The sequence below is a fragment of the Lissotriton helveticus genome, chromosome 5_1 (genome assembly GCF_964261635.1).
Source record: "Lissotriton helveticus chromosome 5_1, aLisHel1.1, whole genome shotgun sequence".
Taxonomy (NCBI): domain Eukaryota; kingdom Metazoa; phylum Chordata; class Amphibia; order Caudata; family Salamandridae; genus Lissotriton; species Lissotriton helveticus.
In genome coordinates, this window is record NC_136065.1 from 1,184,506,848 (window position 1) to 1,184,651,026 (window position 144,179).

Consider the following 144,179-nt stretch of genomic DNA (forward strand, 5'->3'; position numbering starts at 1 on the left):
CAAAATGTTCTCTTCCTGGATACTTTTCCTGAGGGGGGCTGCTACTGGGCGCCAGGAGGACCGCCACTGGGGATTGCCTCCCTGCCCAGGAGGACCCTGTGAGCTGGCCCCTGGCATGCCCAGCCTTGCCCCCCCACCTCCTAAAAGACTTTTGCTGGACTTTTGTTTACTGAAACGTTGCTCTATAGCGCTTGGGAGCGCTTTATTTGTCCCCTAGCTCGTGAGAGCGCTTTATTTTACACTAGCGCCTGGCAGCGCTTTATTTGGCCACTAAGCGCTTGGGAGTGCTTTCTTGTTACCCTCGCAGGAGTCCACCCTGCAGGTTTGGCCGCTTCTGATATTTAAAACCCCCAAGCAGCTGCCTACGCCGCATATTTTCCTTTATTTGATTAGTAAAACAGAGGAGCCCACCCCGAATTGAGCCGAAATCACCGCCGCAGCCCCAGGGTCTGCCCGCGTCATAGTCCCCGCCGCACTGGGATTGGCCAGCGGAAGGAAGAGGTGCCCTACAATTGGAGGCCTGGCTGCAGAGCGAAGCGCACGTGGTCGGGGGCTTGACCGCAGCGCCGCGCTGGGATTGGTCCAGTGCAGGGGAGCTATTGAGGCCGAAGAACACCGAGGAGACCAAACTGCACCCACCCGAGGAGCAGCACTGGCCGGGGAGACTGCGGGTGAAGCAGTCCCGTGACCGGCGCCGGAGCAGGAGGCGGCGGATTACCACGGACCTGTCCTCGGTGAGTGCAGGCCACGTGTAGGGCCAGTGTTGGTGCGAGATTTGTTCAGAGCCTGTCGAGGCTCCAACGAGGGGGCATTTGTTTATTTCGAGTCCTCAGCGAAGGACTCCAACGATGGGGCAAGTTGTTTCTCGAGCCCACGAGAGGCTCAGGGGGGCATTTCATGATTTAGAGTCCCCCGAGCAGGACTCCACGACAGGTGCGTGGCTGAGTTGGCCCATGAGGGCCCCGGGGGCATATCTTTGTTTTGGAGTCCCCCGAGAGGGACTCCGCCATCACAGGGGGCATTTTGTCTAGAGCCCGAGAGGCTCCCGGGCACAGTTGGGTGCAGGGCCCCGAGGCCCCACCAACGACAGTGGCATTTGTTTATTTAGGGCCTGCGAGGATCCTGAGGCCCCAGTGATCATTTAGAGCCCACGAGGCTCCTGGGGGCACAGTTGGTTGTTTTAGAGCCTGCGAGGCTCCCACGTCGTTTTTGGGCGCTACTGTTCATGTTAGGAGCCCAACTGTGTTCTACAGCTGCCCAGCACTTAGTGGGCAGCTGCTACGTTTAGGCCTGGTGCACATCCTCTTTGGCTGCCTGCGCAGCCTGCCCTGACTTTCTGGACACATGGCATTGCAGCCCCTGAGAGGCCAGTTGGCCTGGGGACAGTCACAGGTTGTGGCTTATGTGATTGGTGCGCGAATGTGTTCCTGCCTAACGTGATTTCTGCGCAATTGTGTTTTCCCTGCACCTCTGAATGTGTTTCTATGCGTCATGTGCTTTTCCCTACACCTCTGAATGTATGTTTATGCATCATGTGTTTTCTTCCCTTACACCTCTGAATGTTGTGATGCATCATGTGTAATGTTCTTATGCCTATACCACTAAATGTATAGTGATACTTAGGTGGTTGTTCTTTCTAGTACAGGTGTTGCTAGTAAGGTCCTGGTTCCCTGCGTGATATTTTCCTAAGGTGGTTAGGGTTGCGTAGGTGGTACTTACCTTTTACCAGTGATTACTGGTTGTGTGCTCTATTTCCTATTTTGTGCTACAGTGATTTTATATTCTATGTTCTAAGTGCTAATTCCAACAAGTATTCTAAACCTAAAAGTGCATATTCCTGACAGTGGTCCATGTGGCCCTGTCCTGTATATATCCCCTGAAAATTCTGCCCGTGCCTGTTGGCACATTGTAAAGTGTGTGTTTTTATCTAATGTGTTTTGGTATAATACAAAGGCTATTTTCATATATAACCTTGTGTGGAGTTTCCTTTGTGGTGGGCCTTGGGTGTTGTTGCTGGGTGCGCGCGCAAACACTTAACTTACATAGCCTCCGGGATAAGCCTTACTGCTCATGCCACATTGCCTAGAGGGTGAGCAGGGGTTATCTTTGGCGTGTAACTCCCTTGCCCTGACGTAGGAATGGTGGTTTCTGCCTAACTTTGGCGCAAGCCTTAGCCAACCGGAAATCCCATTTCTAACAAGCACTGAGATTAAATGTGCCTCCTTCTTAGCATAGTGTGTAACGCATAGTTCTCATATTTGTGTTTTATGTAAAATAGCTCAATAGGTTAGTGTGGTTTTGCAAAGATAATTCGGCTACCTGGAGGTCACAAGTTAAAATCACAGTAAAATATCTGAATGAGTGTTACCTTAAAGGCATAAGTTTTCAACTTTTTGTTCATTATTTCTAAGGTTGATAAAATATGTTTTGTTGGGCAGTACTAAACACTTATTAAGAAGTCAAAATATTCTGTTTGTTTTATGTTCGACACAAATGGTTATGAGCTTACACATGGACGAATATATCTGGCATTCTCACAGAGAAGCGTGCATTGTATCTTTCCCCCACATGCATCAATCTAGGATTTTGCATTTCTTAAATAGCGAAAATTAAGGAATCGCTATTTAGGAAATCCAAAATCCTATGCATCAAGAAATCCTAAAAGTTTTTAGGATTTCTTAATTTTCGGAAATTGCCATTCCTTAATTGCGAATCGCAATTAAGGAATGGCATTACATTGATTCCTATGGGCCTAGAGGCCCATAGGAATCAATGCCGTTTTGCATTTCTTTTTTTTTGCACTCGCAATTTGTTGATGCATTGCAAGGGTGCAGAGGGGGGTCCAAAGGACCCCCCCTGCACCCCTGAAATGTATTTTCAAGTGCATGTTTCACACACACATGTCTTACGGACATGTGTGTCTGTAACATGCATGTTTAAAAAATGCATTTTTTTGCTTCTTTTAAAAGTTTCGCAAATTAACACGAGGGTCAACCTCGTGTTAATTTGCACCTCCTATTTTAGAAATCGCTTTTTTAAAAAAAATCATGCATTGCATTTAAGGAATCGCACGCATGCGATTCCTTAAATGCAAACGCATTTTTTAGAAGTGCAAAAAAGTCCTAAAACTTTCATGCATAGCAAAAAGTGATTTTGGAATCGCAAACGGCCGAATTTTCCGATTCGCACCGTTTGCGATACCAAAAACCTTTGATGCATGTGGGGGTTAATTTCCCTCTAGGGCCAGACAGTATGCTGCATCTAGTCTCGGTGTGAGCTGCAGCTGCTCTCTCTCAGCCAGGTCAAAACTCGGGCAAAAGGAGTTGTTAAGTGAGGCAAATTCATTTGCATCCAACCTGCAGGCTGCTGTCCGTCCAGCGAGGCACACTGCAAATGCTCACTGGCGCCACTGCCACGCCCTGGTGCAGGCACACTGCACTGGCACATGGAGTGATTCACTAGGACCAATCCGGATTCCAAAGCTCGCTCAAAAATGGCTGAAGGATCTGGACTCTGACTCAGTCCCACACTGCTGAGCTCCCAACACTACTATCCACATCTAAGAAGTATCCGACCCTTTTTCTCAACTCACTGAAAATATGAGGGTGGGTGCAGTCCCTGTATGAAAACACGTGGACCCCCAGGACCTCATGAACGGGTGAGCACAGAATTCACCTGACAGAGCTGAGCCTTGTGGCCCTGTGAGAATTGAGGACTCTGTCCTAGGGATTTCTTGGTTTCCTTTTTGGGACATCGCACTATGTAACTTCTGATCTCAAGTGGGGGCCTCTCATAGCTCTTTTAAATCAGCTTTGGTGATTAGATGCACAAGCGGGATCTGTTCACACAGATATTCCTCTGGTGTGGTCAAATTTTTGTGAGTGCAATTCTACTGGGAGAGGATTTGTGGTCTTTTCTTTGTGGAGATACGAGCTAACGGTCTTGAACCCCTATAAACTCTCATGTTTGAGAATATTCAGAAATAATTTGCACGCAGTTTCGAACATCAAAAACATTCTAGGTGTATTCCTGTCAAGCGCATTAGTCAGTGTATTAGAGGAGTGGGTTTGGGAAATGAACATCCCAAAACCGATGGAGGTGGAAGAAAATAGTTTAATTCACAGTAGACATCATTTGCATATAGAGAAAAAGGAATTCAGTTGCAAGTACAGTCTGTGTTACATTTATTTTTTGCAGAAAGGTACAATTGCTCCAACTACTACTTTAAAATAGTAATGTGTTCCAGTATTCCTTGGAAAAAGCGTGAGTCACAGAACCACAAAGGTACTCCTAAAACTCTTCTGGCAGTATATACAAGTATCCAAAATCATTTTAGTTTAAATAAACCTTTATTAGCACATATAGGTCGTTCTACCCGCAGGGAGTTTTTAATGAGTTAACACACAGTGGAATACAATACACTACCTTCAAAACTGCCATTAAAAAAAATAATCACGCAGGCTATTTTCTGCTCAGGAATACTTAAAATCAGTGACCGCAGCAAGTTTTTGTTTTTGTAAACAGCGCATCACACAGTGAAAGAGAAAAATACTTCAATGCAAGACATCTTGGTAAATGAAGCAATAGAAAGCATTGAACAGACCACGTTTCATTCTGGGTGCCACAATGGTAAATTGGATTGTGTCGAATCAGGCTGCCTTACGTCAGCATGCGGCACTGAAGAGGGAACAGCTGCCATTTTGATATTATAACGCAATATGTCTGCTGTTCCACTTCCTCACTTTCCGTTCATGCAGCTTAAATCCTTTTGGAGGGCGAGTCATTAGCACGTCCGATGTACATTGTGAATTTCGAATAGCATGCATTACCAAAGACTAGACTGCCAGAGAAGCGAGCCCATAATTGTAAAGTACCAGATCATTTATTTCTACAGGGCTCTCGCTATCTGTTCTTTTGACAAACCTTGTCATTACCGTCGAAAATAGAAACACGAGCATTCATTACATCTCGCAGTAGCATTTTGTGACGACAATGAAAAATAACTGACCGATGTAACCCAATCGTGTGCCTGCTCACATATTTGTAGAGTGGTGAAGGAAAATTGCAATAAGGGATTCCAGTAATTAATTTATTTGAAATGATTCATGGTGCAAGTTGCGTCCACAGCGAAGAAAGAGGTTTACTCGGGTTGTGTGCAGTGATGTAGACAGACATGAGGGGGTTGGTTGACAGAATAGGTCCCTCAGCAACAGTTAATGTAAGGATCTCTTCTCTTCTGTTTGAGAGGGTGTGAGTGGAAAGAATGCTTCATGTTTAGATTGGACCCGTTTGTGCAGTGTCATGCAGGCCTCTCCTATCTGCCATCCTAGTTGTGGCAGGAAATCGGTAGGAATGTTCTATCCTGTTTGTGGGGAGGGAAGGAAGAATAGATTTTGACATAACGTGTATTTGTCAAGCTTTTTGGCACCTGGTATCAGATGTTTATAGCTATTTAACTCAATGGTACTCATTTTATTGGCCTCAGGAGAGTAGGGGGGTGAGTGGACCCACTAGGTTTTTAACCTGCAACCATCGGGTCAAACACTGATCTCTCTCATTCAATCAATCAATCAGCGCATTTATATAGCGCGCTACTCACCCGGGGGGTCTCAAGGCGCTTGGGGAGGGGGTCCGCTACTGCTCGAACAGCCAGGTCTTGAGCTGCTTCCTGAAGGCGAGGTGGTCCTGGGTCAGGCGGAGGTGAGTCGGGAGGGAGTTCCAAGTCTTGGCGGCCAGGTAGGAGAAGGACCTTCCTCCTGCGGTGGCTCTTCGGATGCGGGGGACGGCGGCGAGGGCGTGGCTTGTCGATCGGAGCTGGCGTGTGGGGGTGTAGAAGTTGAGGCGGCTGTTGAGGTATCTTGGGCCTTGGCTGTGTAGGGCTTTGTGTGCATGGGTGAGGAGACGGAAGGTGATTCTCTTGTTGACCGGGAGCCAGTGCAGGTCTCTCAGGTGTCCGGAGATGTGGCTGTGTCGGGGGATGTCGAGGATGAGTCTTGCTGAGGCGTTCTGGATCCGTTGGAGTCTTTTCTGGAGCTTGGCGGCGGTTCCGGCGTAGAGGGCGTTGCCGTAGTCTAGTCGGCTGGTGACGAGGGCCTGGGTGACCGTCTTCCTGGTCTCGGTGGGGATCCACCGGAAGATCTTACGTAGCATGCGCAGGATGTTGAAGCACGACGAGGAGACGGCGTTGACTTGTCTGGTCATGGAGAGGGAGGAGTCCAGGACGAAGCCCAGGTTGCGTGCGTGGTCTGTTGGTTTGGGTGCGCTGCCCAGGGCAGGGGGCTACCAGGAGTCGTCCCAGACGGAGGGTGATGATCCCAGGATGAGGACTTCCGTCTTGTCTGAGTTCAGTTTCAGGCGGCTGTTCATCATCCACTCGGCTACGTCTTTCATCCCTTCGTGTAGGTTGGCTCTGGCGATGGCGGGGTCGTTGGTGAGGGAGAGGATCAGCTGGGTGTCGTCGGCATAGGAGATGATGTTGAGGTTGTGTTGGCGTGCGATGGCCGCAAGGGGGCTCATGTAGACATTGAAGAGGGTGGGGCTGAGCAAGGAGCCTTGAGGGACGCCGCATATGACTTCGGTGGCTTCTGATCTGAACGGGGGGAGGCTGACTCTCTGTGTCCTTCCGGCGAAGAAGGAGATGATCCATTCTAGTGCCTTCTCCTGGATTCCGATGTTGCTGAGGCGCTGCACTAGGGTGCGGTGGCAGACAGTGTCGAATGCCGCGGAGAGGTCCAGGAGGATGAGGGCTGCTGTTTCTCCGTTGTCGAGCAGGGCTCGGATATCATCGGTGGCTGCGATGAGGGCGGTCTCGGTGCTGTGGTTGGCCCGGAAGCCAGACTGCGAGAGGTCGAGGGATCCGTTCGTCTCGAGGAAGGCTGCCAGCTGCTTGTTGACGGTCTTCTCGATGACTTTGGCCGGAAACGGGAGGAGCGAGATGGGGCGGTAATTTTTGAGTTCGGTGGGGTCCGCTGAAGGTTTCTTCAGTAGGGCGCTGAGTTCGGCGTGCTTCCAGCTCTCCGGGAAGGTAGCGGTGTCAAAGGAGGTGTTGATGATGTCCCGCAGGTGGGGTGCGATGACGGCGTCGGCCTTGTTGAAGACGTGGTGGGGGCACGTCATTAGCCCAATGAGCCATCATCCTGAATCCTATTATGTATTGACTGGGACCTGGACCTTGATGACCACAGTTCACAATTGTGACGAGTTACTTTAGCCCTGGGTTGGAAAGCCAGCAGGTGAACTGCCAGCAGTGTATCCCTGTGGGGCTTCACTCTGTGCCCCCCTCAAGGGGGCAGAATAGTCTGTTTCAGGCGGACCAAAGTATGAACAGATCAAACTCAATATTTGGAAGAACCTTTAGTAACTTAAGGGATGGATGTTCTCCCCAATGTTAGCTCCGATCCATGGCAGGCAGATTCTGCATGGCCATTCAGGTCCTTAGCCTGTTTTCAGGAAGCGGAGATCTGAAGCAGATGATGTGAGTTAGAGGGAAGACTCCATGACGTCTTTGCATCAGAAAGCTGCTGAGGAAGTGGAGGTCACTACTGAGCTTGGGTAGATGGATTGATTTTCCAGTATTGTCCCTCAGCTACGGATGGCCACAGATTCCTCAGCTAGAGACTCTAGGCATACCTTACATTTCTGTGGACACAGAGAGGATGTAGATGGGTTAGGCCCTCAAAACGGCTCATTAGCAACTGCTGCTGCCCCATTACTTTATTGTTTGGTACCCCATGGAAAAGTGGATCATAATCCTGCATTGCTACTTGGGAAGTAAACGTTGGTTCAGTTCCAAAGTGAGAAAGATATATCAGAAACGTATGTTACCTTATTGTCTAGGAATGAACGACATTGGAACAAAATGGTCTGAATGAGCTGGTCTGATATACATATCTTATCTGTGACCTACTTGTGGTGATGTACAGAGTTAGGTATGTCCTAAAATCTGTAATATGGCTTGCTAGCCTCCTGTTCTTCGTGTGTGATTAAAGGCTATAGTACCCAGGTGTGAGTTGTTATGTGAGAAACTGTTTCTGGACCCTAAGACAAGTGGAACACATTTGCACAGTGAGTTGGAATGTGCATGTGTACAAGGTGGCACTAAACGCAACATACTGCCTTTCCGGTGAGTATTAAATATATAGTGAAGCAAGGGATACATTTAGAAATGTTACATTTCTCCTTAAAGAATGTGTTTTCATGTTTAAAGAATGTGTTTTCATGTTGCAGAGGAGAACAAACAAATGGTTCTACGGGTGCATAGGAGGAGGAAAAGAACGGTTACCAGTCCTCAAGTTTTCTTACCCTGTGGAACCTGGCCTCTTCATTTTACCATTGCAGTACTCTGGCAGCAAAATGAAGACCTTGTAAAGAGTAAGTGATTAGAGAAGGTGCTTTACGGGGGCGAGGCTAAGGTGCCGAACAAGATGGCCGCCTAGGGATTCCGATCCGCGGCATCGTGACACATTTTGGACCAGCCCATGCGTTTTACATTCAGCCCCTCGCTGACAATTGCCTGCATCATGCTCCGGAATGTTTGGAGCCTCCGGTGAGACCATTTCTGAGTTTCGGCGTGTAGCGCTTAGTGACATTTTTATCACCACAACCGTTCCTTCAAGACGCCCGCCATTTTAGATGCGCACTTCTCGTTATCAGGAACTCGCCGCCCTCAGTAGTTTGCATAACCATATAAAGGCACTCTCGGTTCTGTGCATACAAAATACATTTAAAAAGAAAGGCATTGCATGCAGTACATGGGGGGATGATAGAAACATCCTCTCCATGGTTATTTCGTGCCAGAATCATTACCAAGGACAATATGTAACAATTGAAGGAGAAAAAAGATGTGAAATTTGAAAACAAGGAGACTTGAGGGTTAATTAGACTTCAGTGCTTCAAGAATGTTTTCTACATGCTGGCTCCTTCGATAATTCCTTGTTTCCTCACTGTTTTTTTATGTATATCCTATAACTAAGGAGGATAATTTTTGGCTTCCATTGCGTCATACTTATTTGTATCTCCATTGCTATATTTGTCTTCTCAAGATGCCCGCCATTTTAGATGCGAGTCTCCTCAGAATTTCAGTATGTTAACAAGTTTGCTACCTACACATCTACCCCTTCGATACTTTCATGGGCCTCAATACCATTATCACTGTGTGCTCTATTCTTTATAACTGTGGATACTTTGATCATTTGTTGCGAGACACTTGATTATATTCCTCATTTATATAACCTACGAAGGATGTCTGTTACTGCCTGTGAGTGGTGCATTTCCTTATTTGCCTGAATTTTTCTTTTTTTAAAGACCACTTGGCTTCTGGATGTACTCTTTTCATTGACCTCCTCATATAGGCAAAAACAGCTCTCTATCAACCAATTCAACCTAATTTCCTAGGTACATTTTAGTCCTACCAGCCTTCATTATAATTGTGCATCGTTCACTCTATTCCCTAAAGGTTAGATATTTATGGGAAAGTTGCGCAGCATCAGAGTCATCTTCTAACACAGGTCAAATGGCTGGAGTTGCCTATAACCGCTCTTCCTCGAAGCAACCTACTTCAAGCAAATCCTCTCCACCTAACACATTATCTAAGTGCCTGAAACATGATACTCCATCTCCTGACAAAGCACCCTCTCCCATTTCTATGGAATTACTTTTAGAGGAGATATGCGCTTTGCATCCGTTTGTAGAGGAAACCAATAGCAAAATGCAATATCTTGAGGATAAATGGTCTGCTATGGATAACAGAGAGGCGTCGGTGGAGCAGCAAGTTTCAGAGATACAAGTTAACTCGCAGCGAATTTCCTATTTGGAAAAGTCGGTTCTTGCCCTACAACAAAATACTGAAGACTTAGAAAATAGGAACAGGAGGAATAACCTATGCATATACGGTTTACCGGAATGTCTGGAAGGTGATGACCCTGTGTCATTCTTCACCTCCTTCCTTCTGAAACTTCTAGATATGCCATCTACTACTTCTCTCAGCATCCAAAGAGCTCACATGCTCGGTCCTCGTTCATCTGCTTCAGCTAAACCACGAGGTGTCATCATTCTCTTCTTGAGATTTACAGATCTTCTTTCAGTTCTCTCTGCAGCTAGATCTAAATGTCAAGTTTCCTGGCTGGGTCAGAGGGTGTTTCTTTCTCAAGATGTCTCCAATGCTACTGCGTCTAGAAGAAAAGAATTCCTGAACCTTAGCGCCCCTCTACGAAATCTTGGTGCTGGATATAGTTTATTTCACCCATGTATCTTCAAAGTCACATACTAAAACTAAACATGGACCTTTTAAGACCCTACAGAACTTAAACACGTTATTCATATTCAAACTATCAGTGACATGGATACTTCCACTTCTCCTAGTGGTTGATTTTTTAACTTTCTTTTCTTACAGGATTTCTGTTATTGTATCCGCACTTCTTTTTATCTGTTATAATGCAGTTTTTGCCTTTTTATGTTCTTTAAATAGTTTCAGTATGGTTTCTTTTAATGTTTACTTCTTTTTATATCTGCTCCTCTTAGACATCATAGGTTCCTAAGACTTATTATCTCTTCGCGTTACATGTTAGCTGTTTGTTTCTACCCTTATGTATTTTCCTGATATTAATAGTCTCTTTTGTTTATCCATATAGATTGGTTGGTTTATATCCCTTCATCCCATATGGCTCCCTTCCTACATCCTTCTGTCCTGGTGCGGTTCGGACTCCCAATTTCGGGAGGCTCGTCTTGTTGAGTGTCGCCATTGCCCCATTGTCCTTTTTTCTGTTCCCCTCAGGTATGTTACTTTCAGTCATCCTTTTTGGATATGTCAATCAATCAATCAATCATATCATTTGTAAAGCGCACTACTCACCCATGAGGGTCTCAAGGCGCTGGGGTGGGGAATGCTGCTACTGCTCGAAAAGCCAGGTCTTGAGGAGTTTTCTGAAGGTCAGCAGGTGGATGGGGAGGGTGCTCCAGGTCTTGGCGGCGAGGTGGGAGAACAATCTGCCCCCTGAGGTCGCTCTTCGGAAGCGGGGGACTGCAGCGAGGGCGAGGTCGGCGGAGCGGAGCTGGCGGGTGGGGGTGTAGAAGCTGAGTCGTCTGTTGAGGTACGTTGGTCCGATGTTGTGGAGTGCCTTGTGTGCGTGGGTGAGAAGCTTGAAGGTTATCCTCTTGTTGACCGGGAGCCAGTGCAGGTCTCTTAGGTGGGGTGGGATGTGGCTGCGGTGAGGGATGTCGAGGATCAGGCGTGCAGAGGCGTTCTGGATGCGTTGGAGCCGTCTCAGGAGTTTGGCAGAGGCTCCTGCGTAGAGGGCGTTTCCATAGTCCAACCTGCTGCTGACAAGGGCCTGGGTGACTGTTCTTCTCGTTTCAGTGGGGATCCACTTGTAGATCCTACGGAGCATACAGAGGGTGTTGAAGCAGGAGGAGGAGACGACGTTGACCTGTTTAGTCATGGAGAGGGTGGAGTCGAGGATGACCCCTAGGTTGCGGGCGTGGTCGGTGGGTCCTCCATCTTGTCCGAGTTCAGCTTCAGTCGGCTGTTCCTCATCCATTCAGCAATGGCCGTCATTCCTTTGTGAAGGTTGGTTTTGGAAGTGTGGGGGTCCTTGGTGAGGGAGAGTATCAGCTGGGTGTCATCGGCGATGGAGAGGATGTTGAGGTCGTGCCGATGGGCGACGTGGGCGAGCGGTGCCATGTAGATGTTAAACAGAGTCGGGCTGAGAGATGAGCCCTGGGGTACGCCACAGATGATCTCGGTGGCTTCGGAGCGGAAGGGGGAAGGCGGACGCTCTGTGTTCTGCCAGAGAGGAAAGAGGTGGTCCAGTCCAGGGCCTTCTCTTGGATACCTTTTTTTTTTAGAAAAAGAAATGCCGGCCCTGCAATTTATTTCTGATGGCTACTTAATTGAAGCAACAAACCAAACCTTTGTTTTGATTTGTATGGTCTGATTTATTTAAACCAATGGTTTAAATAAATCAGACCATACAAATCAAAACAAAGGTTTGGTTTGTTGCTTCAATTAAGTAGCCATCAGAAATAAATTGCAGGGCCGGCATTTCTTTTTCTAAAAATCATTCTATGGTCCAGCCGACCCTGTGTCCCGGGACCTGTCTCCCCGTTTCTCTTGGATACCAGCATTGTGGAGGCGTGTTCGTAGTGTGTGGTGACAGACAGTGTCAAAGGCGGCTGATAGGTCCAGGAGGATGAGGGCCGCCGTTTCACTGTTGTCCAGCAGGGACTTGATGTCATCGGTGGCGGCAATGAGGGCAGTCTCGATGCTGTGGTTGCTGCGGAACCCAGACTGGGAAGGGTCCAGGATGTTGTTCTCCTTGAGGTAGCGGGTCAGTTGTTCGTTGACGGTCTTCTTGATGACCTTTGCCGGGAATGGGAGCAGGGAGATGGGCCGGAAGTTCTTGAGGTCCTTGGGGTCTGCCTTGGGTTTCTTCAGTAAGGCATTGATCTCAGCGTGCTTCCAGCTCTCCGGGAAGGTTGCTCTCTCGAAGGAGATGTTGATGGCTTTCCGGTGATGGGGTGCGATGGATGTGCTGGCTTTGTTGAAGATGTGGGTGGGCATGGATCTGACGGAGATCCGGAGTGGATGGTGTTCATGATCTTGATGGTTCGTTGACGTTGGTCCAGTAGAGCAGGCGGTTGGTGCGGATTGTGGTCGTGGGGGTGGAGGTCTCAATGGTTGTCGGGGCGGTTGTGGCGTTGAAACTGTCGTGGATGTCTGTGATCTTGTGGTGAAAGAAGGTGGACAGCGAGTCGCACAGGTCTTGGGAGGGTGGGACGTCGTTGGTGTTGGAGCTGGGGTTGGAGAGTTCCTTCACGATGTTGAAGAGCTCTTTGCTGTTGTGTTGATATGTACTGTCTCTTCTTGCATTTCTTCTTTTTTTTCCTTTCCCTCTTTTCCTTCTCTTTACCTCTTACCTACTGGTTATACTCGTTTTCCTTCTGTATATACCTATTCCCTTCTTCTCTACATATGTAGTCTTAATTTTTTCTTCCTCGTACTTCTTCAGCTCCTTATCTAAATGTCCCTTTTTTCGCATCCTCTTTTTCTCTTACTTATCGGCATTCTCTTTTCTTCTTTTATCACTGTAACTTTTATTTCTGTTAGTGTTGCTGTTTTTACATTCAAAGTTATCTCCTGGAATGTAAAAGGTTTTATTAACCCTATTAAACAACAGAGAATCCTTTCCCACCTGGCTTCATATAACCCACATTTAGTTCTTTTACAAGAGACCCATCTTACAGAAGCCGAATCCCTCAAGTTAAAAAGAAGCTGGGTGGGTACGGTTTTATTCTCACCATCTACCAATAAAAAAAATGGTGTCGCCATCTTATTTCACAAGAAATTAAAATGTAAAGTTATGTTACAAGAAAATGATTCTGAAGGTAGATGGATATTAACTAATCTATTAATTAACTATGTGCCTTTAACTGTCTTTAATGTTTATGGTCCTACATAACCTAATTGTTCTTTTTGGCCTTTAATCACGAAAAAATTTATTCAATATCAAGATGACCTGTTTATTCTAGGTGGTGATTGTAACCAGATTGTAGACTGTCCGTTTTATACCTCATAAGACCCACAAACAATTCCTTGACACTATTTCTCAATCACATCTCAATGATTCTTGGAGACTCTCTCATCCTGATACTCTTGATTATTTCTTTTTCTCTCCTCCTCATGCATCTCTCGTATTGATTTCATCTTTCTCTCTCAATCTTTATCTCAAAATCTACTATCCTCTTCTGTCAAACCCATAGTCATCTTGTACCATGCCCCAATTGTAACAGAGCTTGATCTACTCCCCCCACATCCCAAGTCTTCCCGATGGCGCTTTAACAACTCTCTTCTTACTGATCCTCTTTTCTCTTCTTCTTTTCGCTCCTTTGCTAATGAATTCTTTTTGCTCAATGATGACCCCAGTACTCCCCCCAATCTTCTTTGGGACTCCTTTAAAGCAACAGCAAGAGGGTTCATTATTGATTTTGTGGCTAAGAAAAAGAAGCACTTTCTTCAGAAATGGAAAACTACATTGGCTCATATTAAGTTTTTGGAACATGAATTTTACACCTCCTCAACTAATTCCATTTCACCAGACCTCATACGACCTAAACTTGAATTCAATAAGACTACTACTGATAATGCATTGTCAATACTTCTTCGTAGTAGCGTTCGTTATTATGGCGGCCGTAATAAAACAGGGAAGCTTTTGGCTAATTACCTCAAATCGCGTAAAGAGCGTACTTTTATAGACTGTATGCACTCTTCTGATAACTCCCTTCTACACAAAGATCAGGACATACTTGATCAATTTCAATTTTTTTGCCAACATCTTTACACACCAGAATCTCCTCCCACTTCTTCTCTCATTCAGACTTATTTTGAGAAATTTCCTACTCCCTCTACTTTGCATCTTAATTTTCTTAATCTTAAAAATGACCTTTCACTTGACGAACGTTCCAAAGCTTTGAACACCCTCACTAAAGGTACATCACCTGGACCAGATGGTTTTTCTGTTGAATTATACATGCATTTTTCTGATCTCTTACTTCTGATACTTTTAATGCTTTTCCAATCATTTTATTCATCTGGTAAGACTGAAGGCACTTTTCAAGAGGCCACCATTTGCCTCATTTCTAAAGAAGGCTGTGACCCCCAATTTTGTAAAAATTATTGTCCGATTTCTTTAGTCAATGTGGATTATAAAATATTTGCTAAATTGCTTGCTTTACACTTGGACCCCCATATGCCCCATCTTATTGGTAAAGAGCAATGTGGCTTTGTTAAAGATAGACTCACCTCAGATAACCCTTGTCTCTTCCTCAATGTTTTAAATAAAGTCTAATCCCTTTCTATTTCTCTAGCTGCTATCTCTGTTGATGCACAGAAACCTTTTGACAGAGTTGATTGGTCTTTTTTGTTTGCTTCATTACGCTGGCATGGTTGTGGCCCTAAATTCATATCCCTTATTTCCTTGCTGTATTCTGCTCCTAAAACTTCAGTCCTATTTAATGGCCACATTTCCTCTTATTTTCCTCTTCAATGTGGCATTCGTCAAGGTTGTCCTTTATCCCCACTTCTTTTCGTTCTAGCCCTTGAACCGTTTTGACCTCTATTCATAGCAATGATTCAATTTCCGGGTTTTCCTTATGGTGATAGCCAGTTGAAACTTTCTGCATATGCAGATGATATTCTTCTATTCAATTCTGCTCTATTCCTCCTTTATTACTTGAATTTAACTCTTTTTCACAGGTTTCCGGGTACAAAATAAATTCAGACAAGACTGAAATTCTCCCTCTTACCAAATTCTGTCTCCCCCATTTCTTTTCCTCTACTGGGTTTGCTTGGAATAGTTTAAAAATTAAATATCTAGGAATATGGTTCTCTAATTCCATTGCCTCCTCAATCAAATTAAATATGTCCGTAGTCCTATCTCGAATTGAAAAATCATTTTCCTCTTGGAATCCTATCTTTCTTTCTTGGTGGGGGCAGTTGGACTCGATCAAGATGATGATAGCCCCTATCCTAATATATATCTTCTCCATGCTTCCTCTTCACATCCCCGCTATTCACTTTAAACGTATTGACTCTTGTCTCTCAAGATTTCTTTGAAAAAAAATAAATCTAGAATCGCCTTAGCATCTCTTCTTAAACCAAAATCGAATTGTGGGGTCAACTTCCCAGACTTACGTCTCTACCATAAATCCTTCTCATTATGTCAGGCCTCAAGATGGCTTACTTTAGAACCTTCTCCTTTTACTCCCCTTTGGCTTAAACCCAGATCAGTTGACTGGGGGTGAGTGTTTTATTTGCTCAAACGCTCCGTCCATCCTCCCCTTTTGTATCACTCCCCTTTGGCTCTCCATTGAACAAACATTATTGTTACACTTCTCTTTCAACGAAGTTATACGTTTCTCCTCCAAAACTTCTTATACTTCCCTCCCCTTATTTAGACATACCTCTTCCCTCTTGAAATCCTTGGTCCACCCTACTACTATTACCCGTGAATCTTTCTTAGATGCCCCTATCTGGCATAATTCGCTTATTCTCCTAAACAATAGACCCATTTTTTTGAATACTTGGAGATTAAAAGGTGTCATGTGGGTTAATCAGCTCTTTGATGGAGTGTTACCTTGCTCCTTTCCCCAATTTCAAATCTTTTTTCATCCTTTTTGCACAAATTCACCACTCTTATAGCAATTATTCTTGAGATTTATTACTCCCTTCCTTCCTCATCTTCATCAATTACCCAAAATCCTCTCCTCAAAATACTTCTCACCATTCCTTAAGCTTCTCTTATTTATAAATTCCTCTCATCCTCCAATCCAGATACCATTAAGTCTAAACTAGAACTCTCTTTTGAATCGGATTTGGGTTGTGATTGGTCTGTCGCTCTTTGGGATAAACTTTTGTCCAGATCCTTAAAAAATCCTCGTTCTGCTTCTCTTACCCAATCTTCGATCTTCTTGTACCACAGACTTTATCTTTCTCCGGTTTCTTTATCTCGTTTTTCTGTTTCTCCTGATTCTAATTGCTGGACTTGTGGCTCTCCTAATGCTGATCTACTTCATCTCTTCTTTCTCTGTCCTACAGTTTCTAAATTCTGGGAAAAGGTTTGGTCATATATCTCTCATCTATTTACAGTTTCCATTCCTTACTCTATTCCTCTCCTCTTTTTGGGTAGGCTTTCTGACTCTTTAGACCTTCCCCTACATTGCCATGGTTTATTTGACCTCATGCTTGCTCTTGTATTCCAACACATCTCCTTTAACTGGAAAACTCTCACAAATATATCCATACAATGTTGGTGGACACTCTCTGTCATTTTCATAGACTTGATGTTGCCTTTGCCTCCTCTTGCAACCCCACTCTTAACAGAGATCTCTTCTGGTTACCTCTCACCACATACTTAGACCGGATGGCCTTGAAGAAAACTTCATAAATCAATTCCGAAAATTTTAAACCTCCTTGAAGCATATGAACTCTGTCCTTCTTTTCTCTCTTTCCATTGTTCTTATATGATATCAACTTCTATACTGAACAATATGTATTGTTTATTTACAGTAATTTGCTAGTATGCCTTACTTCGTACCTCTTTATATTGCAGTGTTAATATTCCCGCTCCTCCCCCTCTATTCCTTCTTCTGTTTCCCTCCTTCTTCCTCCCTCCCGTCAACTATAAAATTCCACAAAATCCTCTTACCTTTCTCTAGTTGGTATCAGCCTAACCCTTGTTTTAATATCACATTTGAACTTATTTCCTGTATTTGCTGATATCTTTATGTATTAACAAGTTGATCAATAAAGCTTTTCAAACACAAACAAAAGAGAAGGTAATAACATTTCCATATTGTTGGTTGTCACAAATATTGTAGGAGAAATATATTGTGATATCAACAATATTTTATGGTGTTGTATTAATATTGGTTTATCTTTTATTATTTTGTATTCTTTAATTTTTGTTTTATTGATTTGTCTATATTTGGTTGTAATTTTTTTATATATTCAATTTTAGGTTTAGGGTTTGGGGTGGGAAGTGTTTTAAACTGATATAGTAAGTTTGTTTTTAAAATTGTCATTTCATATAACATTTTTATTAGCATTTTACTGAGATATTTGCTTTGTTTTGAATAATGTAATTTGTTTATTAATGTATATATTGAATTGATGGTGGGTTTGGAGGGTGAAAGGTATTTTAAGTATGTATATTACTTTATTTTCATAAAAGGTATTAGTTGATTAATTAATTTATTTGCTATTTTTTGATAAAGGAATTGTAATCTTTTTTGAATGAATTAGTTAAAAAATTATAAAGGCATATTATGTAAATTCTATTGTTACTATTGTTAAACTAGATTTATTTGTATTTTATTTTATATATCTTTTCAGGGTGTGTTGTTGGGTTTGTAGAAGTTATGAATAAAGGATGATATATACATTATATGTTGTTTTAATTTTATTTTAACACATTTTTAAAATTTATTTAGCAATACATTGTAAATTGTAATATGCATATTTTATTGCATTTAGAAAAAAATTAATTTAACAACTTATTCATTTGTACTTTTTATTTGTTTATTTTGTTTTGTTTTTAAGTGTGGGGTGTGTGGGCTAATTATTAGTTTTTTTTAAATAAATGTATTTATTGGTAATTTGATAATTTTTCATTTACATTTATTACAATTTTTAATTTGGTAAGACATTTAATTAATATTTTTTATTTTAGAAAATACTATTTAGTAATGTTTGTGCTTTAATAATGGTCTACTATTTGTGTACGGTTTATGAATTTCATTTTTGCAAATTAATTATTTTATAAATTATGTAGGTGGTATTTTTATTGATATTGAGAGTATTTTTATTTTTATTTTTTTAAGCAATATTGTTTCTTATTTTTATATTGCTTATAATCTTTTAATGTGTCTTAATTCAGAGTAGCAATAGTACGTTTAAACCACCCAGATATTACTAATTTCTTCAATGTGGATGTGCTAAGTGGGATTGGGAAATATGAACATCTTAGAATCCATCACTTTCCCTAGTGTGGCTACATTTAGAGAGGAAATAGTCGATCTGACCCCTCCACAGTCCAACTCTTTCAACAGTCTGGGTACATTTGGGGAGGGAATAGTACATATGGGACCCCTCAGCTTGTGCCTGACAATTTCCCCAATGTGGCTGACTTTGAAGCAGGGGTAGTAAATCTGACCATCTCAGAATCCAACAATTTCTTCAAAGTAGCTGGAGTTGGAGTGAGACTAGTAATTGTAATCCCCCATAGTTCAATAATTTCTCCAATGTGGCTAAATTGGGAGTGGAAATAGTACATTCAGCCCCCCTAGTCAAACACTTTCCCCAATGTGGCTACAATTCAAATAGGAATTATTAATCTTTCTACTCCAGATTCCAACACTTTTCCCCAATAATGGCTAAGGTATGAATTGAAATAGTAAATGTGACCCCAAACCACCTTAGAGTCCAGCACTTTGTCCTATGTGGCTTTGTTTGGAAAGGAGATAGGACACTAGACCCCATTAGAGCTCAAAACATTTCTCCACTGAGGCAACATTTGTATCTGGTATAGTGTCAAGAAACCTTGCCACACATGCACGGGAGCAAAATGACGCCTGAGCCCAATGCCCCTCTCCGACTTCCCGGGTGCCAATGTTTAACTTCAACGCCAAGATAACTCAAAGGGGGAAAGGGGTAGGGGACAGAGAAGAGACAGCCAAGTCTTCAGTAGTTCTTCTCCCAATCTTCTTGCTCACTCCTGCTCTCTAGTCTTATTTTTTGTGTTTTTAGCAAGGGTGAAAAACTGCAAATAAACATACAAATTTACTTTTTACTCTCTAACATTCATCTTCCGCTTATTCTTTTAAAATATATTTATTCTTTTACATACTCACTGTTCACTTGGCTATTGCTCCTCTTCCTAAAATGTTGTAACAATATAGCTCTTTGTTCCTTATTTACTAAGAGCTACTTACTCTTTTATAGCGTGTATGCAGCTAGTAATTATATGCTCGCATTAATGTTGTTTCTATTTTAATTTCTTCTAGAGTGTCTTTCCAGTGGAAAAGACAAGAGCGAAGATGCCAGTGCTTCAACCGTCCTCAGTTAAGTGTAGAGTTCTAACAGGAGAGTCTTCTATAAGAACTAATGTTTCCTAAGTCACACTTCTGTGCCTGCTAAAGTGAGCTTAATTCACCTCAATAGAACTACAGTAACAATAGGCAGCCAAACGCTTGCTAACTATCTCTTCCCTGAATGATCTTACCAGATCAAAGATGTACCAGAGGACTATTTGCGAGTGTGATTAGAATTCCTCCACATCACCAAATTAATATAACATAGGCTAAATATCGACTCAATGTGATTATGGTAGACCGCCACTATTTATTAACCTGACTGATATGCGCAAACAGAAAACACTGCGTGTGTCGTTTTACCAATTCTATTCACTGTGCAACTCAAAAGAAAGAACACTAGGTATTGTCAAGGTTCAAAGGTCTGAAAATAATCACTGCGCACACTCCATATGCCAACACTATGATAATGCGCAAACTCCCTCACGATACTGAATACAAGGAAAAACCTTACTTAGGTTCCACAGAAGAGACCAGTGTCTCCAGGTATTTTCTTCCAGGCGCGACGAAACTAAAACATCAGTAACCAAACAACATCACTACCTTAAACTAAACTTTCGCGCCGAATTCAAGAAAAAGGGACCTTCTCCTCAAGAATCTCTGGTGAACTGCAAAATTCTAAAGTAGACTCCCTTGGACATTCCAAACCTGCTGCCTGCATTGAAACACTAGAACGCTGTTCTGTGCTTTGCTTCTTGGCTGCTATCTTGGACTTCTTTGTGCCAGATGCTTGTCTGAACAACCTTATTCTCTTTGAGTGAAGAGGGGTTTTCATAGTCACTGAATTAACAGCCTCACTCCTATGACTTGACGGGGCAAGGTTCTGACAGTTCCCCCTCGCTAGGCACGTCCTGGGTTTACATGGAAACTTTTTATGAAAAGCCTTCAAACGTCGTGGTGCATGAACATAGGAATACAATTCCCAAATCTTTCTTCTGGGCCATGTCCTTTCAAATCTATCAAGTAATAAACCTGACCATAGACTAACTTTGAGTCTAAAATCTGTTTCACTTCAAACTTGGTTCCTGGTTCAATCTGTAGTGGTGCTGATTTCTTAAGCAATGAGTCAAAACAACAAAAGAGTGTGCGTTCTTAGGAGAAAAGCAAGCAAAAAGAATCAGATTTGATTCTTTAGAAAGCCCTCACTCACCAACCTAGATGGTGACATGCTTCATCATTGGGTTCTTAAGCAATGAAACATGAAACACCGGATGAATTTTAAGACTCTTTGGTAGTTTTAGTTTATATGTGACTGAATTTAATTTCTTCTCTATTGTGTATGGACCCACACATCTTGGCTGCTACTTCCTGTTCCCCTTTAGTCTCATATTCTTAGTCTTTACCCAAACCTCGTCCCCAATTTTTAAGTCAGGACCTATTCTTCTCTTCCTATCTGCATAGAGTTTCTAGTTCTAGCTTTAGTCACATTCTCCATAGCAAATTTGTGGATATGAGCCATATGCTGCACTAAGTCCTTAACTGCTGGTACTGTGGCTTCTTGGAAACTCACTGAGAGGTTTGGATGTCTACCTGCATTCATAGAAAAGGGGGAATAACAGATAGAAGAATTTGCTGCATTAATAAATGCGAATTCAGCTGCCCAAAGATGTTCTGGCCAATCACCTTCCTGATCTAATAAATATAATCGCAAATATTTTTCTAATTCTTGATTGGTTCGCTCTGTTTGACCATCTGTTTCTGGGTGATAACTAGTGGAGTACCTTGTCTCAATATTCAATTTCTTGGCAAAGACCCTCCAAAAGTGGGAAAGAAATCAGGAACCTCGAGTGTAAACCAAAACCTTTGTTATTCCATGATCTCGGACAATGTTTTGACTAAATACCTGTGCTAATTTTTTAGCAGTATGCACCCCTTTGAAGGGGAAAAAATTTGCATTTCACTTTACGCATCCACACAAACCAGAATTGTATCAAAACCCTGACTGGATGGTAAAACCACTCTCATATCTAAGGTGACAGTTTGCCAAGGGTGAGGTGAATTGGGTAAGGGTTGGAGCATACCTATTGGAGAGTGTCTATCTGGTTTACTCTGAGCACACACTGCGCAAGTAGCCAAAAACTGTTGAATGTCCTTGGTCATTTGAAGCTACCAGAATCTACGCTTCAGCAACTCTTCAGTCTTCTGTATTCCCTTGTGTCCGGATAGTTGGTGGTCATGGCAGTCTGTTAAAGCCTTGTTTTGCACCTCAAGTGTGGGTAAGTACAAAGCTCCTTCATGAAACGGTAAGTTTCTTCGAATTTCTCTCTTTGGGTCTTGTGCAAACCATTCTTCCATTTCAGTTTGATTCATGGATTTTGGAATGCAATCTCCTTTTTCTTCTTGAAGAACAGCACAAATAATCTTTTCTTCTGGGATAATATTTTTTTCCTCAATTTTGTCTTGCAAATCCTCAGTTTCCAATCTGGACAATGCATCCACTTTTCCATTCCTTGCTCCTGGACGATAAGTGATAACGTTGTACTCAGCAAATATCAAGACCATCGTAATTGCCTTGATGTTAAGGTTTTATCTGACTTCAAAAACGTCAAATTCGAATGGTCGGTAAAGACCGCAGCAAAGTGCTTAGCCCCCATAAGATAGTGCCTTGTCTCCTTAAAGGCGTCTTTTATTGCCAACAACTTCTGTGATGATGTAGTGTATTTCCACCGGAGTCAATTTCTGAGATCGGAAAGCCAAGGATGTAGTTGTCCGGTTCTCTTGTGCCTTTGGGACAACACCACACCTAAAGCTAAATTTGAAGCATCAGTTTCTACAAAGAAAGGCTCAGTGGGGTCAGCATGCAGTAAAACAGGGGCTGTGGTGAAATCCCCTTTTAGTGAGTTGAAGGCCGCTTCTGTATCTTTTGACCATTCAAAGTTAGTTCCTTTTCTAATTCAACTTGTAAGGGGAATTAATTTTTTAGAAAAATCCTAAAAGAATCTCCTATAGAAATTCGCAAATCCTATGAAACTTTGACCCTCCTTTACAGATTTTGGTGACTTCCATTCAGTTACCACTAAAACTTTTCTCTGATCCATTGTTATTTCAGCAGGTGACAGAACAAATCCTAAAAACTCCACTGAGGAGACATTAAAAGCACATTTCTCTAATTTTACAAATAAGCTATTCTCTCTTAATTTCTGCAGTACACCCTTCACGTGACCTTCGTGTTCTTTTTCCGATTTTTAATAGATTAAGATGTTATCAATATAGACAATGGCACATTGATCTATATATTCTTTTAGCACATTGTTGGAATGCTGCTGGGGCAATGCAGAGGCCATAGGGTATGACTTGGCATTCAAAAAGCCCATATTTTGTCCTGAAAGCCGTCTTCCACTCATCACCTTCTCGAATTCAGACAAGATAGTAGGCCCCTCATAAATCCAGCTTTGTGTACACCTTAGCTTCCTTTAACTGGTCCAACAAAACAGAGATTAATGGCAGGGGATATCGGTTCTTGACTGTGATTCGATTGATGGCTCTATAATCTGTGCAAGTTCTCAACTCGCCTTCCATCTTGGATATAAAAAAAAGCAGAGATGACACTTGTGACTGAGAAGGTCAAATGTATCCATTTTTCAAATATTTTTGGATATACTCTTTTAAGTCTTGATACTCTCTTTCTGTTAATGCGTATATTCTGCTACAGGGCAGATTGGAAACAGGTACCAACTCAATTTTACAATCGAATGTTCTGTGTGGGTGTGTTTCTCTTCCTCAATTTCACTAAATACATCCTCAAATTCAACATACTCATACGGAATTTATGTGGTGTGAATGACACACATTGTTGCTCCTTCTCTTCCTTTGAAAGTGGCCCTCGAATTGTTCCGATTTGCATTGGTTCAACACTTTGTTGTCCATCACCGGATTTTGAGACTTGAGTCTTGACTCGATCGAATCTTGGCATACTGGAGCGAAAATCTCGTCTATTCTCCCCTCTTCTTTCATTTTGTCTGAAGTCTATCTCTAGGACCAAATCTATAAAGGCTGAGATTTCCATTGATCTGTTGGGTACCTGAGCTAGGGCGTCTTTTAATTGATCCTTGAACCCAAAATAAAATTCTGCTGATCTCTTATTTTCAGGCCAATCAGTCTCTTCTATCAGCTTCTTAAATTGTGCGAGATAAGCTATTAGATCTTGATTACCTTGCTTCAATTCTAGTAGCTCGTTGTCTGTTGCTTGAAATGCCTTCCGACGATCAAATATTCACAACAATTCTTTCTTGAATTTTTCTAGATCATATGGAATTGGATCATTTCCTGGGACCAATGGCATTGACCATGATGCAGCATCACCACTGAAGTATGACAGTATGAAGGCCACTCCCGACTGTGCATCCAGGAAAACCGCTGGTCAACACATGAAGTGTAAGGTGCACTGTGTCAAAAATACTTGAGCTTTCTGGGGGTCTCCATTAAAGAATTCTGGAGGTGCCAATGGTATTACTGGGGACAGAGAATGAATAACTTGGATTGTGGACTTAGATTTGGAGCTACCAGAATCACTGAAACCTTCCTCGTGAGATGTTGGGATTTTTAAACTAGGTCCTGACACTGCATTGTTCATTTTAACTGCTAAGTCTGCTGTCTCTCTTCTAGCCATTAAAATATTTTGCTTCAAGTCTTGATTTTCATCTCGTACTGCTATTAATTCTTTTTGAATCCCTTCTAAGATTTCTCCTAATCTCTTAAGATCCAGACCTTCCGCCATTCTGCTCAGGTGCAAAAAATCATATTAGAAGACCCCCTCACCCACCAACCTTGTTGGTGGCATGCTTCATCATTGGGGTCCCAATCGGGTAGCCGAATGCCACCCGATTGTGCTGCGACACCTGAACTTCGTAAAAAAAATGCTTGTTGTTGTCCCAAAGGTAGGTCTACATGTTTCAGCCCCATAAAAAGTGGGGGGCTTTCATCAGGACCAAGTGTGTGAATTGAGGTTGTGGCAAAAATCAGACTCGTGCATAGTGATTAACAACTCACGCACTAAGGTGTGTTGTGGGGTAGTTGATGTCTGTATACTCACGGACCCACAGATGTAAATGTAAATGTTTTTGAGCGTGTAAAGCGCACTGCTACCCGTCCATAGGTCTCCTGGTGCTGTATAACTCTGGGGAACCCGTCCTGGCTTTCCCTGTGGGATGGTCCCTTGCTGGGAGTCCCCAAGGTGGAGCCAGGCATCCCCGGAATTAGTGGGGTCGTTGTGGAGATTAGGCAAGCTAATGCCCAGAGTTGCCGAGTGGAACCCCTGATTAGAGTAAGCACCGAAGCGAGAATTATCAAGTCCACTGACCAAGGTCCACGACCCTGCCACGTCGGGAATTGAACCCTGGTCTCGGGCCGACTTCTGCTCTCGAGCCTGCCGCCTCTAACCAGTGAGCCACACTACTCCACAGATAAAAAACCTGTTGGGAAAAGAAAGACAAGACGACAGAACACATTTAACATAAATGCAACATACAATGCAATCTTCCTCACAATATTCATGTGCCACTGTGCATGTCTTAAGTAAGTAGGAACTCTTGTGAGTCGGTAAGTGGCAACATGTCATATGTTTGATACTCGCAATCATTTTTAGTCGCTAATCTGATATAGTAAATGCATCACTGCCATATCGTCTGAGTCTGCGCCTGCATAAGCATATTTGCACTGAACTCAACAATAAGGCTAATTAGCACCTATGGCACCCACAAGGCCCTCCAAGCTTTTTACTTTTGTTGTTCTAGTGATGTACCAGCATGCTACAAATTTGCCACAACCAGTGGACTGTTGCATGATAAGGTAGCACAGTATACATGGACAGCATGTATTACCGGTATTCATCCGGTTATTACCACTTACCGACTCACAAGAGTGCCTACCACCGATGGGCTGCCGGTGGCGGTCCCACCGTTTTTGCAATTGGGCCCATAATTTCTCTCTCTCTTTCTCTCTCTCTCTCTCTCTCTCTCTCTCTCTCTCTCTCTCTCTCTATATATATATATATATATATATATATATATATATATATATATATATATATATATATATATATATATATATATATATATATATATATATTACCTACTGGCGGTCGCCAGTAGGTATATATAGTTAGGATTTTTTCTCTATGGGATTTTTGAAAATTCTATGTCTAATAACTTTGGCGTTTGTGGACGGAATTGGCTGAAATTTTCAGGAAAATGGCACATTTTGTTTCTGAGCAGCCCTTGAAAATTTGGGGGGGGTTCGTCAAGGGGGGGCCGAGAAAAAAGGGGGGTCCCAAAACGTGTTTTTAACATTGAGTTTTCCATAGGGCGGTTGGCCTCACTTTTAGCCCGAACGGCTGAATGGATTTGCACGAAACTTGGCAAAATTGTAGGGACTGGTAGCCCGATGTGCCTTTTGTAGGTCTCAATATATGTGCTCCAGTGGATTTTGAGAAATTAACGTTTAAAAAAAGATATATATCTGTAACAGCGGACCTGGCAGCGTCCCAGGACGCGTACTTTACGCGCAACGGAGCTTTGTGAAGCGAAGCTGATTGGTTCTCCGGCGTCTGTCAACATTCCAAAAAGTCCGTAGCGGCCGCCATCTTGTCTCTCGGTAGGATCGAGAGACAAGAGGAGGTCAAAACAAAGGGGGAAATAACTATAAGGGGGCATAGTAGATCCTCGCTGACCCCCTAGGTTTGATGTGGAGGTTTTAAAAGGGCCCCGCGGGGCAAAAAAAAAAAATTATAATAATAATCGAACGGCTGAATGGATTTGCACGAAACTTGGCAAAATATTAGGGACTGGTAGCCCGATGTGCCTTTGCTAGGTCTCAATATATGTGCTCCAGTGGATTTTGAGAAATTAACGTTCAAAAAAAGATATATATCTGTAACAGCGCTTCGCGTAACGGAGGTTTGCGAAGCTGATTGGTCATTCTGTCACTGGGCTATAGTTGGGCTACATCTGGCTGATATTTGGGCTACATTTGTTTTTTTGTGTGTCTGGCGGCCATCTTTGGGCTACATTGGGCTACATTGGGCTTCATTGGGCTACATTGGGCTACATTTGGGCTCCAACATATATATAGGCCAATGTAGCCCAATATATATTTTTCAAAGTTAATTTTCGTAAAAACCACTGGAGCATATATCTTGAGACATAGCAAAGGCACATCGGGCTACCAGTCCCTACAATTTTGCCAAGTTTCGTGGAAATCCATTCAGCCGTTCGAGCTAAAAGTGAGTCCAACCGCCCTATGGAAATGAAGGAAATGAATGGGTAATTTGTAATTAGCAAATAGCTCATCGCAAACTAGGAATGGTAAAGAATCGCTATTTATTCCTTAAAGTTCGCTATTTAGGAAATGCAAAAAACTTTGATGATACATATGGCGGTTCATCTCTAACAAGATAAGAAGCATAGGGATACATTTATGATGACTGGCGCATCACCAGGGATGTGTTAGTCATTCTGTGCCGCTGTTCAGTCACCTATGGTGTGCTGCATTTACAATGCGGCGCATCATGGGGCAAAAACAGCACAGATGCGTGATGTATCTGTGCCGTAAAGGTGGCGCATTGCTGGAGTTGTATCGCAAGTGTAATGAAGCTCCAGCAAGGGTCGGGGGTGCCCCTGTCGCAGGGTTTCTGTTCTCACACAGAACTGTGGACAGAGGATTGGAACCTCGGCGAATTAGGGTGTCCCAAAACTCACGTTAGTAATCAAAAACTCCTTAGCAAGCTAGGTACAGTGTCACATTGGATATAACAAACTCTCAATGTTTAGACAATCCAGAATATGAACTTATAGTACCTCAGGATACGTGGAACTCATGAACAGTCGGTCGTTATATATTTCTTAGAAACCAGAACATGGAGTTAAGAAGAACACATGTGGTTTTGAAATGTTTATTTACTAATGCCGTCTTCTCAGGCATAGTATCTTAGATAATAGAAGTACACATATTATCAGTAGCAAAATTACCAGCATAGTTACTAGTACATAAAAAGCGAATGGTGATAGTATGTTAACATGCTGTAAATGAATAAGAGTTAGCAACACTTATAAGCAGCCGTGGGCCGTGGAGGGAGTTACGGTGAGGCAGGGAGGCAGGGAGGGGGAGAAGCAGGGTGGAGAATACAAGTACACATATTATCAGTAGCAAAATTACCAGCATAGTTACTAGTACATAAAAAGCGAATGGTGACAGTATGTTAACATGCTGTAAATGAATAAGAGTTAGCAACACTTATAAGCAGCCGCGGGCCGTGGAGGGAGTTACGGTGGGGCAGGGAGGCGGGGAGGGGGAGGGGCAAGGTAGAGAGGGCTCCACCCTGCTTCTCCCCCTCCCCGCCTCCCTGCCTCACCGTAACTCCCTCCACGGCCCGCGGCTGCTTATATCTCACCCTCCCTAATACACATATTATATTATTTGCTAAGAAGGTCTCTTTGTGTTGGTTTAGGGTGTGCCCATACTTTAGTGTCTTAGATTTGAAGGAATCACATCAGCATACACCAGCTCTCTCTTCATGTGAACCGCATCAACTGTTGTGTATGTGTGTTCGGCAAAGCAATATAAAACCCGCCTCATGCCCAGAATTGGCAGAAGTTGCACTTATGTTATGAGTATGAAGTCGTGGAGATCAGACCTCATAACAATTCTGTATCGTGTTGTTCTTGAAACTTTAGCACTCGCTGTACAGATATAGTTTAACAAGCAAAGCAGATAGTAGAGCAATAACATATTATTCTCATGTAAACCACGATGAACTACTAGGTGGAAAGCTAAAGCAACAACTAAGTGTCGTGTGCAGAAGTTGCAAAAAAGGAAAAATGGCGTTTAAACCGGTAATGAGCCCATGCTAACTTAACACGGTGTAAAGATATCCAGGACCTAGATGACACCTCCCCATGATCCGGAAACGAACTGAATAAGATAATAGAAGTGCCATCTCATGAGAGCAGATTGCAAGTTTATATGTGGACGGTCCGCAAGGTAAAGCATTAAAAACTAGGAAAATTTAATGCTAAAGAAAAATAAAACAGCCAAGTACTTTATCGAGTCTTAAGCCAATAGGCAAGGTAAATAATAAAAACTTGACAAATAAGTCAATGAATTGTCAATGAAATGCTAGTACTCAGCATATCAAACATGAAAAAGGTCTATGACATAACTGTGTATGCAAAATAAGCTGCAACAGCCTCCAATAGGAAGTCACCGTCTTCATCCGAAAACAGTTCAGCCATCCAATTTAAAAGCGGAAAAGAACATACGTGCTCTCCCAGCACCGGATCCTCTATCACCATCAGAGGACAGCTCGGTGGGTTTTCAAGAAAGCTCTGTTCCAAGAAAGACTGTGCTGCCGCCAGTAAATTCCAGGGACCAAGTAGTCCATGCATCAATGCCACAGCCATAATCCTTTCGCCAGGACAAACCAACTCGTGAGTAATGATAGGAGTCATCAGCTGATTAAAGTCGACGTCAGGAGAAACCGGTCCGCAGAGACACAAATCAATGGCCCAATCGAAATCACAGGTCAGGCAGTGAAATACAGGCTGGACACAGGTGAAGTAGGAGAATCGAAAAGATAATCCATATGCCGTGCTTAATATCGCCAACGGCATTGTGCCATAATATTCTAGCATGCGATTGCGGAACAGTGTCAGCAGCTGCAGGGTGGGAGGTTGCATAGGAGGGACATCCATATTTAAAAATGTAAAAAAGCACAAGAGCGTCCGCTGGTAATGCAAGTAAAAATGCCAATCCACGAACCAGAGTGGAGAAAATAGAATGAAAGGAAGCAGGGATGACTCCAAAGATTTTCTCAAATGAAGTCACGAGACCACTGGTAACAACTTTAAAAAAGTGCGCCAGGGTCTTTGTGGAGGATGCGTTAAGGATAGTCGGAACCATCTTGCTGAAATTGAAAGGCAAATCTGAATTAAAAGTATTCCTTTTATCGTAACAGTAAGTGAACGGGTTATTTGCTGCAGAAATGTTCTATTTCCTCCCACACATGAACATAGGGAGTTTTCAATCTGGCCACAAATACCAACCTTGGGACAGATTTCAACGGCATGGCAAGAATAAGAGCTCTTTTGTCTCAGAGAGAGGTGGCCTTGAGTTCGGCCCGTGAAACTTTCGTGCTTCACATAGCGAACACCCGTACAGAGGTGCAGACCCTTTTCAATTAACTCAGAACAATCTTCATTATTGAGCATCAAATAACTACCATTTTCCAACAACTTGAACGTGGGGATGATAGCAGGAACTGGCGTGCCTTGCAACACGCAAGCCATATTTGGTCGGTGTTTGTTGCATGAACCGTGTAACTGTATGTGCCTACACATTAGTGAATGATCTGGCGTCTCAGTGCATTCCTCTCCATTCAGATAAACTTCTTGATCATCTTTGAAACATCTGTATGTGTATGGAAGCGACCAGACCTCATGAAGAAAAGCACTACCTAAAGGTTCATAATGACCTATTGGTATATATTTCATACAATTTGAAAACTTATATAAAGCAAAAGGCAGCGTTATTAAACCGTGGATAAGGCACGTTGCCAAAAAACCCGCAATCCTCTGCTGATGATGTCACTGAGCATGTCATGAATGATGTAATATGTGACATCATCAGCAGTGGATTACGGGTAATAGTATCTCTAGTTTACTCCCCTATAGCTGTCTTTCTTTTAACATAAGTGTCTGTTTCCTTCCCTTATACTTACTGTTTTTGGTTCGCTTCTAGTTCGCGTACCGGCGAGCGAACTGGGAAGCGAACTAAGAGAAATAGAGGTTGGCACAGTTCCAAATATTGTACCAATTTTTTAATAACGGGGAGGTAGTTCTGAAAAGAACTTTTTTTTTATTGTTTTTGTTGTTTTATATTTTTTTTATTATTTTTCGGAACATTTTTTTACTTTTTTTGAATTTTTCTGAAGTTTTATATTTTTTGGGGTTTTTCTTGGAGGGGGCAATGAAAACGATTCATTGTAAAGGGCTCAACAGGAGCAACAAAACAAAAAAAGAAGTATTTATTATTTTGGGCGTTTCGTACAAACTTGCATATGATAGTCAATAGCTCTGTTGATCAGAGTGATGCTTTTTTCTCCGTAGGAAATGAATCCATCGCAAAATACGCAGGTGTGTTTTACTTCACCAAATTTCATTTGTATATTTGGCACCATCTCCCTGCCCTCTGGTCCCGTTACTTCCGGTACAACAGATCTTCTGGCCATAATAGGGAGATTATCTAGGTCGTTCCGAAACTGTGCAGCACTGTAGTTGTTAGGATGCCACCTAGTCATATGGCGATGCATTGTGTAGTTTCCGAAACTGTATTTTTTCTCGGTTCCTCTGGACAGTCTATCTTGACATATAAGGCAAGTTACGTATCTTGCATTTACTTTTTTCTGACCTTTGGGAATTCTAAAAAATTGCCAAATGAAGTTTTCTTTCCGGTGAGACGTCCTGGGCTGCTCAGGCAAAAACTGCCTCTCTTCGTGCTCGTCGTCCTGTTCCTCTTCTTCTTCTTCTTGTTGAATTATAACTTGAGCAGGTGGTCCACTCTTCCTTGGATGTGGTGGAGGTGGTGGGGAAGCACCAGCTGAAGCTACTAAAGAAGCCATTGCTCAGTGATCACAAAGGGTCTTTCTCTCACAATGATGAAAGTCAGAGTGAGGAAAGAAGGAGGGATTTTCATCATTTGGGAAAAACAAGAGTTCTCAACCAATCAAAAGTGTTCATTTTAGATTATATGACCTAGTCTTACATCATTAGGAAACCAAAAGTGAAATGAACCAATGAAAAGTGTTATTACCAAGTCACATGACTTGCTGTGTTTACGTTAAGCGCTTTGCAGGGCCTCCCGGTTTGCTTCCAGAAACCTGCGCTTTGCGACTCGCTTCGCGTACCAGTTCGCTAACGTAGCACGTCATATGACGTATCACGCGACAACGTGAAACGTCATGCGGACGGGAGGCGTCACGATGTTGTTTTCTAACGCGGCACTTGCGGTAAAGAAACGTTTACCGGCTCGCGGTCTATTTCGCGGCATCAAGGTCAGCTAACGGGAAGCTTCCCGATTCGCGAAGCGGGAACGAAGAAAAAAAAATATTTAAAAAAAAATTATTCATAAACATATAAAATATATTTTTGGATTTAAAGAAGAATACATTTTACAGCTACAGATATTAGCTGTTAAAAAACCAATGAAATTCACAGAAAAAACCATAGGTTATAGACCATATATAGTTAGGAATTAGCATTTACAAAACCTTGAAAATTCACTGAAAAAACCATAGGTTATAGACCATATATAGTTAGGAATTAGCATTTAGAAAACCTTATTTTACTCACACAAAACCATTGAAATTCCATATATAGTTAGTTGCACTAACTATATATCGCGCACCCGCAATCCACTGCTGATGATGTCACATATTACATCATTCATGACATGGTCAGTGACATCACTGATGACATCACTGATGACATCTCAAATGACATCACTGATGACATCACTGATGACATCTCATTTGACATCAATGACCACATCACTGATGATATCATTCATGTGACAATACAATGCATCTCCTCACATTTTAATATAACCTCTGTTTCACCCAGTGTTAAAAAGAGAGTATAATTTTTGAAACCATTGACACACCAATACTAGTTACTACATACGCACTCACTGATTGCTACGTCTACACACACCTTCACTCATTCACCCATACAATCATTCATACATACAATCACTCATCTTTACAACACTATCAGATGCACTCATACACCTATACAGACACTCACAGTCTGCCACTCATCCATGGAGTTACTCACACACCTAGTCAGTCCTGTAAAGAATCAATGACACTTCCATTTTCTTGTCTATACAGTTAAACATAGAGCACCTTACATTTTCAAACATATACTAACACATACTTACCTTCTTATACAATCATTGATACAAGTACAGATTGATCTGCACAGAGTCACACACCTCCCAGCTAGCCACACACACACTCAGTCTCCCATACAAATACTTGGGCAATCAATCAATAACCCATATAGTTACTCATATAGCTACTGATCAACACATGCAGCAGTTTACAGAACAACAGACATAATGATGCACAAATTAAGACAGTTTAGTCACTAACCCATGCAGTCAGTGAGACACATTTAATCACTCACTCATACAGTCAGTCATGCACCTACTAAATCCTTCGTCCAGACACTTACACATCCACTCATTCTTCAATATGTAAGACATATTTAAACTTTATAGAAACAAAAAATCACTGGATGTTGTTATCAGTGATGTCACTGACCATGTCATGAATGATGTAATATGTGACATCATCAGCAGTGGATTGCGGGTGCGCGATATATAGTTAGTGCAACTAACTATATATGGAATTTCAATGGTTTTGTGTGAGTAAAATAAGGTTTTCTAAATGCTAATTCCTAACTATATATGGTCTATAACCTATGGTTTTTTCAGTGAATTTTCAAGGTTTTGTAAATGCTAATTCCTAACTATATATGGTCTATAACCTATGGTTTTTTCTGTGAATATATATATATATATATACAGCAACGCTCCAAAGAGTTCCACGGGCCGCAGCACCCTCTTAGAGAAGAACGGACACGAAATCAGGTAACGAGTGCAGCAGTGTCTTTTTTATTTCATTTTCTCATGTGCAGCAGGAGTGCCACGATCCGGACGCGTTTTGGCGACCCTGTCGCCTTGTTCACCAGATTACAATGTGTTTGCCATCACAAACCAGATTGTTTTTAAAAACGGCAAACCACCAATCAGAACACTAAATCCTGTGCCATGTGACCATTTTTTTGTGCCTCATAGAAATAGCTGACAGACTTCTTCTAGATTTGGTTGTCTACCAAAGTTGACGAATTTGCAATTATAAATATTATCTGTACAAATACAGCATGTTTATCTTCATAGGAATATTCACAAAACTCAAGTAACCTGACCATTGTATATATGGATAAAAATATGTGCACACAGCCTATAGCAGTACAAATACATGTTGTTATACCAGAGTCCTCAATGTGCTAAAATTGCTAAAAATCCTAAAATTTAACAAAGTATATCAATATAAAAAGCAGAGAACATCTAGACCCATTATATGCATAATGCAATGGCGTGTCGCAATAAATAAAATGGTCAGCATGAACATACCTATTTATAACATTTACCATCGTCAATATGTCTAATATGAGCGCACAGTAGTGGTCACTGGTTAAAAACAGGAAAAGTGCTGTTGTGCCAATAAAGTGCAATGTGTAAAAAATCTCTATGTGCAAAAAACAATATTAAAATACAAGTTCCCCAGCCGGGGAATCTTGTAAGGGAAAGGACAGACAGATTGAGAACGGATTATGTCTCAGTATTCATGCAGAAATCGTCTACCAGAGTACAGGGATAAAGTGACTTATGCAAGTTGATACCATGATGTGCAAAAATTCCAATATATGTAAATAGATAAATAGTTGGTCATGTCTAAATACAAAAAACTGGCGCCAGTAAAATCAGATAAAACCATAAACTTACACTAAATTAATGATGAAATCCGCATTCACATATCACCACCCTTAAGAGACCTCAATATAAATAACAATATCAAACACATCATGGAAAGAAATTCATATATATATGTCATCCACAGAGAACATGTAAAGCTACTTAAACCACTGTCTGATATACATTGTCATAAATAGTGATGCAGGTCTTCGTAAATGTTGAGACCTTTCGGACTCTTGGTGTCTATTTCTAAAATGTACTTAGACTCCAACTGCCTGAGGCACTTGTCTCTATCGCCACCCCTTTTGTTTGCTGGCACACTGTCAATTACATAATAGGTCAAGACATTGAGGTTGCCTCCATGCTCTGCCTTGACGTGTCTTGCGACAGGGTATGATGGATCTGAGTTGACAGTGGCCCTGAGGTGTTGGAGAATGCGAGCCTGTACTGGCAATTTGGTGCTCCCTACATAACGGAGTCCGCATTTACAGGTTAAAACATATACCGCATACTCCGTTCTGCAGTTAAAATTGCCTTTGATTTTGATCTCACTTTCCCTAAAGGCACTTTGATATGTTTTAGTGTTAGCACCAAATTTGCAGGCTCTGCAGCTACTACACTTGTGAAAACCATATTTAGAAGATACCCAATAATCCTTATTGACTATCTCTGGACTATTCTTGACTAGATTAGATCTCATGGAATGAGCTTTACGATAAGTGAAGTCCGGTTTGACGGGCAAGACTTCTCTCATCACTCCATCTGTCAATGCAATAGGCCACTGGGAATTAATGATTTTCCTAATTGCTTGTGACTGTTTACTATATGTGGTGATAAATCTACACGAGGCTTCCCCTGTGGGTTCTACTGATGTGGTGGCTGTACTATACAACAGGATTTCCTCTTCACTGGTAGTCAAGGAGTGTGGTTGAAGCAGACTATTTCTATCTAAGGAGTTAGCTTTTTGCAATGCTACCTCCAAGATATGCTTCCCATAGCCTCTGGCTGACAGTCTCTTTTTCGCAATGTCTTGTGACTCTGTCCATGCCTGCTCTGTACTACACGCTCGTCTTATTCCCAAGAATTCACCATACGGTAAACTATCAATAGTATGGCGTGGATGAATACTGGTCGCGTGCAGGAGCGTGTTACCAGCTGTTGGTTTCTGATACAGACTAGTAGTAATGACCCCTTCCTGTAGTGTGACCTTGATATCCAAAAAGTTCACTGTATGCACATTGATGTCGCTGGTGAAGGCTAAGTTGAGCTCATTGTCATTGATACATTGAACAAATTCTAATGCCTGCTCCATATTGCCTTTCCATATAATGAACACGTCATCAATGTACTGCCACATGTGGGCTACATGGGCGTCATATAGGGCCTTGTGTTGGCTTCTGAGGACATGCTCCTCCCACCAGCCTACATGTAAACATGCATAGCTGGGGGAGAAGCATGCCCCCATTGCCACACCTCGTTTCTGTCTATAGATCTTAGTGTCGAATAGAAACACATTATTGTTTAGACATCTTCTGATCATCTCAACCAACATTTTGTTATGCTGATACATACCGATGTTTCTCTGATCTAAATAGTATTGCACTGCACGTATGCCATCTTCATGTCTAATACAAGTGTAAAGGCTAATTAGCACCTATGGCACCCACAAGGCCCTCCAAGCTTTTTACTTTTGTTGTTCTACTGATGTACCAGCATGCTACAAATTTGCCACAACCAGTGGACTGTTGCATGATAAGGGAGCACAGTATACATGGACAGCATGTATTACCGGTATTCATCCGTTTATTACCACTTACCGACTCACAAGAGTGCCTACCACCGATGGGCTGCCGGTGGCGGTCCCACCGTTTTCGCAATTGGGCCCATAATTTCTCTCTCTCGCTCTCTCTCTCTCTCTCTCTCTCTCTCTCTATATATATATATATATATATATATATATATATATATATATATATATATAGCGGTGGAGCGGGCGTTCTCTCAATAAACCCATTATCTGCATTATATCTGGGTCTGCCTTCTCCTCTCTTTATGCTGTTGACCTGAAGTGTTACGGATATATATATTACCTACTGGTGGTCATCAGTAGGTAGTTATAGTTAGGACCTAGTTTCCATAGGAAATCCGCAACATTCTGTTTGGAATAACTTTGGTGCCGGTGGACGAATCTTCGCGAAATTCTCCAAGAAAATGGCATGCTCAGCTCCGCTGGGGGTGATTCGTCAAGCGGGGCCCGAGAAAAAAGGGAGGTCCCAAAACGTGTTTTCCCCATGCAATTTTCCATAGGACCTTTAGCCAGGGCTACAGCCCGAACGGCTGAACGGAATTACACCAAATTTGGCGAAAAGGTAGGGTTTGGTTCGCAGATTACCCTTTTTGTTAAATGGTGTAAATCCGTTCAGTAGTTCCTGAGAAAATCAAAAGTAAAATCATAGATATATCTATAGACGAAGTACCTTACGCGTACAGTACGCGTACCTCCCCGAGCACGAGCTTTATGCTAATTGGCTGTCAACACTCCAAACTAGGAAGTGTTGGCAGCCATCTTGTGCCTCAGTAGAACCGAGGCACAAGAAAGCAGCAAAAGAAATGCGAAAAACACGCAAAGGGGGCAGGGTAGAAACACCCTGACCCCCTAGGCCTGCTCAGGGGGCCCCACAAGTACCCCCAAGGCCAACGCGTACCCCATGAAAAAAAAAAGAAACCCCGTCTGCTTTTTTTTCAAATTAGCCCTTGGGGGACCAAATACCGGGGGCTTTAGAAAAAAAAAGTGGGGGGGCAATTCCCCCCCCCACACTGCCCCGGGGACTGCCACCCCGGGGCAAAGTAAGTATAATAAGCGAGAGGTGAGAGGTGTAAAAAGGGGCATGGCCTCATTACACCTCTCTGCAACGCAGCCCCCTGGCGCATACTCGAGGTTCCTGGTGGGCTAGTTGGACCCCAGGGACCCCCAGTATTCAAGGGGAATTAGTTCCCCCTCTGCAAACGCACCAGGGGGCTGCGTTGCAGAGAGGTGTAAAAAGGGGCATGGCCTCATTACACCTCTCTGCAAGGCATCCCCCTGGCGCATACTGGAGGTTCCTGGTGGGCTCGTTGGCCCCCAGGGACTTCCAGTATGCAAGGGGAATTAGTTCCCCCTCTGCACACGCGCCAGGGGGCTGCATTGCAGAGAGGTGTAATGAGGCCATGCCCCTTTTTACACCTCTCTACAACGCAGCCCTCTGGCGCAAACTGGAGGTTCCTGGTGGGCTAGTTGGCCCCCAGGGGCACCCAGTATGCAAGGGGACTTAATCCCCCAACTTAGAACACGCTACAGGGCACGTTTGCACAGTGGTGAAGGTAGGGGGCAGGGCTTGAGGTGATGTGAGTACAAACATGCCCTGTGGCCCGTTTTAAGTTGGGGAATTAATTCCTCTTCAATCCAGAGGTCCCCTAGGGGGAACTAGTCCAACAGGTATCCCCAGTAAGCGCCACGGAGCTGTGTTGCAGAGTGTTGTAAAAAGGGGGCGTGCCCTCTGAACACCGCTCTGCAATACAGCTCCCTGGCGCATACCTGGTGGGCTAGTTGGCTCACAGGGGACCTCAGGATTGAAGAGGAATTAATTCCCCAACCTAAAATGCGCCACAGGGCGTGTTTGCACACATGTTACCTCAGGCCCCGCCCCCTTCCTTCACTATTGAGCAAAACATTCCTGTAAAATCAGCCGAACTACGAATTCCGATTTACTCACCTGTTATCACAAGAGACGTCAGTGCTGCATCTTTAAGCGCACTACTGATCCTGAAAAGTAATTCTAACCATACTTACAGTAACTTGAATTTCCTTCCATAGGCTAACATTGACTGGTTTCACTTGGAAATTTTTCTAAGTGTGGAGTTTTGGAACTTTAAAAAATTCCTCTAAATCAGCCGAACTACGAATTCAGATTTTCTCACCTGTTATCAAGAGAGACCTCTGTGCTGCATCGTTCAGCCCACTACTATCCTGTAAAGTAATTCTAACTATACTTACAGTAACTTGAATTTCCTTCCATAGGCTAACATTGACTGGTTTCACTTGGAAATTTTTCTAAGTGTGGAGTTTTGGAACTTTAAAAAATTCCTTTAAAATCAGCTGAACAATTAATTCTGATTTACTCACCTGTTATCAGGAGAGACCTCAGTGCTGCATCTATCAGCCCACTACTGATCCTGAAAAGTAATTCTAACCATACTAACAGCAACTTGAATTTCCTTCCATAGGCTAACATTGGTTGGTTTCACTTGGAAATTCTTGTAAGTGTGGAGTTTTGGAACTTTAAAAAATTCCTCTAAAATCAGCCGAACTACAAATTCTGATTTACTCACCTGTTATCAGGAGAGACCTCAGTGCTGCATCTTTCAGCCCACTACTGATCCTGAAAAGTAATTCTAATCGTAGTTACAGTAACTTGAATTTCCTTCCATAGGATATCATTGCCTGCTATATAAAATATATATAAATTAAAAAAATATTTTAAAAAACATATTACAATTTCAATATTTTTAAAAACATTTTTTTTCAATTTATGTTAAAAATATATAATGTAATTTAAAAAATAAAGGGGGTCATTAGGATGACGGGCGGACTTAGTTGGATTACGGGACCACCCGCCATAAGGGCGGGGGTCCCGTGGGGGGTATTAGGATGCGCCCGCCACAGTGGCGGGCGCATCCTGTATTTTTAACATTGTGGCGGGCGGTGCTCTCAGCACCGCCCGCCTCAATGCAAAAATTGCATGTATGCATTTGCATACACAAAGCGGCAGGCACCGCGCGGTCATTGTGTATGCAAATGCTGGGGGGTTTCACAGGTACCCCCCATGTGCACCCCCCACCTCGCCTTCACTTCGGGGGCCCGTCTTCACACCCTCCATGTAGGAATGTCTCCTTCTGGTACAGGCATTTACAATGTGACGCACCTCCCAGATGCGTCACATTGTAAATACCACACACCATGGTGCATCTTTTGCACCACCGCTGTGTCAGAAAAGTGATGCAACGGCTCTGTAAAAGAGGCACAAGGGGGTTGTAAATCTGTCCCTAACTCTTACAAATTCACTCAGGCAGTTTCACCAGCAGTGCAAAGGGAAGCATAGACTTGTAACATATTTATGCACATATGTTACATTCAAGTGCTTCGGAAGAACTACAGTACACTATAAGTGAACGCCTTATAGATTTATGCTATAGCACTTCCTTATAGTTCTGCACTTTCACTTTCACCATACCCTACTAATGTATTCATTCATTCATTTATGCACTACACATTCATTCAAACAAAGTTTTACACAGTATCATAGAAATATAGCTCTTTTTTGACCAGTGAAGGTAGTTGTGACAGAACTGTTTTTTTTTTTTGTCTTATTGAAATTTTTTTTTGTTGTTGATTTTTTTAACATTTTTTTTTTCAACAGCAAAAAAGGGAACTGGAGAAACAAAACAGTCAAAAACTGGAACAAATAACCCCCAAAAAATTAATGCTATATATATATACGACAAAGTGGTGGGAAGCAATATCATTACAGAACTCTATTAATAAAGCAATGGTATCCAGGGGGCTCCGAATCTACATTATGCCCTCATATGAATCCCAGAACCCACGTATGTTACAGGATTGGCAATAGAGCTCAGCCAATAGTTCGAGAAACATGTTGAATATATTAATTAAATACGCATGGGAAGATAGGGAATCTACATTGTTGGAAATAGAAGCGCTGGAAGACGAACTGTCCAAATGCAGCAAACAAGAAACTGTCAATAAGTATATAACAGACATGAAATCCAGACTGCAGTCTCATGAAGATGATATAAAAAATCGCAAACAACGAAAGCTCCACAGAGACTGTGTGGACTATGAGTCTGGTCGCATTCTGACATATAGTCATAAGTATGACTATTTATACGAGGACTTACCGCAACAAGGAAATACAAAAGAAACAAGTGTGGTTGAAACAGAGAATGCAACCAACGAGACCAGCGAATCTGATACGGATGCATCTATCTCTACAACTAGCTCAGTATCTGATAGACAAATACCCTCTAGGACGGCAACTTTGTAGACGAGTTCAGAGTCCTACGAAGAGGTTGACAAATACCAAGAACGACACCACAGTCACCCCCGAGGCGGGGAGGATCAACCAGAGGCAGAGGCTGCGGAAGAGGAAGAGGGAGGGGAGGAGTAAACAAAGACGGAAAAGAAGAAATGAAAGGGAATCAAAAAACCAGCACAAAAGAGCCCATGGGAAACAAGAAACGTGGCTCCAGAGGCAAAAAATATTGGATCCGAACATGGTAAACAAAACCATAATTAACTTAAGTGAAAGAGAATTAACATTTTCTGAAAATTTACGCTATGTCTGGGCCTTTCCTTTTGTCCGACGGAAATTTTTAACTATGCTGACCCACGTATTGACTTATATTGTTTTGTCAGGAAATGTAAATTACAAAAATGGCACCTTCTCTACAAACCGCATCATAGTAAATTTAACAACCAATCCTCAGCTGAAAATACTAACAATTCCCCTTTCCACAACTTGAACATAGCTGATGTGGAAATACTTAAAGACATGCATGATCTAGCCATGAACCATGAACATACAGAGACCACCCAAGAAGATTGGGATCCTGAGATCCCCACTGACTCCACGGCCTCCACCAAATTCAAACCTAGATCAATTTTCTATCCGAATCTCCCACACAACAACATAGACACTTTTCAAGAGGTTGTCACGCAGGCCTTACTGAAATTAAAGCATCAGAACAAGAATATTCAGTATAACTTATCTGGCACCCAAAGAGAATTTTTGAAGAGCTTAGCTAATGATACAAAATCATCATTCGCCCAGCTGATAAAGGGGGAAATATTGTCCTGTGGGACAAACAGCTGTATAGAGCGGAAGCCGAAAGACAACTTAGTGACCAAAAATTCTACATTAAAATCCATTTCCATTTCATAAAGCTTTATTCGATTTTTACATCATAAAAGCATACATCGTAAAGAATGCAAGACAATCATACATTTGATAATATACAAAAATTCATTTAAATCTTCAGAAATGGGATTTAAAATTTAAAAACCATAAAACACCTTGGGTTAAAAGAATAAAAGATAGTCATGTACGTACAGGGTAGACATCGTTAACAGTTTTTAGGCTTAATCAGGCACTATGTTTAATTTTCCGTGCTCTCAGAGTCCATGCCCACCCTAAAAATTTAGCCACAGCAATCACGATGGGCAAGGAGGTATCCGTGTGCAAGATACGGTCAGCCTCCGCCGCTACCCTGGTACCAAGCAGCTTGCAAATTGGTAAAAGCCAAACTCGCCTTGGGGCAGCATAGATGCCACAAACCCAGAGAATATGTGCCGTAGTCTCAGTGTTGACTGAGCATCCTGGGCACCCAGCTTGCGGGCATGAAGACCACTTCTGAGTAAAAGATCCGACTGGTAGGGACCCCACACTATACTGGAAATACAATTTTCGATCCAAAGGTTTCGTAATTGCATCCCAGTATTGTTCCAACCTTGGAACACATTTGTGGTCCAAGAAGCGGCATGATAAAGAAGACAATTGTGATTTAGCATTATTCAGTAAATACAATCCCAGAACTTAGTCTTAAGAATGGCTTTCGATGGAAAGACAGTGTTAGCAGGGTCAGTCCATAATTCAGACAATCCTAGCTCCCCTAAAAGGTTTCTTACTACCTGGAGCCATTTAATTTGATGTGATGTGTCTGATCTGATAATATCTAGGAAACCCTGGGTATAGTCATCCAGTTGGGGAGTGGTCCACAGTCTCCTCCAATACAGGAGGGGACGCAATTTAGCTATGGCTGCTATGGGTCTCTTGCCTAGATCTAACAATAGCGGACACACAGGTGAGCTCTGGGGAAGTCCAGTTACATTTCTTAAAAACCTATTCTCTGCAGTGGTAAGGTTATCAAGATTCTCACAGCCCCACACCTCAGAGCCATACAAGCTTGAGCTGACGGCTTTCAAATTGTATATTTCGAGGGCGGGGCTGATAGGCTTGGATATGGAGCATTTATGCTCCTGAACAAGGACCCCAGCTATCTGTCTGAGCTTTAGTGAGGCTAAATCAATTTGCCGGTCCAACTTCATGCTAGCATGGAAGTTAACACCAAGATAGGTAAACTCATTAACTACTTCTAAAGGGCCCTCCTTCATGGCAAAACCTCTTGTGTTTGCCTTACGTGCATTAAATGCCATTAGCTTAGTTTTAGACATGTTGACCTCCAATCCCCTCTCACTGCAGAAATCCTCCCAAATTTTGAGAGCTTTCTTGAGTCCGCTCAGGGTTTTGGAGAGGATCAACGTGTCGTCGGCAAACATCAGGATGGGTACCTTGACACCACCTAGCATTGGAGCATCCGTCGGGTTTCTACTCAGGCAGTCTGCAATACCATTAATATATAGCGTAAATAGGGTGGGGGCCAGAACACAGCCCTGTCTCACACCTCGTTCCACTGGGAAAGATTCCGTCACATCCCCCTGTCCACCCCCTCTTATTTGGACCTTATTTTCTTCATGGAGTCTGCTGATCAGGGTTAGGAGATCCAAGGGAGGGCCTAGATGTTTAAGGACAAGCCATAACTTCCACCGGGGAACTAGATCGAAGGCCGCCCTTAGATCGATAAAGGCAGCGTAAAGGCTACCCTTACCCAGGCTGACTTGTTTCCAGTGTATTAAAATTAATCTGAATACTTGGTCGATAGTGCTTGTGGCAGCTCTGAATCCAGCTTGAAAAGGTGATAGGATGCCGAACTCCTCGATCCACCCCTGAAGTCTATTAAGCACCATTCTTCCAATTAATTTCTGGGTGCAGTCTATAAGACTGATCGGCCTGTAGTTTCCCGGGCAGTCTTTGTCCCCTTTTTTAAAAACTGGAATGATTTCAGCACTTTTCCAGGAGACTGGGATCGGTGCCCCTTGGGCTATTGCATTGGAAAATAAAAGAATGTAGCGGCACCAACTTGGTTTGTCGTGTAGTAAGGTGTCTCCCGGTATGCCATCGGGGCCCGGCGCTTTCCCTGGTTGGATGGAAATCAATTTGGACACATATAACAACAGTATTGTTGAGACTTGGAACAAACTTAAAGAATGGGAGGAGAAAGGGTATATAACGTGGGAAGAATATTGTTTTCTCAAACGCGATTACCCCAAGTTGTCGATATTGTATTTACTTCCCAAGGTACACAAGAATCCCACTAATCCACCAGGGAGGCCCATTGTCTCGTCTGTAGGTAGTGTCCTAGAGTATGTATCAAAGTACGTTGATCACTTTCTCCGAGATTATGTCGTAGGGTTACCTTCACATGTAAAGGACAGTAAAGACTTCCTGTCCAAACTTAAACAGATCAAATGGGAAACCAATGATCTCATGATAACACTGGATGTAAATTCCCTGTATACGATTATCGATCATGTACGGGGAATAAAAGCATGCCATCATTATCTTAAGAACAGACCTATCGAGTATTTAGAACATACGAAAATGCTGTTGGAAATGATGCACTTGTGCCTGACCAACAACATTTTCATGTTTGATGTCACCATTTATTAGCAGACCCTTGGCACAGCTATGGGCACATGCTTTGCCCCAAGTTTTGCCAACCTTTTTCTGGGTAAATGGGAAGAAGACATATGTGCTGATACCAATCTTTTGGCAAAGTCAAAATTTGGCTCCGCTATATAGATGATATTTTTATAATTTTGACAGATACAGAAGATAAGGCTACTGAATTCATACAGAAGCTGAATAACAACAAATGTAATATCATTTTGACGAACAACATGAGTAGAGATTCCATAGAGTTCCTTGATGTACTAATTAAACCTCAAGGAGATACCCTCGAAACTAGTCTCTTTCGCAAAACCACAGCAGGGAATACGTTGCTTCATGCTCTCAGCAGCCACCCGGATACTCTCAAGTGGAGTATCCCGTACGGGGAGCTGCTGAGAGCACGAAGGAATTGTAGTACCGACGCCCCCTTTGAATCTGAAAAGGATACTATGATTCAAAGGTTCATTGACAGAGGTTATCCGAACTGGGTACTCCGTAAAGCCATTGACACAGTCAACTTAATAGACCATGTTCAAACATTGACCACTGCACCTGACAGTGGCACTGTTAACTCCACCACTGAAGAACCCAAAAGAGTCATTCTCATCTATAATGGGAACTCAGGACAAATACAAAAATACTGGCCAGTAAATGGGATATACTCACCAGTGATCCCATTATTGGTCATACTTTCCGACGCAGACCACTCATAACATACAGGAAGGGACACAACTTTGAAGATATTCTGGTACGCAATGACATAACATCGAAATCTGTCATCAATGCTACTAACCTTAAAGGTTTCTATCCATGTGGCCACTGCAAGGCTTGTCGAAATAGCACGAGGATAAGAACAGTGACCATCCCAGGTTGTAGTATGCCGAAAGAGATTAATCAATTTCTCATGCGTGCTATCAGCAAAAAGAACAAAAATTATCCTATTGCCAGACATTTTGAATTATTCCATCTATCCAATAGCTCCCTGCTCAGTTATTTTGTGTTGGAACAAGTTCATACTGGTCTGAGAGAGGGAAACAGAACCTTACTCTTGCGCAAACGAGAATCAAGATGGATATTGGAACTCAAAACCAAATTCCCCAAAGGTCATAAATTGGACAAGGAATTAAGTACACATTCACATAATGAATGCTATATGTGTGTTTATATGCTTGCTCAGTGTCCACTTTAACTGTACAAATTTTCATACCTGCTGTTTGATTTTACCAATGTGGTGAAATACTTTGAAGTAATAGGATTACCACCTTAAATTTTACCATCACTGTTCTTTTATTTTCTTTCTTTGCACAGGTGGAAAGTAGGGGTACCTTTTTGCGGACTGTCTCATCCGTTCCGGTCACCCTACCCTTTTCTGCCCCGTCCTGTGGGTCCATCTTCAGAGAAGATCTTGTCTATCTTTATTCTTTTTACTCTGTTCTTTTCACTTTTGGCACTTTTCAATCAGGAGAACTTTGGATGCATTTGATTTTATCTGTAATCTGGTCAATCGCCTAATTATGCTCCATGTGTTATCGCTCACATCACTATGATGCTTGTATCATATGACGTATGTACAATGATTGCATTTGCAGTATACAGAAGGATATATCATGTGGGTTGGAAGCCAATGATATTATGTTGGCCTGGGGGCTACAGGCACTATGCCGTGTACATTTTCTGTGATGTATTCTCCTATAGCACCATTTCAGTTCATTGCCCCGATCCAGTATAGCATAACTATCTGATCTGTACTGGCATTCCAACTCATTACTCATACGCGCGCGCTGAGTAACTTACGGTCCCACCATTAGCGCAAGTGGAAACATTATTTGGAACTGCTTATTTGATCGCAACAACAAACTGGGCACTGTGCCGCCTGAAAATAGAGTAGGTGTCTACCACCCACCAGTAATCTCAGATGTTCTGGTCACTGTCGTGTCGACATTTTGACACACAGCGCATGCGCTTCTTCCGTTTTGGCTTCAATATGGTTTAACTTTATTGTTCATTCTTTGAAATGCACAGGTTAAAATCACTGCCTTGTTGCCTTGATGCTTAGAGCACTAAGTCGAGCCTATGACACATGTACTCATTTTTTCATATCGTTATACTGTGATAAATTTGAATATTTGCTTTAATTCTGTAAAAAAAAATTCACTATGAAATGATGAAATGAGAGTATAAGATACTAGTGTTTGGAGCATTTACTAATGTTGTTTCAGGAATGGAGTATTCTTCACTCTTATATTGCACATTTAGTAATGGCTGCCATAGGTGAGTGACTTTTGACCATAGTCCGTTTTTTGTTTCTTTTGCTATGTATGCTCTCCTGTATCGTGTGATTATCGTGTGATCAAGTCAGTTTTGCTGACGAAACGCGTAACGATTAAACTACACTGGTTTATAACTCCGAGTGCGAGCCCTTCTTCTAGAAGACTTTGTGTGCATATATATATATATATATATATATATATATATATATATATATATATATATATATATATATATATATATATATATATATATATATATATATGTATGTATGTATATATATATTCACTGAAAAAACCATAGGTTATAGACCATATATAGTTAGGAATTAGCATTTAAAAAACCTTATTTTACTCACACAAAACCATTGAAATTCCATATATAGTTAGTTGCACTAACTATATATCGCGCACCCGCAATCCACTGCTGATGATGTCACATATTACATCATTCATGACATGGTCAGTGACATCACTGATGACATCACTGATGACATCTCAAATGACATCACTGATGACATCACTGATGAAAACATCCAGTGACTGTATGTTTCTGTAAAGTTTAAATATGTCTTACATATTGAAGAATGAGTGGATGTGTAAGTGTCTGGACGAAGGATTTAGTAGGTGCATGACTGACTGTATGACTGAGTGATTAAATGTGTCTCACTGAGTGCATGGGTTAGTGACTAAACTGTCTTAATTTGTGCATCATTATGTCTGTTGTTCTGTAAACTGCTGCATGTGTTGATCAGTAGCTATATGAGTAACTATATGGGTTATTGATTGATTGTCCAAGTATTTGTATGGGAGACTGAGTGTGTGTGTGGCTGGCTGGGAGGTGTGTGACTCTGTGCAGATCAATGTGTACTTATATCAATGATTGTATAACAAGGTAAGTATGTGTTAGTATATGTTTGAAAATATAAGGTGCTCTATGTTTAACTGTATAGACAAGAAAATGGAAGTGTGATTGATTCTTTACAGGACTGACTAGGTGTGTGAGTAACTCCATGGATGAGTGGCAGAGTGTGAGTGTCTGTATAGGTGTATGAGTGCATATGATAGTGTTGTAAAGATGAGTGATTGTATGTATGAATGATTGTATGGGTGAATGAGTGAATGTGTGTGTAGACGTAGGAATCAGTGAGTACATATGTAGTAACTAGTATTGGTGTGTCAATGGTTTCAAAAATTATACTCTGTATTTAACACTGGGTGAAACAGAGGTTATATTAAAATATGAGGAGATGCATTGTATTGTCACATGAATGATATCATCAGTGATGTGGTCATTGATGTCAAATGAGATGTCATCAGTGATGTCATCAGTGATGTCATTTGAGATGTCATCAGTGATGTCATCAGTGATGTCACTGACCATGTCATGAATGATGTAATATGTGACATCATCAGCAGTGGATTGCGGGTGCGCGATATATAGTTAGTGCAACTAACTATATATGGAATTTCAATGGTTTTGTGTGAGTAAAATAAGGTTTTTTAAATGCTAATTCCTAACTATATATGGTCTATAACCTATGGTTTTTTCAGTGAATTTTCAAGGTTTTCTAAATGCTAATTCCTAACTATATATGATCTATAACCTATGGTTTTTTCAGTGAATTTCATAGGTTTTTTAATAGCAAATATCATAAGCTGTCGAATGTCAAGTACGTGGTAAGTGAAAACATTTTCGTGTTTATGCACACTGATCTGCTTTGAATGGTGCCCCCCCCTCATTTCTATTAGGAGTACTCTCTCTTTGCACATAGTGAAGGGTAGTTAACGCAGGCCTTTGCCCCCGTTGTAATACGTCGTGCCTGCTTCTCTCTCCATTTGATTGATTGTTATCCAAGTATTTACTGTTTTAGAAATGGTTCTCTTTGGTTCATTCTCTATTTACAAACAAACACAGAGTCGCAATACTCTGTTTAGTCTTTGCAGATAACGAAAAATCGTGTAAAAAAAAAAAAGAAAAGGAATCGAGCAAAATCAGTAGGCCACTAACGGGATCTCTTTTTGACCTCGCTAAAATAGAAACATTAGGAACAACCCCTCATGACAAATACAAAACTAGTGAAATGAACTGAACTCCACACAATGATGGCTGCAAAACAGCTCGGCTCCGCCACCCACCCCGCCCAAAATAACGATAAAGAGCGGCTGCCATGATTGGTTGCGGAATGGCCACGACGGAGCTACGAAATGGTACTGCTCTCATGCTAACCCCAGCTTCAGTCTGAAACATCCAGAAACACTGTAGACTACCAATTCGATCAGTTCCGATAGCGCCCCAATGTAACCCGGTAGAGAAGAACTAGCCCTCCCCTCTTTGACTGATGGTTCTTGTTGCCTGTCCCTTCTGTTGTCATTTAACAGAACTATTTAGCCTGCTGAAAGGGGTTGTGTTCCGACCGCTGGTTGGTGGAGACATTTTGACTATATTCTGGACCTGCGTTGTCGCGTAATGCGTCATATGACGCGCCGCGTTAGCGCATCCGGAAGTCATCCGGGGCGCGCAGCGCGTAACGTAAGCATAACAAGTCATGTGACTTGTTAATAAAACTTTTCATTGGTTCATTTTACTTTTCTTATTCTAATGATGAAAGGCTTGGTCATATGACCTAAAAATTACGCTTTTTATTACTTCCGAACATTATTTTTTCTTAAATATATGTTATAATGTTCCAGGCTAATGTACTTTCCCGGAAAATTTACAACTGTCCTGCAAGTAAAATATATTCCTTTTTCGAGAAAAAGAGCGTTTCTTCGTCCCATGACGGAGCCGTTGAGCAAAAGAGGGTCGACCTGCTGTCTTAGTCGCCGATACGCCTGAATATGAGATTCTTATCGATCACTTTATGTTGCAGGAATAGAAAACACAACAGCCCTTGACCATTTATCTTTACTGCGTTCCTTCGTATTATACCTTTTACCCTTCATGTAATTGGTCTGCTTTATTTCACTTGCCTTTTAATGATTCTAAAACAGTGACTATTATTAAAAACTTTACCAATGTATATACTACTACCATGTTTTCTTTTAAAAACCTTTATTGTGAAAATTTCATTATACAAATACGAGCCTATAACCACGTGGGCCTGCCACGGAGCAAACTGTAATCGTATATGATGAGTAGACATTTACACTGTAGAGGAACGTAACAGGCGGGCCATTAGGTTGCAAGAACTAAGGTGTCTAACAGTTACGGAATCGGTGGACGTACATTTTATAATTAAAGTACGACAGGGCCAGTTACAATAAAATTATCTAGATATACATTTGCGGGCAAGTACCATGGGTGACGTTAATTCGAACTTTCAATAGTACAGTAATCAATAACACATCAGAACTTAATATCAATAGGGATGTCGAAATATTCAATCAATTCTCGTCCCCGCCCGCCATGTGCTTCAAAACTGCATACGTATCTCGTGATTTCAAGGTTCTGCCACCAGTACACAACAAGGAGTTACGAGTCCCATTTATTCCGGCGCCATTTTGGGCGAGGACGGGCAGGTCCAGGATATAGTCAAAATGTCTCTACCAACCATCGACTATGATGATGTTCATATGCTGTATTTATTAGAGTAACACTCATCTGTCCACATGAAATTAATTTGCCACAATCTAAACATGTCATTTTAATCTTTCCAAAGTTCTTCTAAATATTTGGGACCGTTTCCCTTGCCTCTGATGCTGTCAGTGCCACTTCTTTGATGAATGTACTAGCAGGTCAGGGGTTCTCCTCCAAATCTCTCTTTTATGCAGCACTATAATTAATTGGTGCCACCTCTCCATATGACGATGCATGGTATAGTTACCATAACTATATTTTTTTTCGGTTCCTCTGGAGAGTTCATCGTGGCAGATGAAGCGTGTAACGTACCGGGCATTTACCTTTTTTTGCATGTACAGGAAAGGAAAAAAAAATCGAGCGTCCGAGTTCTAAGGTGTCCCAGGGCCATTTTAGTGGACCAGGCCCAAATCCAAAGAACAGGCCGCCATTTTGAGAGTCCTGTTGCAGCCGCCTGTCGCTGTAGCATCAAGAGCAGCCGAAACTCGGCTGAATGGCAACTGAAACGGTAAAGGGGCGCCCCACTACAGCAGACGAGCCTCCACCTAGGAAGGCCCGTTCACGCCGCCTCCCCCCCCCCCCTTCGGGCACCCCACGCCGTTATTCGGAGCAGTATTGTAGGATGGCCACACCAGTGCGGCAACTTGCTAGACATCACCTCGGTGGTAACCGAATCTCAACGCCTTGTGGTGTCTTCTATTCAGAAAACATTGTTATGCTGCCTTCGACCTATTCGCCGCAAGTGCGCACACAACTCAACTGCATAGCTTGCTAGACACCACCTCGATGCCATCCGGATCTTGGAATCTCAGCGCCTTTTGGTGTCTTCTCTTCAGAAAATATTGTTGCGCTGCCTTTGGCCCCATTCGCACATCGGTCCGCTACTGACGCCATCTCACAGGCTAATGGGGCGCCCCACGCCGACTTTCAGCATTGTAGGATGACCACACCAGTACAGCAACTTGCTAGACATCACCTCGGTGCCATCCGGATCTCGGCGCCCCACTGCAGATGAAGTGCCTCTCAACTATGAAACCACCACGGTGACATCCGGATCTTGGCGCGTTGTGCTGCCTTCGGCCTATTCGCACATCGGTCCGCTACTGACGCCATCTCACAGGCTAATGGGGCGCCCCACGCCGAGTTTCAGCATTGTAGGATGACCACACCAGTACAGCAACTTGCTAGACATCACCTCGGTGCCATCCGGATCTCGGCGCCCCACTGCAGATGAAGTGCCTCTCAACTATGAAACCACCACGGTGACATCCGGATCTTGGCACGTTGTGCTGCCTTCGGCCTATTCGCACATCGGTCCGCTACTGACGCCATCTCACAGGCTAATGGGGCGCCCCACGCCGAGTTTCAGCATTGTAGGATGACCACACCAGTACAGCAACTTGCTAGACATCACCTCGGTGCCATCCGGATCTCGGCACCCCACTGCAGATGAAGTGCCTCTCAACTATGAAACCACCACGGTGACATCCGGATCTTGGCGCGTTGTGCTGCCTTCGGCCTATTCGCACATCGGTCCGCTACTGACGCCATCTCACAGACTAATGGGGCGCCCCACGCCGAGTTTTAGCATTGTAGGATGACCACACCAGCGCACCTTACTAGACACCACCTCGGTGCCATCCGGATCTTGGCATCTCAGCGCCTTGTGGTGTCTTCTATTCAGAAAATATTCTTGCGCTACCTTTGCCCCATTCACACATCGGTCCGCTACTGACGCCATCTCACAGGCTAATAGGGCGCCCCACGCCGAGTTTCAGCATTGTAGGATGACCACACCAGTACAGCAACTTGCTAGACATCACCTCGGTGCCATCCGGATCTTGGCATCTCAACGCCTAGTGGTATCTTCCATACAGAAAATATTGTTGCGCTGCCTTTGGCCCCATTCGCACATCGGTCCGCAACTTAGACATCACCTCGGTGCCATCCGGATCTTGGCATCTCAGCGCCTTGTGGTGTCAGTCAGAAAATATTGTTGCGCTGCCTTTGGCCCCATTCGCACATCAGTCCGCTACTGACACCATCTCACAGGCCAACAGGGCGCCCCACGCCGACTTTTACCATTGTAGGATGGCCACACCAGTGCCACAACTTGCTAGACACCACCTCGGTGCCATCCGGATCTTGGCATCTCAGCGCCTTGTGCTGTCTTCTATTCCGAAAATATTGTTGCGCTGCGTTTGGCCCCATTCGCACATCGGTCCGCTACTGCCGCCATCTCACAGGCCAACGGGGCGCCCCACGCCGACTTTCAACATTGTAGGATGGCCACACCAGTGCGGCAACTTACTAGACACCACCTCGGTGCCATCCGGATCTTGGCGCGTTGTGCTGCCTTCGGCCTATTCGCACATCGGTCCGCTACTGACGCAAACTCACAGGCCAACGGGGCGCCCCACGCCGACTTTCAGCATTGTAGGATGGCCACACCATTGCTGCAACTTGCTGGACACCACCTCGGTGCCATCCGGATCTTGGCGCGTTGTATTGCCTTCGGCCTATTCGCACATCGGTCCGCTACTGACGCCGCCTCACGTGCCAACGTATTTTCTCCGCATTTTATACCCTATGCCGCATAACAGGTCATGTGACTTGTTTATAAAACTTTTCATTGGTTCATTTTACTTTTGGTTTCCTAATGATGGAAGGCTTGATTATATGACCTAAAAACAACACTTTTCATTGGATGAAAACTTTTTCTTTTTCCCAAACGATGAAAGCCCCACCTTGTTTCTGGATGTTTCAGACTGAAGCTGGCGTTAGCATGAGAGCACCACCATCTCGTAGCTCCGTCGTGGTCATTCCGCGAGCAATCATGGCAACCGCTCCCCGCCAGAAGCCTACAGGAGTCGGGGGCCCCCAAAACTTTTGATGAATCCTCAAGGCGGAGGGGACGCTTTCGAGAATGGGGTCCAGGACCTAGCAGACAAGCGTCCGATTTCCAAGGTGTCCCAGGGCCATTTCAGTGGACCAGGCCCAAAAAGGAAAGAGCCTGCCGCCATTTTGAGAGTCCTGTGACAGCCGCCTATCGCTGCACCGCAAGAGTGGGCGCAACTCAGCTGAATTGCGGCTTTTGACACAGTGGACCAAAAACGGACGGAATGGCAACTGAAACGGTAAAGGGGCGCCCCACTACAACAGATGACACTCCACCTGGAGAGGCCCGTTCACGCCGCCTCCCCCGGGGCGCCCCACGCCGTTATTCGGAGCAGCATTGTAGGATACCAAAACCAGTGCGGCAACTTACTGGACATCACCTTGGTGCCATCGTTCTGCTGCCTTGGAACTATTCGCACAACAGTTTGCTACTGATGACCCACCCCCCGCGACGCCCCACGCCGGAAATCTGGACGTTGTGCTGCGTTGGGACTATTCGCACAGCCGACCGCTACTTCGTTGTTTTTCCCTAAAAATGTTTATATGTTATTACTATTTTTGTTTTCTTGTATATATTTATAAGTTATTAAAGTTTTATAATCTTACTACTTTGTCGGAGTGCTATATATTTTTAATGTGACACATAATTGTAAAAACTTTGATGTACAAAGAGTCATCCCTGGAATCTTCCGCTTCAGGCTCGGTCCCCTCCCCAATCACAATACAGGATGGTTTTCAGATAATAGGAACGCGTCTGCTGTGACGGATCTCATCGAGTGTGGGCCTTGATCTACTATAACTCCTTTGAAGAGGGGTGATTCTTTACAGCTGGGGCCATAAACTACATCTGCAGGGCTAGCTGATACCCTAGGACCAGCCTGGACAATCGGACACAGAGGAAAAGGAGTGTCAGAGGGTGCGGTAGTGAATAGGGCGAAAGGGAGGTGTCGGGCGGGCACAGGGTGTGATTCTCAGGGAAGAGCAGCGCAGATGGGGGGAGGTTTATTACCCATGCATAAGACAGAGAGCGGGGGTGACCACTGCCTGGGGGAGATGCTTGCGAGGGTGGGGAGCCATGCTAAGGATCGACAGCGTGCACAGAGTGGGTCTGGTCAAAGCATCTAAAATGGCTGCCGTGCACGACAAAAGTGTGGCATTTGAAAAAAGACAAGATGGCGCAGACAATGTTTTTCAACACTTCCTGATTTCCTTCGAATCGAACGTTAACAGACGTTGGGGCATATTACCAAAGTTAAGCGATATTTATCCCTAACGATGCTTAGCAACGATTTTTTTTACCGCTAAGCATCGTCAGAAATTATCGCAGATAAACCTTGCTATTATCAAGGTTTATCGCAAATACGATAATAAACGACCGCAATGCATTAATATCGCTGAAAACTCAGCGATATTCATGCATTACCGAGCTAATGCTCTTAGCCATGTTATCCACCTCCCATTGGATAACATGGCTAAGAACTGCTCAGGGCAGGTGCTAGCTTTTGGAGATATTCGCGCTTATCTCGAATATTTCCAAAAGTTGATAATAGGAGATAGCGATGTTAGCGACTGTTTCCAGTCGCTAACATCTTGGCATGCCCACTTTGCATGTCATTAGTGATAAATATCACTCACATGCAAAGTGGGGCCCAAGATGGTCGCTATCTCCTACTAGCCATCGCTAACTGGTGTTAGCAACAGCTAGGTAATACAGATATAATTTTATCTCCGCGAAGCGGAGCGCTGTTACAGATATATATCTTGTTTTTGAACGTTAATTTCTCAAAATCCACTGAAGCACATATATTGAGACCTAGCAAAGGCACATCGAGCTACCAGTCCCTACAATTTTGCCAAGTTTCGTGCAAATCCATTCAGCCGTTCGATTATTATTATTATTTTTTTTTTGCCCCGCGGGGCCCTTTTAAAACCTCCACATCAAACCTAAGAGGTCAAGGAGGATCTACTATGCCCCCTTATGGTCATTTGCCCCTTCGCTTTGGCCTCCTCTTGTCTCTCGATCCTACCGAGAGACAAGATGGCGGCCGCTACGGACTGTTTGCAATGTTTACAGACGCCGGAGAACCAATCAGCTTCGCAAACCTCCGTTACGCGAAGCGGAGCGCTGTTACAGATATATATCTTTTTTTGAACGTTAATTTCTCAAAATCCACTGGAGCACATATATTGAGACCTAGCAAAGGCACATCGGGCTACCAGTCCCTAATATTTTACCAAGTTTCGTGCAAATCCATTCAGCCGTTCGATTATTATTATTATTATTTTTTTTTGCCCCGCGGGACCCTTTTAAAACCTCCACATCAAACCTAGGGGGTCAGCGAGGATCTACTATGCCCCCTTATGGTCATTTGCCCCTTCGCTTTGGCCTCCTCTTGTCTCTCGATCCTACCGAGAGACAAGATGGCGGCCGCTACGGACTGTTTGGAATGTTCACAGACGCCGGAGAGCCAATCAGCTTCGCTACGCGAAGTTCCGTTACGCGTAAAGTCCGCGAACCGGAGCGCTGCCCGGTCCGCTGTTACAGATATATATCTTTTTTTGAACGTTAATTTCTCAAAATCCACTGGAGCACATATATTGATACCTAGCAAAGGCACATCGGGCTACCAGTCCCTACAATTTTGCCAAGTTTCGTGCAAATCCATTCAGCCGTTCGGGCTAAAAGTGAGGCCAACCGCCCTATGGAAAACTCAATGTTAAAAACACGTTTTGGGACCCCCCTTTTTTCTCGGCCCCCCCTTGACGAACCCCCCCCAAATTTTCAAGGGCTGCTCAGAAACAAAATGTGCCATTTTCCTGAAAATTTCAGCCAATTCCGTCCACAAACGCCAAAGTTATTAGACATAGAATTTTCAAAAATCCCATAGAGAAAAAATCCTAACTATATATACCTACTGGCGACTGCCAGTAGGTAATATGTATATATATGTATATATATATATAAATACACACACACACATATATATATATATATATATATATATATATATATATATATATATAGTAAGTCCTCACTCACCATCAGCGTGCCCATAATGTCAACTTATGAAAGATATGTTCTGCCCTGGTACCTTATCCCATCTATATCTTACCTCAGAGCCACTGGAGCTTGACCCATCTAAACCACTTCAGTGGTCCCAAAGACGAAGGGCCTAAATACAAGTATGGCGGTCCCAAGATTGCTGTATCTCCCGCGGTGGTTCACTTGCTGCCTCCTTGGCGGTCTAACCTCCCGATTACAAGGTTGGTGTTCGAACCAACGCAACACGCCAGGATCCTGGATTCCAACAGCGGCAGTGGGAAAAGTGGCAGTCTCTGGCGGCAGGGCCGATGCTGGCCCGGTGGTGCAGATTACGACCTGCCATACCACTAACCTTTTCATGGCTGTGACCCCGCCATGAAAAGGTAGGCAGAAAAGGCAGGGAAGGGTCCCCAAACAGGGCCCCTGGTCTTTGTAGCCCATGAGGGATATGCATGGGGGCACATGTCGTGCCCCCTTCTTCTTGCACTGTTGGTGCAGGGTACACAGTGCACTGATGTGCAAGAGGTGGTGCCACGGTGGTGGCATGTGCTGCAGACTTGCTATGAGCCGAGAATACCGCCACCATGGCACCACCACCGCAACACTGCCAGCCCGGCAGTTAACTCGTAATGCGTCAGTGGGGATGCCACAGATTGGCAGTGTACTCCTGACCGCCAAAGTTGTAATCAGGCCCTTAGCCAGGTGTAACCATGGGAGCAATCTCTGATCAAGCTAGTAGTTGAAACGTGACCAAAATGGTGGTATGCTCCTAATTAGACAGTTCTTACCCAGCCAGCATAGCTCATAAGTATCGAATAAAACAGCAGTTTCTTATAATTTCTGATGCGATATGCAAAATCAGCTTCATCAATGAGTTCAAATATTTTAAGTGCTGGCTGTATCACAATCTCTTGCTCTAAAATTTCAAAGATAAATTTACCTGTTCCTTTGGAATACATTTTCAGAGATGGGTAACTCAGAAACATGTGGATATTGCTCACCTGTAACTGATTTTTACTTTACTCCCTTCAGCTTATATATCCTTGAGATCTTCTTTATTGACCAGTAGGTTTTGTGAAGAGTGGAGAAATGGTTCCTTCTGAAGGATGCAGACTTTGTAGTGTTTTATAGGGTGAATAAAGATACTTGCCATAGGTTTTCGAGCTCCAGTGTTGGCATGGGTCTCTCCCAGATATTGTCAGATGCTGTCAGATACCCTAATTTCTTACCTACAACTTGCACCTACAACTTGCACGGAGCAGAATCAATGTCCTTCTCAAAATCCTTCCCACTGTCCAATATAAATATTGGAATGCTGGAATGCTCCAAGTGGGAAGGTGGTGTGGAGAGAAAGAAGAGATTGCCTTGTCTTGTCTTCAGGCTTCTACTCTCGCTCTGGATGGGTCTGCTCTTCCTTCTAATTGCATACATTGATTTGGTCTTGTGCAGAAAGTCTTGAAACTGTAAACACATACACAAGCTATTAACATCAACTCTGAATCTGCTAATGGCTTTAATGCATATGTAAACTGAAGTTGTCTTTCCCTAAAAACATTTCATACCCCTTATGACTAAGGACCTAGCTTCTCTTCTATTGTATGCACACATTATCATGAAAGTAGCATGTTTAACTATATTAGCATGTGTCATGGACATTACTATAAGACTGTAACAGTGGTTATGCTGTCAACAGATGCCCAGTATCATGATACATGTGCACTATGCACAGCAGCTCAATGGATACAACCTGTGACTTTTTTTGCTTATGGTGTGAACATACTGTACACGTAGGCTAAGTAAGTTATATTTTTTCCTTTATCAGTGTCTTCGAAATGCAGCAATGGAGAAGTTGGCCAGGAAGGTGGGGAAGCAGCTGAAACAGAAGCCCAGCGGCATGGAGGGTGATGCGGATGGAGAGGAGGAGTCCTTGTCATCTGAGGAAGGCACATTCCCTACTGTTACCCCCAATACTGGCTAACAATCAATCCCTAAAATGGCTGGGTTCTCCTTTGCCCCAGGCACCTTTACTCCTGCCCCAGTCTATCCAGCAGTGATGACTGAGGATGTTCCTTATGTGCTGTACAATATTTCAGTTAGATAATTAGATAATATTTTATTTTGATTGCTTAATTAAAATCTTTGCAAATACATAACAAAAAGATTCCCATTGTACCCAGATAAATACAATTAAAAGCAATTAAAAGCCGCATAATGTAAAAAAGGTCATCAATTGCGCATTCCTAATTTATACAATTAGCTGTCTTAAAAGATATTCTCATAGACTCTTACGTCTCATCTAGTACTATCTGACAATGACTATCACAACTTCTCAGGACGGATGGCACAGCTTAACCAAGTCCGTTGTCCAAGTTAAAGGCTTGGTGATTAAAGTGCAAGTACAACTAAAACAAGAGAGTGAATTAATATTACACTTAAGAAGCATTTTAGCGTGTTTCGGATAACGACAGGGTTTTAAGTCTCTTAGTTACCATCTCAAAAAATGTTGTTAGCCGACAGTTAAGCTGAACGTCAATGGGGTTGAAGCAAAGCTTCACTGCCTGCCTACAGGACCGAATGCCGTAATACCTAAACAAGGGACGTAGCAAGGTGCATCCTATGTCCTTTAAGTTGGGGCAGTTGCAGATGACGTGAGTAATGTCTTCCTTCCCACTTCCGCATAGACGACAAGTCAGAGTGCCTCCTTTCCTTTCCCATGGTGGAAGATGGGGTTTGATCGCAATTACCCCCAAGTGCAACCGTAGAAAGTTTTCCTTCCTTCTTATCTTGATTACGGCACTCAAGTAGGCTTGGGGTTATAGCCTTACATAGTCACTGAGCACTATCCAGCTGTGTGTCTTTTTAGTAAGAATTGCTTTATCTTCTAAAATAAATAGCATAGATGTTGTTTTTCTCACTGCTTTTTTGAAGGAAAGATGATCCGTTGGAACGGCCCAGAGTTCAAACAAGCCCAGTAACTCAATAAAGTCAAACAGATAATCCCTGGCTGGACATTATTCTTGATTGTGCAAGGCTTTCCAGAGGTGGGAGTTTAAAGATCCTGCCTCAGCACTTCGGATGTTGTGCCAACTTTTAACGTAGGTACTCCTTCTTTCCACCGTTTGTCTTCGAGTCTCAAATTCTAACCGAATATTTCAGTTAGCCAGACATCGCTGTTGCTTGCCATCCACGGGGTCAATCAACAGGTAATCCAGTTACTGGTCTTCCAGGATGTCATCCACAGTGCAGTGTGTGCCATACAAAGGAACTTGGTTATAAGGAATATCTCTTACACTGGAGTCAAAGTGGCTCACGGGAATGGGAGAGAATCATGGAAACTGTACACGTCATTGTATGGGAAACCAACAGAAAGGAACACCCTGCTAGCATATTTGAGTCACCATGCCAGGGCACTATGTGATTCTCTCCAATACTCCCGATTCCTTAGGATCAGAAGAAATTGCTTCTTCAAATAAGATTTTTTTAAAGAAGCAGAAACTTTAACGATCAAACTGCTCTCTAGAGTTTTCACCCTGAGACTGGTTGCAAGATCCATTAAAAGGACATGGTACAGCTCACGAGATGCACTTTTGACCCCTAGAGTAAGAGATGATATGGGAATGATGGTGTGAGAAATTGGCCTGGCATATGCTGTCCACTAGTTATAGTGGGAACCTTGTACCAGTCTAAACAACCCCTTAGAGGTGATAGGTTAAAGACAACCTTTATTGAAAGCTATCCTAGTGGTAGCTATGGAGAGCAGCCTTCAGGCTAAGTCTTGGAGGAATGTAAAGCAGTTTTTTTACCAGTCTATAATCTCTTAAATGACCAAATGAAAGGACAACCACACCAAGCATATATATATATATATAAAATATATGTATTTATTCTAAACACACCACACTAGTCTCTTTATGAGGTTAGAGGTAAAAGCACATAAGTTACACTTAATAGCACACAGTAAATTAGCACAATATACGTTGAGCCCTAGGGGCGCACCAAACCGTATATTAAGAAAGTGATATAAGAACTACAATTTTACTAGACACAAGGCCTAAAGCCTGTAGAATCGCTGGGATCTCAAGGAGCCACCCAAGGTAGTGACACAGGGAACCCACAGGGGACGCATGCAGTGTGAGAATACAGTCGCGAATCACCATTAGCTTCTATGGGAAAAGTCGCGGTTGGAAATTTAAAGATTAAGGACACGTAGGAGAGGACTTTGAGCAAACCCCTTTAGACTTAGGGGGTTCTAGGCTAGGGCCAACACCCATGGGAGCACCGGAGTACTCGAGTTCCCTCACCCAGGGAAGCCAAGTGCATAGGTGTCTTTTGGTGTCGGGAATCGTCATTGATTTCAATGGCAATATGCTGCAAAGTGCTGCTGCCGTTGAACTGGAAAGTGTTTGGTGTTTTCCAAGCCTGGATCGAAAATTAGAAGAACCTGAAAGCAGATGGGACAGAGTCTGGGTCACTTGTCAGTGACCACTGACCAGGGGAACGATAGTCAAATGCCCACCGATGTTGGGTGATTTCAGGATGAAGAGTGAAGCTTGACTCTGCAGCCACGAAGACCAGGAGGTGTCAATGATGACCAGGAGCTGGATTTGAGCTGTCCCACAAAGGATGTTGAGTGCTGCGGCGTCCATGACCGGATTGGACCCAACAAGCCTTGCCAACAGCAACCCATGCAGAAAGTGAAGAAATGCTTTGGTGTGGAATGGCAAGGTCTGAGGAACTCACCACGTGGTGGGGAGTCAGGGCACATCTGGAGCAACCAGGGAAGCCCAAGGAAAACCAGAGTTGCCTTAACAGGGACCCACCAATTGACGGGACAGGGATCACGAAGGGGCCTCAGGTGGAAATGCAAGAAGCGGGCTCACGGGACACAGGTGTGGAGTGTAGGCCCACAATCTTTGGTGCAAAAGGTGCTTGGGGCTTGGGCTACAAGTAACTCAAAGCACAGCCTCAAGAAACTTTGAGAAGCTGATGCACTTGCAAATGTGCACGGGGTCCAGGAGTTCTGGTTCCACATCACTCCCGAGGGCTGCAGGTCTCAGCTTTGCTGAGGACTCGGGTCGGCCTCTAAGAAGTCTGGAAATCCACCTCCTGGGCTGCAAATACTTCGGAGTCCGGCGGGAGATTCGGAGATGCAGACTGGCAAACGCTTCATTGGTGCCTGCCAAGCAGGGGAGTAACTCCTTTGCTCCAAGGGAGATTCTTCAGTCATCTAGTTGCGTAGATCATTGAAGTTCCAGGATATCTGTAGCAGAGTTTCATCCAGGTGTAATTTAAAGTCCTATAGTTAGGGGGTCCTTTCTTATACCCAAGGAAGGGGTAAGACATACTCTGGGGACCCACCTATGGCAGGGTTTAGAAAGAGGGGTGGCTACACCCATTTCCTTTGTCCAGTTTCAAGCCAGAGCAGAGGCTGGTAGCCACTGCAACTGGTTTGAACTGGGCTATGCACAGGGACACCAAATATGCTCCCCGTGCAGACTTCAAAGCACTGTCAGAGTGCTCCCACCCAGCCCCAATACACTAAAGCCTGTCTGGGAGGTGGTTACACCTCTCTGTGACAGGAAACCTATTGCCCAGGCCTCCCCTGGCGGCGTTTTTCAAACTGGAATGGCATGGTGAGCAATAAAACAATGGATTTAGGCCCAGATCTCTGTACTGGGGTGAAAGTATGACATTGTTCTGCATTCTGTCCATCAACTCTTGTTTTTGCATGTGTCACCCAGAGTGGGACAGGTAACTCAGACGTGAGTCCCGTGTTCTTCATGCCACTGGAATCAAGCTATCCTGGCTGATGAGGGCTGAAAGTCCGAAACTGGTCCTATGATGCTTGTTTCCAGTCCAGGGAGGACCTGGCTTGGCAGTTCGGGCAGGACTGTTCCCATGGGGCATAGGGTCAAGACTGATTTGCATATAGCTGGGTTCAAACTGGAATGGCATGGTGAGCATAAAAACGATGGATTTAGACCCAGATCTCTGTACTGTGGTGAATGTATAACATTGTTCTGCATTCTGTCCATCAGCTGTTGTTTTTGCTGTTTCATCCAGCAGCAGGAGGTCAGACTCGTGTCTGTGGCTGCAGCATCTATTTTGTGATGCCAGGGCTCTTTTAAACTGTTACCGGGTCTACCGGTGTGGACATGTCTCTCCCTCTAGAAGGGTGGAATTCTACCCCGGCCACCAGGACTGCTGGGGGGGGGTAGGATTCCAAAGTGTTTGACACCAAACACAACATGTTTCGGTGCAGCCATTCCAAAGTTAGCATTTACCGCGAGGTTATAATGCACTTAAGAGTATATGGTATGGCTGCATTACAGAACAGCCTCAGCGAATAGGTTACAAAGGCTGCAGAGGGGTCCAGCTCATGCATGGGCACCCTCTCGCACAAAACCCAGCACCCTGCCTTCAGGACTGATTAGGCCTGCCATAGGGGTGACTGATAGGTGTATGTGTGTAGTGATTTAAGGTAGATATAGGTAACCTATATCTTAGTAATGGGTGCATGCACCACCTTACCCAGGCTGCAGTAGCAGTCCCGTGGTGTCATTTTGGAAGGCTTCCCAGGGGTGGCATAATAAATGCTTCAGCCCCTGGTAGGCCTCTGGGGTACCTATGCCCTTAGTACCTAGTGTACCATATACTAGGGACTCACAAGGGTACCCCACTAACCAAACTGGAGTGTACCTATAGTACATGGAATCAATTTAGAGAGAAAGCAGCTAGGCTGGAGTCCTGGACAGCAGGTCCTCAGCCAGACTAAAGTAAAAAAACAGTGAAACATCAGCAAAAGTGGGGGTAACCATAAGAGCAGATCCTACTCTCCTATAGATGGTCTTTGCCACCACAATTTCACTGTTCTCCAATCAATTAAAGAAAACTATTTTATGCCCGGCATATTCTAAATGCAGGAGAATTGTCCATAGAACACCCAATTTTTACATTTCGCAAAAATAAGAACATCAAACACCACTTAGTGAGAGCATACCTACCATCCTCTAGAGCGACCTGAATGGTATTTGGGGTTTTACCCCCTTGTTGGGACCTGCAGTGTGTGCGAATATACGATTGAGACAAAGAAAGTTTTACACAAAAATGTAAAAACGGCACTATTACATTTCTCTAACTGCAACATCTCAAATGTAATTTAAGTGATTTTCTGTCCTTGTGACCTGGTTAATGTGGGGCAGACTACGCAAAAGTGAGGCTTAGAATATGCCAACACAGAAGGCGAATGAGATGCAAAGTAGCAAACACAATTCTGGTAGAACATTTTGAAACACTGAGCCATAGCAAAAATGACTTACGATGGCAAGTTATTGGTTTTGTAAAAGTACCAGAACTCGGAGGTGACCTCACAGCAATTCTCAATAAAGAATAACTGAAATGAATCCTGAGAATGGGAAGTTTCTACAACAGACTTAACAGACTAGAGGATTGGATGTCTCTGATATGAAACTCACTGCTGAACTATGAACATACAACGGCTACCTTTTTGCATGTCATGAGTAGACAATTAAGAGCTTATTTCTCTCCCTGATGTACTTTATGTAGACAAGATGTGTCAATGCTAACTCAAGGTTCTTGTTGCTGAATTTTGTGATTGACAGTTACCTTATTATATGACATAAACAGACAATTAAGATTATGTCTTATGGATATACCCAAAATGTGCATTTGCTGAACACTTCCCTACTTAAGGTATGTGCCGCCTATATACTGAATAATGTCCAGATATCATGTCTATATGTATAGTTCATGTAGGCTATGCACCTTGTTCTGTACTTTATACGTATATTTGAAACCGCATTTTGCAATTTCCCTCTTGGCAATTGAGTTTTTTTATGAACATTGACTAATTCCGATATTGACATAACTGAGATTTCTTATGAACATTTCCTAATGCTAATATTAAATCGCTTCATATGACTTTTTCTATTTCTTGTTCTTTACTGTTTTTTAGGTCTCGCCTAGCATTGCAGCGTGCATGCGCTGCACGCTCGGCGAGACATTTTGTAAGAGAGGAAATTTCAGAAGGGGACTTGAAGCTCGCCCATCATTTTCATTGGGTCACGTCAGCGTTTACGCAAAATGCTTACTTCCCATTGAAAAGGATGCTTTTGGGTCACTGCCCTTTCTCCCTTTTGGACGGCCAATCCGGACTGGGTCGGCTGCTTCACGGCTGTCGTGAAGTACTTTCTAATCTTTAGAGGGGCCATCCGTTTCTAATTAGCATGGCCTTAGCGCAGCCAAGCTAATTAGAAACAGATGGCCCCCTAAAGATAAAAAAGTCTGCAGGCACTACCCTGCACACTGAGGCCCGTGCAAAAGAGCCCGCGTGGCTCTCCACCGCCAAGCGTGCCTCGACTGGAGATTAAGGCCTTCCCAGCGTGATGCATTCCACGGGAAGCAATCTCTCCGATCTACGACACCTTTCAATGTGCGGGCAGGAGGAATTAATCATGACACAGCTTATCTACTTCATGCTGTAAACTCTCTCTGTAGATATTGGCAGCCTGCCTCGGCTGCCTGATTCATTTGTTTGCAAGAATGTTCTGAATCAAAGCTCCTTGCGCTGGCGCACTTACTTCCAGTTTTGCTGTTCCAAAGAGTCCATGCCCATACATCTCTTAATATAAGCATAATCTTTCTGATTTCTCATGGCTGGAGTGTGTGTTTTTCTTTTTGTCACTCGGAGATGAGCAGCGACTCCACGCAGCCACAAATAGCAAAATGTTGAGACAGAGAGTGCTTTGTGTGTCTCCCGACCCTGCTCAACTCTCGCTGTTTGGCAGTTCGAGCGCACAAATGTCTCCACAGCTGTGCCCCGATCAATGAGCCAACTGTGAGACTGTTCTTTAAGAATCGATCAACGTTCTTTGCGAGGAAGCAGAGCTCTCTATGGGTGCACACAGGCCGGTTCTTCCCGAATGGGTTTTTAAATCCGCGAGGGACAGCGGAGAGCAGGCTCTTTACAGCGTGGCCCTGTACAACATGGCACTATGTGCTGTCCAGCGCGCGGGGCGCAAAGGGGTCATTAGAGGACACTGCTGGCTGCATGCCGTTCCCAGAGATAAGGCAAACTAGTATGTGTGATAGGTATTAGGGGTGTGGAAGGGGCAGCATCTCTCTAGCTATCAATTCAATTAAAAACCATTGATTTCCACAGATTTAAATATTTGTTTCTCTCAGAGAGAAACAAAGAATTTAAAAAATCTCCCCTTTACGATTGCGTGTAAACTTGCTAGTTAGTCGGTGCGTAAGAGTTCCCAGCTTTGACAGAGGATAGAGACTACACAGACTGTTTTAGAAAACTAGGTGCATGATTTTAAAGACGCAATTACAAATTTGAATTGGCATACATCCCGTTTTAAAACAATTTACGCATTCATTTTTTATGATAAACACATTGTTTTAAAAGTAAAAGGAATATAGTTTAACCAGTAAAGAAATCGAAGCGTGTGCTTTATTAGCAAGCATTAACCAGATCAAAGAGAGAGATTCTTTTTTTAAAGTATTAGAAGTGGTAGCTGAGGATTGAAGATTTTACACGGGTGGAAATACATGTTGAAATCCGTTTCAATAAACAGTATCATTTTGACCGACTATTTGCAGATGTAAAGGAGTTTATTAAAAAAAAATCTGCACAGCACCATCCCTACTTACGAGATATGGTCAGTAACAGACACGCACTATGCAATGCAATAGGAGTTGCTTATGGTATTGTAAATAACAATGGCTTTTAATTTTTTTAAAGGCATTGCCATTCACAATGTCAATAGCTCAAACATTCGCAGTTGTGAGACCTATTGCATTGTAAATGCTTGTTTATCCTTCAAACTGGGCACTGCAGATTTTGGTTTGTTTGAGACCTTACTGGACTAGTCCCTTCTCCATTTCTATGCTTTGAAGACACGTGCATCGCCATTTCCTACCGCTAACTCACCGCCAGCTTGATTCGGCACACTACGCTGTTACCACAGTAAGATGGTCCGACTGTGCCCACATGCGCCAATAGGCTCATTATAGTTGCAACTGTTATTACTTTTAGCCCAATTATCTTTATTTAGAAGCTGCCCAACTAAACTCCCCCTATGGTAAAATATCAGACACGTCCCACACCGCCAGCGACCTTCATTTTCCTGGCTGACATTCTTGCCGTACTTGCCCTCAAAGGGTATGTACGTTGCATATTGACAAGTGTAAGAGATGGAGTAATAAGACAGGCTAATTTTGCTTTATGGTTATTACTTTTTGTTTTTTAGAGCCAGCGAAGCCTTCATTCAGTAGTTTGGGCATCAAGCATTGTCCTGTTTTCTTGTATACATGCATTGGTCTCTACTGGAATAATTAGCGCTAGGTATGTATTTCTTTAAGACACTGCAAGTATATAGGGTGGTAAGTATGATATTTCAATTTGGTCTGTTTATGATAGTGCCACTTATATTCTCAATCAGGAACACTTTGAGTGGATGGATGGATACTCAGTGGGAATAGATCTTGGTACAACCTTATAACCTGGGTCATTTTTGCATTCATTCGCACAGACTATTTCTCTTTGGTGCTGAGCATTATGGATGGTGCGTTTGCTGGTTGTCAATTTGGACTTGGATCATGGCATGGTATACCTTGGTCTTTCTGCAGTAATTTCTGTGTAACTCTCAACCGTGATTTTTGTATGATGCAGCTTCTGATCACTCATGTATTGTGGATCAATTCAATTGAAGGTTATCCTACTGTCAGGAAGCATTGTATGGAACTCCATGGAACGTGCTCTATATTATTACCTTTCATAGACACTACACAGAGTTTTCCGCATGTTTGAGTGTTAATTGAATCATGATGGCCCAGAGAACAGAGACCTCACTGCATAGACTCTGCACTTTATCAAGTGACCTAAGTTAATTTTTTATTTTTCTTTTCTCTCCTCTCACCCTGCTCCTTATTCCCACCCACCTCTTTTGTCTTACAGCTGTTAATTTGTATTGACTTGGTTTCATGTTGATTTATGTATCCAGGCAAACATTGTATTGTCTTGATGATGATCCCATATGTTTAGTGGATAGTAATGTCAGCAATTGAATCACTCTGACCGGCATGATTATGCAAAATTATTTTTTGGGTTCAATGGTGTTGTTTCTGACAGAAGTGTGACTTTTGACTACGTATCTCTTGTCACAAAACGTTTTGTTGTCTGTGTGTTTGTGTGATACCTGTTCAGGTGTGCGTTGTAGGGGTACACACTCCTACAAACCATTTTTATTATTTCTTTCATACAACTCAACTATTTTATAATAACTGATTTGGTCATTTCTGGGCATTATTACTTTGTTCTCAGACCATTACTCACTCTTATCTAATGCTTAGGGACCTCTGTTCCTTATAGCATTAACCAACCTTGGTCCCTAAATATACTTGGGTTTCCCTTGTTTGGTTGAAATTATCCAAAGGAGTATGGCATGTCTAACCCCCCCCCCCCCCTCATACATCACTGCCATCCACCACCCTACCCCTGGCCCTACCTTTCAAGATCCTTACAGGGCCGTTGCTAGTTGTGGGTAGTGTGGGCAACTGTCCAGGGCCCCACACTCTGTCCACCAACATGGGGCCAACACCAGTACACTACAGCCAGGTCACAGCAAACCAGTCCTCTTGCTCATCGAACTGAGAGAAAGATGTCTCGCAGCAATTGTGCCCATGAGAGGGGCCACTCCCCTGGGCCTCAATGCTATTGTGTAGCAAGGTGAGGCTTAGGAAAGGGGGCCCCCTCCTATGGTCCCATTTGAAGGAGACACATTCTGCAGGTTTCTGCTGCACACCGGCCTCTTACCCTGCTGTTGATACAGAGGCACTAGTGATGCACATTGAACCACAGTAGTCAGCAGTCTTAATCCTCTCAGCCTACAAGCAAACCTCAAACCTACAGCCTTTTATGAGCTGGAAAAGAGGTGTTAGTAGGAGGCTAGGAGGGAGCAACAGCAGTATCAGGAGCAGGATAATCTGTAGAGATGCAAATGGCTCTAAATGTGTTAGGTAGTATGCCAATTAGAGGGGCCTCGCACATTCCCTTTCTGTATGTGGCCCCAAATATCCTAGAACCGCTCCTGGATCCTTCCGCTTCACTAACCCAGCCACCAGAACCCCGCCAACACCCTCTGTTCCTGCATCATCCACTAGGTACACACCCACTCACTCGGGCAAGCACACAGGCACCCAGACAGACAGTCCTATTAAAAGGACAACACATGCACACAAGCATAAACATACAGACACCAGCATTACCCCCTCAACCACCACACACACACACAACTCCCATCATACCCACAAGTGCCCCATAACCTCTACTGCTAGCACACCAACAACCACCACCACACCTACAACCACCACCACAGCAACCACTACAACCAATGCCACCAGCATACCCACACCCCCCACACCCAAAGCCACCACCACACCCACAAGCACTGCCATTACCTCTACCTCTACTACACAACCCCCACTACACCCATAACCACAAAAACAACCTGTTACAAACACACCGGCTCATCCAAATACATAACATACGGTAAACTGACCATATCACATAAACAATCTACAACACGGGAAAACAACCCTACAGACAAGCACACACCATCACTCAAACACTAAAGAAACCCAATCCAGCAGACAAGCACACACCATCAAGCAAACCAACCCACAGAAACACAAACCCTCAGACAAGCACACACCATCACCCAAATAAAGCCAGAGAAACACAATCCCTCAGACAAGCACAAACCATCACCCAAATAAACACCAGAAAAATACATACCCTCAGACAAGCACACACCATCACCCAAACAACCACCACAGAAACACAATCCCAAAGTTGCTACATCCACAATTCCAACACATTCATCAGAATTAAAAACTACACCCACATTACAGCAAACACCCAAACACCCCCCAAAACATAACTACTCATCATCATGACACAAAACACACACAACCACTTTAACTGCTCCTACACCCTTTACTTCCAAAACACCTCCTGCGCCCACCTCATCCATACTTCCTGTTCCCTCCCTCCCAAACCACCCCTACTCCTCTTAAACCCCTCACGAAAAGGCCCACCATCCTCCTAATTGGTAAAAAGAGATGCCTGAGTTCGTGACTTAATGTTCATTGGATGACATATGTCCCTTTGGCAGGAGGTCATATGTGTGCCAATGACTATGGAGGCAAGATTCATATATGGGATTGCGAGCCATGCCTTTTTGGGCTACACATATTGGTTATATATATGTTATATTGTTTATGATAGTTACTGACAAGACAATACTCTTTTAGGCTTTGAGTGCTGCATAAAGTAAGCAAACAAGGGAGCAGGGACGTCTGGGTAGTTTCCAAGTTTAGTAGGAGAGCAGCTGGTGTATGGAGCACCCTACACCACAACCGATCAAATGTCTGTTTGTCTCGCAGAGTTTGTAAGCATAGGATTAGCCCATTAGGATAGAGAGTAGTACCCAAGTTCTCAAGTTTAGGTGGAGAGCAGCTCCTCTGTAGAGCACCCTCCAGCACCACTGACACTCTGAATATGCTCACCTCAAATGTCTTGCCGTTGCCCTTGTGCCTGTTAAAGTGTAAGTATAAGTGGTGGAGATCCTAGCTTAAGATTATGTTTGAAGTAGTCATGAAATGTTGTTATCTAAATGTAACATTTTTAGTGCTATATGTACAAAAGTTAGGCTTTGCGATTTCCAATCAGCGAATCTGTAGCTATCGCTATTAGGGAATCGCAAAAAAAGATTAATGTTACAGTGGATTTAACTAATAGCAAGTTCGACTGATTAGCAATTGCAATAAAGTAATTGCAATTTTGGAAATTCAGTCCAGGAAGTTAAGAAATTCAGAGTGTGGCCACAACGTAGAAGCCTAGGAAGGTGCTGGAATGGAGGAGAGCACCTGTTTCACCACTGGCAAGGAAATAGCTGTGATTGAATGGCATCATGTCCAAAGAAGATGGGGACAAGGATTATGGGAGCAGGAAGCAGAAGGTCAAGTTTTCTGAAAAGGAGCTAGAGCTCCTAACAGAAGAATGTGTGCCACATATGGGCCAGCCTATTTTACAGTTTCTGAGAGCCAGAAGACCAAGATAAAGAACAGCATCTTGGAGAAGGTGAACTCTCTTGGTGTCACACAGAGGGCCAGCACAGAGATCTGCAAATGCTGGTATGACCTGAGATCTCGCACAAAGGAGAAGGTGGCCAGCAGGATGGTTGAAGGTCGAGGCTCAGGTGGTGGACCCTCAAAACACCCCCCTCCTAATCCCATGGAGACACTCATCGAGGGGAGACTTAACCAGAAAGTGTGGTGGGAGTGTCAGACATTAACACCTCCATACCTGCAGGCACCAGCCAGGGTAGGTCAACTCCCCTTTACTTTCTTAACATAGTGTAATGTTTGTAATTCCCCAAATAAAACATCATAGCACAAATAATTCCATTGAGATGCTTCTTCCTTGGCAATGCTTCATGTGAGTTGTTGTACACCAAAGTTGTATGCTGCACTGTGTGCTAGTGACTACACAACACATACCTGTACATCACAAACAAATGTTGTAGCGTTTCTGGGCCAATACATTTTACTTCTCACCTACCTTAGAATTTCTACCACTCTCTTGGTTCTCCAATGTTTTGTGCCAAGAGGGGTCAGATACAAAGGCTCGCAACAGTCATCCAATGAGGAACAGGACTTGGATAACTAGACTACAAACTCGAAATTAAACTTGTGTTAATTACCCTCAAAACAATGCTGTTGAGGTAAAGGGTTATCACAGCAAGCCCAAGCCTCCTGAAGAAACATAGGCAAGCCAAAATCATGCACACCAAGAGCTCGATTAAAGCTACACAGAACAATAGCATTAGTTGTTGATGTTTTGAGAAGTCTCTAATATCATCTACCCTGATCATTGATAAACCCAAATTAACAGTGCACATTCATTTGAATAGAAATAATCGTGATACCTGAGTTGAACAGACTTTTTATTATAGTTTATCAAAGCTTAAGGAAAAACAAATGCATCAGTAAATTTGCATCAGGTTATAAGATACACCAAAGCTCAAAAGTTCAGGAAGGGACATGAATCATGTCAGTTCAAGCAGTCTCTCAAGAAGGAAGAGACCACTAGTCACATATGGTTTATGCGTCAGGTCGGAAATGAAGCCAGATGAGTCCGTATTGGGCAAATCAAGATTGCCATGAAAGTTCAGCAAAGTCTCCCCCACAGGATTTGTTTGCGTCCGTAGGGCTTTGAAAGTAAGAAACTAGCCAGCAGCTAATCTGTCACCATCAGCGTGCGTGTGCAAGTAAGTGTTAGTTCAATAAGGCAATATTATATTCCTAAAGTTCCAGGGGTGACCCCTCCTGGAGTCACCGCATCTGACCAGACCACTCAGTTCATTGGTCAGTTCATAAAGGCTGAGTATCATGGGACATAAAGAAGACACAAAATGTAGCAAAATAGGTGGGACAATTTTGCAGTCCTTAAGCAATCCAATATGTGAAACGTCGGAACCATGCCCCTTTAGCAAGAGCAAATGAGCGACTTTATGCAGACAGTTTCCTAGGCAGCCGTTCAGGACTGTAACGGAAAAATGTAGCAAAATATCTTTTACAGTACATCAGAGCAGTGGAGTCCGCAAGTCAAGACCCTTCATGTATACTGTCAGCCCCATATTAAAGTGAGCTAATTTTATGTAAAATATATATAATTATGAAGCATACATTAATAGGTAATATAAAGATGCCATGATTCTAGTTTAACTCTGATGCATTTAAAATAATTGAGTAAGGTTACAAATAACATGTGTCAGTATGGTACACAAATACTATTCGAATGTACTGACATGTAAATATATTTCAAACCATAAATTTAGAAATTCGTTTTAGGTGTATAACATTAGTACATGTGTGAATTACCATCTCTGAAAATTTCACAGATGCATCATTAATTAGGAATGTGTAACACCTATTTTTCTTTTGTTATCTTGGTGCACACATCTACACACACAACATTTAATTTTAATAACATTCATCATCATGATTAAGTTAAATCTTAATATTCGACTAGTTCCCATTAGTTATACACAGATAAATAATAATAAAGAATTATTAGATTAACATGAGAGTTCACCATTTACACATTTCTAGCCCACATTAATGAAATATAGTACTTTGTCAATTAATAAATCGCAGTCTATAATATTTACACAAAAGATATCCTCTAGGCTTCATCTTTTCTTCATGCTTTTACCATGCAGTAACTAAAAATGTTCTTGTCTTATTTTCTTGAACGTGTTTTTGGTGCACATTTATTAATTTTCTCTCAGAAGTTTCATAATTGGTTTCTCATGTCAAAAAAAGTTTATATTTGGTTCCCTCTACATCACAAGTCACAAACACATGAAGGACAGTTACAACAATGTTGTGAACAGACATTAACCATTTATCTTTACTATAACATGCGTTTCCACAGATCACACCAGGACGTGTCAGAAATAATTGAGGCTGAAAAAGCTCCTGACAAATATGTGGAAATGGAGGACAGTACATTACCAACTCCTATGCCCATCACTCCAACTCCAACTGCTAGGAGAGTAACCGTTGCACCTCTACAAGACTTTGTGTACGGTGATGAGGGACAATCCCAAAGCAGGGACACAACTACATCTGTGGGCCAGACACACAGACATTGTAGAGGCCACCCAGCAACAGACCATGATGAGAATATGTCAGATTACATGGCAGACAGTTCTCCTGTGTTCGGTGACCTCGAAAAGTCCATTATCTCCGTACAGAGCCTTCAAACCAAACAAATCAAGACTGTCAATAGGCATCTGCTAAGCATGTCAAGGTTGATGCAGCAATTGCAGAAATTGCAAGACTGGTCGATTGCTGTCATGGAGAAGTAGCAACATGTGCAGAGACACAGGCAGTACCTGGCACACTTTGTTACCTACTCATTCCATTTATCGATTGGCAGTAGCTACAACAACTCTTGCAAGGAGAACTGTAAACATAGAAAATGACACAAGGCACTTCTGTCAGGATGTTGCATATGGGCTACTTCAAGTGACCATAGCCCTTTAAAACAACCTCTCTATCCCCAACATTCTTCAGCCACCTGATATTGAAGACTGCTCTGGCATTAGTGCCACATCTACGCAGGAGGTATGCTGTACCATGCGTACAAGCCAAACACTTCTGGGTCTGACATGTCCCCGTTTCCACAGGCCAGTGTTGCTGACAAGGCACCCAACCCCAGAGACAGGAAAAAGTGAATACACTGAACACTCAGAGTCATGAGTCTACTACTCTTTTGTTTGTAATGACATACTTTCTTACCTAGTTGATACAATGTCACACCTGCAATGGATACAGTTTATTTAGGAGAGATGCATTATTGTCACAACCTGAATAAAAGGTGATCTTCAGTTAAGCACCACACATTATCGTCATATGTGATGTCCATTTCTTAGAGATTGTATTCACTCTTACCTCAAAAATGGATGTTGATATCTGTGCGTCATGCCCAACCCTCTGCTGCACGTATCCCATCTACTGCATCTGTAATGGTAGTAATTCATTATCTGAGTCAGATTGGTGCTCAATGGTGAATTTGGGTAGACACTTCCTCAAGATGATGTTGTGTAGTATGCACATGTGACTATGATCTTACAGCACTTCTCAGGTCTGTACAGTAGTGCTCTGCCAGTCTTATGAAGGCTGCAGAACCTCAACATCAATATCCCAAAGATCCTTTCAATGACGGAGTGCATTGTCTAGTGTCCCCTCTTGTACTGCCTTTCACTTCTTGTTCTTTGAGTCAGGTATGATGTGAGTTTCCAGGGTCACAAGGCATATGCACTGTCTCCTTAAGAGCATGAGAAGGAAAACCATTAGGTCACATTACTCAAACAATTCTGGCCTCTGTATTCAATGAGTCAGCAATTATTTTACCCAGTAAAAAAATTATTGCCAAATTCACCTTGTGACAGTTGGTTTTGTATTGCACTGTGGCGAAATACGAAGGAGTCATGGGTGCTGCCTGGGAATTTGGCCACAAGAACTGTTATGGTACATGAAGCATCACACACTAACTGTACATTGAGTGAGTGTGAGCTATTCCTGTTTCTGTAGATGATTTTATTTGCTGAAGGGGACATATGGCAATATGTGTGCCAACACATCCAATGACATTGGGGAAGTGTGCTACCCGGTAAAACATTAATTTGGCCTGTTGCAAATACTGGGGGATATTTGGGAAATATATGTATTGGTTAACGTCGCTAACCATGATGTCCAGAAATCTGTTAAAGAACTTGGAAAAGGCACTGTGTGACACCCCACCATCCGCTGCTATGACCCCCTGGTAACTGACAGAAACTAAGAGGTGTAGGCAACACAATACCTGTACATGTGGTCAATCAATCAATCAATCATTTGTAAAGCGCATTACATGTCTCAAGGCGCTGGGGAGGAGGGGCCGCTACTGATCGAACAGCCAGGTCTTGAGTATCCTCCTGAAGGTCAGCAGGTCTTGGGTCTGTTGTAGGCTCAGTGAGAGGGTGTTCCATGTCTTGGCGGCGAGGTGGGAGAAGGACCTCCCACCAGTGGTTGTTCTTCGGATACGGGGGACGGTGGTGAGTGAGAGGTCGGTGGAGCGTAGCTGGCGGTTGGGGATGTAGAAGGAGAGCCGTCTGTTGAGGTAGGCTGGGTCAGTCTTGTGGAGTGCCTTGTATGCGTGTGGTGGGATTGCATTGCTCCTGACTGTTGGGGTCTGAATCTGAGGTTGTAATTCAGCAATTAATTCCATGATTACTGCACTACTGAGTTTGTGCTTCTCATATATCTCCTCCTAGGTCTGTTCGAACGGGGGAACCTCACCCTAAATATCCCCTCCTGTTTCCTCCTGCTCTGTCTGCCTGCCAACATCCTCATCCTTCTCGCCATTCTGAAAGAGCCTGATGCATTTTGGGCGTCTTTTTATAGTTTACACCTGGTTACCACTTGTTCCAGAATGATAGTAATTGCATTTCCTAAATGGCCATTTTGGGGCTGTTTGCAATTAGGAAATTGTTTGTACATGCTGTTAGCGATTCACTATTTAGAAATCCCTATTTGAGATTTCCTATTTAGCGATATCCAAAATGCGATTTCTAGTGGCTAGTAATCGCATTTTGCGGCACCAAAACAAACTTTTGTACATTCTGAAATGGCATTTCGCATTTTCTAATGGCCTGAAATTGTTAATATCACCATTAGAAAATGCAAAATGCCTTTGTACGCATGGCCCTAAAGTTCTACCATCATGACTCCGGACGATGACAAGATGGACAGATTTTTGCAAACTTTTCATGTGCCCATAAAGTGTTTGGCCATATGTGCACTTAATACGTTGACGGTACATTTCTACTTAATAGATTTTTGGCAGACATCACAATTGTGATGCTATTTTTAAATCTCAGGGTTATTATTTGCCATATAATCAACATTATACGTCACATATGTGTACAGCCACGATAATGGAGATTTTAATACGATGACATACATTTATATAAAATACCTCCTTTAATGTATGTATACTTGTAAATGTATGTATACTTGTAAAGCGCACTATCACCTTTCAGGCATCCTGGCGCTGTATACCGCTGTGGAACCCTTCCTGGCTTTCCCTGTGAGATGCCATCTACTGGGCACCCCCAAGGTGAAGCCAGGCATCCTAACACTTTCAAGGCCGTTGTGGAGATTAAGCAAGCTATTGCCCAGAGTTGCAGAGTGGGACCCATGATTAGAATACGCACCGAGGTGAGAATTATCGAGTCCGTGGACATTGAGCCCAAGACCCTGCCGCGTTGGGAATTGAACCCTGGTCCCGTGCCAGACCTCTGCCTCAGGGTCTGCCGCTCTAATCGGTGAGCCACAGTCCTCCACAATGGCACTGACATGGTTGGTCTTCATCATATACAGGAGCAGGTATGCAGCACACATTGCAACATCAGGTTCATTGTAACTCATGAACTGTAAGAGATTGGTAAAGGTAGTTTATCCCCTTTTATCTGCTGGAAAACGCCAGGCTCAGTTAAACCGTCAAAGAACAGCAAAAATCTGATTAGGAGGGTGCAGTTGCGGCTGTAATCCCCGTGTCTGCTGCTTTTCTACTCTTACTCCTTCGATGGGGGAGTCTGCACTCAACGGTGACAGCGGGGGCCTGATAGACATCTGTCTGTCAAACTACCAACATCCTAAATCAGGTGCGAGAACAGGTCCAACAGCAGATGGATTAACCATCGATTTTCGACGGTTTGTATGTAACTGCCAAGATATAAATTGCCCCCTGAAGGTTACACCAGAGCTGGAAAATGACGGTGAAGTAGCAATTAAAAAAAAGAAAGAAGGCTTTTCAAAATTAAATACTCGTTTTTATGGCAGCGGTGATACCGCGTTTGAGAGAATATAACATTGAGGATATATTTATCTCTTGGAAAAGTATTGATTTGACAAAATCGCATTAGTGCACATACCAGCAGATAACCCATACCACTATTCATATCTTATTCAAGCAGTATATGACCTGTTACAGAAAGAGAGAATAACGTTTTCTCTTGTTTCGACTCGCAGTTCCAAAAACATACAAACATATTATATACATGTATGTTTTTAACATCGAAAATTGATAAGGAAAACTTTTTTGAACCGACACTCTCAAAAGTTTGGCAGCGGCGGCGATCATGCTGAGCCGAAGGTTGCCTCCTTTTCCATGTTCTCGACAGATGGTGCTTCTGCACAACTTCAGACACGCCTACCGATGATGCTCCATGAGCGTGGGTTCTCTGCCACGGCTTTGACCTCGGTAAAGCTATGACTCCTGCGACGTTTGCCCTCCTCACAAGTTCCTACCCACGATTTATCTTCTGGCCTTTAATACGGGCAGTTTTAAAATTGTTTTAGTGGGGATATCCCATGCCATTCGTCCTTCCACACCTTGAACACCCCTCCCCCCCAATGACACTTTACAAGTGGATGGTGTTCACTGCGTAGCTTTATTAGTTGTCCAATAACACCATCTGTATTTGTTGATAAACCTTCAACTTACTCACACATTTGTATTCAATAAAATCAAAAACATCCATAAGTAAACTTAATAAGGCACTTTATACATATGCGCCATCGGTTAACATGTATTTACACTTCTGCATCTCTTGAGGCGCGTTGTACCGGCAGGACACAACACAACCCCTTTTCACTATTTCCGTTTGAGGTAACACTCCGCCGTCTACCCTTTAGACGTGGCCAACAGAGCACTGCTTCGCTCTCCTCCAAGCACCGGCTACTAGGGTAGGGCAGGAGAATCCAGGACCACCAACAGGACGGCCCCCTCTCCCGCCAGCCTAGAGCCCCAATAACTGCCTCCCTGCTGCAGTATCATCCAGTTTCCGCCCAACAAAAGAGTCCCTGGCCTTTTTCTCTTGTCCGGGACCCCGCCACAGGGCAGGAAGCTAACTGGCGCTCCTGCCCTCCCCCCGACCGCTGCTGTACACTATGGACCTGCAAGTCCTTCAAGGTACAATGCAATGGCCCCCAGAACTGTGTGCACAAAAATTTCCAAACCTGCCCTGGACAAATGTACCCCTTCTGTACGATGCCAATCCACATTCAACGGCTGCAGCAGGCTATGCCTAATAAATTGTATCTGCGATCCTCGCAACAATTTTTCCACTTCACGATTCATTTTTTTGACTGACGTATTCACCGCATCCGCTGTTGTGTCCTCACCCCACTCTCTACGAGTGAGCACCTCTGACCAAAATATAGTAGTGTGTGGTAAGACCATCCTGACCCATGTGAATACCGAGAACAATGCCTCCCTAACTCCCCTCCTGCCTCCCGGAATCATGCTTTCAGCGCCTGAGTGAATCACCAGCACATCTGGGATGGGCATGCCCTTGTCAATGGCAGTCTGCAAATGGGCTTTCAAATTCTCCACACGCTGCCCTTCCATCCCTATCCAATTATGAATGATCCCCTTGCCCTTTGGGCCTTCTCCTCCCCAGATTCATTGAACCAATGCCCTGCTCTGTGTATCTCCGAATCTCCGCACCACCACACTTGCGTCCACCGACCTGCCACCGCTGCATGCGAGACCAAAAAGAAGAAAACAAAAATAGAAAGAGAAAGAGATGCACAATTACCAGACCGCCAAAGTAAAAAAATCCCTACCTACACCATCTGTGGCCTTATATAACGCTCAACAGACGATGAATTCCATCTGCCCACCTTCTTGATTGCTTCTGATGAGAGTCCCAAATTAGCTGCTGTAGTGGCTGCCCCAATACGAAATGAATGTGAAGTGAAATGAGTTGTCTCCTCACCCAATAATTCCAGTGCCCGCTTAAATAAGCATGTGAACTGAAATCTTGTCAAAGGTGTACCATCTGCATGCAAGAGCAGCCTATCATCTCCCCATCTGGGTCTCAACTGTAGGAACTGCCCCATCAGCACCACCGGGCAATAACATGCCCCCTGAACTGCCCTAAGCTGTAACCACACACCTCTTCCAAGCGGGTCTGTTTTTGACCTCCTCACTCTCACTTGCAGTAATTCGGCTGCCAACACTACATCCCCAATGGCATTTCCGCCTTGTCTGTCCAACTTGGAGCTTGGTACGAGCTCTGATATTCTGAAAGCCCCAAAGAAGGCCAACGAATAGGCTAATTTCAGCAAATGCACCTCATAAGGCGACCTACACACCTGTGTCAGTACTCCCAAAATATTCATTAACCTCTTGGCGTCTATCGGTCTCCTGCTATCCTTCATCATTGGAACCAGCCGTTCCCAACCTTTTATCGCCCTTCTAACCCTGAGGTCCTTAGTGGGATCGGGTACCCCTCTGATCCCCGCAAAGAAGGCAATCGCCGACAGCTGCCTGCGAACCATAGCTAGCGATTTTCCTCTCTTTTTCTGGTGGACTATGAACAAAAGCACTTCCTGTGGCTGAAACTGTTCCACCCCCCTTTCTCCCTGTAGAACTGTTAGGTATTCCTGCCATGCCTTCTCATACATACTCTTAGTCTTGGGAGCAATGGAAGCTGCTATTAGATCTGAAGCGACGGGGCACCAAGCTTCCACAGGCTTTCCGGGTTCCCGACGCGCTGCAGGCATTCCCCCTGGACTTCGAGCCTGCAGCCCACCGCTGCCTAGCTTCGCTCCAGAATAACCACCAGCGCCGCAGGGTCTGTCGATCGTCAAACCGCTCCAGCTGCGCTTCAAAGGTAACCCCTAGAGGCAAGGAGACAAAGAGGGCTCCTCCCTCGGGACTCGTACTTTTATCGCCTTCGGGGTGGGACTACACATACACCACCTAAGCGTCTCACATTACCCCGAGACCCTCCCAGTGACGGCTTCCCGGGAATCGAAACCCCCAGTGATGGCTTCCCTGGAATCGAAACCCATACTTCACGCTAGGAATTCCCACTAATGGCCCCCCTCCCCTAGGCGCGGGGGGTGCCACTCATTACCCTAAAAGCAACAACTCAGTCATACAGCGTCAGATCATCAAATAGCTGGTTTTAAGGGTGGTTTTGTAAATTCCTCTTGTGGTATTTGTATTTTGGAGGTCTTGTCATACTTAATCTCAGTATATTTCTTTAAAACATTACTTTGGCTTATTTTTATCTAAAATCGTGTTTTGGTTTATTCTGTAAACCTTTTCTTTAGCTTGAAGTTATCTTGTTGCAGGAAACTTCTTCTTTGTTTAGTACTAGAATACTCCAGCGCTCCCTATTTATGTATATTTGCTGAGCAGACCGTATGATCTGTACCCCACTTTACCTTCTTTTTCCCATGAAGCACAGCCAGGAGAGGCTGGTCAGAAGATGTATATGCTGTGGGTGAACCATTGGCATCCTAGAGTACGTCCAGGTGTGGATGGCTGCCATGTATTATCCAAAGTCATCCTATTACAAATATGCCCAGATTTGACTTCATGAAAAGATTACTCTACTGCAACTAGATGTTGTTAACTGCCTTGTTCCTTTTAGTAAACTTGGCCAAAATATGGCATATTGTGCGGACCCTATTGTGAATGAATAATCGTATGCAGTCAGCCATGCACATTTTTGCCAACAAGAGGGTAGAAACAACAGAATTTACATGCACAGAAAATACAGAGAGAAAATTACAATAAAGAGAAAAACAATATTGCAAACATACATGAAATTAACATCCAATTCAAGCCTTACAGTTGTAAGAAATGCGAGGCTCCCAAAATAAAAGTCCCCAAATAGCATTAAGTTTACTCATAGACTGCTGGTGGGGTGGAAGGAGGGGGAGGAGGGGAGGAGGGGAGGGCGAGGGGGTGGCTCGAAGGGTTGGGCAGGAGGGTAGGATCGAGGTAGAGGACCCACTGGCTTTGAGGTAGACCGTCATTGTATCCGCCAAAGACTGCATTGATTTGTCTTTTTATAATGTAAGCACAACCGCACTTTCTCTGCACCACGATGTGTCTTATGATGGAACTGTTTACTTCAATAAAAAAATGTTAAAAAAATAAAAAGTTTACTCATAGACTGAATGCCCCTGTCCTTTGCCATTGCATACTCCATTTCATATATTTCCTTGACTAACGTCCACTAGTCGCTTATAGAGGGAGGATTCGGGCAAATCCAGACCCGGGCAATTACTAACCTGGCAGCAACAATTAAAGTCATAGATAGCCAAGTGAGTTTATAGCTCCTATTTTCTAGTCCTTTCATGCTTTCCCTAATCGAGAAATTTGGATCTATTCCCAATCTTTGGGATCAGACTTGGCCAACCTCCTGCCAAAATAAACTCAGTTTTGGGCATGTTACAAACATATGTATTATATTTGCAGCGTACAGATCACACATAGGACATTTTGTTTGAGTACTGGCTGAACCAGGTAGTACCCATTTAGTTATTTTTTTTCCGGCATATAATACAGTAGACATATCGTACAAAATTGTTGTAATCTTAAATTGATAGAATGAACTGAGTCTCCAATAACGCTTAAAGCCTGTTCCAAAGCACCTGCTATTTTAGCTGTTTCCAGAAACCTACTCCACTGTTCTGCTAGTTTTTCCCCATTCCTCTGCCTTTGACCAATAAAGAATGTATAAGTGTAACTTATAAGGGATTTTGTCACTTCCTTGTATAGTAGATCCCAGACCTCCGAGTTAGAGACTTTTGTCAAGACTAGATGTTTCAGTAGATAGTCCCTAATTTGAAAATATTAAAAAAACATTTGATCTGGTACCTTAAACAGTAGCTGTAAATTCTTAAAATATATAAAACCACTATGATCATACAGATCTCCAAGAGAGGCAATCCCATAATCAATCCACTGTTTACCAACAGTGTCCTGAAATACTTCTGAGAATATGGGATTACCCCATAAGGGAAGTCTCTCATGATAAATTGACTGGTTACAGCTAGAAAAAATTGTACGCCATATACACGTGATATCCTGCATAGTCTTAAACTTTACTCTTTTAAAGTATTTCGGGTCAATATATACCGCTGTCCTCTGCCAGCATAAATTGATGAGAAAAGGTGGTATGTAGGGATTTAAGAGACTACGAAAACGAGCAGCAAAGGCAGACCAAAAGTACAATTTAAAGTCAGGGAAATCAATCCCTCCCTGTTTATATGGAATTTTTAACAACTCAATAGCTCTCCAAGCTTTTTTGTAACCCCAAATGAAACTAATTAAAACACCCTCTAATCTCTTGAAAAAACTTTTGGGAATCCGCAAAGGAATAGATGGGTAATACCTTCATTTTAATAATATTAGAACGCCCGATCATGCCAATGTGTAGTTTATGCCAGCTTTTCAGTAAGAAAGCTGTATCTTTAATTAAAGATTCATAATTCAATGAAATTATCTTATCTATCCGTGAAGAGAGTATGATTCCCAAATAAGTAGCCACCATGAATCTGTTCCCTAGATTTAAAATTAAGGATTATTTGTGTTTTCTTGATGTTCAATTTGTAACCAGATAGAATGCCAAACTTGGCTGCTTCCTCCTCGATTTGCTTGATTGCTCTAGTTGGTTCAGTTGTAAAGATCGCAATATCATCAGCATAAAAGATGACTTTAAACGGAATAGCACCAGACAGCAATGGGATAATCTCAATATTGGTCTGTAAAGCATAAATAAATGGTTCAATATAAAAAGCATATAACAAAGGTGAGAGGGGACAACCCTGCTGTGTACCTCGAAGGATGGGAAAAACTGATGATTGTAGGCCTAAATATGTCAGCTTTGCTTGGGGTTTTTTATAAAGCGCCTGAATCAATTGTTTGTATGTTCCCTTCAACCCAGCCCGTGTGAGTACATGCCATAAAAAATCCCACCCCACCCTGTCAAACGCTTTCTCCGCGTCTAATAAAATCATGCCAAGAGGGTTTGTCGTTTTTCCTGCCAGATCAAAGGCACAAATTGCTGTATTAGCATGTTCAGTAGTAGCTCTACCTTGAATGAAGCCATGTTGATGGGGAGATACCAGCCCCGGCATAACAAGACAAAGACGATTAGCAAGTATTTTAGAGAAGCTTTTAGCATCCGCGTTAATAAGTGATATTGGTCTATATGAACCACACTTATCAGGGGATTTACTTTTTAAAAAAAAAAAAGACTATCTGAGCCAGGTTCCATGATTCAGGTACCTTACCATAAATACCGATATATTGCACAACAAGTCTAAAAGGTTCCAATAAAATATCTTTAAAGACCTTCTAGAATTCGAGGGGTAAAGAATCCTCCCCAGAAGCCTTCCCAGATGGCAAAGTTGATATTGCTAAATCAATCTGTTCCCTAGTAATTTCCCTATCCATTGATGTTGCAGTCTCCTCACACAAAGTAGATAAGTATCTTTCTTGAACATACCTGTACATATCCTCCTCTTTTGGTGCTATAGTTGAAGTATACAACTCCTAATAGTAGACAGAAAACTGTTCTATTATCTCGTGTGGTTCTATATAAAATACACCATTTGCCCCTTTTATTCCTTTAATATAGATTTTGGCCCGATCATCTGCAACTTTATGAGCCAAAATCCTACCTATTTGCTCCCCATATTTATATTGTGAAAAACAATATTTATCATATCTGACCGCTATTCTCTCCCTAAAGATTTTTTTTTGTAGCTACTCTAAGGTCAATTAACGAAAGGAGCAAATGCACCTGATCAGCAGTCCCCCGCAGAACTGTCTCTGCATATTGTTCTTGCGCCTTACGCATAACCTGAATGGCCTCCTTGATTGTATTTGCCCGTACTTTATTCTGTTGCCATATATATTGGTGGGTGACACCTCTAATGAATGCTTTCCAGGTATCCCAGATGATCAATAAAGAGGCAGACCCCGTATTTTCTTTAAACAACTGTTCTAAATGTTTCTTTATGATAGCTTTATAAACACTATCAGATAACAAATATCTTGGAAAAGAAAATGGTCTAGTTATTCTATTTGTTGTTACCATCTGAAATTTTATCATTATGGGGTTGTGATCAGAGGTAACACGTGGGCAAACTTCCAAATCGGACATCAACATAATCTTATCCAAAACCCGTGCCATATCAATTCTTGAGTATAGTTGGTGTGGGGCCGAATAATATGCATATCCTGGTATTGTTGGATATAATTCTCCCCAGACATCCTGGATAAGATGTAACTTCCCTAATTCTACTATTGCCGCCTGTGTCTTATACATTCTATGAAAGGCCCCGCGTTTAGTTGTGTCGATGACATAATCCATAATACAGTTAAAATCGCCCATTACCACACGTTCCCACTCCCAGTTTAACATTTCCATATTCAATGAGTCAATAAATGAGGGATCATCCAAATTAGAACCGTTTAGAACTGAGAGTACATATTTCTGCCCCCTCATTTCTACCTGTGCGAAAGCCCATCTACCCGCCTGATCTGCTATAGTTTTATTTATAACTCATGAAAAACGTTTGTTTTAATATTGTGATACCCCTTATCGAACAATTCTGTGAGGTACATACAATAGTTTCATATCCCAAGTGCTGAAGAAGATGCTGATCCTTAAACGAAAGATGCGTTTCCATTAGTAAAACTAACTGAGGATTGTACATTTTTATCTCTTCACGGATGAGCTGCCTCCTAAGTTTGCTGTTTAGACCAGCTACATTCTTCGCTAAACATTTAATTTGATCCATTACCCAAACTTTTCATTATACAGATACGTTACTACCCAACACTAGAGAAATTCTAGTTTCCATTCTGATACCCTTTATTGCATTTCCATCCACAATATGACATCTCAAGTTTTCATAAACCCTTGTGTTGACTTTTACTTTTTGCCTACCCACCACACTCAGACCCTTAACAACTCTTACCCCCACCCTGTATCGTGAAAGAGTAAACCTCCCCTTTATAGAGCTGCTGCTAATAGGCAGCTACCAGGAGGCAGAACTACTACGGTGGCTCTCGAGCCTACACAACATTAATTAAATAGAACAAGGTAAGAAACAGAAAAAGAAAGAAAATAATGAGAAAGGCTGGATAAAGAAGGTAAGGAAAAGGAGAGCAATTATCTAAGAAGGTATGCAAACCATATACCCCTCATGCTTCCCCCCCACTCTGCCATCTACCAATAGCTTCCTTAGCATCCTTGATAGTCAACAGAAAATGCGTTTGACCTCCGCGAAGAAACTTCAGACGTGAAGATTCCTGTAAGAACACTTGTGCACCAACAGCTTTTAATGGCTTAATAAATTGTCGTAGTTGCCAACGTCTATCCATAGATGTTTTACATAAATCTGACCATACAAAAAAATTAATAGAATCAACCATTACTGAAGAACTGCTTTCAGATAAACAGCCTGCCAAAGCAGGTAATTACCAAAATAAATCAAAAATGGTCGCGGATAGCGAGATCCTTGTTTTTGTTGCCCTAATGGAAGTGTGGTAAATAAATAAATAATACCCTATTTTTGACTAGACATATATCATAACAGATAGCTCAATAAATAAGAGTCAAGATTCGAGGTAGTAGGAGTTTTTGCAGGTTTAATACAGCATAAGGACAGGAACAGGACAACCTGCATAGGAATAGGATGACAGGGCCCAGCAGCTGCTGGGGCTGGGTCTGGGATGAGCGCGCTGCCTTTTAATAACAATACATGAGCATATATACATAACGCAAACACATAGCATTACATTGCAGTAGGCGTAGCAGTGGGTGGAGCAGAAGGCGTGACGCGTAGCAGTCGCGAAAGATAAGAGTAAAAAGAAGGTGTAACTCAGACATGTGATACAAACGTAACAGAATATGTCATGAATGGGCGGAAACATAGGAGGGGGCTACCTAAGGAGCCGGGACCTCTAACCTGGTGGTGCGCGCAAACTGGCAATGACGTGTTACGAGGAGAAGCAGGGGGGCTATGAACTCTGTGCTAGGAGCAGAGACTAAAGTCTGGAGGGTCGGAGCGACATGTACCTAAACCCTATCTAGTATCTGATGTTTAGGGAACATGTTGATATAAACTAGAAGTCATGAGGGGAAAAGCTAACTGACTCTAAGACTGGAGCATGCATTTATTCTACATATAGTGCGTGATGAAGAATATTAAATGACCATTAAATACAGTATTTCTCTTAACATGGAGCCGCATAGGCTAGACAATGACGGAAACTATTGATGTAGTTCAGTAGCTTAGGAATGCAGAGAAGGAGGACTAAACTGATAACTGGAATCATAACATAGTCTTGGCAGACTCAGAGGCAGAGCCAAGCTGCACCGGGCACTGCGAGGCAGGAAGTAAGTGGAAGGTCGAGGATACAGGTGGGGGCTGGATCGCTCCTCAGCAAGGGTTCAGGAGACAGGAGCTGAATCTGATGTCCGGGCCCTGTTGAGGCCTGGAAACGGGGACTTTATAATGAAATAACGTGCACACTGAGAAACGTGGCAACGTAGCTTTACATAGGCCTGATATTCGTAGTATTCACGAGGACTGGAAACTGGCATACTAGAGGAGGACACAACTGTAATTGCGTCTTGAATCGGACATGGGGAATAACATATGCATATTGGTCATGCACACATAACATATGATGGATGACACGTAGGGACACAGAACATGGCAAAATTTACTTTTCCACATTCCCTCCTTGTCACTACGTTTCCATCAGGAAACATCAATATTCATGATACCATCTATCATTTCATACAGTACCATTTGTTCATCTCGAATTGTCTTGGAACGAGATTTAGAACGGGGCTTGGGACTAGGAATACAAGAGGTAGCACACATGCCGCAAATCGCAGGGCCACATTGTATACAGAGGCAGCAGCTGAATATGATCGCTACTGCGATACCTAGAAAGGACAGGACTTTCCATCCCCAGGCGGAAATTATATTCCAGAACCAACCGGACCATGTCCAGGTGCCTGGATCTTGGTGTAACAGATGGGCAATTTTATGAAGTCTGGTTATAGCTGAATAAACAGACGGCGCGTTATTTGGAATGAAAATGCAACAACTGGATCCGATGACTCTACAGGCCCCGCCCCTATCGGCCAGTATGACGTCAAGGACGAGACGATTCTGGAGCACAACAATTCTCATAAAGGATTGCTCTTCGGTTAAGTTACCTAGAGCGGAGGCAGTCTCATCTACTACAGCTTCAAGGGTTCTTGTTAACCTACGGATTAGCTTACTGTTTACAACTGTACCTAAATAAGGGAACACACCTTTATCAATATCAATGAATTGCTCTGCAGCAGTTTCAGTATAATCGACAATCGGGAGGTTTCTCTTGTGTCTAGTATGTACTAGGAAGGAATTCCTATGGTAGTCAGGTGGGGCTAGGAAAACAGGTGGCAGTAGGAAGGCAATGTAACAGGTTCCCTCCCAATCGAGGGGCAGACGAACATATGCGGTTTGACCACAAACAAAATAAGAATGACGTGAAGCTTTAAAAATAGATTTCCCACTGTCACTATACTGGATAATAGTAGTACAATCACTATGTCCTACATGTACAGAACCATAATTACGGACACATAATTCGCCTTTGACTGGTAATACTGAAATAGCAGGTGAGTCTGGAGTAGTATCAGACTGAACATTCAGGACCATGAAATTCGAAGAATAGTTACCTAAATTATACACTTCATTTTCTGGATCTAAACCTGTTCTGTGGGGGAAACCTTGCTTGTCTGGGAAACATGTGCTGTTAAGAAAAGACATATCTGTTAAGGATGACGTTAACGTGGACCATGCTCCACACGAACCATTATGTGAAAAAGGATACGGAAAAAGTGGCAGAACTCCCTTTGACGTCTGGAAAGGGGGGAGTCGACCACACACCCAACAATTAGTGGCATTGCTGGTTTGATGTGAATAATGTAACATGCGGATAAATGTATTGTTACGCATAGCGAGGCGGTATGAATATTCGTGAGGAGGCAGATCACTAAACGTGTGCTCTACTGTAACATTAGAAGGCTTATTTACATGAGGAACTGGAAAACACAGGAAAAATGCGTAACTAGTGCAGGATATCAAAAGGCTGAGAAATAATATGAAACTTAGAAAAACGATACATCGGATTGAGTTTTGACTAACTCTCTCACTATGGGGGTCTATTTTATACATGTCAGAAACAGTCTAACCGTTTCACCTAGGGGAGGACTTAGACAATCAAACTGGCTGACTTATTTTACTAGACCTTAATTTCTGTTTATACTCCTGCTGCGGAGTTTTCTCTAACAGGGGGGGTTTTGAATCAATGTCATTTGCGGGACAGTCCTTAGGAACAATGTTTTGACAAGTCTTGATATCCTGGGAAATGTTCTTGGAGACCGGTTTCAATCCGTAGAATTTCTTGACGTGCGAAAGGTGCACCCAGCCGCGGCGTCCTTCCAATTTCACAGCTGTACGGGTGGTGAGGAGGACCTGACGGGGCTCCTTCCAACGTGGCTCCAGCGGACTTGATCTGTCGAAGTTACGTACGAGCACCATCGAACCTGGAACGATTTCATGCGGTGCCACCTCGGTATTGTCTGGAAATGTGGCGGCAACCTGTGAACGACATGAGTTGAGGGCAGACATCAAGGAAGCTAGGTAATCTGTCAGCATATTACATGAAACATCAGTAATACTTCGGGGTCTAGGAGTACCCCACATGTTAGGGGGGCGGCCGAATACGACCTCATACGGGGACAGACCTGATCTGGAATGTGCGACCATGCGCATATAAAACAAAGCGACTGGCAGAGCTACTAGCCAGTCCACACCCTTATCTTTACATATTTTGGCAATTCGAATTTTCAGAGTCTGATTATGTCTCTCGACTAGACCGGCTGCTTCAGGATGGCGTACACAATGAAACTTCCACTGGTACCCTAACAACAGGGAAACGTGCTTCATCAACTCAGATGAGAATGGCTGACCGTTATCAGAATATACGACTCTAGGGAGTCCATATCGAGGGAAAAACTCACGAACCAACTGCTTGGCAGTGGTCGCGGCTGTGTAATCTGGGACTGGATATGCTTCTGTCCATCTGGACAAAGCGCATACAACTACAAGGACATACTTGAAACCTCGACATCGCTCCATCTGAATATAATCCATCTGGAGGACCTCAAAAGGGTGGTCAGGAGGCTGGAAACCACCTTGTTCCACCAGGACACTTTTACCTGGATTAAACTGACAACATATCATACAGGTACGGACTTTCTGCTTGGCTGCAGCTCGTAAATGCTTGTTGAACCAAATGTTCTGGATACTGTCTAACATAGCTTTTTCTCCTAAATGTGCTGGACTATGTGCGGTATTAATGATGACTTGAACCATAGAGTCGGGGAGAAACCATGCGGTCCTACCCTTCGTCACCCATCCTTGATCTATCTGGACCCCTCCTTGTTCGGACCATTTCTTGATTTCTTCAGGAGTAGCATGTAACTGGATATCTATGACATCTTGAGTAGGGTCCTTAACTGTCATACATGTAGTCAGATCTGGAGTGTGTGTCATGTTAACTGGACTGTCTGGAGTCTGTGCTGTAAGCTTGGCTGTGCGATCTGCTAGATCATTACCTTGGGAAATAATGTCAGTGACTTTCGTATGTGCTTTGCATTTCATGATAGCGATAGATGTCGGTAAATGTATTGCATCTAACAGAGCTTGGATAAGGAAACCATGCTGAATCTTGGTTCCATGAGAAGTCATGAAACCTCTCTCCTGCCAGAGCACTCCAAAGTCGTGTACAACTACAAATGCGTAACGTGAATCTGTGTAAACATTAACTTTCAGGTTCTTGGCGTGTATACAGGCTTGTGTCAGAGCAACTAGCTCTGCTGCTTGAGCGGACAGGGTATCAATACGGTGTGTTTCAATAACTTCGGTGTCAGTAGTCACTGCATACGCGGCGACTAGTTCTCCTGTACTAGTTCTCATACATGAACCATCCACATAAAGTGTCAGGTCAGGATCTGGTAACGGAATGTCTGTCAGGTCTTGTCTTGGCTTTGTCGTAATGTTGACTACTTCCACACAGTCGTGTGCGGCAGGATTTGAACTAACTGATGGTAACAGTGTAGCAGGATTCAGGATGTTGCAGCGTCTAATATCTATGTGTGGCTGGAACAGTGTCAATTCATAACCTGTTAAACGTGCAATTGTCAAGTGCTGTGTTTGTGTTCGGTTTAAAAGAACTTCCACGGAGTGTGGGACTTGTACTGTCAAGGTATGTCCTAAGACTATGGAATCACTTTGTCTGATAGCTAGAGCTGTGGCTGCAACTGACTTGAGGCACGCAGGCAGAGCCTGGGCTACAGGATCTAGTGTGCTCGAAAAATAAGCACAGGGCTTGTATTGTCCTGCTTGATCTTGTGTAAGAACAGATAATGCTGTACCTTCACGTTCAGTAACGAAAAGTGTAAAAGGCTTACTGTAGTTCGGTGTAGCTAGAACTAGAGCTTGGCATAAAGCTTTCTTTAACTCGTTGAAACTAAGTGTATGTTCAGATGTCCAAGGGAGGACAGTCGATACGGCTGCCTCCTGTGTCGTTAACTGTATCAGTGGCTTGGCTAGAAATGCATACTGAGGAATCCATTGTCTGCAGTAAGAAGTAAGGCCGATAAAGGCACGTACCTCCTTCTGGGTCTTGGGCTGAGGAAGACTCGCTATTAACTGGATACGGTCTGGTGTCAACTGCCTACCCCTCTTGGACAGTAAGTGTCCTAAGTAGACCACTTGCTGGACACAGAATTGAAGCTTCGAAGGGGACACCTTGTGCCCCATCTCGGCTAGAAAATACAGAACCGTCAGGGATGCTCGCTCGCAGTCACGTTCAGAACGGGCTGTGATCAGTAGATCATCGACATACTGGAGCAGGGCAGTGTCAGTTGGCATGTGAATATTATCTAGTTGTCTCTTAAGTGCTTGACTGTAAATACTAGGGCTTTCTGTGAAACCTTGAGGAGCTCGTGTAAACATATAGCTCCTTCCATTTAAACAAAATCCGAAAAGAAACTGGCTGTCTGGATGGATGGGAACACTAAAAAATGCGTTCTTGAGGTCTATGACAGTGAAGAACGTGGCTTCGGAATCAATAGCAGTTAACAGGGAAGAGATATCTGGGACAACTGGGTACTGCGGAATAATACATTTATTAAGTTCCCGTAAATCAATCACTAATCGATATACTGGGGGTGCATTTGGATCAGTACGTTTCATGACTGGAATGATCGGAGAGTTACATACATTGGAGTCAGTTTCTACAACTACTCCTTGAGCCATGAGCTCGTCTATAATTTTGGATAAGGCTGCTACAGCCTCAGGTGGCAATCTATACTGCCTGATTCGTGGTAACACTACACCTGATTTGAGAGTCACACGATGGGGTGTGATTTGCATGTAACCTACATCAGTTGGACCTTGCGCCCATAAATGCTGCGGAACTTTAGACAGTCTGGAATCAAAATCTCGTAATACATAGTGACCCTTAAAGTCACGTAGGAACAATCGTATTCCCTCTGGGGAACAACATATAACTGCACCTAACTCTTTCAGTGTTTTAATGCCTAATAGATTTTCTGGACATGACTTAGTAAGTAACAGATCAGTAGTGCGGGACAATGGACCTACTTCTAGAGTGACTGGCTTTGAAATCTCATTAACGATAGGCTTTCCTGAAAATCCAAGGGAAACATTTCTTGAGCCTGAGAGCGGAGCCCCTGGAACTTCGGCATGACTAATTGTGGTCCTACTTGCCCCTGTATCAATCAAAAACTTTCTGTCTTTCCCTAATACTTGACTGTGAACATAGGGACCTTCTTGATCTACAGGTATCTCGATGAGAGGCAAGCCTACCTCCCTCTCTAGGCTGTTTCATGAATATGGCTGGTACTCTGGATACTCAGACTGTGCATACTGGTACATCTGCGATGTAACATGCTGTGTTGCAGCAATAGGCTGCGGTACTGTAACTGTCTGTTGTGCATTCTGTGGCTGAAGAGTCTGTGAAACTTGCTCTTGTCTAGGCGGACGTGGTCTTTCTTTAGTCTTACCAGTAGCTATGTTGTGTTTCAGAACTGCACACTCATTTATAAAATGACCTGGCTGTTTACAATAATTGCAGTTCCCTTTAACGGGAGCTGCAGGATGACTGGCTTGATTCGGACCCCTCTTCTGACTGTCTTGAGGAACAGATTGTGCAACTAGTACTTTCATTTTCGTGTCTTTCATACGTTTTCTCTCGTGTTCTTGCTCTTCCCTGATTCTATTCTGGTGGTACTGGAGCATCTGGAGCATCTGGGACGGAGTATTTGCTTGCCAGGTGCTTTCGACTTTCAAAACTCGATTTTTAACTTGTGGGCTTGAATTCTCGACTAATTTAGTAACGAAAAGGTGAGGGTATGACTCACTACTTGTCTTGAGACCACTGTTGATACTAAAGCACTTTTCAAACCTAGAATAAAAATCACTAATATCTTCATCTTGTTTCTGTTTACAGGCTGAGATTGCATCCCAGTCTTCTTTTCTCGTTGTTAATAATCTGGGTAAAACTTGAATTAATAATTCTGGTAATTCTTTACATTTCTCTCCAAGACCAGTACCTGGTACACGTATCTTATCTTCTGCTTCTAGGACTGCCCAATCTATCTTTTTCTCTCCCACCTCCCATTCTTTTTCCTTTAGCTTTTCATACACCCCTGCGGGCAGCAGAACCTTTAACATTTTAATGATATCTGGGTAAGTGTATTCTCCCATACGGAGCATGTCTTTTAATTCTCTATGGAACCCTGCTGGATCTTTGTCATGACAGGGAATTAATTTCTTCATTTCGAGGAGTTCCATCTTTGTGATCGGAGTGTATACAAACACTCGCTGCATTTCGCCACCCGCTCCTCTGACTGGGTGGACTTCTCGTAACGGATTCTGTCTGTCTATGTAGAATGATTTACTTTCTGGGGGTGAGACATGAACAAAATGCGGGTTTAAGAATGTTCTATATTTGTGGCGCTGTTCTAGAATGACACTAATTAAATCGGTACCTAGACCTCTCCATTTGTACTGGAGTAACTCGTTCAAGATATCATGTAACGGGCCTGGATCAGAATGTTGACCCTCATACAGAGTAATGAGGTGCTGGATCATATACATACCCACCAGTCGCTGCTCGGCTGGGGGCATTTTCAGAAACATTTGTGCCACTATTTCGTCTGGAAAAGTGGTAGAATCAGTAATCCATCTGACTGCTGATCGGACTAGTTCCTGTTCATGCATAGTACTTAACTCACTATAACCGATTCGTGATTTCAGAATGTGATCGGTAGCTTGAAATACTTGTTCTAGGGAACCTTGTTCTGGTGCTGGATGATGGAAAATAGACTTGTGTTCTAGACGTAAATGGCGATCTGGAAATCTAGGTTTTCCTACATACGCTATTCTGGCAGTATTCTCGTCGTCTTCCTCTTCAGGATCAGAGGTACTTTCTTTCTCGCTTACTTGTGCTGCTTTACGTTGTTCGTGTATCTTTATTATCTCTCTACGGATTTTCTTGTACATACTTTCCATGGCACCAATGGTATTGTGCTTTCCTTCGGCTATATTATCACTCCACTTTGTTAGAGTTTTCATTTCTTCCGGGTCTTTAGACGGGTAATCCTGTTCTCTTATTAGACAGTTAATTAAGAACTTTAATATCATGCGCTGAATCTCGGCTTTCCTTTGAGACATGGCATCACTAATACTTTGTGGGTCATCCCCTGTACGGATGAAACGATATATCCTGTCTAGATCTTCTTTCATATTGGGTAGGGTGACTAGATACTCGGTCACTCTCCTTACGCGTACGGAATATAAAACCATATTAAACTCGCCTGGAACTGGGTCATAGACACATTCGCCAAGGGTTTGCCTGATCTCTGCAACAGACTTATTACTTTTAGGAGTACGCTGTGATGCTTGAGCATGTAATTCGAGTGCTGATAAACGCTTGTATGGCGGCGGGGTTTGAGGAAGACCTCCTCCTGCGGCCCCTAAACTAGAATCATCAACTGATGCTTTTCGTCCTGGCAGGGTCGGTAATTGTAACGTGGGCTGGACTTGTATGGCGGGCTGACCCGGGGGGGCTGTTAAGGGCACCCCGGTGTCTGGAGGAGCAGGAATTACCTGATTTACAGGGACTGGCGGAGCGCGAACAGGATTTGCATATTCGGGGACTGTGTCGTCCAGATAGGACGAAATAAAAATATCAGCTGCGGTCGGTTTGTGACGTAGCTTGGTCGGAACTAATGGTGGCGGGAAATTACTGGATGCCTCCGGGGTCGCTTTTGGCAAGCCCTCGGCAAGAAGAGGATACATACCCTTAATGAGGGCATTCCTCTGTCTGTCTGATTGCTCAGTTCTAACTCGTTCACCTATCTCGATTAATTCTCTTTCTTGGGCTCGTTCTTGGGATTCTCTACTTAGTTCTGTCTTTCTGATTTCTTTTTCGGTTCTTTTATGAGCTTCTTTACGCCATAACTCGATGGAGTCTTTCTGTGATTGTCTGGCTTTCTTTTTCCATAATGCTTCTTCTACTCGCATGATGCATTCGGCATCCCATGTACCCGATACGGGCCATCTATACTTTTCTTCTAACTGTTTGGTATACTCTACCCATAAATCTAGATACAATATGGCGCTTATGCCATGCTTCTGATACATAAAGTGACCTGGACTGTCCCTGGGCGGGACGGGAACTGCTGCTTCCAGCAGACCCTTTCTAGTTTTTAACTGACGTAATTTTGAGAAGAGCGGCATGACTGGACTATAATCTGGACATAATACAATACACAATGAAAACACGAAATCACGTCGCACTCATACCACAACATTAAAATACATGAAGAACATTATGAATAACAGTTCGAACAGAATACCACCTGAAAATACTTGAAATTTCTCGAGAACAGAACTGACTAGAACAGAAACTAGATGCACTGCTGAAACAGTACGAAACTTACCGGTCTCTTAAAGAGACACGTCAGGACCCGCATCCACCGAAGTGGACACTTCGTTTGTGGGACTGTGTACCACCAACCCACAGACCAGAGTCAATTAAATTGACCCTGTCTAGATACCACCCCAGTAACGGTACTCACCGGGCAGCAAGAACGAAAGGCCTCGGACTGGACTGGACTGCTACGACGACGAACTTCGGACTTCGGACTTCAGTTACGGGTGGACCTCCGGATACCTCGGACCTTGGACTCTTGGCTTGGGCTCTGGTCGGGACTCGCCGCGTTCCTCCACCGTCTCGTCTGGATGCTGGACCGCCTCCTCCGTCTCCTCCGTGGGCCTGAGGGATACTTGAGCAGAAATATCTGCCACTGCGCAGAAGAGTTCCGTCACGACTGCAGAGGGTCAGGGGGTCGGCGTGGCTTCACCGACGCGTGGGGAAAGGGCAAGTCCCTATTCGGGCGCCATTATGTGGTAAATAAATAAATAATACCCTATTTTTGACTAGACATATATCATAACAGATAGCTCAATAAATAAGAGTCAAGATTCGAGGTAGTAGGAGTTTTTGCAGGTTTAATACAGCATAAGGACAGGAACAGGACAACCTGCATAGGAATAGGATGACAGGGCCCAGCAGCTGCTGGGGCTGGGTCTGGGATGAGCGCGCTGCCTTTTAATAACAATACATGAGCATATATACATAACGCAAACACATAGCATTACATTGCAGTAGGCGTAGCAGTGGGTGGAGCAGAAGGCGTGACGCGTAGCAGTCGCGAAAGATAAGAGTAAAAAGAAGGTGTAACTCAGACATGTGATACAAACGTAACAGAATATGTCATGAATGGGCGGAAACATAGGAGGGGGCTACCTAAGGAGCCGGGACCTCTAACCTGGTGGTGCGCGCAAACTGGCAATGACGTGTTACGAGGAGAAGCAGGGGGGCTATGAACTCTGTGCTAGGAGCAGAGACTAAAGTCTGGAGGGTCGGAGCGACATGTACCTAAACCCTATCTAGTATCTGATGTTTAGGGAACATGTTGATATAAACTAGAAGTCATGAGGGGAAAAGCTAACTGACTCTAAGACTGGAGCATGCATTTATTCTACATATAGTGCGTGATGAAGAATATTAAATGACCATTAAATACAGTATTTCTCTTAACATGGAGCCGCATAGGCTAGACAATGACGGAAACTATTGATGTAGTTCAGTAGCTTAGGAATGCAGAGAAGGAGGACTAAACTGATAACTGGAATCATAACATAGTCTTGGCAGACTCAGAGGCAGAGCCAAGCTGCACCGGGCACTGCGAGGCAGGAAGTAAGTGGAAGGTCGAGGATACAGGTGGGGGCTGGATCGCTCCTCAGCAAGGGTTCAGGAGACAGGAGCTGAATCTGATGTCCGGGCCCTGTTGAGGCCTGGAAACGGGGACTTTATAATGAAATAACGTGCACACTGAGAAACGTGGCAACGTAGCTTTACATAGGCCTGATATTCGTAGTATTCACGAGGACTGGAAACTGGCATACTAGAGGAGGACACAACTGTAATTGCGTCTTGAATCGGACATGGGGAATAACATATGCATATTGGTCATGCACACATAACATATGATGGATGACACGTAGGGACACAGAACATGGCAAAATTTACTTTTCCACAGAAGCCTATGGGCCCTTTGTATCTGACAGTCCCAGTCCCAGTCCCCTAAGTCCGGGAAGGCTTACTGCAAAAGTTGTACTATAAAACCTCTAGCATCAGCCCCCTCCTTCCCCTCTGGAACCCCAAACAGTCTTAGATTATGCCTACGCTGGCGATTCTCCAAATCCTCGACTTTTAACTGGAGCATTGTAATATGTACATCATGTGTCTGAAGCGAGTCTGCGGTCTGTGCAGTGAATTCCTCTGCATCTGCTACCCGCTGCTGTAACTCCATAACATCTTTTGCGAGTATCCCAACCTTTGATGTTACCTCCTGTAATGCCTATTTAATACCATGGCTATCAGCACGGGCTTGGGCATAGTACTGCTGTGCTTCTTGTCTCTGTACCGATAGAGCCTGAAGAATCAAAGCAAGCGTTGGCTCTGCATCAACAAACAGTGACTTATTGGGCTGAGCCAATCTCCTTGTTGTTGTGTTTGTGACACGTCTCATGACAATGAAAGACTCCCTAAGTTCAAGCAGGGTAGCAATTAAGAGAGAAACCAACCACCAGCCCTTCAGAGGCTATTTCCAACCCTTCTATGTTACTATGACCAGGGCCGGCCTCTGTTGGGCTAGTACCTGACAATCGAGAGATAATTGATTTTACTCCGCCGTTCGCTTGTATCCACCATCATAGGGTGGAAGCAACAGAGACATCTTTGTTGCGAGGAGGAGTGATACGTTGCTGATTACCCCTGATTGGAGTTTTCTTGTTACCTTTAATGGTCTTGTTTCCTGCATTTTTCCTTTTAGCTGAAGTATTAGACGCATTAGACATATTAGATACCTGTTCCGGTTTCTTCTCCAGGGTTAGAGCCTTTTGTATCTCAGCTTGGCCCCCACCACAGGCTGTTATATTAACCTCCGGTGACCTTAATGTAGATTGTATAATGTCCCTTGGCTCTATATCTGCCCAATTCTGTTAATACCCCAGCAAGACATTAATCCCAGTTCCTGTGCTTGGGACACCGCCTGAAATGCTGCCAGTCCGACTTGCACTATTAGTATTGCTCACAGTAACAGTCTCATTTATGTCCTTGCTCTCACAAGACGTTAAAGTTGAAGGGTTGGTAAGCAGGGGATTTATTGTATCTATTTCTACATGTGAAGCCGCTACAGCCACCTCGACCTCTAGATCCTCTGAACGCTCCTGCGCGTTAAAGTTATTCCCATGCTGCAGAGTGACAGATTCAGTGCTACATTGTTGCCCTGGAATCACGTCCAGGTGAATTTCTGGCATATTATTGCTGTTAGCAAGCCCAGAGGCAACACTTGCTGCAAGTAATTCCGAAGCCTTCCCGGATTGCAAAAGACGCAATAGCGGTTTACTGACCCCTGGAGCGGCGTCCCCTTGCTGCTTCGGCATCTCTTCCACCCCTTCGTCAGATACAATGCCAGTCTTATTCACCGGCGTCTTGCCTGTGCGTGTATCCCTAGTCGTCGTCTTTGGTTGAGCCATTTCTGCGAAAGACGCTGATTCTGATCCAACTAGCCTCTGCCAGTAGATGACCGATCGGCTCGTAGTAGCGAGGTGAGAAATCCGAGCCGCAAAGAGCAGCCGCTGAATCCCGGTGTAGACTGCAACGTGCATTTGTCTTGTCTTGTCAATTACTGCCAGATTCAATGCTGTCCCTTTTCCTGCTATCCAACTTCCATCACAAGCTTCACATAATGTTAAAGTCGATTAGTTGCTCATTGTAGTACAGTAAAGCCGAGCAGAACAAGGAAGACCCGGGACCAACTCATATGCCTGCACTCCCTGGTGGCGTCAGCCCGCCATCTTACTCCTCCTCCCGTCAGTGGTCAATTGTCAAACATAATTCAAGATAGCCTGGCTGATGAGGATTATGAATCCGAAACCGGTCCCAGGATGCTTGTTTCCGGTCCATGGAAGACATGGCTTGGCAGTTCGGGCTGGACTGTTCCCATGAGGCACAGGGTCAGACTGATTTGCATATAGCCATGTCTGAAATGGGGTGGCTGAGTGGGCTAAAGAATGGTGATGGATTAAACCCAGATCAGTTGACTGGGGCTGAGTGTTTGATTTGCTCAAACTCTCCGTCCATCATCCCCTTTTGTATCACAAGTTAGTGATTGAGCACAGTTATCATCCTTTGGTTGTAATAGAATCCTGGCGGCTTGGGCCGGACATGTCCCCTTACAGCTGAACTAGATATAAATTGATACAATTCAATTGCACTTTTTCCACTGGAGTTTTTATTTCCAAGATCTCTCAAGATGCCTTTACTCTTGCTATGGCCACTTCACATATGAGAAAGGAGATATTTTAGCAATGGAATTCATTTTCTTTACAGTTATGTTCCTTTTAATGGATTCCATTCCTAGGGCCAGATTTTCCTATGATTTTCTGTTTGACCCCCTCAGTTTGACCGTAGTATTCGATTACACTGTCTCATTTTGGTTAGACTGGAACAACGGCTATTTAAAATGCTCTATGAATAGAAAAAATTTCTAAAACATAACTATACACATATATATTGCACAGCGATCACCACTGTGTAGTTATAGTTAGGTCAGAGTTTTAATAGAAAGAGCTTTTTTTACATTGCAAATAATTTGGCACCTGTTGACAAATCTTCACAAAACTTTTCAGCAAAAACTTCATCCTCCTCAGCTCTTCCTGCAAAGTTTAAGGGTGATCCATCAAATGGGGCTAAGAAAAAGGGAGCGTGGGTCCCAAAATGCATTTTTCCATATGTGTTTGAGAAGGGATGATGAAAAAAACAGCTGAAGAGAATCACACCAAATTTGGGAGGAAGCTATACCTTTACTCAGAAGGTGAGTTTTTGTGATTATGTGTAAATCTGTTCAGCCATGTTTGAGAAATTATAGGTAAAAATATAGTGGTATCTGGACAGTTGGTACAATTGTACTCCTGCGGCAACACAAATTCAGCTTTTTTTACTTGACGGTCCCTTCAGCCCCACGGGACGAGTACTGGTGCCACGAAACCAAGCAATTGGATTGGTTGGCTGCAACATTAACAGAAATGTTGTGCCCGCCATTTCAGTACTCAGGGACTTGGTCCCCTGCTTCCTGAGCTTCTAAAAATAATAATATGCAAGGGGGCAGGGTCCCAATTTTTTTTTTTAATGATGATTTGTATGAATAGTTCACAGATCAAGTTTGGGTTTGGGAGCACTTTGAGTTTGGACTGGTCTACTGTGGCTTAAAAACTTTCCAAATACACATATGAAGTATTCTTGGGTGCACCGGTCATATTGTGCTTCTCTGTTGATCCTTGCTATTGGCCAGGCCCATATCTAATCTGTTGCAGTGACCAATTGAGTTTACACCTCACCTGTGACTGTGCACAGCAGGAATTGGGCACAGGGTCCGGCCTGTGCCCAGGCTCACTGCTAGCCAACAGCAGGAGGGGGTAACCGACCCTGCTACGCACAGCTCTGCGTCAAAACTAGGCTGTGCATGACCAAAGGCCACACTCATTGAAGATAGGGTCTGTCCTATGGTCTGCTCCCAAACGTCCCTAACCCTGCATTCTACCCCTGCGTCACTCATTTAGAATATATGCTCCCCTAAAGTCAAAGTTAACTGTTATGTGCTGTGGCATTTGAGCATAGATTGTAGTGTTGAGCTACAGACTGTGACCAGACCTTTTTATTATTTTATGTGCACAAAATCTGGTGCATATCTCTTCACCCTAACAAAAAAAAGGAAAAGGAAAGGCAATAGGAAGGGTTTTGTGTTTTTACCACTGAAGTTGTCACTTGCTTGAGACTTTTTTGTTTTTATGTTTTGTTATCCTTTCGTGTTTTTCAATATAAAGATTGGAAGAAGGAGTGCACGTAATTAATTAGGAGGAGTAGATCAAAAAACAAGTAAGCAACTGGGAAGAGGAAAGCCAAAAAAATATATTTAGCCTTCACTTCATGTTGGGTGTGTCAATTTCTTAAGAACATTGGATAGTGTGCTGATTATCAACAGAAATAGTCCATAATGTTTTCAGATCATCAGTAAGTCACAAAAATTCACGTCCACATATTGTACAACTTCTGTGAGCCGACTAGAAGTCATTTCCGCTTCCACAGATGTTTGTGATGTAGGCTTGCATGCCACTTCCTTCTTATGAAATGGTTTCTGTTTTTCCGCTAGAAAAAAAGTTTAACATTTGGCACTGAGGTTACAGGTCAGCATGGAGATACCAAAGCTATACCTGCTACTTTTGCCTCTTCTCAGGTACTGGTCACAGAGCAAGCAAGTGGAATCAAAAACATTACTTTACGGATTGCACAGTTTTTCTGTTTTCTTCCATTTTCTTTCCTATCTGCGAATGGATCATTTATTGTCAGCAAGGCCTTTAGAACACCAAGGTGTTGAAGGCTTTGGCTTGCACTTGTGTATTGTAATTTGGGCATGAACGTTCACATAGCTTTCCAAAAAGCTGTTGAAGTTATTTAGAAGGAATTTGGCATTAGATGTGGAGCTGATGTAGTTATAGATGAGCTCAAGCATTGGGTAGTCTATGGTCTATGGTGAAATCTTTAAAGGATCTGAAGGTTTGTTCTTCTCTTTTGTTTTGACCTTGGTTTGTTGGTAGCTTGCTGAGAAGTGAGATAGGGATCACAGAGTGATCAGTCTAATAGAAGGGTATGGGTGGTTTGCATTGGATTGTTAGTGATATTGGGAAGAAAAGATTGGAAGTAGACTTTGGAATGTGTTGATTGCGTGACATGCTGTACTACGTTAAGCATATTAATGAAGTTGAAGAAGGTATCCGTTGTGTTTTAAAGAGCTTGCATTGTCTGGGAGGTTGAAGCCATCCAAGAGGGTGGTGTTTGCATGTCATATGGAAGAGTTGGTGAGGAAATCTGAGAGTTCATCAATAAATTCCTTTTTTTTCCCGGGAGGTCTGTAGATAAGATGAAAGCTGATGGTCAGAGATGTAGAGAGAGGGAACTGGCATGTCAGCACTTCCATGTAGCTGAATATTACTTGCTTGCTCAGTGAGCAGGGCCAGGAGGACTTATGAATAACCAAAAGGTTTCCTCCCTTTTTTGTGCACTGTTCACCTGATGGATGCTGTAGCCTTTGGGGACAAGGAAATCCACAATGTTCAAATATGTGTGGGTGAACTGTGTTTCTATGACGAAGAGGACATCATGTTTTTGATAAGCAATGGGGTCTTCATTGTTTGGTGTATGGAATACTATAGAGCAAGCCTTAATGAGCATGATTTGGGATGTGTGTATAGTTTGAGGGTGTGGGGTAGATAGTGGGGTATTTATGAAGTTGGGTATATTTGTTGTGCAAATGCTATGTGAGTTTCTGGGTTGTCAATATCTAGGTGTGATTGTAGGTATTGGCTGTATGGGGTGCTGAGAGAGGCAGTTAAATATGATCCTACCATTTAGGTTTCAATGGAATAGGGGTTTGGGGGCAAGGTACTTCCAGGACCTAAATGGCCTAAATAGGCAATGCCCTTGTATGTGTCCGCCCTTCATTGCAGACACCCAGGGGATGAGATCGCCTGAATATTTGATTTAAGTAGGTAGAAGGTAGGAAGTGATATCACTTCGTATACAGATGGACGATGAGAAATCCAGTGATCTAGTTTCTTGTGCAAATGGATTACGGTAAATGCAGTGAAGTCACTTCCTGTGCAGATGGCTGATGGAGAATTAAGTACTCTTATTTGACGTCTTCTGTTAAAGATGGTTTGGGTGGGAAACCAGTGGAGATGGATGATGGGAAATCCAGTGATGTCACTTCTTGTGCATATTGATGATGAGAAACCCAGTGATGTCACTTCCTATGCAATGAATGATGGGAAATTCGGTAATATTACTTCCTGTGTAGGTGGCTGATGGGAAATGCCTGATGCCACAATGTTTAACCTGTGACTCAAGATTAGTCCAAGAGCGTCAATGATAAACAATGTACTAACCATGATTACTATGGCAGGGGCACATTAGTACCTGGTGCCCTTCCACTATACTGTGCTTTCATGTATTTCACAAATACCCTCAATACGGTTGATAGACCCAGGCTGTGGGCCAGACTAGTAAAATCCATAGCAGAATATGGACACAGATGAAGCTGAACATAGCAAAGAGACAAACTATAACGAATAGAGACTGAGCTAATGCAGCACCCTTTCATTGTTCATGTTCAACATTTATATTAGTGACATAAAGTTGGAATGTGGAGGATAAAACAATTTCCTCTCAAATTGGCAGGTATGCAGCTATGTGCCTTATTTTTTGCTAGCAATGTTGTGTGAATCACAATTGTGTAAGTCTGTATCGAACTACTCAAAGAGGAATTGGAGGAATCAACAATGAATCAGCTTTAACAAAATCTAGATAATGGTTTTTAGGTCTCGCCTGTCGATGCGCATGCGCATCGAGCAAGCGAGACTATAGGGGCTCATCCACACTTTATCTAACTTGCAAGGAATCGTGGCGATTCCTTGCAGTGCCCGTGACTTTTAAGCTCAATGCGCATGTGCATTGAGCTTAAAAGCGCGTGCACATGCACCCAGCCGCCTACTCTCTCTCTCAGCCTTCCCACAACTCCGCCCCCTCACTACTTGATTGCACGGCCGCTAGGCCGTGCCTCCCCTACTCTCCTCCCCCCTCCTCCTCTCCTCCCCTGCCTGCCTGCCGCTAGGCCGTGCCTCCCCTACTCTCCTCCCCCCTCCTCCTCCTACTGCCGTGTCGCACCTCTCCCCTCTCCGCCCCCTCCCCTGCCAGCCGTGTTACGGTGAAAGGCTTGTTTATTTTACCCGCCGTGTCTCTGCTGCTTCCCCCTGTCCTGTCTCTCCTCCTCCCCCTCTCTATACCCTCCCCCTCCCCCCCACCACTCCCATCAAGTCCCTCTGGCCCTTCCCTCCTCCCCGGACCCCTCCTCCCCTGCCCCCTCCTCCCCTGCCCCCTCCACCCTTTCTTGTTACCACTTGTAAAGAGAAAGCGGGCCCATTCACAGTATGGCGTGCAGGCACAGGCTGCACTTTGGGGTCGACCAGATCCACCCAATCTGTTTAATCCTGGCGGCAAGCGGTTGGTGTGTCGCAGGGGTCTCCACAGGTCTCACCAGGTAGGGTTTACCACTGACCGCAGTTCCAGGACGCGTTCAACTTGTTTAATTTTCTTTATCGGGAATGCTTCTTGTCAGAGGATTTAGCTCTTCAAGTTAAATCTCGATGTTATTCAAATATATTGTTACTTGGAGATTTAATCTCTTTATATGGTCATGCCCGTAAACTGTAGTTAAATTGCATCTTTTATTAAGTAGATGTTTTCGACATGAAAATCCAGATTACATTCTGTTACGCTGACGTGCATTTTTGCGAACTTGTTTTATGTTTTCTTTTTGAATATCAGTAAGTAATCATTTCATCGGTTTCTTACATTAAAAGGTTTCGGTTTGGAGAGTCGATTTTAGACGCCTGTCTGTATGCGGGTAGAAAACGGTGCTTTTAAAATTTGAGACAAGATCATTGTTGGTTTATTAAGGGTGTAAATACATTTACCCTTTCTATGAAAAGATGGAATAGTGTAACAAGCTTATTCCTAGTTTCGAAGCGCAAAGCAAGCGTGCTGGGCGTAGAAACCTGACCCCACATGGATATCCCTCTTTGGGTCTAGTTAGTGAAAATAGCTCAGATATGGACTGGTGGAGCCCAGACAGGAGTGACATGGGCCGGTCTTATTAACACATGCGATGTGTATATTACTCACTGGGTTTGTCTGGTTCGGTTGTTGGCTTTTTGGTAATTAATTATTTTGTAGGGAACAACTCTTTAATTGTTGAATAGGTTGCTTGGCTTTGCAGGGGTCTTTGGTTGTGCCACAAGAATAGCAAAAAAAAAGTCTACATCTGGGCTTGCTGCCAACGTGCTTTAATTAAATATTGCATATTCTAATTGAACAGTGCCACTGCTTCCAAAAATCAGGTGGACTTTGAAGACTTTTAGGAACCAATTTTATTTTGAATGCACACCGCATAGAAATTATTGGCACATAAGAAATGTGATACTGCATTTAATCACTGTATACCGACACAAAATGCCACATTTAAGTATTCCTGTCGATGACATGTGGTCAGGCACCCTCAACCCCTCACCCTCACTCACCCTCACCCACACTCACCCCCACTCACCCTCACTCACACTCACACTCACCCACCCACCCTCACTCACCCTCACTCACCCTCACTCACCCTCACTCACACTCCCTCACCCTCACTCACCCTCAACCCCTCACTCACCCTCAACCCCTCACTCACCCTCAACCCCTCACCCACCCTCAACCCCTCACCCTCACTCACCCTCAACCCCTCACCCTCAACCCCTCACTCACCCTCACTCACCCTCACCCTCAACCCCTCAGCCTCACCCTCACTCACCCTCAACCCCTCACCCTCACTCACCCTCACTCACCCTCAACCTCATGCTAAAGATTTACAAAAAAAACCATTAACAATTCTAAAAGCACTAACTCTAATGCTGCGAGACCTATTGCATTTCTAATGCTTGTTGTAAATAAGAGAACAGGGTTCCAATGGTACTTGGGATCCTCCATTCTGGAAGGGCTGTCCACATTTTTACAGGTACAATAAGATGACTAACAATCGCAGTCACTCATGGAGAAGCAAAACAATGTTCTAAGCACACAGCCCTGAATGGGACAAGGTGCATTTCTGTTAAGGTCACCTCTATAGGCTTGGTTTTAAAAGGCCCTTAAAATGCAAAGCGATACTCATATTCATTTCTGGAGCTCCTTCTTAGTTTTCCTTCTGCAAATTGAATTCTACCCAGGAAAAACGAAAATGTGGAGCTCTTTCTGCCACTGAGACTGTAGATTATGAATGAAATTAGGAAGAGGTGTGGCGCGGCGGCCAGGGCGACTGACTCCGGAATCTGGGGATCACGGTTTGATCCCCGGCACCGGTGGCAGATTAGCCCAGCACCATGTGACTCTGGGCAATAGCTTGCTTAATCTTCCCGACGGCCCCCAGCGCCTAGAGACCCTAACGGGTGATTGTGCGCTTTACAAATGTGGATATTATTATTAAATTGGGTGATATTCGTCTCAGAGTGTCACCTTAGTGGTAGCTATTGTTTTCCAATAAAAATCATTATGTGCACTGCAGGGTACCTTGTTTGTCTTCATAAGTGAACGCCAGTTCAACCCATTGACTGATGCAGTGGTGTTTTTATGCTTGTCCAAGATGGTACTTAAATCCAGTATAAAGCAAGCCATGTACCTAGAAGTAGATTTACATGCAGTGTGTATTAAGATTGTCTGTAGTATGCATTTTAATGCTTATGACAGTAAACCTGCACACCCCAGTTTGTGAGCATCACAGAGCTGCTGGAGTGAAGATTCCGCAGCTCTTTAAAATAGGCTACTGGTTTTGTGGATGCTGTGCGGCCATGTCAAGAGGTTGCAAGAGAAGATTGGATCCGTCAACCATGTATCACTTTTAATTGATAAGGGAGAACAACAGCGGCAGTGGATGACGTGGGAACATGCATTATTTTGACTGCAGACCACCTTTATGAGAGCCTTGCTAGCAACACGTTCTTCAGGATATATATTTGTATCCTGGAAGGTAATACTATTGGTATGAAGCTCTAGATGCGAATTATGGTAGATGGTGGAATGCAACTGGAGACTACTGGACGTTACAGGAAAGAAAAATGTAAATGAGGTGGACAGTATTGTGTTGATTTTATAAATAAATTTGAATTTTGGCAGGTTGTTCAGTTTTATAACGTTTATGTTTTTTAATGCTTTTGTAAGCTGATTAAACATAATTAAGCAGGTGAACGGTTCAGTTGGGTAACAATTAAACTAGGGTCTGATTTACAGTTTAGTTTTAATAGAAAATCCCCTTCTTTGTGGAAGTAGGCTACCCATAGGAAAATTCTTCATCGGAATTTCCAGAAAGGAGGCCATACAATTAAGCACCGAGAAGCATTCTCCTTTGTGGAATGCGCTATGAAAATGGACAGTGCAATTAATATATTGATGATGTTCGAACATAGAAAGAGATTGTGCTGAAAGACTATACAAAGGATCCTACGAGCTGCGCTCCATCCTCCTGACTGAGCACTTTTAACCGTGCTAGCAATCTTGACTGCTTAAGTTGATGCTTTAATTAGCACAATTATTAGATTTTCTTTTTCTCTTGCTGCATGTTGACATGAACCCATATTTAATATCATGCTGAGTGATGCGAGCTATTTATATGTTCAGCATCGTGTATTAAAGTGAAAGGATGCAAATTATCTCCGTTTCAATAGTGCAGTGCTTTCTTAATGCATGAGTGTAATTGTTTAAAAGGCTCCATATATCACATGGCAAAAGGAAGAAAACGAATGTCAGACTGTGATTTGACTGTGAGCATTTAATGATACACATTGTGGTGGCCACCTTATTAATATCCATATTTTACACGTTAACGATGTTTTCTGCGGTAACAAACCTTGCGATTCGCAAGGTATTCTTACAATGGTAAGTGTGAATTATAGCTGCCTACCTCTACTGTCTGTCTTAATGTGGTAAGTAGAACATTTGAGTTCAGAAACATCCAGAATTGGATTGTTATCTATCAGCAGGAACCCTTCTCCCACACCACGAATGTGCAAAATGCTATCATTATAAAAACCTTTCCTTTACATAGCCCTTTGTTCCATAACTTTGCCATTTCCTGCCCTGTAGATGCCACTGGTTATATTTTAGAAAGTGTCCCCAGGGTGTAAAGGGCATGAGCAGCAGCAGCCACACAACCCCCTGCCTTTTTGCAGAGGCTGCCCCCAAAGGGGGCTAGAGAGCCAGCGCCATAACTAACGCCATGCCCCCGGACAGAACCAGTTTGGGGCACAGTTTGGGGCCAGTTTTTGGCATGCAAAAGCGAAGAAGAACGGGAAAAACACCCGGCCACCGAAGAGGCCCCGTCACCCCCTGCCAATGGGGGCCCAGGCAAAATACGAACCCCCTAATAAGGGAAGGCGCCTACCTGGGCTGGAAAGCAAGTGAGGGGCATGTAAGCACTGCTCCCCCAGGTAAGCTCCTATTTTCACTTAGCGGGGAGCAGCACCACCGTCAGAACCTTTTGTGGAGTGGAGTACGTTTTTGTGAAGGCGAAGCCCTGCCCAGCCAAAAAAACAGCTGCTGCTGCCCAAGTTACCAAGGGTCTGCGGAGCAAGAAGAAGACGACTGGGTGCCCACCCCGCTTAACCTTCGGAGCAGGCAGGGGCCGAGGAGGGTCCGCTTGCCGTGAAGAACCCCTGCCAGAGTGAGACGATCGGGAGCCCACCCGCATCACCGTCAGGGGGCCAAAAGCAGGAAGAAGACAAGCGGGAGACCACCCCGCGTCACCGTCAGGGGGACAAAAGCAGGAAGAAGACAAGCGGGAGCCCACCCCGCGTCACCGTCTCACCCTGCATCACCGTCTGGACGCCCAAGCCGGCAGGGAGGAGCAGCAGGTTGCCACCATCGCCGGAGGGCTGCCGGAACCAAAGGAGGCAGCGGGCAGCAGACGCTGTGAGCGGGCTGTGCGTGGGTGCTTGGGGAGCGAGGCCGGTACTCCGGAGCAGAGAGCAGAGCATTCCCCGGTCCGTGCAGACTGGGAGGATCCGCCGGCCTACCCTGATTGATTGGAGGTGTTGTGTGACACTGAGAAGGTGCAGCTACATCCTGGTCACACTTCAGGCATGTGTAAGAGCCGGTTTGCCACTGGGGTGCCCGGGACGTCAGGGGCAGTGTGCTCACCGCCAGCACATACCAGGAGCCTCCAGAGATGCGCAACGTCTCCTCCTGAGGCCCAGGCAGAGGAGTGAAACACGTGCAGCCAGTGGGAGAGCGAGCGGGAGGAGCAGCTAGTGGAATTAAAGGGACATGCTCCACTTGCGGCGGGGGCAGACAGATACACGGTGCTAGAAGGCATTCCACAAACAGGAAGCATGTGTTAATAAACCAAAAGCAGGTCTCCCAGGACAGATGGCTAAGTTTGGTGCATAAGACTGCAGCACCCCACTAGGAACAGGAGACCGATTTTAGTGCATAAACCAGCGGCAGCACCCCGCTTTTGGCACGTCGAGGGGTGCCCGGATAACACAAGGAATGGCAAAGAGGGGAGCAATGTGCAGCGGCAGGAGGACCTGAATGACCTGCTGAGAAAGATCCGGGCAGCATCGGAGGTACACTGGAGCACTGGCTGCAGCCTCACCTGCTGCACAACGCCAGCGAATGACCAAGCAAACCGCAGTGCAGCATCAGCGCACCAGCAGCCAAGAGATGGAGGAGGGCTCCAGCGAAGCTCGCTGAGGCAGCAGCGCCCAAGAAGGCTACCCAGAAGAGGGCCCAGCCACCTGTAGCCAACACGGCGGGGCGGGGCCAAGCCAGGGAACCGGGGACACAACAGCAAGCGGTGAGCATATCAGCGCGATTGTACAGGAATGCTTCAGAACTATGGTGCCACTTTTGCTACAAGGTTTAGGCATACGGGGGTGGGGGCAACAGGGGCGTAGGCAAAGGGATGGCAAGGGTCCACTGGGGGGGATACGACGGGAGCCCATGGGGTAGGAGACCTCAGGGCTGCCGTGGCACCTGTTAGACCCAGGTCTGGCCTGCCAGCACCGCCTGGTGGAGCAGGCCACAGCAGGGGTAAGGGGAGACATAGGGTCCCCCACGGTGGCTTGGGGGAGCTCAGCCCCAGCAACCACGCCTTCTGCAGCAGTAGCGGTACCGAAGAATATACACAGTCATCACCAGGCCCGCGTCATTGACTGCCAGGGCCACAGGTTTAGCAAGCCTCATAACACTAGCGGTCAAGGAGAGAATTGGGAGGAAGGAGTTCATCGACATTTTCTCATTCTTAGAGATACAGTTAGAGGGGCTTGATCTGACAACCTGTGATAAAAAGGAGAACGTAAAGAGAGGAACTTTGACAATTGGTTAGTCGCATTTCAAATAATGGCTTGTATAATAGTCGATAAATTCCCGCGCTGTGCAGCCGACCTGTGGCTTTACAAGGCCAACATCCACAATACACAGGGGCAATTTCCAGATGACGCTTGGCTCGAGTATGATAAGGGGTTCAGGCTAAAAATGCAGACTCTCCCGGAAATGGAGTGGAATGAGGAGGATCTCTCTGATTTTATTCACAAAATGATGGTAGCGAGGGAGGCGAAGACACGGGTAGGAAAGAACGAGCAGTCCTTTCAGGGTTCATCTCAAAGGGGGAAGGGGAGGCCTTTTCAAAGACCCAAACAATTCAGTACAGGGAAAGGAACACATACTTGCTGCCCACCGGCAATATGCTGGAAGTTCGAGGCCAACGAATATACCTGCAGGGCAGTATGTAAATTCCAGCACATATGCTCATCGTGTGGAGGAGGGCACCCAGCAGCAGGATGCAGGTGCAGGAAAGACCACAAAGGAGACAAAAGGAGAAAAAGAAGCAGTGAATCAGACACGGGGGCACCAAGGGGAAAACAGGACAGCAAATATACAGGCTAGCATGGTCCCCCATTGACACGCACAAACGGCGCAGGCTAGCCAACAGATATCACAACAAGTCAGACACCAAGATATTAGTACACAGCTTCGAAGAAGGTTTCCCTATCCCATTTACGGGCTCCCTCCCCCCAGGTAGCAGAAAAAAACTAAAATCCGCACTGCAGCACCCGGGGTGGTGACAAAGAAAATAGACAAGGAGAAGCTATTAGGTAGAATAGAAGGACCCATCCCCGCCCAGATGAGCAAGGATCTGGTGAGCTCTCCGCTAGGGGTGGTCCCCAAAAAAGAGCAGGGCCAATACTGATAAATCCACCACTTATCATTTCCAGACGGTACGTCAGTAAACGTTGGGATCAGCACAGATGTCTGCTCAGTAAGCTCTGCCACGATAGACAATGCCATAGATCTGGTTAGGGCAACTGGCGGAGGGACCCTCATGGCAAAGGCAGACATTGAGTCCTCTTTTCGCCTACTCCCAGTCCACCCCTCAAGCTTTCACTTGTTAGGTTTACAGTTGGAAAGGAAATGCTATTTCGATAAGCCGATGACAATAGGGTGCTCAGTATCATCGTCCCACTTTGAAATGTTTAGCACCTTCATTGAATGAGGCCCGAAAGCGTCAACAGAGTGCAGCGACACCCTAAAGGCATTCATAGGATTGTCAGAGGAACTAGGGATACCCCTTTCAGCGGAAAAAGCAGAGGGTCTGGCGATAAAAATCACATTCCTAGGAATAGAGCTAGATTCGTCACCAGGACATCCAGGCTCCCTCCAGAGAAGGCAGAGGATTTTAGGCAGGACATTAGGAGCCTCTGCCGCTGCGAGAAGGCAACGCTGAGGGACCTCCAGAGGGTAATAGGAAATGCTTAACTTTGCAACCGGGGTAATCCCAGCAGGCAGGGTATTTGCCAGACAATTGACCCAAGTGACACGCGGGCTCACCCAGAAGCATCACCACGTCAGACTCAGGGCAGAGGTCAAGAAAGACCTGGTGATGTTGGATACTTTCCTGGCAGACTTTATAGGCTTGCTGATCTGAAGGGAAGGTTGGGTAACTAATAAACAGATTGAGCTGTTCACAGACGCATCGGTCAGCACGGGGTTCGGGGCGATCCTAGGAGGCAAATGGTGTGCAGGACAGTGGCCCTGCAGCTGGCACAGACGGGGTATAACCAGCAATATTACATTCCTAGAGTTATTCCCGATCATAGTTGCATTGACGATCTGGGAGAAAGAATTGCAGAACATGAAACTAAGGCTATGGTCAGACAACAAGGGCGTAGTACAGGCCATTAATAGGGGATTCGCCAGGTGCCCAGACACTCTGCGACTAATGCACCGACTGGTTACATTACAGCTGGAAGGCAACATAGATCTACGAGCACGCCACGTCCAAGGGGTGGGGAACGAAGTGACAGATGCTCTGTCCAGAGCCAGGACGGACAGGTTCAGGGAGCTGGCACCCGGGGCAGAGCAGAACATGACCCCTTTCCTGAGACAGCTGTGGGACCTGGCGGGGTAGACTTTTCAGAGCTGGTCCACCATGCACTCGCCCCTGAAGCGGCCAGGAGATATAAGAAGTACGTTGTGACAGTAATGAGGGTAGCCACACGCAGGGCAACCGAGCAATTCATTTAGTGGGCATTTAATTGCAAGAAGTCCAGGTCATGAGTGCAGGTCTACTTGGCCACCGTGGCACAGTATGCAAAATTGGAGACCGGGCAGGACCCAGTTCCATCCCATTACATCAAAGTGGCAATGAAGGGGTGGAGACAGAAGGAGGTCACAAGGGAGGACACCAGGCACCCAATAGACTTCAAGGAACTTTATTTGTTGGGGACACTAGAGGGCATAACAACGGACAGCTTTGAGCACCTCCTGTTTAGGGCCACATTTGCCACCGCATTCTTTGGGGCACTGCACCTTAGCGAGTTAGTAGCGCCATCGAGGGTGGGCTTGGCAGAACGCTGTTTGCAAGCAGCCTACATAACCCCCAGAGCAAAGGTAGTAGAGATCCTATTGAAGCGGTCGAAAACATACCAAACCGGCAGAGGGATAATGGTTAGGCTTCAATGCATTGAGGATCAGGGCTGCTGCGCGGTATGCTGCCTGCTTGCTTTCATGGCAGTGCGACCGGCCGGCAGGGGCCCCCTGTTCAAACACAGAGATGGAACTCAACTGAGCAAGTTCCAATTTACAGCAATTATGCGCCTCGCACTCAGCAAAGTAGGGTTGCCCTGAGGGGCTTTGGGTCCCATTCATTCTGGATAGGGGCGGCCACGACGGCCGCACAGCATGAGATGACCGAGGCCAGAATACAGGCAGTGGGGAGATGGCGGTCACGGGCATACAAGACTTACATGAGGCCACAACTGCTATTATCCACAGGACACACCAGAGGGAATATGGGGGGCGTCCTGCCCCGGACAAACAGTGGAGTGACTGGTTTTTCATTGATTTGACAGGCAGGAGACCACACCTTGTGTGGGTGGTGGGGCACTCATTCATAAAGCGGATGGGAGCCTGGTGGCCGCGTGGGGGCCACACGATAAAAGGACGGCCAGCGGACACCTGCATACGGTGGTTTGGCCAACCGAGAATGAGATGGGAACAGCTGCAGGCAAGGCTTGCGGGCAGAAGCAGCGTGGCATCCGGATGTTTTGATCATACACATAAAAGGTACCGATTTGGCCAGACTCGGGAGGAAAGCACTCCCCTCCTTGATATCCAGAAAGACCTCATGGAGGCAGCTAGGTCCTTCAGGAACACCGCCATTATGTGGTCGGAGCTGATCAACAGAAACGAATGGCGCGGGCAGAATCTCAGAAAGCAGTCGAGAACTCCCATAAGAAGCTGAACCTCACGGTGAGCAAATTCTGCAGAACAAATGGTCTGGAAACGGTCAGACACGGGCTCATCCACACGGGTCGCCCGGAATTCTATGCCAAAGATGGAGTGCACTTATCCGAGGAAGGCATGGGAGTGTTTTGGAGCAACCTTTGGGGTGCCATGGTCTTAGCAAGTTGCAAATGAAGAAGCACAGGACGTAGTTGGGGGGAGCCACGGGGAGACGGAAGCCTGCCAGATGGCGTAGCGAGGAACTACGCTGATAACGGTCAGTACGGAGACACACCGGAGGGCGGGTGCCAGAATAGGTGCACTCACCTTGGTTTGCCTCACAGCTGGGTGAGTTGGCCTAAGGGTAGTGTGTAGGACCACTCACTCTGGGATGCCTCACGGCTGGGTGAGTTGGCCTACCAAAGGGGAGTAGCAAACGGAGATGGCGCTCACAGCCCAGCCCCCCTCGGACGGCAGGGCACAACAAGAGTCGGACAAGGTAGCGAGTTGTGGCCTAACTCTGGGACAGAAGCTACTGCCTTCCCACGTAACGAGAGCGCAAACCCAACCTACCAAAGAAAACGCCCCAGAAGGGCCAAGAGACAATACCAAGGAAGTTTGTAATGACATAACATGCAAAATATGCAAAGTATATACATGCTTCATTGTATTCCTAATAAACTGCGGCCAACAAATGACCACCACAAGACAAGCGTGTAAGTTGGCTTTTTGTAATGATGAGGATTACAGTATGGGGAATGTGGCATAGATGTGGGAGTGGGGCAGAATGCAAGGGTTATTCCCGACATAAAAGTTGTCGATCAGGCTGAGGAAAGATCAGCCTGACAGACACTCTTTATGTTCATGTCAGACAGCCAGGTGCTATACATGCACTAACTGCACGTGCACCTGGTTGCCTGAGTTGAACTTTGCTGGGCTGAAGAAGTCTCAGCTCCTACAGGCATAACCTCTTCAGCCTGGAGATGCACCTCTGGCCGTCCCCCTCGTGACACAGGGGATCATCATTAGTATCCTCAGACCTGGCTATATCAGATTGAAGCCCTGAATTGTCCAGGGTTTGAGTGTCTATCACAAACACCTCATCGCACAGCATGGTGGGGTCAGCAACTCTCACTGAACCCATCCCACTCTGTGACAAGGTAGGGTCTGCCGCATCCTTTCATTGGCTAACTTGGTCAGCCAATGAGAGGAGGCAGCAGTCCCAACCCTTCTGGATCCTCTGAGGCTTCCCTCCAGAGTCGTTGCAGAAGGTGTTATGTTTTTATTTAGTGTTTGGTGCATGCATGTCTGCGTGTATGTATAAATGTATGTGTGTATTTGTGTGATGTGAATAGATGTGTGTGTGCATGTGACTGCATGGGTGTGAGCGAGTGTGCATGTGTGCGTGTGTTGCCCACCCAGCCCCCATGCTCTAATTACTGCATGCCACTTTCCATGCGCACCAGCCTTTGAACCAATAGGGCACTTTGGTATTAGAAGAAAGGGCTGCAGATGCTTGCGTAGCCTTTTCTGTAACACTGATACCACCAGCACTGAATGCGCTCTGCCGTAATTCCATGAGACAATGACCTCATTTACATAGGACATGACCCTGTGCAAATGTAAAAAACATTTTCCTTTTTTCCCTCGACCCTGATTCACAGATGCACCCACAATGGTTTCACATAGAGGTGGTGCTCAATAAGTGTGCCCTTCACTCCTCCGAGGACATCCCTTGAAAGGGAGTGGGTGGCTCCAGCCCCCCCCCAGGTAACTTCCTGCAGGTAGCTTCAATAACTAACTGAACAAGCATGCAGGGGGATTTCTGCCCCTAGTCCAAGGTCAGGTCAGGTTTCTGTCTGAATAATGAAAGACAGACCCATACAGCCGGCACAGCTTTCACAAATTCACTGTTCTTAGTGCAGTCGCTGGTTCACGTCTGCAGCAGAAACTGGATTCGCTGTAATGTGGTGTAGCAATCTACACCTTGCACACCGAGTTAAAGGTGTGCTACGCATCAGATGGGGCAGTGTGCCTATATGTAATATGGACCCCAGTGTTCAAACTAGCCTGGATCGATGATAGTCATTTATTTGATTATTTAGTGAAAATTGGGCAGGAAGGCTCTAATGTTCTTGCTAAATTCTGCCCCACCTTGCTGTTTGCATATTTGGCTCGGGAAACTAGGTGGGTGGGGGGGGGGAAGGGGGGCAGTAAAAAACGTACGGATCCTGGAGACTTCACAGAAGCTGCACTGAATTCTCAAGGTTTTCCAATAGCTCCCCAGTCTGAAGATGACAACAAAGAAAGTTGGTGAACTGTTGCTGATACATTCTCTTAATGGAACTTTTGTAATGCCGAGGATGGTCTCTATCTCCAAACTAAGCCAATTTGGAAGTTTTCCAGTTTCTTCTCCTAGTTAAGGTTCAGGGGAGGCAAATCTCAAGATTGAGCATGGTGCTAGACCATTCTCTACCTCTTCTTCCTTACCAAACATCTGTATTGAAACCTCCTCCTTGTTGTGGGATTTGTTGTTTGCTTTTCGTGATTAACCACATTTTATGATTTTCGGATGTGTAGTTTTATAAGATGATACAAGAATCCACAAGGTGACAGAATAAAATAGTCATGGATCCAAGGTCTAAGTACCTTTGCTAAAGATGTAACATATAAGGTTTCACAAACAGCGTGTGATCGTCACAAAGACACCTTTTGATTATTATGGAATTACTGAAGGCCAGTTAAAGGGTAGAAACTAAACAAACACGATTTGTCTTTTATTTTGTTTACTTGTGATGACTAGACCTCCAGAAAAGATACAATGGGTGTTTGCTATAGAAAGCCTTGTGCAAATCATGGGATCTGAAAGTCAAGTTGCCACTTCACTGAATGACCATAGAGTTGACATAAGGTTGGCATGCTGTTTACTCAAGGCTAGGTGTTTGTAATAACCATGGATGATATATTTTACATCTACTGAAGCATTTACAGAGTCTTTGTAGGAGGACCAGACCCTTTATAATATACACATTAGAAACAGAATTACATTAGTTGCTAGCTAGTAAAGACATGTTGATTTTAACCACGTTTAGTTGGTGATACCAAGGATAATAATAACTATTTCTTAAATATGAATAACAAATTGCTGACCTTTAATAATAGTTAAGGGGAGTATCCCAGTTGAGGAGATAATGAAAGTAGTCTGGAGGAAGGACCCACTTGCAATTGCCCTGAATGTCACCACTTGCTTAGTTGAGGGCTAAACATTCGAGTCTAGTTCATTAGCAGATACCCACAAGCCAGGCTGTCAAACTGTTGTGTAGTTCCTATATTACCTGTACAGGATCTGCACGTTTGGATAACATAAACTGTGGGATTGGTGGCAGACTGGTTCCGAGCACCCCCACCAGATATGTTAGCCTGTTCCCATTAGCTATCCCACAGTGCCACTATAATCTCCTCTTATCGGGGAGAGAATAGTTTCTGGCAACCTCGGAACATGACAACCCTGATCCCTCAGAATCGTGGAAACAATATACTACCTTTCGGTCGTCTCAATAAGAATTTATTGAACAGTTGTTATTCTAGTGTAGAATAAATGAGCTGTAACAACCATTAGACAGTAGCAGAGATATTTGATTAGCAGTACTACGAAAGTAAAGGGATGGTACAGTTCTACCACTTTGCAATAATCATGAATACATACAAATATACAAAACACATGATAAAAAGTGCGTACTCCTTCGATGCCTCCCTAGCTAGATATACCTAAATGTACCTGGCATTTTGTAGGTGTTATGCCAAGAATCCCTCTAGGATCTAGTCAACCCCATTACCTGAGAATATGGGACCCCGTCCTGGTCTCGAGTTGGACACCCCGCGAGGGATGTTCGACCACTGCGAGCTGGAGTGTCTGCATGCAGCAACCTCAGCGTTTCTGGTCCGTGCCAGCCGGGAAGTCACGATCTCCTCTGTCTTTCTAAGCAAGACATGATGTATATATACCTACATTTCTCCCCAGGGGTCCTACCTTGCTGTGTTACTGTGTCGGCCTAAAGGATGACGTCGGGCCTGAACTTTATACAGAGATATTGTACAGGAGATGTTCGTCCTGCTGCTAGTCCTGCTGTGCTTCCAATAAGCCTCATGCATAATGTATGAGTTTCGAACTGGGGAAAAACCCACGTTCTGAATGCAGTGTCGTATCTAAGTAAAAGGTCAGTCCCTATGAACCGCTATGTATGTAATGTAGGGAAGGATATAGGTGAAAGGTTGCAGTGTTACCTGCGCATATATAGGGTACCTATATGGAATATAACACCCACTCCTCTTCCGACTGGACGACATACGTAACCTACTATTGTACTAACATGTGAACTAGACATTGGTACGCACAAAGTGTTAAAAACATTTCTGTTGCTAAAATGTTTAAAAACGTCTAAAAATTTCTAAAAGACTTAAAAATGTTAAAAAAATGATTGCAAGCAGTGGCTCTAAAAAGTGTCCATAACTATAGTCTGAACCACTATAAGCAATTGAAAGCCACGTATGCCCAATATATGAAAGGAATGTCAATTTTGTTCTTGAATTTCAAATTATGAGCTTGTTTAAAAATAGGCAAATTTCTTCCAGCACACGATGAGCCAAAAATGAGTCAATTGTTTATGTGTCCCGGCTGGTCGACGCAACATTTTTGTTGCTTGCTTCCGCAGTAGACGGTCCCTGTTGCGCCTCGCAGAGTACGTCAATTGAGCAAAGGTGATCTTCAACGCTGGCCACAGCTGGTGCCAGGGCAGCCCATGCGCCGTCCAAAGCCTGGGTGACAGTGGAGGATCCGGTGTTCATACCAGCAGGTGTAGTTAGTACCTGTGGGGGCTCAAGGAATGCCGCCAACAACATCGGAATGCACTGAGGACATGGGCAGTTATCGGGTCCAGTAGAGCATTCACATCCGGTTGTGCACATGATGGGAGTGTCAAATAAAGGTCTAACGCGCATTCTTCTCCGCAAAACAGGCATCGGAGGACAGGTAAGATGCAGTACATCCAGACTGATCGAAATGACAAGAACCAAGATGCACTTAGTTCTCTCAGGCGTGGCGTGCCTAGAAGTTGTCCCATTCGGTTACGGTATTTCCGCTCCAGAAGTGCTTTTTCCATCTCCTTGGTGACTGGGACGTCCATTGCGTAGCAAATAGAAGACAATCAGGATCCATGATATTAGAAAAAGGATTAGCCGAAGTCCTCCAAAGATGGTTCCGAATACGGAATGTATGAAGTTTGGTATAATTCCAAGTACCGTCTGACAGGTACCTAGAAGTCCAGAAACTACTGTCTTAAATAGGTGAACAATGCCACTCGTATCAGACATATTAAAATACGATTTACCATTTCTCTGAAATGGTAAGGGCAGTTACTATGAATAAGCCCCTGTATCTCTGCTGAAGACCATGCAATCTAGAGATCAAAAGTCTCTGGAGCGGAGGTTAAGGGCTCAGACTTTTGGAAAAGCATGGCTTTTATTCTGCTTAGAGTATTAAACCATATTAAAGAAACATTCAGTGAAGGCCATAACGGCGCCTCCCTGACTGTATGTGTCGTGGAAACAATACTTGCACACAACAAGTAACCCTAGAGCTCACGAATAGCAGATATGCGATGCCCAGGAGCATTCCGCAGCAGCCTTGACTGTTCAGCATCAAGTAACTCCCATTTGAAAGTAGCCCGAATGCTGGCGTAATCACTTCAGCTGAACACCCCTCAGATGACTGGACAAGTTTGCTACAGAAGCATTACAAGCCCCATGTAGAATTATATCCTGACATATGAGCGAACCACTTAAAGCGCCCTTACAGTTTGTACCGCTAAGAAACACTTCTCAATTCCCACTCCGGCATCGAAATCTGTACGGAAATAGCCATGATTCTTTAATGTATTCCTTACCCATTTTTTCGTATCTGCCTGCCTGTTTTTGTTCAAGGCAGTACTGAAACTGAAAAGTAGTGATAGGTGGAGTTATGTGGCCATGGATTAGCCATTCCATGGATGGTGATTCTGCCACTGTAAATGGTAATCTATCCAGTTTTTGATATGCAGCATTGTATATTTTGCTCCCCCCTGTGCCATTTCTATCTGTTTATCTGTTAGAATGTATTCAGAAAACAGAGAGATACTGTTGATAAAACGCCAGGGTACATAGCCGGCACACAAAGATTGTAGCGTCCAGCTTAACAATATGATAGAACGTAAGTGAGATTGCCCAAGTTGTAATATGGCCAAATCTTGTTCTAGTATGTCTATCGCAGAAGATAAAATGTTGCCTAAGGAATATATCCTGGACGTCAATGTTGTTAACCCATTGTCTACCACTGCTAGTGATTTTTCTAGGTTTATACGGTCTATCTCCCGTAATACCTCTGCAGCCTCTTATTGGGATATTTTCCAGATGCCATTGTAGGCAGCATAAATGCCAGCATCTATGAAACGTTTTTGCAGTGGCTTCCTGGGACCTAGTAAAAAATCCCTAAGATCCACATCCTGTGACAGTAAGGATAAGTGTTGTTTCACCTCTGTGAGTGTTGAGGTTTTTAGCCAATCCAGGCACAACTGTAGGATGTCACTACCCCTGGATGTTCACTCTGTAAATAGCCTGGATCTGGCCTATGGATTGCAAACCCTTCGGTTTTACCCATGAATCTCGCCGGACAACTATTGGTATCTGTGGGCAAAATCAACCATTTCTTCCAATCAAGGTTTGATCTATTGTATTGTATGATGTCATCTAATTTAACCTCTTCTTGTGATGTTTCATTACCCTCTGTCAGTGATGGTTTTGGTAGCTGAAGTGTGTTCAAGTCTTTGTTCTTGGCTAGTCCGAGGCAAGACGTCTGTTGCCCTGTCTCGTTCAAAAACATGATCTGTTGAGGGATAAGGCATGCTCCAAACAAAGCTTCCGGTCCCTGAACTTGTCATTCCTTAGTACCCCAGACTGATTTTAAGTCAATGGTGTCTTTCCGAAAGTTGTAACCCTGTTCAGACAACTGGGCAATAAAGGATGCAGAGTAAATCTGTTTGGTGTTTGTTAACATATTGTTCTGTGCTGATGTAGGTGCAGCCTTATAATAATATGAGACTGGGTCAGTTATGTTAAACCCTGAAAAATATGGAAATTTTCATGTAAATGTTTTTGAACTGCCTTTGGCGGTGTTGGACAATGTTCCCACTGATGGTATGTGAACACATTTCTAGGATTAGCAGATGTATGCAAAAAGTGATGACCATAAAGTTGAAAACAATACATACTTTCGAAATCTGAAGCGCTTTCCAATGTTTCACTATTAGAAAATGCAGCACATTTTACTACATCAGACAACATGTTATTCACAGTTTCAAAGTCTCAATCATCGGAAAATGTACTTGAGGTAATGATGTCACTCAACGTTATTTTAAATAAAGAGGAATTTAAGAAATTTCTGTTGGGCCAAATATATCGAAATTAACCTTGTCCCAAACTATACCATCGGTATAGGAACTGCTGTAATGTTCACTGATGACTAGACTCTTTGGTCTCGATGAGATGATTGATGTGGTTTCAATATTAAATTCACCTTTTGGGCTTCAGAGCTTTGTCGAAGGTATTTTCCATTTACAAGCATACTAAAATCTATCACCAAGCCTACCCAGAAAAGAAAGAAAAGGATCCCGGAAGTTACCCATAGTTCTACCCATGGTGATACCAGGTAAGTCTTTTTAAGAAAGTTCAGAAAGTATTTAACCTACTCCATGCAGGATTTTCGGGCTGGCATCGTTTCGGGCTCACTTGGATCCAAAGAAAACGTATCAAAGTTTATGAAGTAGCCAGACGCAGTTCGATCAATTGATGGTATTGCATCAGGATTAGTAGAAATCATTGATCTCTCTTGTTGAGGCACGTTAATGTAGACATCTATATTTGGTCAAATAGCAATTTGTGTTTCATTTTGATTATGAATTTCATGTTCAAGTTCTTCATTCCGTACCGGGGACTCTTCGAACCTGATGAGTCTCTCCATTTGAACCTCTTGTATTGTAGGAAGAAGAGGGCGTCTGCTACTTTGGAGTCCACTTGGCCTAGTATTCAGTATCATCCACATAGTGTGGTTTGATTAGGTCAATTGAGACAAGTCTTTTCTCCTTTTTTCAGGCAAGAGGCGGCAGAAGTACAGTTCTTGTTCCCTTCACTGCTAGGACTGCTACAGGCTTTCTGTAGGATGGCCCAAACTCTTCCTTGTCCGCTATTTTCTCTCTGACCAGATCCCCGACTTTTGAGATCCAGACAGGTCTTGCAGTGACTGATTTGACTTCCCCACTGGCGGTCTGCTTCAGGTGGACATTACTTTGTTGTGTCCTGGATTCATTTAGGTCCTGTAAAACAGCCAAACGATCATGGATGTCAAAAGGTTTTTCATCAGCCACTGCGCCTTCACAATCAAGATCAGGTACCCACATTCGTGCCCCAAATAGAACCTCGTATGTAGTGAACCCCCCTAGAGAACTTCTTGGCATATTGTTAAGAGTCCGCTGTACTCCATAAAGATGTTTTACCCACCTCTCACACGTGCTTAGTACTGTATCTGTTAAAGACTGCTTTAAGTCTCGGTTTTTCCTCTCCATGACCGAATTTCCCTTGGGATGGTACGGAGAGGCGTACGGCAATGCTAGACCCAATACTCACATGGCCTCCTTGTAAGCCTGAGAGCTAAACGCAGGACCCTGGTCAGAATGTAATGTGCCAATTGGGTATTTCCCTATGAAGACTCGCAAGTCTTTTATTACAGTTTTAGCGTCAGCAGAGCGCTAGGGCCACACCCATAGCAATCCTGAGCAGGAATCCCCTGCTGCCATGATATATCTTTTATCCCCATCTCTTTTTAAGGGGCCACAGTGGTCTAGGTGAACACACACGCTAGTGGTTTGTCAGATATTAACAATGCTGTCTGCACTGGACGAGTTATTATGGAACCTCTCATCTGCTGGCAGATGTCGCATTTCAAGACATAGTCTTTAGTCTGCTTTGTTAATCCAGGCCACCGATAGCATTGTTTCAATAAAGAAACAGTTGCCGTAACTCCTGCATGTGCAGAACCTATCCCTTTGTGTGCTGTTAGAATTAAACCTAACCTACGATCCATGGAATCTGAGCAAATGGAATGTTATTGACATTTAACTTGTAGGAGTACTTGAGTGGAAATCTTTTTTGGTACTGCACCGCTGTTTTTGCGTGAACCAATAACAGCCACCATAATTTCGTTTTAGATGAGTGATTGCAGCTACGGAAGCCGTACGTAAAGCCCCCTTTGTGGCTTCATCAGCCAATGAATTCCCTTCAACGTGAACGTCATCACGCTGATGACTCAGTGTCTGTATCACAAGAGACCTTGGTAGTTCGGTTTTCATCTCCATTACCTGCTCCCATTGCATTTTATGCTTAATTGTGCAACCTTTTGCATCTTTGAACCCGTTTTGAATCCAGTATTGCAAGTATTCATTATATGCCTGCACACAGTCAAAGGAATCGCACACAATTAGTGTGGGGAATTCTCAGTCCGTATTCACGATTGCCAGTATCAGTGCTTTTAACTCTGCCAACTGTGCCGTGCAGTCTCCTAGAGATTGTGTTTTAGTGCAACTTGGATGTAACTTTCCATCCCGCATGCGACCTTTAACGATTGCACATGTTGCACTATATTGTTGCTTACTTCCTATGGCAAGTTGAGCAGAATCGTCAGTGTAAATTATATATTCATACTGATCCAGAGGCATTAGTTCTTCTGGTAGAGGATATTCTTGTTCGTATAGCAGGAATGCTTGTGTCTTTAAATTTGGGTCGTACCTGTATTCTACATCTGTTGCAGTGAGAGAATTAGCCCATTGTATCGGATGTAAGATTTTAGCGTTAGGAACGCCCACCTTAGTTGCAGCCTCTAAGACTGGAACTGGAATTACTACTATTATTCGTTTCCCCTGTGCCAGTGCTGTTTCTCTTACTACAGCAGTATGTACCGCTGTCAGAGTTTTTTCTGTGGATGCGAAGCGCATCTCAACATTTGTGTATAAATGTAATTTGTATGCTATTGGTTCTGCTTCACCTTCATTGTATGTCAGATAGGTGTACCCAGACTGACCCACAATTATACAGATCGCCAGGTTGCATACATTTACACGTGTCTGTAAGTGTTTTGAAGACATCATGTCAGCTTGTAAGGAATGAAGTGTATCTGTGTGTTCCTGTGTCCAGTGTTTTACTGAAAAATCAGGTTTTATTAATTCGTAGAAAGGTTTTACTCTTTCTGCGTAATCTAAAATGTATGTTCTCCCAGAGTTGATTGTACATTTTCTAATGATTTTGGAGGTTGGAGTAGCACGCATTTTTCGAAAAAATTGCCTGTCAGGTTTTTCCCTTCACTTGAAAGCTCATATCCTAAAAACAAGACACTGAGATGGGCAATTTTTGATGTTTTAAAGGTAAATTTGTAGCCCTCAGATGCAAATCCCAAAATTATGGTATTCACTCTGTTCAAGTGTTCCTCTAGGTCATTGTTCGTCAGATAAATATCATCCACATAGGACAACGCCTCTTCATCTAATTCTGGTAGTAACTCTGTTACTCTGGCTGAAAACAACCCTGGCTGTTCTTATACCCCTGGGGGAGTAAATAAAATTGACGCTGGTATTGCCGCTGAGAATGCTGTTAAATACCTGCTTTCAGGCGCTATATTTTGTCAGAAAAATCCATTTGAGATATCAAGTGTTGTTTTATATTTTTTCCGCACAATGTTATTCATGAATGCGGCACTCTATGCATTCTGGACTGCAAATGTCTTAGTGCAAGTTAAACATAAAAGCACAGGTGAACCACACCATGACTTTGTAAGTGTGGAGCTTTCTGTTTAAGTACGAGTGTACTTGACCCTTAGCATTACGGACCATATTGAGGAATATTGATTCCATTTATTATTGTTTACATTATAGATCCGGACAGACGAGCCTCTTCCTCGTGTGCAGTATCATTCACATACCTCTGTTTACCCTTGGGGGTACCTTGAAGTTTCTTTCTAGCAGTAGGTACACATTGCCTTGGATAGTTGTACTTGATTCCACTCTTGCTCGAACTATCATGCTGGTCAATAGCGTCTATAATTAATGTACATTTATTGATAGATACTGATGAAAAGAGATTGTTATCTTATTCGTTACTCTGTGGTGAGACTCGCGAAATGGATGGTGGATCTAGCCTCTTACTTCTCTCCATTCCCCTGTATCCATTATGTATATTCCTTCCATCCTGAAATAAATAAATCTCTTCTTTTCTCGTCCAACTGAGTCCCTTTTTTCCTCTTTTTTCCTCCTTTTTTCCTTCCTTTTTTATAATATATCCTGAGAATTCTGATGCTCAGACTATGTAAATAATCGAAATAGGGTTCTGAAACTCAACAAACAAATTGTAGACGGAAATAGAATAGATTTGAACTGTCCATCGATCAAGCTGTCTGTCTATATGTGTTAGTATATTAATAGACTCGATTAATGTGAAGCAAAATCAAATCAAATGTCACGCAATCAATTGTCATTTTAAAATATGGTGTTCTGTTTTTGTATGTTTTTATGATGTCTTTTTTATATGTACTTTTATATGTGTCTTATACATGTTTGTTTATATGTTTGTATTTAACAGTCCTGAAGAAGTCCCACACTGGGACGTAACGCGTCGGCTGTACTGTGCTTTGTTTATCTGACGAAATAAAGAGATCTAATCGAGGAATCTCTACTCTCATGACATATATAGGAATTGGACTTTATATCGGTCTTTATTGAACCATATGTTGTGGTGCACCTGTGCTTTTATGTTTACATTGTTGAGTTCCTGAGGGAACAGGCATTGTAACAGTGGGTGCTGTTCGGAGTGCACACAGACCCCTGTGAAAATAGAAGGGGCAATATTAAATATTTGGGGCTATTTCATTTTTTTTTTTTTGTCAAATCTTTTTATTAGCATTTTATGTTTTTGGAATACAGTATACAAAAAGTGATCAGCTTATCACGGCATTCTGGTCTCGTCGGTCCAACATACAAATTTCTCAGGACAATACAGAATGAAATCATGTCGCCGCGCTGACAGCGCCACATATGTGAAGATCATGTACACAGATCTGACTAGCACGCGAAGGGCCTATTGCGGCGCCTTCTGCAATCGTTCATGACAGTCTGGTGTTTCAGTCTTGCACAATAGTCTGGTCATGGGCGGATCTCTTCCCTATGGCCTTGCGTCTAGAAATGACATTTAGTTAACCTTTGTACAATAAAAAAAAACGTAAACAATGCTTAAACAGTAGTGGCAAATCACGTACATGCGCGTGTGCAGATGCTCCTCCCCCCACCCCCCCCGGGCACCCTCCCCCTTGTGTAGCTTCATCTATGAGTAAGTGTACATCTCAGACCCATGTGTCTAAAGGCTGAAAGATTGCATAACAGGTGATCCGGACAATAAGGTATCTCGCGGCACGCCCCAGCCCCTCAGTCCGCTTGCCTAGGTCGTTGTAGCATCTGGGTCGCTAGTCCGCCCCGGTAGCCGTAGGGCATTAAGCATACGTTCCCAATGTTCCGCCATAGGTACTTCTCGGAGCCCCGTCATTTCCTCCCTCCGTATTGCTATCCATTCCGCTCGGGCCCACGCCTGAAGTGAAAAGACACACGCCTGCGCGGCAGGTGGTTCGCGCGCCTTCCACCTCTTTGTGAGGAGGCGCTTCGCCACCACCAATCCTAGATCTAAGAAGCGGGAAGACGCCTTATCCTTGGGTGACCTCTTGAATTGATTTAAGACATACACAGGCCAGTTAAAGGGAATGGTTCGACCAGTGCATACCTCAAGCATTTCACAGATCGCAGTCCAGTAAGCACCCATTCCAGGACAATTCCATAAGAGGTGGATAAGACCTGCGTCAAGTTCATCGCTTCTGGGGCAGGACGCATCTGAGCGGTAAAAAAGTACCAATTGATGAGTTCCGGGGTGCGGTAGGCTATATGAACGATGAAGAGCTGTATCTGGCGAAAGCGAATGTTTCGGGGAATTCGCACTGGGCTTTTGAGAGCTCTCTCCCAGTCCTTATCTGTCAGCGCTCACTCCATATCACGTTCACACTTGCCTCTAAGCGGAGCCAGATCGATCTCCGTGTGGGCTCTTAACGATGCGGCAAACCAGCGGACCAGGTGTCTGCCCCTAACCATAACGTGTAGGCATTGTATGGTTAGGTGTTGCTCGGGCTCTACCGTCATGTCACCCCATTTGGCCGCCATGCTTGCTACGAGTGAGCGATGTAGCAGGAACCCCCAGGGGGTAGCCCGTCCTCAGATACCAGTGTCTCATAGGCCACTAGTGCTCCGTCTCTAAAGAGATCGTCCAGTGTTTGCATGTCAGCATCTCTCCAATGCTCCAATATGGGGTGCGTAATTGCCCCCCACTCCCTGGAGAGCCCTCCAAGGGTACAGCAGGTGCGTATGGTATCACCTTTCGAGTGAGGAACAGGGCTCTGAGGAAGCATTTTTATGCCACCGCCAGCAGCGGCGGAGTGGGCTTCTCTGGCGCCGTCAGTGGGTGAAAGAGCCTGGTGACACGACTCAAGGAGTACGGTGGTTCAATCGTAGCAGTGTCTTCCCTCCCTTTGTCTGCCAACCAGCGGGCAATCCATTGTAGCTGTGCAGCCAGGTAGTAGTGCTCAAAACAGGGGGCGGCTAGTCCTCCCCTGTCCGCTGGCAGAAACAGTTTCGTCAGCGCCAGCCGATGCCTGGATGTGCCCCAGATGAAGTCTCGCAGGACCACGTTAAGTTTGGAGAAGAATGGGGTCGGGATGAATAACGCAGATTGACAAAATATTGGAGGAGCCGGGGAAGCATGACCATTTTGGCAAGAGCTACTCTGCCCGCGATTGTCAACGGGAGCGTGGACCAAAAGTTTATTTGAGATCTGAGCGCTGTCACTGCCCGCCCCAGATTTCCGTCGAATAGGTCCACTTGCCGGCGATAGATCTGGAGCCCCAGGTACTTAAAGGTGTCGGCCTTCCACTGGACTCTTGTGTCTCCCAGGCAGTACTCCAGATCTTCCACCCCAGTGTTGAACGCATATAGGCAGGACTTGGCCACATTTACCTTAAGCCCAGAGATTACTGCAAACTGACTCAGCAACCAGGTCGTCAGCGTAGAGAGAGACCTGATGCGTTACGTCCCCCAAGGGGATTCCCGCGCCTAAGGTCTGCCGCAGTGCCGCCGCCAGAGGCTCTATCGCCAGTGCGAACAGCAGGGGCGACAGGGGACAGCCTAGCCTGGTGCCCCTGCCCACCGCTACCGCTTCGGAGATGTAAGGGCCCAGTCGCACGCGCACTACCGGATTTTTGTAGAGGAGGTCAACCATTTGGAGGAAGCCCACGTCGAACCCAAATCACATTAACACCTCGGCCAGATATCCCCATTCCAGGCAGTCGAAAGCCTTTTCCAGGTCAAGCATGAGGCATCCGGCTCTGGGCCATTTCTTGGTTGCCTCAGCCGCTATTCGGAAGAACCGCCTAAGGTTCAAGGATGTGGATCGTGCCGGCACAAACCCGTTTTGATCAGTATGTATAAGATGCAGAACCACTAGAGCTAGCCTTTCAGCCAGCAGCTTCGCTAGGATTTTGTAGTCTACGTTGAGCATTGCCAACGGCCTGTATGAGCCCAGGTCTTTTGGATCCCTATCTGGCTTAGGTAATGAGACCAGGACAGCCTCCCGCATGGAGGAGGGTAGCGAGCCCTCACCTATTGCTTTGTTGTACATGCGAAGGAGCAGGGGTGCCAAAGTGTCTCTATAGGCATTTTAATATTCGGCAGGTAGACTATCAGGCCCCGGCGTCTTCCCAGTCGCCAGGGCCTGGATCGCATCTCCCACTTCCTCCAGTACGATGGGCGCATTAAGGGCACCCTGATGCTCCTCCGGTACCTCGGGCAGGGCGACCGAGTCTAGAAAGCTTCCTAGCGCATGCCTGGGACCGACTCCGTGAGCCCTATATAGTTGTGTGTAGTGTCCAACTAGGGTGCTGTGTATCTCACATTGCGTATATACCAACACTCCCTCCGCCGTGCGAAGTGCACCTATTGGGTTACCTCGGCCTTCCCTTTGTATCAACCAGGCCAGTAATCTGCCAGCACTATCCGCCCTGGCGTGTGTGCGAGCTGTGTGCGCCCTGTAGTTGTGACACCTCAGCTCCTCAAAAGGGTTGCATGCTTAGCACGTAGGTCTCTTAGCGTGTGTGCGTGGTCCCCAGTCCCTTCTCCCTCTCATGCTGTATGAGCTCGTTTTCCAGGCGCGTGAGTTTGGTGGACAGTGATTTGCGTATGTTCCACGAGGCTCCCATGCAGTGCCCTCGAATGGCTACTTTGTGCGCGTCCTATTCCATCGAAGCGCTGCTCGCAAACCCCTCATTAATCTCAAAATAGTCAAGGACAGCAGTGCCCAGCGAAGACTGGAACTCAGGGTCCTCGAGCGCCGCAGGTTGCAGCCTCCATGTGGGCACAGGTGAGCAGTCCGCTTTCCAGCTAAGACTGAACCGCAGTGGGTTATGATCGGAATGTGTTCTCCCAAGATATTCTGCCTCGACAAGCAAGGGGAGCAGCGACTGGGTGCCAAGTATCAAGTCTATCCGGACATGCACTGAGGAGTAATATGAGTATACTCTGTCTGTGGGGTGTTGCACGCGCCATAAGTCCTGCAGCTCCCAGTGTGTAAGCCAGTCCCGGAACGCCTGCGCATTGGGAGGCCGGCATATGAATGCAGGATCTGGTTCAGTGTCGCTAGGAAGGAGGGTAGATCCGAGTTCGGGGCGTAAAGTGACCCTAACAGGATTTCCTGGCCATTTAGCATTCCCCGTAGCAGGCAGTACCTACCCTCTGGGTCTACCTTCGTGTCTTTGCAGATGAATGGGACGCCTGCTCTCACCCATTTCAGTGTGCCGCGCGCGTGCGCAGAGAAGGTGGTACCATGGATTTGTCCCCCCCAGCGCCTACGGAGCTTATCAAGCTCAGCCTGTGTCATGTGCGTCTCCCGGAGAAGGACAATCCCCACCCCATGCCTCTGTAAGTAGGAGAAGACTGAGTAACGCCGTGACGGTGTGTGCATACCGCGGATATTCCATGCTAGTATATTAGTGTGTGTCATGTGTCCTTGTAAGGCATGTCCGCGCTGCCAGGGGGGCGCCTCATGAGGGGCAACAGACAGCTTCTGGGGGGAAGAAAGGTCAATGTGCCACCATCTGAACAGGAAACAATTAAAAAGAACATTGGAACTAAAAGGGCGAGGCCCCAGTGGGCGTACGTCCAAACTTCAACAAGATCCACCCTCTGAGAAGGTGGGAAGTCAGCGCAGTGGCTGTCTGGGTGAGTGCGTTACAAACAACCCATTCAATACCCGCCTCAGTCGCATGTAGTGTCGTGCATGCAATAATGACAGACACTAATTGATGTTCAAGGAGCTTTATTAACACACTCCTTCCTCGTCCCTGTCCCTACTCTAACTGCCCCTTTCCTGTCTCCGCTCCTCCTCTTCCTCTGGCCCCCTAGCTCCGCCCACTCCCAACTACTAGAATGCATCACAACATTACATCTCCCCCTTGTTAACGAAATGAACTTAGCGTCCAACATATTTAGAGTTCCTTGATCAGCCACACGGGTCCGCGGGCTGTTCGTTTGAGCTATGGAGACGCATCTCAGCTTGCGTTGTGTGGCTTTCTGTCGCCTTGACGAGAGCATCCTTTATTACACGAGTGCATCTTTGCACTTGCACGAAGTCTTGTGTGATGTGCGTATGCTCAGATTCGTGGTGGTTTTCAATCAGCTTCTGGGTGATCCACTCACCTTCAGTGTCTGAGGTGTCTGTGAAGGGCTCAGCTTGATATCGGCAGTCTGTCTTCCTTTGTGACACTTGTTCAAGTGACGCTCGATCTCTTTTCTGAGGGGATGTTGTTCTGGTTCTCTTCCGAGCACCCGCATGTATTTTTACTTCTTTTTGTCCTGTCTGGTTGAAGGCAACACTGTCCTCCTGTTCAGAGTCCTGGATATCAGACGGTAGGGTAATATCTGAAGAGATCATGTTGGTATGGCTTGGGGACTGATTTGCTGTCTCTGGTTGTCTCATCCACTCCCGCTCGCGATTGGGACTGGTGAACCCTGGGACCGTCTGGGTATGTGTATGTTTCTCCCTCATCCGATGATGGCCTGTCTCTATTGACGCGTCTGGCTTCCCTTGCAGATCGACTGGCTGGTCCTTTTCCATCTGGTTAATAATGTCCACTATATCTGTTTTCCTTTTGTAGGCCCTTTGAGTCAGCCTCGCTGACCCCATCCGGGGTGACAGTGTATTATTTATGTCTTGATACACCTGTGACTGACATGACAGGTTGTCTTGTGGAGTGATTGAGTGTTCAGAGACATTGGTGTGAGACATGTTGCTCTTGACGGGAAGAATGTCCCTTGGTTCTCTGGTGTGTTTGGGTGATTGACGCCATGGCCTTTGTCGGGACCACGACTCGGTCGACTCAAAGGATCGGACCGACATGCTTTCTGAATCAGAGGAGTTCTTTGTCAATTTCCTTTGAGAACGCTCCTTTGAGAATGTCTTAACGGGTGGATTTCTGAAATGGGTATTCCGTGACGAGCTGCTTTTCACGTCGGAGTTATCTTTGGGATGTTTCTCCGGGTATCTTTCTCGAAGTGTCTTCGTTGTGAATTCACTGGAGAAGTTGTTCGATAACCACGTACTGGTTTCTTGAGTTTGATCCCAAGGTACTTCATTTCTGCCTCTCTCGCATGATGGTAATGACCTCCTCTCAGTTTCTTCATTATCTCGGATGTCATGAATGCGTTTGTCTTCCCCTTTACGTTGTCTGAGTGAATCAGTCCATCTTATGCAGTTCACTTCCTCTTCACACTTGTTTGGTGTACTGACATCTGTGTTACCGGTGTGGTGTGTTCTCCTGTTTGATGTCTCCTCGGACTCGTCTCTAGAATTTGGCAAACAGGGAGGTGCTTGTGTGTGGTCGTGTACCAATTTCCAGTGTTGACGTGACTGGTTCAGTCTTCTATAGTTTGCCTTTCTTGCTCGTTTGTTGGGCAGACTGTCATCTGGTCCATTGGTGCGATCTGTCCCACTTGACACTTCATCTGCTTCAGAACCGTTTGCACCATATGTTGAATGCCTCCTTGAGTTTGACTGACTCCTTGAGGTTGTATCAGTGCCGCTATCGCAATCCTGACTCATCCTGGTCTTTTGTGTTGTTGGCTCAGAGTATTTCATGTCACTTTGTCTCTCCTGTTGTTTGGAGTACTTCATGTCCCTTTGTCTCTCCTTTTGTCTTGACTCTGGTCTGCCTTCACCCTCCCTCTTTCTGGTTTTGTTTGTTTCTTGGGTTTTATTCCCAGACATGAGGGACGTCTCTTTCCTGGTATTTTTGTGTCTTGCAGTCGAGTGCAATTCTTTTGATATGTCTCTTGCTTTGACCCGCACTCCAACTTCGGCCTTTCTGATGATTTCCTTTAGCGACCACTGCCCTCGAAGGATCTTGCGCTTCGTGTTAGAATTTGAACAGCCTTCGATTATCCGGAGCCAAACTGCTTCCTCATTCGTAAATGTATTGAAATGGCAACATGGTACCAAACTTTGCAACCCGGTGATGAATTTTGGCAACGGTTCTCCTGGTTCCTGCCGTGCTGTGTTGAAGACGATGCAATCATGATCCACGTCTGCCTGTGCGTGGAAGTGGGCACGTAGCTTCTCTTGGAGTCTTTCGTATGTCTCTGTGTCCTTTTCAGGAAATGTTCTGATTAAGCGTCGGCCCTCATGACCTACCAGCTGGAGGAGTAGTATCAGACATTTTCTATCTCTTCGCTCACCAATTGCCTCAAGAAAATCGTCCAGTGATTCCAGTCACCGGTTCCATTTGAGACCCAAACTCCGAGTGTCAGTCTATGTCACTCGGGGCGGCACTACATTGGACCGTAGTGCTTCTTCTCCCACCGCCATGAGAGAGGACGGTTCTGATCTATTACAGGCACAGGAGACTATTCACTTTGCTTCCCGTCTTCTTTGCTGACTCTCTTCAGCCGAGATCCTTGGTCTGGTCGTTTGCTTTGAGGTTGGTAAGCTTCGCAACTATCTCAGTATGCGCCAGTGCGTGAAACTTGGATTTCTTGAGTTCAGAATGGTCACTACTCAGCTACACTATGCGTAACTCGTGGCTCCCTTTCCTTAGAGTCACATGCTAGCTGCAGGTGGTTGATGGTTCTTCCGCGATGATACCTGGCACATTTGACATCTTGTTCGTTCATGCGTCTCTTCTGGACCAGTACAGGTCCTTCAATCACTTCGTTGATGCAAGAAGGCTTCCTCGACATTCATCTACTCATACTTCTGGATCATTTACTTTATTAGCCTCTGTTACTTTTGAATTGTTTGTCTTCACGTGGTGCTGAACGTTTACTTTGGCACCTGCCTTTGCTTGTGTTTGTCGCATTCGAGGTTTGTGCGGGCTTGTGCTTGATTTTAGTGCATCCCTTGCACTTGCCAATGTTTGCTGTGTTCATTGGCCCTTTGCTCCTTTCACTTCATGGTCCTTGTACTCGTGCTTGTTTACATTCAGTGCGATCTTCGCTTGTTTCTGGTACTGCCTTCTGCAGGACTGCCCTCTTCGGGGTTTTCTGCAGGACTGCCCTCTTCGGGGTCTTCTGCAGGACTGTCCTCTTCGGGGTCTTCTGCAGTTCTGCCCTCTTTGGGGTCTTCTGCAGGACTACCCTCTTCGGGGTCTTCTGCAGGACTGTCCTCTCTGGGTCTTCTGCAGTTCTGCCCTCTTCGGGGTCTTCTGCAGGACTGTCTTCTGCAGGACTGCCCTCTTTGGGGTCTTCTGCAGGACTGTCCTCTCTGGGTCTTCTGCAGTTCTGCCCTCTTCGGGGTCTTCTGCAGGACTGCCCTCTTCGGGGTTTTCTGCAGGACTGTCCTCTCTGGGTCTTCTGCAATTCTGCACTCTTTGGTTTGTGCTCAACGTTGTCTTTATCTGTCTCTTGCCTTAGCTTGTGCTTGGTCTCTTACACCTCTTGTGTTTGCTTATGTTTGTTTGATTACGTTTCTTGCATCTGCTTAGGCTTGTTTCATCACACTTCTTATATCGACCAGTGCTTGTTTTCTTGCACCACTTCTGTTTGCATGTGCTTGTCTTTGCCAATGTTTGTTTGGTCTTTGCCAACACTTGTTCGCTCACTGCTTGCTTTTGCCACTGCTTGTTCTGCATTCACCAATGCTTGTTTGGTCTTCGCCAATGCTTGTTTGGTCTTTGCCAATGCTTGTTTCGCAGTTACCAAAGCTTATTTTGCATTTGCCAGTGCTTGTCTTTGCATTTACCAGTGTTTGTTTCGCAGTCACCAATGCTTGTTTGCATTTACCAGTGCTTGTTTCGCATTTACCAGTGCTTGTTTCGCATTCACCAATGCTTGTTTGCTGGAGCTGTGAGCCACCTGACTTCAAAATGGCCGCTTCCCATTTTCACATAGGGATTGTCCTGCGGGCTGCCTGACTTCAAGATGGCCGCCGCTAGTGAAATCTCGGCTCCCGCGAGATTTCAACTTCATTCATTCTCCTCACTCCGATCCAGTTACTGAGACTCACCGGATCGCCGATCTTGTCAGCAGCACTGTAGCAGCCGCGCTCCACTTGCTTTCTCTGGAACTTCTTCACGAAGGGGTCACGGTAGGCTCGCGATTCTGTCGCTTCGCTCGCTGTCACTTCCGACGCCTTGCCAAGTTGCACGCATCTGGGGTGAGCTCCCGTTTTGGCGCGAAGTGACTACTCGGCAGCAAACTTATTTCAGCACTCACTCGGCAGCGCTCCACATGATCGACGGATCGTGGAGCTGTCACAGCTGTCGCTGGCCTGGGTCCTCAGGCGGCGATCTTCTCTGGGGGCACACGTGTCGCGACGGCGACTACTTCTCGGTGCTGCCCAGGGACAGGGCACTCGTTTCCTCAATGTGGGGATGGCAGGTTACTTCATCCCATCCTCGTCGCCAGCTGTAGTGTCGTGCATGCAATAATAACAGACACTACTTGATATTCAAGGAGCTTTATTAACACACTCCTTCCTCGTCCCTGTCCCTACTCTAACTGCCCCTTTCCAGTCTCCGCTCCTCCTCTTCCTCTGGCCCCCTAGCTCCGCCCACTCCCAACTACTAGAATGCATCACAACATTACATCGCGGACCCCTGATCTATCAAGAAAGCGTAGAAGGTATCTAGTCCCATTCCCTGTATTCAAATTCAACCTAAACGAAGGCAGTGGCATAAAGTAACCAATGTTAACTTTGAACAAAAATATTTCTCGCCTTCAATTGGCTGCTCAGATGATATTAACATTGCCCTTTCAAATTGGGATCATGCAGTTGATGCCGCAGTACAACACATTGCCCCGATAAAGACTTTTAAACCTAGATCTGCTAGGAAACAGGAGGTCTGGTATTCAGAGGAATTACGCAGTCTCAAACGCCTGGCTAGAAAGTCTGAGAAAACATGGAGAAAATCTGCCAGGGAGGAAGACAAAAACTATTTTAGAATCAATCTTAACATCTATCATAAAGCCATACGGTCAGCACGGAAAAACCATGTTACTGCTCAGTTAGATGCTGCTGGCAATGATTCTAAAGTTTTATATCAAATTGTCAACACGTTCATAAAACCAACAGCTTGTGAAAGTGCTGACATGGCGTCACAACACCTCTGTGATAGTATTTCCTGTTTCTTTTCTGAGAAAATCGATGCCATTTATAATAAAATAAAGGCACTGGGTCCTGACTCAACTAGCCGAGATACTCGGACCTCTACCCCGATAGCTCCTATTAATACTTGTGTTTTTAATGAATTCCCTGAAATATCATTGATTGAGGTTCAGAAACTGTTTTCTGATATTTAAAGTGGAAGCCCGGCAGACCTACTACCAGCTAGACTTATGGGTCCGCTGGGGAGTATATTAGGTCCTGATGTGCAAAGACTGGTAAACCTATCACTTGTATCTGGAGTGGTCCCATTGTCCTGGATAAAAGCCCTAGTTAGACCCATCAGGAAGAATACATCTATTCCCTGGTCTAATATGTCTAACTTGAGGCCTATTTCCCTTTTACCATTCGTAGGGAAAATCATCGAAAAGCACACCAATAAGCACCTATCTACCTACCTAGAACACTCTGGTAGCCTCGATCCCTCGCAGTCAGGTTTCAGACCTAAATTCAGTACTGAAACGGCTTTACTGTCGATAACAGACGATCTACGGCTGTACCAGGACAGAGGTTATTCTGTTGTCCTGGTGCTGCTGGATTTATCGGCAGCGTTCGATACGATCTCCCACACCATCTTGATCGAACGACTGTCTGCGAGTGGAATCGGCGGTAGGGCACTGGACTGGATCAGAAGCTTTCTCTCCGATCGCACCCAATCTGTAACCATGGGTGACTTTAAATCGGAGGAAGTTGGCATTTCCAAGGGGGTTCCGCAGGGCTCATGTTTGAGCCCAACGCTATTTAACACCTATGTGGCCCCCTTGGCAGGTGTTACTAGAGCTTTTGGTTTCTGTCCAGTGTCCTACGCAGATGATACGCAGCTGCTCTTCCCTTTTAAACATCTTACCCCGGAAATTTTACAATCCTTTTCCGATGGGATGAAGGCAGTTGCAAGGTGGATGTCTTCCAACTTTCTTCAATGCAACGTTGGAAAGACAGAGGTGATGCTCTTTGGTGAAGCCAGGATTCAATGGTCCCCTGAATGGTGGCCTTCTGATTTGGGGCCAGTCCCTGAGCCTAAAACAATAATCAAGAACTTGGGAGTCAAACTGGAACCGGAGCTAACCATGAAGCAAAACGTTAACATCACTGTAGGATCTTGCTTTCATGTGATTGGCCTTCTCCGTAAAATCTTCCCTTTCCTTCCTGACTCCCATAGGAAAACCCTTGTTCAGGCTCTGATCATCAGTCGGCTTGATTATTGTAACGGGCTCCTGGCAGGTGCAAGTGAGGAGGTTTTGGACCGTTTGCAGGTGGTGCAAAATACAGCAGCCAGGTTGGTACTAAATGCACCCCCCAGATCCCCCTCCAGACCGTTACTTCATAAACTTCACTGGTTACCAATACGTCAACGAGTGAAGTTTAAGACCTGTTGCACTATCCACAAAGGCCTCAATCAATTAGGACCTGAGTACTGGCGAACAAATTTGTTCCTTATGTCCCCACCCGTGCCCTCAGATCCAGCGACCAATTGTTGTTAAACGTTCCTAAGATAACTAAAACCAGGTTGGGTGGTAGGGCTCTATCTGTCGTGGGTCCCAATCTATGGAACTCACTCCCGCTGTCATTAAGGCAATGCAATGACCACCTTCAATTCAGAAAATATTTGAAAACTTTTCTGTTTGGTTCATTTTAATTGGCTCCTTGCTCATAGTACTTTTAATTCTTTGCTCTTTTTCAGTTTCTGTACCGGCAGTTACAGCGCGGAGATACTCCTTTGGGAGTTTATTCATAGCGCTATATAAGCCCATAAATAAATAAATAAAATAAAATAAAATTACATCGCGGACCCCTGATCTATCAAGAAAGCGTAGAAGGTATCTAGTGCGGGTAAGCGCATATGGCCAGTGTGTGTCAGCTGGAGCAGAGCCTTGTGGTTGGGCAGGTGTCTAGTGCTGCCACTATAGGCCGGCAGCCGTGTTCGCATGCGTCTGGTTAGTGATCAACTTGCAGCCACATGTGCATATATTTCAGGCAACCCCCCTTCCCCCATCTGGTACAACAGTAGGTATATCGCTGGCACTTAAAGGGTACAACGAACAGTGCACTCTGAGGTGGGGGCCCCAGTTGGGCCCTCAGGAATCATTAGTTCATCACATGAGTTGGTCCGCTGTTTGGGGCGTCACCGCTGGCATGTTCATGTCTTCGGAGAGCACCGTGGACGGCGATGAGGGGTCACTGGAATCGAGATCTCTGCGCAGCTGAGAGGCTATGCTGCCAGCATCATTCACTGTTCCCAGGGTCGCCGGCGCATCCAGTGCATCTTGTCTTGCCATTCTCCTTTTCTCCGGGCTCGGCGCAGCAGGGCCTGGGCCGCGGCGGCCTCCTCTCCTCCGGCGCCTCCTTGATTGCTGCTCCTGCCATCCGCCGTCTTCCGTGGGCCGCGCTCCCATCGACTGACCTGTCTCTTCTAGCTAGTCCCAGACGTCTGATGGGGTATGAAAGAATCGGGCGCCATCTTTTGAGATCACGCGGAGGCGAGAGGGGAATAGCAAGGAGTAAGGCAATTCGAGCTCCCGCAGTTTCTTTTTCACCGTCATGTAGGTGCTCCTCCGCCTCTGCACCGCTGCCGTGTAGTCTGGGAAGAGCATCACTCGGCTGTTTTGCACTGTAAGGTCTTCCTGTTTCCTAGTCTCACGCAGCACCACATCTCGGTCGCGGTAGTTTAGGAGCCAGATGAGGAACGGGCGGGGTTGGGCCCCCGGCCTGGGCACCTGCGTCGGCAAACCTGCGCTCTTTCGATTGCGAAGTGCGGGGTCAGCACTCCCAGGGGTAGAATTTCCTGCAACCATTTCTCTATGAATCGTCCGGGTCTTTCCCTTCCTCGCCCTCCGGCAGGTCCACCACCCGTACATTGTTGCGCCAGGAGCGCCCTTCTGCATCCTCAATGCGATCTTCCAGCACATGCATTCTGTCCATAATGTCCTGAAGTGCTGAGGTTTGCGTTTGTACCACCGGTTGCATCTCTTGAAGTGACTGGCGCTGCGTGGCAACCGACTCTGACAGCTTGCGATGGTCAGCGTGCAGGAGGGTAAAGTCTGAGGTGACCTTATCGATCCGGGCTTCCAGCGACGTTCTGGTTTGTTCTAGGGTGGTTCCGATGCGTTCCACCGCTGCCAGCACAGTATCCATCTTGGCGGCCAGGGCCGCAGTCGGTCCCATGTCCCCGCTCTGGTGTCTGCGAGGCGAGCCAGGGTCTTCATTCATGTGCTGCCTTTGTTGTGATTTGTCCCTAAGTCTGCCCATTGCCAGTTGTTGCGCGGTAGGCATCCGCTCTGAGCACCAATAGTAAGTTTCCTTGTGTCAGGTCACCACTTAAGGACCAGGAAGAAGGCCTCCCCGCCCGCTCCTCCGAGGCCCCGATCACAGTGCGATGACCCCAATCTTCGCTGGGCGTCCACGCAGCGGAACTCAGTTGACTGGCGTCACTCGGTGGCGTGTCAGTTGTCTCACCCGCGGCAGCTCTATTTCACCCCCTTGGCATGGGGGGGGACTCCCTTGGCCCTCGTTTCTGTGACCACCTCACATAAGTCCCCACGGCAGTTAACTGTGTGTTGTCCGTGCCGATGCCTTTAAGTAGTGCGGCCGTGCAGTCGCAGGTGTGTGGAGCCGGGTCAGGTCTCAGACTCTCGATGGTTCCTTTGCGCACAGTTTGGGCCGCTTCACGGTGGGCCTTCCTAACTGTGAGGGCGGGGGTGGTAGCCCTTATCTTAGGATGACGCCTGGTCTTCCACACGTTCGAGGGTGGTATCACAGCCAGTTGTCCGAGCTCACAGTATTCCCCCGAGCGTTTCACAGACCCAGTTCCCTGCGCCGATTTAGCTCCCACGTCGGCGCATATTTCCGGCAGTAACGTGTCCCCTAGAGCCTCCCTGCCAGTTGGTTGTCAGATGTGGTACTGCTATATTGCCTCCACGGACAGCGGCATGCATGCCCAGTCTCCAGCTATGCTGCTCCTCCACTGCAGGGGCCCAGCGCTAGGGTGATGATTCCGCCAGTGCGTGATCGCTGCGGAGATAGGCCTGTCTGCTGGTATCTCGGTATCAAAAGTCCTGCAACGCTTCGCCCGCCACCACCAGCCTTGCCCTTATATTTCGCCCAGCTCCATCGTAATCACTCCAGGCTCATCAGGGCAGCTTCGCGCTCTTTATTGCCAGCGCCGCCACAGGGGTCTCCCCAGTCCACCCCCGGTCCCGCTTCAAACCAGGCCTCAGTGATGCCCCTCAGTCCTCTGGCTCCAGCGGCAGCGCGATCAGTCAGGCCTTCTGAGTCTCGCAAGCCTCAGGCACTAATGGGCGGTGTGTCAGGACTCCAGGCGCTTCTGGGCTGTCTTCGCACCCTCCCGTGTCAGCGCCGCCTCGGCCTTCCCCAGCCCGCCTCGGGTCCCTCTCCTCACCAGGCCTCCACAGTGTCTCTCAGCCCTCTGTCTCCGGCAGCCGCGCAGCGTGAAAAGTAACAACCAAGGCACTTAAAATACAGACTATTTCTGTTTCAGTAAAGTAAACAAAAAGAGGTAGGTCTAAATTCAATTTTTATTGCTTGCTAAATAAAAGGGTTCACATACAAATATCTAGTACAGATCATGTAATATTAAGAGAAGAGATTTCACATTAAATAATCAGCAAAATTTCAACAAAAAACATTCAATACACAATTAAAACAATATTATACATAAAAGCATATTTAAAAGTGGCATCAAAAAATTAATTCTCTACGCGCATTTCGGCGACCAGCGCCTTCTTCTGGAGTAGCCACGTGTATCACAATTAGCAAAAGCACCAAGGGATAAGGTATTCACCAGTGGAGTCCTGTCTTATGTGTAACGATGATCTGGATAAGTAACTAAAGTTTCAGAAGACAAGTATAGCCGTAGCTCATAACTGCAAGTTAACTGAAAAGGTGCTTTTATTTCTTATCAAGAGCCATCCAGAGCATATCATGCATTCTTATTAGATTGTTGATTTAAAGGCTTCATTTGAAGGATATGTTTTTAATGTAGAATCAGTCTGGGTAGTAGAAAAGGCCGTCGTACTTTATATCCTTTAATAATGATCACTGTTTGATTTAGGGCCAGTCAAAATCCTGATTTGGTTTACTGGGTATTAGCACTCGCTCCTCAACTCGTTTTATAGAAATCTCGTGAGGTTTGAATTTGTTCACGTAAATTACTCAGCAAAGGAGCCTTCCTGATGTGAAGATCTCCCTTTTGGCAGTGCAATGCTGCAACGGGAACCGCTGTATAAAAACTCAGACGATTGAGGAGCGAGGCGCGGGGTTCTGTGGCTTCTCAGCCGCGCAACCAGTCCAGGTCTCCTTGTCCCGCAAACCTTGGGCATTGGGGGTCGAAGCTTCAGGGCTCCGGAGCACTCCACCTTCAGTACGCCTCCCGCGGATGCCTGCTTCAATATTGGTCACTCTCGCTCCAGCCGCCTCGTCATCGGCTCCGTACTAGGCCTCGCTCCGGGCCCAGCGCTTCTCCAGCAGCCGCCAGCAGCAGCGGGACCCGGGACCCACCAGCCCCACAAACGCCGCTTTGTCACCAGGCTCGGCGGGCGCCCGGGATGTGAGCGGCGCCCAGTACCTCGCCTCACCTCGGCAGCAGCTCCGGGCCTCTCAATGGTCGCCCGGCCCCGGGAGGGATTTCGCGCCTTTCCCCAGGCGGGCCACGTCTCTGGTGCACTTCGCCAGTCTTCACCGTTACAGCTCCGTTTTCCGGGCTGCGGTACTTCTCAGGCTCCACACCGCTTCCTGCACCCGCTCAGTAGGTCACAGGCGCAGGGTCGCTTTTAGGCTGGCTTACAGGATTACGAAGGGGTCTCAGTGACGGAATTCTAGCAAGGCACGTCCGCCATGTTGGGTAGTTGGCCACGCCCCCCTATAATTTGGGGCTATTTCATGTTGTGCTGACTCTGAGAAGGTCCCACTGTTAGGTCTAGTTTTGTTTGTGTCTTAGTGCAAGTGTTCAAATGTCTATAATCTTAAACTAGATGATATGTGTTGTCAGGTTTCATGACCGGAAACAATGGATTATTTATTGACGAGGTGCAATTATCGATCACCCCTTGGTATTCAAGTTGATCTAAGCGCTCCCTGACCCTTTTTTTTTTAGCTTCTTGCTTTATTGGATACTGCCTCTGTGCAGTTGGAGTAATTTATAAAGGAAGTATGTGGTGGGTTGAATCCTCATACCATCCAACATGGTTTTTGTATAGTGCTGGAGCCTGGGCTACCGCCCACTCCTGCGCATATGTGTGTTGCAAGTGCCTGGTAATATGGTCTGAGAAGGTCAGTAGAATTACCGTTTCTCCCTTAGTACAATCCATGACGAATGCTGGTGGCCAATCTCGTTCAGCTAACAAGATGTCATAGCCAAACGTAAGGTTCTCCCAAAAGAGACCTTTCACTACACTTGTCCCCCTCCATTTGGAGCGTTATTTCATATACTTTATGTGGGACACTTACCATAGTATCGGGTGTTTCTACCGTGATATAATCATTCAAGTCTGCTGTCAGCAGGAATTCCATCAGGTTCTGGCGAGCTATTGTTATTTCTGCTGCACTGTCTAGCATCATCAGAGCCCATTGCCCGTTTAGTAGGTGAGTCCTCAGAATTCTGGGCATGTCTGATCTTTAGACCTGTAACCTTCTTCTTTTTGAACTGTAGCTTTTGCTTTGGCTTTTCTTCTTTTTTAGAAGGGTATTCCTGAGAGTGCTGCTTGTCTCTGGATTTCGTACGCTTTCTTGTCTTTCTGACCGTCCTTCCCTCTCAGAGTTTTTCAATGAACCCTGAAAGGAACAAGAGGAACGTGTAGTAGTACCCTAATGCCTAAACATTACATACAGTGTGGGGGGTCAAGGGGAATGTTTTACGACCTGTCTGCTCAATCCCCTACTTACAAGATACATCAACCAACAGAGCAGACCAGGTCTGAAGATGGTGTGTGACTATACCAGGCTGTGATACAGTTGGATGCATGTGTGAGAAGTGTCGCTGGAAACAATCAGCGATTGAAAACACAATGTTGTTAAGAACAAAAAACTAGGACAATTCCCATCAGACCACCCTTCTGGTGGAAGTTACGTCATGTGGGAATTGCTGATCATTCCACTCCGCAACCGACCATGTAGTGCCGGTGCAGGAATGGATGTCAGTGATCTAGCTCTGGTGTTCATCCTAGGCTAGTGTAAATAAAGTGCAGTGCTCTAATAATAGTGACAATTAAAATTGACTACATGGATTCTAGAAACATTGAGGCAGAAATCTATGTGTCAAAAGTTAAAAACACGCTGAGTAGTAAGACTACCCTATGGCGCTATGCAGAACGGTCGACATGTTTCAGCCATAGGGGCATTGCCCCGGCTTTCTTCAGGACCTTTAGACTTAGAATGGCTACTGCAAATGCACATAATATATTAAGTGACAAAATTAATCAATAAATGTACTTAAAAAAGTTACATATCTACCAGGAACCTTGAGCGCTTAGTTTTGCCCACTGGAGGGAGAGACGCATCTCTTCTTCCTAATGTAAAGACAGAGAGTCTTATTATTTACAACAACACTTGAATACACACATACAACCGCATGAATACACAAGAACTCATATAGACAAGCACACCTGCATGAATAATTTGAATTCTGCATATTACAAAACATATTAGTTAGATCACATGGAGGCATTTCCTCATAGTGATACTCACCCAGCTTTGTGTGGGTGAAGACCTCACCTCACCCGGCGACCGCTCGGGAGTATGAGGCCCCGCTCTATAGTGTAGAAAAAAGGACACATTCAGCACACAACTGTAAGGTGCCCAACCTAATTACTCTACACTTGAACCCAACAAACGTGTGCCAGAACCCCATTCGTTAAACCACAAAGCCAAACTACCCAGGGATTCGCATAGGCTGTTTTTTTGGAATCCCACATAATGCGACGTTCCTCATGTCGCAGGACACAATATAGACACATGGATGTGCCTCTAAAAATGTACTCAATATGTCAATGTTGGGAAAAAACTTGTACAAAACCACAGTATAAAGAAGAGGGTAGGCGCCCAATGGTAGCTCACTAGGCCCCCCAGAAACAGGTATTACTTGAGTACCTCAGGACTAGTAACAACTGAGTCCCAATATGGAGACTAAATGCTGTAGGCTAGGAAGGCCATCCAAGCTCTTGCTAGTCCTCTTTCATCAACACGAGTGGGCTAATCTTTTCCCCTCCACAGGAACTGACTAATGTGAAGAAAAACACGTGTAGAACGGACGTGTAGAGAAACCATAGGCAGCTTACCTATCCGTCGGTACCCCCATTGAAAGACCAAGCGGAAGTGGAGGTGAATATGTTGCCGCCTAAGATCTCTATATAGTCGCCGGTAATTGGGTAGTCAATCATTCAGGGTGTGTAGATTGAGAAATCACGGATGTATGGGCGAGGAGAAACACTATTCCCTCGCGCATGCGCAATCGGTAAAAACCGCGACGTGACGGCGCACCATTTCGTTATGCATCAGTTTTGGAAGGGGAACCCCTCTGAAAGCTCCCTTCGCGAGTGACTCGAGCGGGTGCACAGGAGACCATCTCTGATGGTCCAAACAGCCAGTAAAGCATACTGTATTCCTCCAAAGTTCAGTATACACCATCTACTCCCAGCCATGACCCAAAGGGAGACACTGGTCCCTCAAGCACGCGCGTGGAGACCGTCGTAAAACCGAGCCGGGATCGGCTCCATGCTACAAGGTCATTCTCACCATGAAAAAGCCCAGATCGAAAAATACTGGAACAAACATCCTCACTCATCTCCAGATAGTAATGTTCAGTGGTACATCCCTTCTGGAGTTAATCCACACCGAGTAGTTCACAAAAGAGGACAACAGTGGCTATGCCCCAGGTTCAGGACTATAAACCTGAAAATAATAATAGTAGCCTACAGTAAGTCTCCATGTGATGGAGCCTCACTCTACCCCTTATAGGAGAATATAATTATACTGTAGTTAACATGGAATGACCACATATTAATGAAAAGTGAGCAAAGTGTTATCATCACTATGTGTCAGAAAAGAAATGGGTAGGACAGGGAGAACAGGTGGGGAACATACACAATTAAGTTGGGTGAGCTATTGGTGCAAACAAAGATGTGCTTGCATCCTTACAACAATGACCCGCAACTAAAAGTTGCTCAAAATACTCAAACATTACATACAGTGTGGGGGGTCAAGGGGAATGTTTTACGACCTGTCTGCTCAATCCCCTACTTACAAGATACATCAACCAACAGAGCAGACCAGGTCTGAAGATGGTGTGTGACTATACCAGGCTGTGATACAGTTGGATGCATGTGTGAGAAGTGTCGCTGGAAACAATCAGCGATTGAAAACACAATGTTGTTAAGAACAAAAAACTAGGACAATTCCCATCAGACCACCCTTCTGGTGGAAGTTACGTCATGTGGGAATTGCTGATCATTCCACTCCGCAACCGACCATGTAGTGCCGGTGCAGGAATGGATGTCAGTGATCTAGCTCTGGTGTTCATCCTAGGCTAGTGTAAATAAAGTGCAGTGCTCTAATAATAGTGACAATTAAAATTGACTACATGGATTCTAGAAACATTGAGGCAGAAATCTATGTGTCAAAAGTTAAAAACACGCTGAGTAGTAAGACTACCCTATGGCGCTATGCAGAACGGTCGACATGTTTCAGCCATAGGGGCATTGCCCCGGCTTTCTTCAGGACCTTTAGACTTAGAATGGCTACTGCAAATGCACATAATATATTAAGTGACAAAATTAATCAATAAATGTACTTAAAAAAGTTACATATCTACCAGGAACCTTGAGCGCTTAGTTATGCCCACTGGAGGGAGAGACGCATCTCTTCTTCCTAATGTAAAGACAGAGAGTCTTATTATTTACAACAACACTTGAATACACACATACAACCGCATGAATACACAAGAACTCATATAGACAAGCACACCTGCATGAATAATTTGCATTCTGCATATTACAAAACATATTAGTTAGATCACATGGAGGCATTTCCTCATAGTGATACTCACCCAGCTTTGTGTGGGTGAAGACCTCACCTCACCCGGCGACCGCTCGGG